Genomic DNA, 117,856 nt, shown 5'->3' on the forward strand with positions numbered 1-117,856 from the left:
CTTTAAATACTTGATTTAGTCAACTTTTATATCAAAAATTCAATCATTAACACAACTCTTCGTGGGATCGATATTTTTCTATACTACTTGAACGACCCGTGCACTGGCGGTTTAGACCCATCAAGTTTTTAGCGCCGTTGCCATCGAGTTGTTAGTTTAAGATTGAATTCTTGATTATTTTAGTTGTTTATAGTTTTATCTTTGTTATCTTTTCATTTTGTGTTTGTTTGTTCTTTTTCGTACTTTAATCTTTTATGAGAAGGGCTAGAAGCTCAAGTGACACATCCTTATTATTTAATCCTGAATTGAGAAATTTTGTAAGGCCAACAAGAAAGAAACCGGAAGAAGGAAGGAAGCATTGAGAGAAACTGAATTAGAAGCAGAAATGGTGATGAAAGAATTAGAATTGGTGTTGATAATGCTAAAAATGATCAAAATAATGAAAATACAGCTCATGGTGAAGAAGTTGTTAATGCTAATGTGCCTAGTGGAAGTATGATGGATCATGCATTTTCCATTTTGATGACTTAAGAGAGAGTATAGCAAGACCAAGAATTGATGCAAATAGTTACAAGATGGATTTTGGAGTCCTTCAAATGATTGAATTCTCAATTTGGGGTCATCCTTCGAAAATCCTCACACACATCTTAAGAAGTTTGTTATGATTTGTGACATGCAAAAACAACCAAGAGTATCGATGATGCAGAAGGCTAAAATTGTTTCCATTCTCTTTGAAAGATAGAGCATTGGATTGGCTTGATTCTTTACCTCACAACTCAATTACAAATTGGGAGCAGCTCACTGATGTATTTCTTGCCCAATACTTTCCACCTGGAAAAACTCAAGAGTTGAGGAATCAAATGATTGCTTTTAGAACAAGAGAAGATGAGAATCTTTATGAGTCATGGATGAGATGGAAGGAGTTGGAGAGACAATGTCCACATCATGCCATTCCCAAATGGATGATAAACCAGAATTTTTACACAAACGTCACTCCTGCTATCAGAGGGATCATTGATGCTCAAACTGGAGGGGAATTCATCATTAAGCATGAAGATGAAGCTTATGAGTTATTAGAGAAAATAGCAAAGAACAGTCATCTATGGAGTAGTCCAAGAGGGTCAACTCCAACTCAAAAAAGGCAAGTTCTTGGAATGTATGAGCTTGATCCATTCAACATGATCAATGCCAAATTTGATGCACTCACTAATGTCCTTGCTAAGAAAATGGAGGATTTAAGTATGCTAGTCGGTTCATCATCATGCTCGAAGTTCTCAACAAGTTACTTATGCGGAAGGAACAATGAGTGTGGAGTAGATTATCCTTCATATGCTTGGAGGAGTCATCCCAATTTTCATGGGAGAATCAGCAAAATCAAGCTTCAACTCGTAACTTTCCATCACAACAACAAGAGCATCAATACCAACAACCTAGGCAACCACCACCTAGTTTTCAAAGAAAGAATGCAAATCGCACCTTTACCAAGACAAAGAAGAACAAAGTTCCACCACGGAGGCTTTATTACAACAAATTCTTGCTAATCAAATTAAGCGTGATGAAGAGTTGAGAGAGATGAAAGCAAGGCTGGAACAAATGCAAACACACAATAGGATGTTGGAAAATCAGATTGCACAACAAGCATGCTCATCAAGTACCAATTCTATGGGGAAACTTCCTAGTCAAACAGAAAATCCAAGGGAGCAATGTTATGCCATCACACCGAGGAGTGGTAAAATAGTGCATCTTGAGAAGAGTGAAAAAGCCGAAGAGAGAAAATGAGAAAGATGTCAAGGGAGATGAAAAACAAGAGAGTGTAGAAAAAGGTAAAGAGGAGGTTGAAGAGAAAGAAGAGAAATATATACCTCAAGAGCCTTACAAGCCACAGCTTCCCTTTCCGCAGAGATTTCAAAAGCCAAGCTTGATAAGCAATTTGGGAAGTTCTTAGAGGTTTTGAAGAAGCTATATATAAATGTGCCTTTTATCGATGCTCTTTCCCAAATGCCTTCTTATGCTAAGTTTTTGAAAGAAATTCTCTCAAACAAAAGAAGACTTGAAGATTATGAGACTGTAGCCTTAACTGAGGAATGTAGTGCTATCCTCCAAAGGAAACTTCCTCCAAAGCTCAAGGATCCAGGGAGTTTTTCAATTCCATGCCATATTGGGGAATCATGTTCTATAAAAGCTTTATGTGATTTAGGGGCTAGTGTAAGCCTTATGCCCCTCTCCATCTATGAGAAGCTTAACATGGAGATCTTAAGCCAACCCACATTTCTCTTGGTTGGCGAGCATGATCAATTAAATATCCGTAGGGATCTTGGAAAATATACCACTCAAGGTTGGAAAATTTTACATCCCGATTGACTTTGTCATTTTGGACATGGAAGAGGATTCTCATATGCCAATCATTTTGGGGAGGCCTTTCCTGGCTACAGCTGGTGCTTTGATTGACGTGAAAGGTGAAAAGCTTACTCTTAGAATCGGAGAGGATCAGTTAGTCTTCAATATTGGCAATGATAAGAAGAAGCAACATGAAGATGTAGACTCTTGTTTGAGAATTGATATAGTTGATGAGTTAGTAAAAGAGCACTTTAGAAAGAGCTATCCGAAGGCTTCTCTTGAAAGTTGTCTTATCCATGAAGGGAGTATCAATGATGAAAATCCAAAAGAGGCTGCATTTGCACAAGATTTGAATAGTAATCCACCTTGTCCTATGGCACCAATCTTTGAAGTTGAGCAAATGGAGAAAAGTGAAGTAAAACAACCATCTCTCAAAGAAAAAGATGCACCAAAGGTTGTCAAGAAAGAAATGGTCGGATTTTTAGACAAAGCAACAAGAATCTTCTCATGTGATGGAAAGAAAATGAAGTATAGATTCATTGAAGCGCCTATTGGAAACAGAGGCAATAAATTCCAATTTCAGCCACCATGAAACATGAAAAGAGTCCAGCTAAGGACTATAAATTAGCGCTCTTGGGAGGCACCCCAAGTTCTTTTATTTTGCTTTTGTTGATTTACTTTTATTTTCATTGCTTTTGTTTTATCTTAAATCTCCCCAAATTCAATTTTTGACATTGTTAAATCTTGTCCCTTGTAGATGTAATTCAATGAAGAAAGGCTGGTGAACTGTTGGGGAAGTAATTCTTAACTTGAAAAATTTTGTCCTTCAAAAGAACTGATAAGTTTTTGCTGCATAATCTGTGCAGGAGCTGCAATCTAGTTCATGCAGAAGCAAAATGAAATCTGCAGCAAAAAAAGGGTGTCTGCAGCAAATGGCTTGTATTTTTGGTGAGGTTGGATGTATATCAATGGAGGAAGGTTGGTGAACTGCTGAAGTTGCTATCTGGTTTATGCAGAGCAGAAAAATAGAATCTGCAGCAGACCACTTAAGTTCTTGGTGAGGTTGGGTGTGTATTTTTTTTTTTAATACTTGTGCTTATAATGTTAATATGGTGGTAAGTGAATCATTTTTGCAGTTTTGAGCTTCTTTGGGTTATAGGATACAAGATAGAAATGCTGCATTTTCTTGGCAAATCTTGGAGAGTTCATTTCTCATTTGTGGTTAGATGCAACTTTATGCAGATTTTTATGGAGTTTTATGTGCTGAATGTTGATTTGCAGAATTTGAGTCAAAATGGCATAGCTCTCAAAGGTCTTTTATGTAGGATCAATGTCTACATGCCTGTGTGATGCATTTTTGATGAACTTTGTATATATTGATGTGTTTTTGGTGAAAAATTCTCATGGTTTATGCTTCATGGAATTATATTTCCTCATTCTAGGGTATTTTTCACACTTGCAATCCATGTTCTATTGCATTCTTGATCTTGTTAAATTGTGCATAAGCAACTGCATAGCTTATGCAATCCTGCATAACCATAATTCTTGCCATTTTTTCACCTTTATTGTAAGTGCATAAGGAGGGTGCATAGCTTATGCAACTCTGCATAACCTCATTTTGTCAAATTTCATATCTGTCAAAACTTGCATAAGGAAGGTGCATAAGTTATGCACTTCTGCATAACCAAAAACTCTGAATTTCCAATTCTGCCGAGGGGTGCATAAGCAGAGTGCATAGCCTATGCACTTCTGCATGACCAGAAACTCCAAAAATTCAAACCTGCCGAGGGGTGCATAAGGAAGGTGCATAAGTTATGCACTTCTGCATAACCAAAAACTCAATTTCCACTCGCGAGGTGCATAAGCAGAGTGCATAACCTATGCACTTGTGCATGACCAGAAATCAGAAAATTCCAAAAGTTGCCGAGACCTGCATAAGCAATGTGCATAGCTTATGCACTTCTGCATAACCAAAGACTCTGAATTTCAAAACCCACCGAAGAGTGCATAAGGAGAGTGCATAACTTATGCACTTCCGCATGACCAAAAAAAAAAAAAAAAAAAAAAAATGCAACCCTTATTGCCACTCATGCAGAACCGCACGGCTTATGCACCCTACTTATGCACATGTTCTGGAAAAGTTAAAACCTGCTGAGACTTGCATAAGGAGAGTGCATAACTTATGCACTTCCGCATGACCAAAAAAAAAAAAAAAAAAAAAATTTGCAAATATTTTACATAGCCTATGCAACCCTTATTGCCACTCATGCAGAATACGGCTTATGCACCCTACTTATGCACATGTTCGAAAAGTTAAAACTCTGAGACTTGCATAAGGAGAGTGCATAACTTATGCACTTCCGCATGACCAAAATAAAAAAAAAATTTATGCAAATATTTTACATAGCCTATGCAACCCTTATTGCCACTCATGCAGAACCGCACGGCTTATGCACCCTACTTATGCACATGTTTTGGGTAGCACTTTACTCTGCATAACCTGTACAGCCTCTTATGCATCACTATTATTCCTTGAATTCTCATCTGCTCTATACTGTAACTCTTTCCTTATGCTATTAAATTTCACAATTCCTGGTAATTTCTCTTTACTTTGAATTTTGATAATGCACTACTTGAGACATTGAGGACAATGTCTAATTTTGAGTTTGGGGGTGCACATTCATTTTGATTTTTGCTTCATTTTTTTTTTTTTTTTTTACATTTTGAGTATAGGAACATCTCATCCCATTTCATTTACATATATTGTAAATATTTTACATATACATCCATACATACATATACATAACACATTTACACACACATTATACATCACTTAGAAATTATACACTTTGCACACAAATAGACTTCTTCCATTTAGTTAATGCATTGCTCATTTTTAGGAATCATGCATCATGCATTAAAATCTTTTGCCAAATCCCTTGAGTATTGAAAAGTTGCCTATGAGAGTGATTTGACTTACCTTTAGTTGGGTTTGTGGATTGAAAGTTTCCTAAGAGGTGCAAAGTTTTGAAGTATCTATCCCTTGCCTATATCTTCTTAGCCAAAAAGCCACCCAACTAGTCCTTTAGAGATTGGAGTGTTTAGAGGGAGTTATTGGATATAAGGTAGTCAAATGATGTCTCACCAATCCTAGAACAAATTTTCTAAACCTTTCAAGGCGAAATATCAGCTTATACTTGAAAAGAGAGATGATTAGGCATTCTTTGATTTAAACCTTCTCATTTTAAACCTTTGGCCCTTTTTCCTAATTAAAATTGACCTTTGAAAACCCCTTTGAGCCTTTTTATCTCTAATTTTTCTTGAAATCCTTATTGCTACCTAGCCAATGAACCAAACACTCCAACCCTTTTCATGAGAATAATATTGAATATTAGGTACACTTTCTAAAAAATAAAAATAAAATAAAATAAAAAAAAAGAAAAAATATACAAAAAAAGGGAGAAGAAGTGCTTGTCATCTTGTAAAAGTGCTAGTATATGTGCTTTTCACTATTGCCATTCAAAATGAAAGAAATCCACCCAAAGTATTAAAAGAAATGAGTTTGGGGGTGGCATTTTTAGGGACAATCATCAAAAGAAAATGCAAAATACAAGTCTAAAGTATCAAAATGTCCATCCATTTTTATGTGTTTGTAAACTATGCTAGCACTTGACAATTCTCATTGTGTACTTCTCTCCTCCATATATACAAAAAAAAGAAAAAAAGAAGAAAAAGAAAAAAAATTATAATAAAATAAGAAGTGTACCTTATGTTTAAAAATTGAAAATATTCTCATGCTTTGAATACTTTTTACCCATCTTTCTTCTTAGCCTCATTTTAAACCCCATGGCCTCATTACATCCCTAAAAAGACCTTTGATCTCTTGATAGTACTTGCTACATTAGTGGAGATAGGAGTAGGGAATTTGCCTATGGGATTGGAAAACTATTCATCTATTCATTCAATTCTATCATTCCATGTTGAGATACTTTGGTTATCAATTGTCCTAGAATTCTTTTTGAGCATGACTATCTCTTTTGATTTGTTGGTTTGGGGATTTTGAATGATAATTGACTTGATGGCTAAGCGGTGAAAGCTTGGATAAGCATTAGATTCTTTGCATTTTGAAGGATGGGTATATGGATTCTTTGGTATGGTGAAGGTGTGTTAAGTTACTTTAATAGGTGATTTTCATAGTTCTTTGGATAAGGCACCCCTAAAAATTTTTGCATTTTATTTTAAAGTTTGCTTGAGGACAAGCAAAACTTGAGTTTGGGGTATTTGATGCATACGTTTTGCATAATCATTTATGTTTAATTTCATAGCCATTTTATTTGATTATTAGTCACTTTTAGCTAATTTCATTAGTTATTTAGTTAGTTTTCCATAATTGTCAATTTTGGATTAATTTGTAATTTTTACTTTGTTTTGTAGGAAAAATGGTGTTTTTGAAGGACTAAAGAGAATTTTGCCATTGAGGAGTGTCTTCTACAGAAAAGATGTCAAAACAAGTTTTCAAGTGAAATATGCATTGACCAAACTGCATAACTTGGCATAAGCTATGCAGATCTGCATAAGGAGAAAGATCACTATTTGAAATGTGCATAAGGAGATCGCATAGCTTATGCACATTCTCGCCTCCCTTATGCACATTCACGAAATTGTGCATAACCTATGAACTAAGTCATGCAAACGCATAAGTGACCCTAATCAGATCGCATAAGGGATCGCATAACTTATGCGATCCACTTATGATCCATGAAGAGTTCATTAATGAGGTGGCGGGAGATTCCTCAAATAATTCCTCCTAGAACATACCATTTTAGGGCTCCATGTCGAAAAATGCTATAAATAGTCCCATTTTCTCATTTTAGAAGGGAGGCAAGGAGAAAAGAAGAAGAGGAGAAGAGAGGCAGAATTTGAGGAGTCATTTTCACCTTCCACACCATTTTTAACCAAGATTTGCAGATTTCTTCCTTCCTTTACATTTTTCTACATTTCTAGTATTTAATTTCTTACTTCGTAGCTTAGATTAAAGCTTTATTTCTATTTAAACTCATCATATCTTGTAATCATTATGGATAGTGAGTAGTTTACTTTTGATTCTGGAGTAAGGGATGTAATATTTTAGTTATTTTTGTGGATTTGAACTGGGTTAGTCCCAATTTAATGAATTTATGAGGTTTAATCCATTTCTTGTGTGCTTATTCACATGCTTAATGAAGGGCCCCATTAAGTTATGTTCTTAATCCTTGGTTGAAGCACCGAAAGGAGAAAACCAAGTGATAGTTAATCAAGAAATTGGACTTAATTAACTTAGATCTAGAAATAGACTAAGGGTTAAGAGGGTTTTAATAGATTGATTAAAGAACCTAATGGGTCTTGGTTAATTTTAACTCCACTAAAGTAGGATTAAGTTAATTAAGGCACTCTTTGTCTCACTCGAAAGAGTTTTCAAAGGATTTTAGAATTAATCTCCTTTAAACCCATAAATTTCATGGATTGGGCTAGCTAGGGAAAATCCCAAAATAGCTTGAATATGAAATCCGAACTCCTAATCGCCTTTTTATCATTGTTAATTTCTAATCGAATTTAATTACTTGCCATTTTGAATATTGCCATATTTGAACTTGCTTACTTCAATTTGATGCAATTTTAGTTTAATTAATACATTGTTGAATAGAATATTAATTTTGCACATTTAAATTGCATATCCCATTACCCATTAATTTACTACTTTAAATACTTCGATTTAGTCAACTTTTATATCAAAAATTCAATCATTAACACGACTCCTCGTGGGATCGATATTTTTCTATACTACTTGTACGACCCGTGCACTTGCGGTTGGGACGCATCATATGGCAATTCTTAGACTCTAATATTTGAATTTAGGATATGGTCATAGAGAGTTGAAGTTCATAAGAAAATAAAATTATTAATTATTATCTTACATATAAATTTGTGCATTTTATATACACACTTTAATTAATTTTGCATACATCTTAATAAAGAAAAAAATCAAAAGTAAAAGTTAATATTTTTAAAGATAATTATCACATGCAACCACTCAATTTTATAAGTTTTTAATAAAAGTCTCTAAATTTTAATTTTTTTCACAAAATTTATTGAACTTTAATTTGATTTTATAAAAGTTATTGTGACTGAAAATTAAAACTTTTCAGGTTAATTTACTACTTACCAACTCTTCTATAAATAAAATTACCTAACTAGTAATTATTGATAGGAAGAAACGAAGGAAAGAGAAAAGAGAGGGGTTTAACGGTGAGACAGATAACTAGATGCATTTTATTTATTCTATTTTTTTTAAGAAACTAATAAAATAATATAATTTTATTTATAAAATAATTAATAGGTCAGCATTATGATACATGCATTTTGCATAGTCATTTAGGTTTAATTTCATGGCCATTTTATTTAATTGTTAGTCACTTTTAGCCAATTTTATTAGTTATTTAGATAGTTTTTCATGATTGTCAATTTTTTAGATTAATTTGTAATTTTACTTTGTTTTGTAGGAAAAATAGTGTTTTTGAGGGACTAAAAAAAAAATTTTGCCAATGAGGAGTGATTTCTACAGCCAAAGATATCAAAAACAAGTTTCAAAGTTGAAGTATGCATTTGTCAAATTGCGCATAACTTGCCGCATAAGTTGTGCAATTCTGCACAGGGAGAAGAAGCAATTTTCCAAACCTGCCGAAATCTGCATAAGTTACCGTATAACTTATGCAGATTCATGCCCTGCTTATGCAACTTCACGAAAAACTGCATAACTTATGCAGTCTCGCACCCTGCTTATGCAGCTTCACGGAAAGAGCACTCAAACTTGCCGAAATCTGCACAACCGACTGCATAACTTATGCAGTCTCACTTATGCAACATAACGAAAAGCACCTGAAATTACCAAATTTGCTCAGAATCTGCATAGGAAGCTTGCATAACTTGTGCAAGTCTTTATAATGAGCTGGCAGAAGAATTTTTACACATGAATCCCTTCCTCAAACACACCATTTTTAGGGTTATTGGTCAAAAATATAAATAGTGCCCTTACCTCATTTTTTGCCATAAAAAGAAAGAGAGGAAGACAGAAAAAGGGGCAGAAAAATAAAGGAGCAGTCAACTTCCATTCTTGGGGAGCAGAATCCAGCTTCTTCTTGTCTTCTTCACCATTTTCTATATTTCTCCTATCGGGTTTCTTTAGTTTTAGTTTATTTTCATGATTTATTTCCTCTTTTACTTAGAATTTCTTATGTTAAACATGGATTGTGAGTAGTTTTCTTTGATTCTGGAGTAAGAGATGTAATATTTTAGTTATTTTTGTGGATTTAAACTAGGTTAGTCCTAATTTAATGAAATTTATGAGGTTTAATCCATTTCTTGTATGCTTATTCACATGCTTAATGAAGGGCCCCATTAAGTTATGTTCTTAATCCTTGGTTGGAGCACCGAAAGGAGAAAACCTAGTGATAGTTAATCAAGAAATTAGATTTAATTAACTTAGATCTAGAAATAGACTAAGGGTTAAGAGGGTTTTAATAGATTGATTAAAGAACCTAATGGGTCTTGGTTAATTTTAACTCACGAAAGTAGGATTAAGTTAATTAAGGCACTCTTTGTCTCACTCAAAATAGTTTTCAAAGGATTTTAGAATTAATCTCCTTTAAACCCATAAATTTCATGGAGTGGGCTAGCTAAGGAATATCCCAAAATGACTTAAATATGAACTCTTAACTCCAGAATCGTCTTTTATCAATTATTGCTTGAAATTTTACTTTTGAGTGTTTAGTTTAATATCATTTTATTAATTTTCATTATTAATATTATCAATTTCTTTATTTTGCGAATTATTAAATTAGTCATTGTTTGAATTTAATTTTACATTTTCATACCTTATGCTTCAAATTCCTAAATTTCTTTTATTAAATTGATTAAAATACAATTTTAACATATTTTATTTTACATAAAAAATTTAATTGAAAGCACAACTCTTCGTGGGAACGATATCTTTTTCTATACTACTTGAACGACCCGTGCACTTGCGGTTTAGACCCATCAAGTTTTTAGCGCCGTTGCCAGCGAGTTGTTAGTTTAAGATTGAATTCTTGATTATTTTAGTTGTTTATAGTTTTATCTTTGTTATCTTTTCATTTTGTGTTTGTTTGTTCTTTTTTAGGTACTCTTAATCTTTTATGAGAAGGGCTAGAAGCACAAGTGACACATCCTTATTATTTAATCCTGAATTGAGAAGTTTTGTAGAGCCAACAAGAAAGAAACCAGAAGAAGAAAAGAAGCATTGAGAGCAGCTGAAATTGAACAAGAAATGGCTGAAGAAAGAGTTGGAATCGGTGGTGATAATGCTAAAAATGATCGAAACAATGAAAATACAGCTCATGGTGAAGAAGTTGTAAATGCTAATGTGCCTAGTGGAAGTATGATGGATCATGCATTTTCTTATTTTGATGACTTAAGAGAGAGTATAGCAAGACCAAGAATTGATGCAAATAGCTATAAGATGGATTTTGGAGCACTACAAATGATTCAGAATTCTCAATTCGGAGGTCATCCTTCAGAAAATCCTCATACTCATCTTAAGAAGTTTGTTATGATCTGTGACATGCAAAAGCAACCAAGAGTGTCTGTTGATGCAGCAAGGCTAAAATTGTTTCCATTCTCTTTGAAAGATAGAGCATTGGATTGGCTTGATTCTTTACCTCACAACTCAATTACAAATTGGGAGCAGCTCACTTATGCATTTCTTGCCCAATACTTTCCACCTGGAAAAACTCAAGAGTTGAGGAATCAAATGATTGCTTTTAGATCAAGAGAAGATGAGACTCTTTATGAGTCATGGATGAGATGGAAAGAGTTGGAGAGACAATGTCCACATCATGCCATTCCTAAATGGATGATAAACCAGAATTTTTATACAAATGTCACTCCTACTATCAGAGGAATCATTGATGCTCAAACTGGAGGGGAATTCATCATTAAGCATAAAGATGAAGCTTATGAGTTGTTAGAAAAAATAGCAAAGAATAGTCATCTATGGAGTAGTCCAAGAGGGTCAACTCCAACTCAAAAAAGGCAAGTTGCTGGAATGTATGAGCTTGATCCATTCAACATGATCAATGCCAAATTTGATGCACTCACTAATGTCCTTGCTAAGAAAATGGAGGATTAAGTTTGCTAGTCAGTTCATCATCATGCTCTGGAAGTTCTCAGCAAGTTGCTTATGCAGAAGGAACAATGAGCTGTGGAGTAGATTATCCTTCATATGCTTGGAGGAATCATCCCAATTTTTCATGGGGGAATCAGCAAAATCAAGCTTCAACTCAGAACTTTCCACCATAACAACAAGGGCATCAATACTAACAACTTAGGCAACCACCACCTAGTTTTCAGCAAAAGAATGCAAATCCTGCACCCCTACCAAAACAGCAAGAACAAAGTTCTACCACAAAGGCTTTATTATAATAAATTCTTGCTAATCAAACTAAGCATGATGAAGAGATGAGAGAGATGAAAGCAAGGCTGGAATAAATGTAAACACACAATAGGATGCTGGAAAATCAGATTGCACAACAAGCAAGCTCCTCGGGTACCAAATCTATGGGGAAACTTCCTAGTCAAACAGAAAATCCAACAGAGCAATGTCATGCCATCACACTGAGAAGTGATAAAATAGTGCATCATGAGAAGAGGAAAAAGTTGAGAAGAGAGAAAATGAGAAAAATGTTGAGGGAGATGAAAAATAAGAGAGTGAAAAAGAGAGTGCAAAAAAGGGCAAAGAGGTGGTTGAAGAGAAAGAAGAGAAATACATACCTCCATAGCCTTACAAGCCACAGCTTCCCTTTCCACAGAGATTTCAAAAAGCCAAGCTTGATAAGCAATTTGAGAAGTTCTTAGAGGTTTTGAAGAAGCTATATATAAATGTGCCTTTTATTGATGCTCTTTCCCAAATGCCTTATTATGCTAAGTTTCTGAAAGAAATTCTCTCAAATAAGAGGAGACTTGAAGATTATGAGACTGTAGCCTTAACTGAGGAATGCAGTGCTATCCTTCAAAGGAAACTTCCTCCAAAGGAAACTTCCTCCAAAGCTCAAGGATCCAGGGAGTTTTTTAATTCCATGCCACATTGGGGAATCATGTTCTATAAAAGCTTTATGTAATTTAGGGGCCAATGTAAGCCTTATGCCCTTCTCCATCTATGAGAAGCTCAATATGGGAGATCTTAAGTCAACCCACATTTCTCTTCAGTTGGCAGACAGATCAATTAAGTATCCAGAAGGGATCTTGGAAAATATACCACTGAAGGTTGGAAAATTTTACATCCCAGTTGACTTTGTCATTTTGGACATGGAAGAGGATTTTCATATGCCAATCATTTTGGGGAGGCCTTTCCTAGCTACAGCTAGTGCTTTGATTAACGTGAAAGGTGAAAAGCTTACTCTTAGAATCGGAGAGAATTAATTAGTCTTCAACATTGGCAATGACAAGAAGAAGCAACATGAAAATGTAGACTCTTATTTGAGAATTGATATAATTGATGAGTTAGCAAAAGAGCACTTTAGAAAGAGCTATCCAAAGGCTTCTCTTGAACGTTGTCTTGTCCATGAAGGGACAACATTTGCACAACATTTGCAGCAAAAGAGGCTGCATTTGCACAACATTTGAAGGGTAATCTACCTTGTCATATGGCACCAATCTTTCAAGTTGAGCAAGTGGAGAAAAGTGAAGTCAAGCAACCATCTCTCAAAGAAAAAGATGCACCAAAGGTTGTCAAGAAAGAAATGGTCAGATTTTTAGACAAAGCAACAAGGATCTTCTGATGTGATGAAAAGAAAATGAAGTATAGATTCATTAAAGCACCTACTGAAACTAGAAGCAATAAATTCCAATTCCAGCCACCATGAAATATGACAAGGGTCAAGCTAAGGATCATAAATTAACGCTCTTGGGAGGCACCCCAAGTTTCTTTATTCTATTTTTATTAAGTTTATTCTATTTGCATTATTGTTGTTTTATTTTAAATATCCCTCAAATTCAATTTTGACATTGTTAAATTTTTCCTTTTGTAGATGCATTTTGAAGGACTAGAGGCTATTACACTGTTGGGAAGTTATTCTAACTTGATATTTTAATTATCTACTTCCCCAAAACTGATTTGTTTTAGTTGCCTTTGTTGTAGATTCTTTTGGCTTGTGCAAAGAAGTTTTTGTGAGCTGATTCTACAGTATATGCTGTCAACTATTTCTTATTGGCTGAGGTTGGGTGTATTATCTTCATATATCTATGTTTTTAATGTTGGTATTATGGTGAGTGGTTCATTTTTGTGGTTGTGAGCTCAATTGGGTTGTGTTATTCAATTTTATGGTGTTGTATTTGATTGGAAAAACTGAGCATGCATGATTTGTTTTTGTGGATAAATGCAACTTTTCTGATTGTAATGCAGTGGTGTTGGTTCTTGCTAGACTTAAGATGTGACTAATGTCAAGCTGCAGGTTTTGAGTTGAAATGATATTGCTCACAGGCTTTTGTGCATAAAATATTGCTATCATGAACTTGAATGTGCTTTAATTTGGATTCACATGTGTTGATGCATTTTTTATGTTAATTTTTAATGATTCATGTATTTCTTGGGTGAAATTTCTCATTTTTAATGAAGTTTAACCATTAAAAGTCATTTTCCCTTGCAATTTCCAAATTTGCAAAGTGATTTTATCAACTTTTGTTTCTGCTGAATTGTGCATAGGTAAACTGCACAACTTGTGCAGTTTTTATACTTCATTTTTGTCCTGTTTCTCATTTCTATCGAAACCTGCACAACTTAGTGCATAACTTATGCAGTTTCGCATCACTCAACTTCCTGTTATTTCATTTTTGCCGAAGCTTGCATAAGGACCTGCATAACTTGTGCACCATCACCTCCATCCCAGCCACCACCTCAACAGCAGCACCCCCATCCAGTTCAGCAGCATACTCTTTAGACAAAGGCAAAGCCATAAAAATAGATTGATTCTTGATCTATTCTTGTTTTACTTCTAGTAGTTTCCCTTTATATACAGTTTTTACATTTTTATAGTTGCTGGAACAAATTTAACTTGCTTTGATTTAGTTTGTTGAACAAATTGAATGGATGGTAACTTTGGCTTTTCACTGTTGCTTTACGATTGTGAGCTCCAATTATGCATACTAGTGTCTATTCCTTCTTTACCCACAATTCTTTTCATTTTTTTTTCTATTATATAATTTGCTGTAGTTTTTAGTCCACTGCACAACTTGTACAGTTGTTTATGCAACTCATTTCAAGGTTTTGTATGCTACATAACTTGTGTAGCCTGCTTATACACTTATTTTACAGAACACTCTTACTGCATAATTTATGCAATCTGCTTATGCAACATGCATTATGCACTTTAAGCTGCCAAATCACTGTCCTGTGTCAGGTAACCTTTCACCTTTACTTTTCATTTCACTAATACCTAGTTATTCATTTTTAACTTGAATTTCACTATGCACTACCTTCGACATTGAGGACAAAGTCCAATTTTGAGTTTGGGGGTATGCATTAATGTTTTAATTTTGATTTTTGCACAAAGTTTTCACATTTTAATATAGGAAATAGTAAAAAAAAAAAAAAACATTTCATTCCATTTCATTAGCATACATATACATTGTAAATAGATTGCATAGATTATATTATACATATATACATACATTACACATTATCTAGGAATCATATCATATAGATATTACAAATAGATTTGTTTTACAGAAAGAGCACCTAAACTTGCCGAAATCTGCACGGAAAGAGCACCCAAACTTGCCAAAATCTGCACAACCAACAGCATAACTTATACAGTCTCACGCCTCACTTATGCAACATAACGAGAAGTACTTGGAATTACCAAATTTGCTCAGAATCTGCATAGGAAGCTTGCATAACTTGTGCAATTCTTCATAATAAGCTGGCAGAAGAATTTGTACACATGAATCCCTTCCTCAAACACATCATTTTTAGGGTTATTTGCCAAAAAGTATAAATAGTGCCCTTACCTCATTTTTTGCCATAAGAAGAAAGAGAGCAAGACAGAAAAAGGGGCAGAAAAACAGAGGAGCAATCGACTTCCATTCTTGGGGAGCATAATCCAGCTTCTTCTTCTCTTCTTCACCATTTTCTACATTTCTCTTATCGGGCTCCTTTAGTTTTAGTTTATTTTCATGATTTATTTCCTCTTTTACTTAGAATTTCTTATGTTAAACATGGATTGTGAGTAGTTTTCTTTGATTCTGGAGTAAGGGATGTAATATTTTAGTTATTTTTGTGGATTTAAACTGGGTTAGTCCCAATTTAATGAAATTTATGAGGTTTTATCCATTTCTTGTGTGCTTATTCACATGCTTAATGAAGGGCCCCATTAAGTTATGGTCTTAATCCTGGTTGAAGCACCGAAAGGAGAAAACCAAGTGATAGTTAATCAAAAAATTGGACTTAATTAACTTAGATCTAGAAACACACTAAGGGTTAAGAGGGTTTTAATAGATTGATTAAAGAACTTAATGGGTTTTGGTTAATTTTAACTCTACGAAAGTAGGATTAAGTTAATTAAGGCACTCTTTGTCTCATTCGAAAGAGTTTTCAAAGGATTTTAGAATTAATCTCCTTTAAACCCATAAATTACATGGATTGGGCTAGTTAGGAAAAATCTCAAAATGACTTAAATATGAACCCTTAACTCCAGAATCATCTTTTATCAATTATTACTTGGAATTTTACTTTTGAGTGTTTAGTTTAATCTCATTTTATTAATTTTCATTATTAATATTATCAATTTCTTTATTTTGCGAATTATTAAATTAGTCATTGTTTGAATTTAGTTTTGCATTTTCATACCTTATGCTTCAAATTCCTAAATTTCTTTTATTAATTTGATTAAAATACAATTTTAACATATTTTATTTTACATCAAAAATTCAATTGAAAACACAACTCTCTGTGGGAACAATATCTTTTTCTATAGTACTTGAACGACCCGTGCACTTGTGGTTAAGACACATCACATTAACTTGAAAATTTTTAATTTTTTATTACGACTTTTATTAAATTAAATTTAAGTTCAGTTAGTTTTATGAAAGAAATGAAAGTTTAATGACTTTTATAAAAACACTCATAAAGGCGAGTGGCCGCATGTGGTATTTATCCATATTTTTAACATTCCTTAATTATGAATGAGAGAATTGTTTTCATATATTGAGGTTTGGTTCATGTGGTTGTTTATGTTTAAGGTTTTGGTTTGTCTAGGTAGAATATATATGACATTTTATCATAATCATGAAGATTATATGCTTCTTTGTCTTAATTTGGATTTATTTTTTTCAATAAGAGGATTGGTTAATGAGGAGTGGTACAGGCTAAGGGCATCTCTCTAATCTCTTGAAACATGAGATTATAAATCATGCAAAATTGGATTCTTAGATCTTGGCAAAGTCCAAAATGGAAACTCCGTAGGTAAGAACAGCCCTTCAATTAGATGCAAATTTAAGGGCAACGACCAAGAGGTCTACGCAAATTGATATGCATCAATGCGAGATGGAAAGATTTGACTTTCTTTTATTCTCCAATTTTTTTGGTTTTTATTTTATAATTAAATATATATAAACACAAAAAATATGGGCTTGGCCTTTTACTGCAAAGCCCATGTACAAGGGAGTTTGCCTAATAGCCCATCAACTCAAAACTCTTGCACACTCGTTCAATATTTTCACAAACCATTCGATTTCTATTTTGGCAAGATTCGATTATGAGATTATTAAAAACAAAAAAGAAAAAAAAATATCTAAATTCTATATTTGTAATAGGAAATCATATTAATTAAAATTTCCAAAGCCTAAATATCATAATTTAGTCCAGATAATACTGAATATAAATCCAAAGAAAGGAAAAGAAAATTAATTCCAGAAACTACAAGATTATAGCCTTCATTATTCAAGAGTCATGTCTAACACTGTCTTTTTTTTTTTGTCCCTCATCTCAAACTCATTAGTGCCACTGTCACAGAACTCAGAGAATTGAGGAATATGTGCTTGAGAAGAAACATTCGTCAACCCTGGCAGCTGCATGCTTAGACCAGTAGCGTACTGGGTGATCCCCAGGATTATTCATCATCATCGCATTTGTAGGGGCTTTAAATGGAGACCAAGATCTCTTGCTGCTACACTCACCGCCAAATTGGCTGATTCCCTCACCATTGGTCATCTTCATCATCATCAACATCGGACTATTGAGAGAATCAAGATTAAAAGGAGGCATCTGAGGGAGAGTTTGATGGGATAGATTCACAAAAGACAATGGCTCCTGCTCAAGAACCTCAAACTCCATATTCTTTTGACGCAAGGCGTTAGCGAAAGTTGAAGCCATTGAACTTGATTTAAAACTTTTATTATTGCTGGAGCCTCCTTCATCAATAGAACCAAACATCAAATAATTGTCACCTTTACTCTTCAAAACCCTACTAGTTGCAATTTCAAGCTTTGAACCTAGAACCCCATCAAGTAGAGTGAGTTCATGATACTGCCAAAGATTTAGGCGATTATCCCACGTCGGAAACTTTGCTTTCAAACATGCCTTTCGCAGTTTAGCAATCTCATCATCCAATTTCTTCTGGCGGGCAACAAAAAAACCAGACAAATCTTGGTTTTTCCTTCGCTCATTGCCCATAGATAGGAATCTGTTTATAATGCGCCTCATATCATAGCGATCAGTAGGCCAGGTCTCAACATCGATCGGACGATTATTTAAATTTGGCCCTAGGATGATCACGCAGGCATCTACATCACAAAGAATGCTTAACTCTTGCATTTTCTTGATCAAACCCTTCTTTCTTTTGTGATAGGTTATCATGCGAGACTTCTCATTCATTATCAGTTCCATGTTTAGCTTTCCACGACCCATATCTTGATCTAAGGAGGAAAATTTTTCAAAATATGAAGCACACTAGACAAATAAAATATTCCTATTGAATTACATTAGCAATTCTCTTTCAAGGCAGCTATTTTAGAAGCAAAAATTAGAGATCTAAATTGGATTTTAAGATTAATTTCCTAAAAGTTCAAAGATAAACCAATCTTACACAAACACAAAGCAAAAGCAAAACGATATAATAAAGGCATAAACAATGAACAAAGTTCATAATATAATAAAGAGATAAGAGAGTATAGTAAGAGAAGAACCTTAGATTTTAATGGCCTCCTAAGCTTCTTTGATCTAATTACAGTAGCACAATAATGGAATTGTTCAAGGCCTTTAACTTATAAAGGAGTATTGATTATTGCAGTCTATTAATTATGGAAACAAATCATATACAATGGCTAATTTTCGTACCAAAAAATCCGGAAATTATTACCGTTAATTTCTATAACAAGGTCAGTGTATGTCTCGAACTTTGCCACTTCTAGGCATTGGTAATCGCATAGGAAATGTGTAAACTATTAATATGAGCAATTCCTTCTATTAAATGTGCATTTCATAGATGAGGTTACTATCAAATTTGCATATCAAATTTGCCACTTCAGTGGAGTTAAATTCTGATTAATAAGGAAAGTGAATTATTATTCTTATAACTAGACTGATATATTGGGTATGAAATTAGGTTTATATTTCTTCAAAACACAACCTTAATCTTCCATTCATATTGAAAGGATTTTTCATTCTAATACTACTGATAATAAAATGTTAGATACGCATATATTTTGGTAAGTAATAATGAATTTCATTGGAAAAAGATCAACCAGAACAGAATAAAAAAGGGAATTACCTTTGATGATTCAATATTCATGAAAAAAGCTACAAAATTCTCCTTGCTATACGGCCATTACTTAGCCAATGAGTCAGCTACATTGGTTTTATATAAAATATTCTTAATATATTAGGAAAAAAAGAGAGAGAAATGCTCTAATTAAAAGAGGGAGGTTTAGGTAAAGTAATTGGTGCCTGAGTTAAGATTATTTTTCAGAAAAAAACTATTTCAAATACTTTTAAAAATTAAAGAAATAGTTAAAAAAAAAACTAGATTTCACATAACAAAATTTCAATTTTTATTTAAGAATATATTTTAATATTGTGTTTTCAGAATACAATGATTAACTAATTAATTTCACTAAAATAGAAAAATTAGATAGTACTGTTTTTTAAAATATAGAGACTAATTAATTAATTTTACTAGAATAAAAAGACTAAATAGTCTTTAATAAGCATTGACTAATATAAAATTTTACAAAGAATTAAATAGTTTAATAGAAACAAAATATAAAGACTAAATAATATATTTTTAAAAATATAGAGATTAAATAATTAATTTTATTAAAATATATAGACTAATTAATAATTTTTTATTTATTTATGTAGTTCCATAAATAACCGAAAAAGGAATTGTGGGTGATTAAAGGCCTAGGCTTTTGAAAATTGCATAAGAAAAAGGGGGAAATTCCTTAGGGTATAAGTAGTTAGCTTTATTACGTAGATGAAAGGGGCAAGACATGCAGGCGCGGTATGAATAAGAGAAGACGATCGATCAGAGGTCAGAAGCAATGGATACTCCACACTTTTCTTTGCTCTTTCTTGAACGTGCTATGCTACTTAGGACCACCATTTGCAACTTATATACCTTCTTCTTCTTCTTCTTCATTCATTTCACCATCCCTTGTCCACATGTTATTGAATCATGCACATGGGACTAATTCCAAAGTAAGAGGCTACAGAAATTGCTATTTCAATTGCTCTCTTAATTATTTCACATCAAACATCAGCTGAACTAACAATCAACAATATGATTAAATTATTTGAGGGCGGCGGCAATGAGCCCATGGAATTTTTAAATAAAATCAGGGGTATATTGGTAATTTAAAATTTATAATGATTAAAATTTTAAAAAATACTAATTCAGGAAAAAAAAATTAAAAATAGTATCCCATTAATCCAACAACTATTTTGCTTTAACTCCTTTAATTTCGAGGAGAAGTTTTCTATTATATTAGATTTTTTGACAAATCAATAATAAGAGATCAATTTTAATGTATTCTATTTAAAAAAAAATTCCCATCAATTTATATAATGTGATCAATGAATAATGATTTTTCTTTAATAATTTAAAGAATTTATGCAAAATTTAGAGGTTACGAGCGTGTATATTATTTTAGAAAAAATTGTATGTAATTTCTATTTTTTTTAATCTAACATCAAAGTTTGGGTAGTTGATTAAAAAAATAATTGATATTTGATATTAAAACATTTGAGCTATAAATAAATTTATTAATATGAAAATTTAAGAAATTACGACAATTTTCATATTATAATTTCAATTCTCAATTGAAAAATGTTGTTAATTTTGATATTATATTTATATTGATGAGACATATTTATAAATATTAACAATAAAATTATTATGTAATATTTTAGAAAATAAAAAAAAATTATTGTAATATACCTTTGATAATTTATTTCATTCTGCAAGAATAATTATATATATATATATATATATATATATATATATATATATATATATATATATATATGTATGTGTGTGTGTGTGTGATACAGTCATTGTTGTGATGAGAACATTGAAAATTAAGTAATTTCCATACCCTAATTGAAAGAAAAAAAGAAAGGTAAATATCAAAAAAATATATCGAAAGCTGAAAATTTTTAAATTAGAATAACTAAATCATTCTATTTTTATTTATGGAATGGTTTTATCATGTATATATATTTCAATGAACCATGAGATAGTAAAAAATGAATAAATAGAAGATGATGATTGAAGTTGATGGAAAGAAAGGGTGGCCATATTTCCTTTGTTTGGATGTCCTAACAAGGAATTGTGGAAGAAAAGGATATAATACGCTTCTCTCTTTATAGGGTGGAGAGGAAGAACAAGAAGAAGAACCAAAGAGAGAGAGTTCCAACTTCCATGGGTTGAGGATGAGATAGTACATATGATGGGCAGACATAAAGAGAAGACTTCTCTACAACTCCCAATGCTGGCTTTTCTTCTGCAATTTGTCTCCCTCCACTTGGAATCTCAACGTACGATGAAGAATCTTCTCAAGAGACCTATTCCAATATCTATGTGCACTAAAAAGAATATCCTCGATGCAACAAAGCATTGGTTCTCAGTTGGCACACTGGAAACTTGAGAGCTGTACGTTAATGGGAACCACACCAAGTTGAGTGGAGAATGCCTTAGAGATTCTCTCTTTTATTGGTACACCATTTTAATTCACATTTCCTTCGAGCAAATCATTTTTTTTTTCCTTGTCATTGGCTCCACAGGCCCAGGTCATCATCAGTATGAATATGAATTCCCATTAATTATGGCGAGTTGTCCCCTTCTTTCTGAACTCGAGAGAAGACAGAAAAGAGTCACTTCAATGGTCTATAAAAATAAGGCTAGGTGGATCTTAGTTTTTGGTTTAATGTTATTGCAATACTTTAATATTTGTATAAAAAGCTCCACTTCCTAAGAGAATGAAATAATTAACTGTCATATTAAATATTTGCATATAAATTTATGCAATTTAGATATATACATTGATTACACGATAAAGAAAAAAATAAAAGTAAAAGTTAATATTTTTAACATTCCTTAATCATGAATGAGAGAATTGTTTATATATATTGAGGTTTGGTTCATGTAGTTGTTTATGTTTAAGGTTTTGGTTTGTCTAGGTAGAATATATATGACAATTTATCATAATCATAAAGATTAAATGCTTCTTTTTTTTAATTTGCATTTATTTTTTTCAATAAGAAGAGTGGTAAAGGTTAAGGGCATCTCTCTAATCTCTTGAATATGAAACATAAGATTATAAATCATGCAAAATTGGATTCTTAGATCTTGGCCAATTCCAAAATGGAAACTCCGTAGGTAAGAACAGCTCTTCAATCAGATGCAAATTTAAGGGCAACGACCAAGAGGCCTACGCACATTGATATGCGTGGTAAGTCAATGCGAGATGGAAAGATTTGACTTTTCTTTTATTCTCCAATTTTTTTTGGTTTTTATTTTATAATTAAATATATATAAAGCCCAAAAAATATGAGCTTGGCCTTTTACTGCAAAGCCCATGTACAGGGGAGTTTGCCTAATAGCCCATCAAACTCAAAACCCTTGCACACTCATTCAATATTTTCACAAACCATTCGATTTCTATTTTGGCAAGTTTCGAATATGATATTAAAAAAAAAAGAAAAAAAATCTAAATTCTATATTTGTAATAGGAAATCATATTAATTAAAATTTCCAAAGCCTAAATATCATAATTTACTCCAGATAATACTGAATATAAATCCAAAGAAAGGAAAGGAAAAGAAAATTAATTCCAGAAACTGCAAGATTATAGCCTTCATGATTCAAGAGTCATGTCTAACACTGTCTTTTTTTTTTTTCAGTTTCTCATCTCAAACTCATTAGTGTCATAGAACTCAGAGAATTGAGGAATATGTGCTTGAGAAGAAACATTCGTCAACCCTGTCAGCTGCATGCTTAGACCAGTAGCTTAATGCGTGATCCCTAGGATTATTCATCATCATCGCATTTGTAGAGGCTTTAAATGAAGACCAAGATCTCTTGCTGCTACACTCACCGCCAAATTGGCTGATTCCCTCACCATTGGTCATCATCATCATCAACATGGGTCTATTGAGAGAATCAAGATTAAAAGGAAGCATCTGAGGGAGAGCTTGATGAGATAGATTCACAAAAGATAATGGCTCCTGCTTAAGAACCATATTCTTTTGACGCAAGGCGTTAGCGAAAGTTGAAGCCATTGAACTTGATTTAAAACTTTTATTATTGCTGGAGCCTCCTTCATCAATAGAACCAAACATCAAATAATTGTCACCTTTACTCTTCAAAACCCTACTAGCTGCAATTTCAAGCTTAGAACCTAGAACTCCATCAAGTAGAGTGAGTTCAAGATAATGCCTCAGGTTTAGGCGATCATCCCACGTCGGAAACTTTGCTTTAAAACATGCCTTTCGAAGTTTAACAATCTCATCATCCAATTTCTTCTGGCGGGCAACGAAAAAACTAGAAAAATCTTGGTTTTTCTTTCGCTCATTGCCCATAGATAGGAATCTGTTTACAATGCGCCTCATATCATAGCGTTCAGTAGGCCAGGTCTCAACATCGATCGGACGATTATTGACATTTGGCCCTAGGATGATCACGCAGGCATCTACATCACAAAGAATGCTTAACTCTTGCATTTTCTTGATCAAACCCTTCTTTCTTTTGTGATAGGTTATCATGCGAGACTTCTCATTCATTATCAGTTCCATGTTTAGCTTTCCACGACCCATATCTTGATCTAAGGTGGAAAATTTTTCAAAATATGAAGCACACTAGACAAATAAAATATTCCTATTGAATTACATTAGCAATTCTCTTTCAAGGCAGCTATTTTAGAAGCAAAAATTAGAGATCTAAATTGGATTTTAAGATTAATTTCCTAAAAGTTCAAAGATAAATCAATCTTACACAAACACAAGGCAAAAACAAAACGATATAATAAAGGCATAAACAATGAACGAAGTTCATAATATAATAAAGAGATAAGAGAGTATAGTAAGAGAAGAACCTTAGATTTTAATGGCCTCCTAAGCTTCTTTGATCTAATTACAGTAGCAAAATAATGGAATTGTTCAAGGCCTTTAATTTATAAAGGAGTATTGATTATTGCAGTCTATTAATTATGGAAACAAATCATATACAATGGCTAATTTTCGTACCAAAAAACCAGGAAATTATTACCGTTAATTTCTATAACAAGGTCAGTGTATGTCTCCAACTTTGCCACTTCTAGGTATTAGTAATAGCATAGGAAAAGTGTAAACTATTAATATGAGCAATTCCCTCTATTAAATGTGCATGTCATAGATGAAGTTACTATCAAATTTGCATATCAAATTTGCCACTTCAGTGGAGTTAAATTCTGATTAATAAGGAAAGTGAATTATTATTCTTATAACTAGACTAATCTGTTGGGTATGAAGATAGGGTTATATTTCTTCAAAACACAACCTTAATCTTCCATTCATATTGAAAGGATTTTTCATTCTAATACTACTGATAAGAAAATGTTAGATGCGCATATATTTTGGTAAGTAATAATGAATTTCATTGAAAAAAGATCAACCAGAACAGAATAAAAAAGGGAATTACCTTTGGTGATTCAATATTCATGAAAAAAGATACAAAATTCTCCTTGCTATACGGCCATTACTTAGCCAATGAGTCAGCTACATTGGTTTTACATAAAATATTCTTAATATATTAGGAAAAAAGAGAGAGAAATGCTCTAATTAAAAAAAAGGGAGGTTTAGGTAAAGTAATTGGCGCCTGAGTTAAAATTATTTTTCAGAAAAAAAAAAACTATTTCAAGTACTTTCAAAAATTACAGAAATAGTTTAAAAAATTATTTTTTTTATTTTAATATTTTTATGATTAAAATTTATAAAATTTAATTTTTAAATTATTTTTTAATAAGTAATTTTTTTCAATAACAATGCCAAAAATAATGCCAAACAAGTCTTAGTTTATAGGAGATGAAATAAGATATATATCCCATATATATAATTAATAAAACAGAGAATATTTGAAAACAGAAAATCAGGACAAAGAGTATAATACTAAAATCTGAAAACAGCATTTAAATTTTCATTATAATAATGGCCAACTCCCTATGAAATAAAAAAAAAGAAAATTGAATTCCACAAATTGTGGATCAATTAATTGGCCTAAAACATCGTTTAACCAGAAATAGTCGTTAAAAAAAAAGTAATTGACTAAATTGGTTATTAATCGCTTTAACAATTAATCGATTCAATTTGTTGTAATAAAATTAATGGCTAATTTATTTTATAATTGATTAATATTAGCAATTGTTTTAATAATAACAAAATCAATTACAAATAGTAATTAATTACTAAATTAATTAATTTTAAAAGAATAAAATTTTTTTGGAAAACTTTATTGGATTTGTCTTGCCATATCATATGTTATTCATCCTAAACTTTATGGAATTTTTAGTCTATTTATTACTACATGATAATGTAATTTTAGTTGGAAACTTAAAATTTCATAGAAGTATAATGATTATTCAATACAAAGACTCAATCGATTATGATAAAGAAAATACATTGCAGGACTCGTTTATTTTACTTACACATGCTTTCTATTTATTTTATTTGAGTATAAATTAAATTTAAAATTAATCTATTATAAATTTAAAATATAAATATATAAAATTTATAAATAAAATAAACGGATCTCATCCTCTATTTTGTAATTTGTATCTCTAAAATTGGCTAGATAACTAGTTAAAGAAATGTTATTGGATGGGACTGGGCCTAAACGATGTGCTGCACTGCAGGGACCAAAAAGAGGTACACGCTTGGATATTCAGGCCCATCTAGCCCAGTCCAACTCATTTCCCCTTCTCTTTTCTTAAATTTATAAAACTAATATCAAGCAGGAATTTAAGCGCAAGCCAATATGGATATGGTTTGCTCTTCACAGTCAAACTAAAATTTACTTTGGGCAACCTTCAATAAGCCTCTCAATTCAGATAATTACATGATTTAATTAAATGATAAGAAATTCCTTGATTCTTTCTGTATTCTACTTTACCTAAATTGATAAAGACAGTATTTATGATGTGACCAATTTCTCTCATCAAGATGACTTTTATGTAGAAGTGAAGAATAATTAATAAAGCTTTTTTTTTTTGAATGGGAGATTGGGAGAATAGAGATGATAATCTAAAAGTATATACTTCCGTCATTGTACTTTATACTGTTTTTGTTTAGAAAAAATTTCGCATTCTATATTTTATGGAAAGATAATAACAAGCAAATTGATTACACAAAACAATCGCCAAACCAGAGGCACAAATCTATGAACAGAGAGAATATGATAATTAATTGATGATTAAACAGAAAAAGAGAAAAGGGAATGGAAGGGAAAATATTTGAAAAAAAAAAAAATTAATGACAACCTGAAATATTATCAGAAATTCCCAGTTGCTCTCCATGAAAGGAGAAAAGTCTATGATCTCTGTGAAGGCAGCCTAATTTGCCTGGAATTCACACTGCGTGGGGATCTAGGTGGACCAAAGAATTCTGCGTACATGTCCATGAAGAACTTGTCTACAATGTCCAGATAGGCAGGGCAAGTCAGGCGAGAATAATAATGGCGAACCTCTTCTACGTCCAGGACATGATCCACATTGCTAATATCCATCATCTCTAGCTCTTTTAGCTTCTGTGCCACCAACCAACCCCTTCCCTGATCTCTTGTATCCTTATAATTTGAACTATTTTCCTGCCATCTTTTCCCTGCGTGAAAATCCTTCACTTTGTTTTTATGATTATAATTGTAGTCCTCTCCTCTTTTTATCTGATAATCCTTGACAGGAATTGCCTTGGAAAACTTCATGAAACTTCCCTTTAGCTCATCATTTTCTTGTTTGATTGGTGATGATGGTGGTGTTCTTTTCTTCTTGCTTCTTCTCTTTGCTTTCCCCTCACTGGTGTCCCACCGGTCGTTGAAGTCATTGTAGAACGTGTCCAAATCTTTGGTGTTGAAGCTTCTTTGGACATTCATATCGGTGGCGAGATGACTGTAAGAACATGGATTATTATAAGGGGAGGTTTTGGGCATCCTCTGGTAAGAACCACCAGAAAATAAAGACTTGAAGCTTTCTAGGGATTTCTGGAAGAACTTTTTGGTGTTGGATAAGGAATTTCTAAGAAGCAGCATTGGTGCGTGGTGGTATGTAACTTTATAATTCAGTGGTTCTTGGTGGGGGTAAGTAAGCAACAGAAACTAAGATATCTCTCTGTATCTTTTCTTGGCGTCTTTTGGTGGTGATGATCTCAGTGAAGATTTCTTTATAGAGATAAGAGAGATAGAGGAGCCATGAAGGTTTCTTGAAGTTGTTACTAAGAGAAAAGAAAAGAAAATTTCCTGGCCAGCTCCCTCTGTCTTGACACGCTCCTTTTGCCTTCCTAGCGTTTTGTTCTTGCAATCTAATGGAGTCCCCACTCTCCCTCTCGACGAAGATAACAAAGAAATGGCAAAGTTTGCGAAGGTTTCTTGGCTAATTATTATTATAAGACGGTTTCGTCACTTTTACTTTTGGTGGTGGAGTTGGTATGTTGGCACTTTAGGAGAAAGGAAGGAGCGGATGTGGTTGTTGAACCGAGTCTTTCCATCTATTCTCTACCTCTAGCGGCTTGCCGGTGTGCGTTCTATTGGCTTGTGGCCTACAAACCCTATTGTACGTATCCATATACATACATTAATTTATAGCATAATTAAATGTAACATTAAATATTAAAATCGTTTATAAGTTGAAATTATAATCAATAGCCAGTGAAACCAACCCTATGTGTTTTACCTAGGCAGAGGCCACCCAGGCAATAGAGGTCAGTCTTACTTACTTAGGTGTAGGCAGTTCAATCATTTGAGGGTCTCTGCTAATTAAATTGGCTTTTTTCCTAATTCATTGTCTGATATTAAAAGTTCTGCTTGAGGAATTATAAGATAATGGACAATCCCACAAGAGGACAAATTCCCGTGAATCACGGAATGGCTGGACTTGCCCTAATCTACATCTTTTGATTAAGTCAAATCCATCACTAATTATCCAACAAAAAATCATAATAGTTTGAGAGTGGTATTATCAAAACCTAATACCCATTAATTTTGAAGATATTATCAAAGAATGCAAAAGTTTGAAACTATTATTATTGTGTCTGCTTTGTGCTAAAAGTGTTGGGGTCACTGGGAATCCTTGGAAGCCTCGCTCTCTTTATTCATTAATTTATTCTTTAATTTAGAAGGAAATCTTTCCCATTCAAACTTCTTTGGTATCGAAACTCAATTTTACACCAAAGATTTGAGATATCAGTTGTCACCTGTCTGTCGTTCAAGCCTAATAAATACCAAGAAACTATGTAGAGAAAGCAATTAAGAGAGAGAGAGAGAGAGATAAGAAATTCTACTCGTGAATGATTAGTTACTTGATTTCTCAGAAACCCAATAAAGGCTTTAATTATTGCTTCTGGAAAGTTACAATTAAACATGCATTGGTTGACAGCAGGCCTTCTTCAGGATAACCCTTCTTTCACCTTACCATTACAGAAAATCTCGTCAGGAAATTGCATTGCAACTTTCGCATTCGTCAAGATTCAAGAATTGTTCACACTGGGATAGCTCTAAAAAGAGTTCTATTTCTATAAAAATTAGTTTCTTTGTATCAGAGAGGTCACCGTATGTTACCGTTAATTGAGCACCAAAAATATACTGGTTTTGAAAGTTAAAAAAGAAAAGTAAAATGGCGGCTAGAGCGGAGGGTTAATGGAGGACAAGCGAATGAGGATGATGATGACTAGGGAGCGGTTAAGGTCTACGAGATAGGGACAGCTCTAAAGCTTTCATAATGGTTGACCAATGGCAACTGCCCACGCGTTTTAGGGTTTGGAACTAGTCTCCATCTCAAGTAACCAGAGCCTCTAACCTAATCCATTGGAACCGGCGTTCTTACGGCTCCTCACTTGTTAGCCCACCTGCTTCCTTTATTACTATTTTTTTTTTCCTCCAATTCTTCTAACTACTCCCTCACATTTTTCAAGCTGTTTTAGATTAGTGGTCTCATATTGCTATTCTCATTTTACAGGAAAATGAATTTAATAAATTTTTAATTAAATATTTATATCAAAAATTAATACTATATAATTAAAATATATAAATAATTATATAAATATTTAATTTAAAAATTATTGTATTTATTATTAAAAAGAATAATCACAAATATCATTAAATTAATTTTATGTAAACTATAAAACAAATACGAAAGGATACTTGATAAATTAAAAAAATTATTATTTTTATATAAAATCAAATTTACAATAATTGTATCATTATAAAAATCTGGTTGCGTAGCCAAGGGCCAAGGTTATGTTAAAAAACGAAGCCCAAAACAAGTGGATGAAATTAAATGAGAGGGAGAGAATGGGAGGGGGCTCAAGAACCCAAAAAATGCGAGTATTAATTGAGACTGCCAAACCCAGCCCAGCAGACTGGCGACCAACCATTGCATATCCTATTTGGGTACTGCGTTGCCTTGTCAATTTTCTCATCAATTCGAAAGGGACGACCTAGATTATTACAAAAGGAACCTCATCACTGATTTCTCACTTATCATACAAGAGAGTAAAGAAGAAACTTCCAATCAATACCTTCTCCCTTCATATGTGAACGAAACATAGCCATCGAGCCCAGATTCTAGCAGCGAAAGCAGCTAGATACTTAGCACAGTGCCCAATATGTTGCAAGTTTTGGGCTCACATTCTCTCTGCGCCACTCCTACCACCTCTCCAGTCTCCACCTATTTTCCTTCTCATTCCATTATGTCTTCTCTCAGGATTTCAATTTTTAAGCAACCCCCATTTGCTTGAAATTGACATATGACTGTTTTTAGGAAACTATATTAGATATGATACATCAGTTTCATATACCCTTTTTCTGGATTGGAAGGAAAGTGTCTCAGTCCTCTCCCCCTCTCCTACCCCTAATTAGTCATTTGCCCCCACATGCTACAAAATTATTTTCCAATCATAATAGGACACAAGTTCTCTTCAATTTATATATATATATATATATATATATATATATATTGCTTGGATGATACTGGAACAACACTATACTACAAAAGTAAAACTCTGTCCAATGCTAGGGTGGTGGGGGTGGGTTGTGTTGTGTATTGCTTTTGTCTTGCCTGTTTTCCATGTAACGGGAACAAATGAATTATAATTATTAATTTGATTTGGTTAATACTACAACAAAAATAGATGAACCTAACACATAATGACAATTTTTTAGTATCTTTTATGTGTTTAGCAAATGAAATTTGTCCCTTTTATATATATATATATTTACCAACAAGTCACAAAATTTTAAGTATATGGGTCTTTGTCCATAGGCATCATGCCAATCATACGTCAATTTTATTAATATTATACAATAAATTTTCAAATGTATTATGTTTCTTCTTTGTTTTTCAATTTCCATTGTATGATACAGACGAATCATCAAAGATCATTTAGTCTCTTATACGCTTCAGCCAGTAGACATAACAATCAATGTGCGTCTAATTTTTTTCTTGTAACATACATATGAAGCCAAAGGGATTACTTGAATAATTAATGGCTCATGATGATTGGTATAAGCATCTTCTGCTTGTGATCAAACTCATCATATAAGCTTTCTCTAATTAACTTTTCTTGTCGATTCTGGCTGGATTCGAAGCAATAGTTTATAAAATAGTAATCTGTAAGTTATTTTGCCATGTCAAGAAATAGTATTTCTTGCAAGTTTTATATTTTTCTGATATCAATAGAGTATCTTATTATTAAAGAAACGTTATATATAGTGAAATTCAGACTTGAGATTTTATCATATAAAACGATTTTAGTACTACTGAATTGAAGCTGTAATGTAGCTAATTAATTTATGAAGATTTTATTATTATTTTTTTTTTCTGTTTTCTATCTGCAATTTGTATTCAGATCAGAAAAGGTCCCCCATCCCTACCTTGCAAGCTTTTCTCTAGCTAAAAAGTCTAAAAGGTTAAGGGAACAAACATCAAACAGCTCTTACATTTTTATTTCTATCAGCAATCTTTTCCTTTTTTTTTCTTCTTTTTTAACCCTCTCCTTCTGATAGGACTCAACAATCTTTTTTAAAAGAAGCACAGAAACTCCTACAAACTTTTTATATCAAAATCAAAAGAATTTCTCATTTTCTTCTCCATCTTTTCAAAACCCAGTTCTCCCAGTCCAAGATCAAAGTAAAAATGGAAAGCAGAATAACACCAAGAAATGAGACAGGATCAATAGAGAAGATATTCTGTTGAAAAAGAAAAGCAGAACCTACGGAGAGAATGGAAAGATAATCCATTGTCACACTTTCAATCATAGTTAATATTAGAACTCTAAACTACAAGATAACAGAAAACGAACTACAGTTATCTTCATTAAGACCAGGAAGAGAACAAGGCCTCCCAAATCTCTGTGAAGACCTCAATAATAATACTATGATGATGAGAAGAGTTCAAGGACAGGAAACACTGCAATAGCTGCTTAAGATCCTTAGATGCGAATATCTGCTTTTCAACGATCATCTCCACCATTGATGTCCTGAAATCATTGTATGGATCACTAGAACTCTTCACCACTGCAAAACTTTCCTTCACTTTTCCATGCAAGGGGAAAAAACCCATTTGAGAACTTTTAGAGGCAACCCTTCCTCGGCGAGAACTGTACTTCTTGCGGCGAGAACGGTGGCTGTGAGATCCTGATGAATCTGAGGAGAGACTTCGTGAAGAAAAAAGCGTTTCTGACTCTCCTTCTCTCTCGTCCTCGTCTTCCTCGCTGCTAAACCAATAGCTACCTTCAAAATATTCAGTATCTTGAGAAGACGAGGTAAACAGACTAATGTCCCTCCTATTGCTCTTCAAATGCGTGTTGTTCTTTTTCTTTTTCCTGTTTTTCACTGATCTCGAACTCTTCTTTTTCTCTTTGAAACTAAATTCATTGTGGAATGGATTCAAAGGAGAAGCAGGCGACGCAGGAGGACAACTGTTTCCAATTGTATTATTTGCCGATATAAAAGGAGTATATCGTGCAGATATTTTTTGCCTGGGGAAGATTGAGTCGGTGATGGTTTTGGCTGTTGTTTCAGGGCATTTGGGTCTACAAATGGAAGGATAAGGTCGAGGCTTAGGAGGCAAAGACTCCATCACATGGAAATGGAAGTAGTCCTTGTGGCTTTGAGGGGAAAAAACAGCTTTTTCGACCACGTCCGATAAGTTTCTGGTACGACACGAGCCAAAGGAACCGCGAAACATGCGAGAGATTCGCATCTTGAATCGGCTTTCCATTAGAGACACACAGAGAGAAAGGGAGAGAGCTTATCTGCGACAGGTTTTTTGAAGAGGGAGGGAGGGAGGGAGGGAGGGAACATAAATACAGTAGCAAGAACTAGTGCAAATGGAATAAGGAATAATGATATATTAATAAGTAGGTCTATGATACTTTTTGCTGTTCTTTCGTCTTTCTCCTTTTGTCTGATATATGTGGCTATCATAGGCTAGTTTAAGGCTGCAGAAGATGCACTAGGTTAATTATTAATTAATTGACAAATTATATAACATATTCAAAGTATATGTTTCTTCACTCGTTTACTTATCAAATTTACTTTTTACAATTTAGGTATAACTTTTAAGATAATATTTAATTCTATTTTTAATTGAGTCAAAATTTTATTTTTTTTATTTGTATTATTTAATAGCATAATAATTTTAAATTGTTTAAAGGCTAATGAGAGATTGAGAAAGTGATAAGGTTACCCTCTAAATTTTTTTAGAGATTAAAAAATAATTTTAATTAGGACTAATAAAATGATGATATTATTTTTATATTTAACACTTAATTCAATAATTAATTTTAGTTAATATTTAATAACTAATAGAATAATTGATAGCTATTCAAATAATTAGTAATTACTAAGTAGATAATATGAGTAAATAGAATTTTATAAAAAGTTTATATATATATATTAAAATTTAATATTTTGGATACACCCAATGATTTTTCTAACTAATTGTTACAAAATTTTCATTATAAATATATGCTACTTTATTTTGAATTTAAAGAATATTTGTTGAGCTCTCCTTCTCTCAAATCTCTATTAATTGAACGTATTCTTTATTGTTATATAATATAAACTAATAGCCACGAGAATGTTTGAATTGGATATATTATATTCTATGACTACAAAAAAATAAAAATAAAAATGAGCAAGTCAATCAACTGCCTGATTTGGAAAACTTTCTCCAGAAATGGTTATCCACTATATTATATCTTTGATCTAGCTTTTTTTTTGCTGTCATTTGAGGTCTGCTATGATCTCATCCTCCATTATCCATTAATAAATTTGCCTTGCTTATATAAAAAAAAAAAAAAATTAAAACCATCCCAATAAACACTACTCTTTATACATATATTTACCTAAGAGGGGAGGGGACAAACAAATTTTAAAAAATGGAGCACTTTTTGGAGTATTTGAAATTCAGGTTGCTGAGAATTGGGTTAAAGCTTTGTTGCAGATAAATTCAGTCCAAAGTGTTCTTAAGTTGCTCAATTTAATTGCTCTCTCAATAAATCAGATAGCTATGGTACTTGCTTAGCTACCTAATTGATAGTCATACATCTCCTTGGAAAATAGGATATGAGTTTAAATTAATTACCTTATTCCTTGAGTCTAAATTAGACTAATCATTCCATTTGGGACTTTGAAGTAACGTTATTAAGTTTCAAATTGAAGCATTGTTCATAAAGAGAAGTATTTAATAGTATTCATTTCAATAGGGATAGAACCTGAGATCTCCAGGTTTTAAGGCCTTACTTTTGTCATTACATAAGTAGTTTTCTTTTTCCTTAGTGCATATGGATATATTTACTATAAAAAATATTAGATTTAGTAATAAATTTTTTTACTGTTAAAAAATATAAAATTTGCTGCTATAAGTCTATGTCAGCAATATATAAATTGCTGCATGTTACTATTAAAAAAATTAAATCCTTGATATTTTACATTATTGCAAAAAATATTATTGGCAACAATAATTATTTGCTGTCAAAAATTTATCAATGGTCACAATAATAAATAACATTTATTGTCATATCTTTTTTATATACTATTAACAGTCATTTTCCATGTTATTACTGTATTTTAATTTTATAAGAACAAAATTAATGTTATTATAAAATTTTTACTACTAATTCTAATATTTATCGTAGTGATGAAATATTTTTATTTTGCTAAGCCTCATAGTATAGAAAAAAAATATGATTAGTATTTTTTAAAATTATTATAGAAATATATGTACATTTGAAAACACATTATTTCAAGCATGTTCATTTGCCTATATTGAAAATATGCACTTAATTATCTAGGGAAGCATTAGTTTATTTATTCTTCATTTATTATTTTAGTCTCCAAATATCTATAATCAAGTTAACTATATAATTTTTAAAAAATTAAATTGATGAAAATTAATAATGAATAGGTGACGAATAGATTTGAAATGAATTAGCGACGGTTTTGTTTTTCTGTCGTCAAAGACTTAATGAGGGTATTTTCGACAAATTTGCGGCCATCACTAAAACCTTTAGTGATTTTTATATCTTTAGTGATGAATTTTGCCATCGCTAAAAGCTCTTGCTTTCTTGTAGTATGCATCTTGTATTATTGTAAAATTCTCCTGCCAAGTTGAATATGAAATAGAGTGCTCAATGTTTGAATTTTATTTATGCCGGGAAATGGGCTTTTCAATAATTGTAGTGCGTTCTTTTTGCCAGGGAAACCATTAACCAACCTCGAGAATAAGCCTGAGATTGAAAAAGACATTCAAGCGAACGAAAAATGGAAATGGAAAGGTGATTGGGCAGCACCTCCATTTGTTTTTTAGTACCTCTATACACATATATATGTATATGTCATCTGCTCTTTTCAGATAAGTTCATTAGTCTTCCATTATTGAGGTAACCCTTGAATCCAGTTAGTTTAAACTTGGGATACTTTGTTTGACCAAAATTGATATATATAGCATATCTTGCAGCCATGGCCAGTTAAACTTTTTTTAAACTTTTCTGTTCTTTTTTTTTTTTTTTAGGGTTTCTGTTTATTGTCTTGGTTTGCATTGACAGAAGAACCACCTTGCCAATTGTTTGCTTCAACTAAAGCTAATTAATATACTTGCCAGAGTATCATTTGTCTAATATTGCATTTAAGGAGTTTTGATTTAGTGAGTGGCACTCAAGTCATTATTAGAAACTAGTACAACTCAACTCAACTCAACTCAACTAAGCCTTTATCCCAAAAATTTGGGGTCGGCTATATGGATTCGCTTTTTCCACTCTGAACGATTTTGGGTTAAATCCTCAGAAATGTGTAATGCTTCTAAGTCATGCTGTACTACTCTCCTCCAAGTCAATTTAGGTCTACCCCTTTTTTTCTTTCTATCCTCTAGCCTAATGTGCTCTACTTGTCTAACTGGAGCCTCCGTATGTCTACGCTTCACATGACCAAACCACCTCAATCTCCCTTCTCTCAACTTATCTTCAATTGGCACCACTCCTACCTTTTCTCTAATACTTTCATTACGGACTTTATCTAGTCTAGTATGACCACTCATCCACCTTAACATTCTCATCTCTGCCACTCTTATCTTAGATGCATACGACTCTTTCAGTGCCCAACACTCACTACCATATAGCATAGCCGGTCGTATGGCTGTACAGTAAAATTTTCCTTTTAATTTATTGGGAATCTTACGATCACATAAAACTCCCGTGGCACGTCTCCACTTCAACCATCCGGCTTTAATCCTATGACTAACATCCTCCTCACATCCCCCATCTACTTGAAGGACTGAGCCTAGATATTTAAAGTGATTACTTTGGGACAGTGCCACTCCATTCAAACTAACTCCTTCCCTATCACCAGTTTGGCCTTCACTGAACTTGCAATGCATGTATTCTGTCTTCGTTCTACTTAACTTAAAACCCTTTGACTCTAGAGTACTTCTCCAAAGTTCTAGCTTCCTATTGACTCCTTCTCGTGTCTCATCTATCAGAACAATATCATCCGCAAATATCATGCACCAAGGAATACTCTCTTGTATATGTTTCAGTTCATCTAAAACTAATGTAAAAAGGTAAGGGCTTATGGCTGATCCTTGGTGTAATCCAATTGAGATCGGAAAATCTCTTGTGTCCCCTCCCACTGTGCGCACAATAGTAGTTGCTCCTTCATACATATCTTTCAATACTTGTATGTACCTAATAGATACCCTCTTTTGTTCTAACGCATTCCATAAGACCTCTCTTGGAACACTATCATAAGCCTTCTCCAAATCAATAAAAACCATGTGTAGATCTTTCTTCCCATCTCTATATTTCTCCATCAAGCTTCTAATGAGAAAGATCGCTTCCATAGTTGAACGACCAGGCATGAAACCAAATTGATTGAGAGAGATAGAAGTATCATGACGTAGTCGATGCTCCACAACTCTCTCCCACAACTTCATAGTATGGCTCATGAGTTTAATTCCCCTATAGTTTGAGCAACTCTGTATGTCTCCCTTATTTTTAAAAATCGGTACTAAAATACTCTTCCTCCATTCATCAGGCATTTTCTTTGAGTTTAGAATCTTATTAAATAATTTAGTTAACCATGTCACTCACATATCTCCCAAATACTTCCACACTTCAATTGGTATTTCATCGGGTCCACAGGCTTTACCTACTTTCATTCTCTTAAGTGCTTCCTTTACTTCTAAAGATCTAATCCTTCTAGTATAATTTACATTCTTTTCTATTGTTCTATAATCTATATTCACGCTATTTCCATTTTGACTATTATTAAAGAGATCATTAAAATAATTTCTCCATCTTTCTTTAATGTCCTCATCTTTCACCAACACTTTTCCTTCTTTATCCTTAATGCACCTAACTTGATTGAGATCTTGACATTTCCTTTCTCTACTCCTTGCTAATCTATAAATATCTTTCTCCCCTTCTTTAGTTCCAAGTTTCTCATATAACTTTTCAAAGGCCTGTGCTCTTGCTTGGCTAACTGCCTTTTTTGCCTCTTTCTTTGCTATCTTGTACTGTTCATATGCCTCATTATTATCACATTTAGGTAATTTCTTATACCATTCCCTTTTTCTCTTCACTGCCTTTTGTACTTCCTCATTCCACCACCATCTCTCTTTTGAAGGTGGTCCATGTCCTTTAGACTCCCCAAGTACTTTTCTAGCTACTTCTCTAATCTTTGATGCCATCTGTATCCACATATCATTGGCCTCCATATCTAGCTTCCATACTTCAGACTCAAGAAGCTCATTTTTGAACTTCACTTGCTTTACTCCTTTGAACTCCCACCACTTTGTTCGAGCTACACTATTTCTTCTGACCTTACTTGAATTGTTCCTAAACTTGACATTCAAGACCACCAACCTATGTTGACTTGTTAAAGCCTCTCCTGGAATGACCTTACAATCCTTGCATAGAGCTCTATTTGTCTTCCTGGTTAAGAGGAAGTCGATTTGGCTTCTATGTTGCCCACTTTTGAAAGTCACTAAATGTGACTCTCTTTTTATAAAGTAGGTATTTGCTAGTATTAGGTCGTATGCCATAGCAAAATCCAGGATGCTTTTTCCCTCCTCATTTCGACTGCCAAAACCAAAACCTCCATGAACATTCTCATAACCTTGCCTATCACTTCCTACATGTCCATTCAAATCTCCACCAATGAAAACATTCTCTTCATTCGGTATGCTTTGCATTAAATCATCCATATCTTCCCAAAACCTTTGTTTACTCTCACTGTCTAGTCCTATTTGTGGGGCATAAGCACTAACTATATTTATTGTTTCTCCGTCTAGTACTAGCTTTACTAGTATAATTCTATCTCCTACTCTTTTCACAGCTACTACTGCGTCTTTCAATGTCCTGTCTATGATTATACCCACTCCGTTCTTGTTTCTCTCCTTTCCGGTAAACCACAATTTGTAACCTGAATTACCCACTTCCTTACTTTTCTCTCCTACTACAGCTACTACTTTTCACCCTTCTCCTTTCCAAGGTATCCACAAGCTCCATTAATTTTCCTGTAAGTGATCCAACATTCCAAGTACCAACCCTGATCCTCCTCCTAGCCTGCTCCTTCCTAATTGGTATGAAATTAGGAAGTTGTAATCTCTCCTAGATTCTTGCATTTGAATTGAGATCAGAGATGATGTGAAATAATAATTTTGTATAAGAAAGTTATGTAACTATTCTCTCAACTATAATAGCCTTCTCAATTTCTCTTCCACTCCAATATTCTCTCAACTATAATAGCCTTCCTTCTATTTTCATTCCTTTTTCTTTTCATTCAAATTGGAGTTAAGACCTCTAAATTCTAAAGTTTTAATAATAATTGGAGAAATTTTTGCCTAAACTCAGTTTATCATAGATTCAATGCCCATGCATTTAATAGATGAATCTTATCATTTATCTTATATCTTGGTTCCATATTGAACCAAGTCTAATAGTGAAAAATTTTAAAACATGAGATTTCAAATTTCAACTCTAGTCAAACACAATTAAATCAACTAAAAATTATTGCATATCAAGAAATTTTTTTTTTTTTTTAGTTGGATGTTATATGAAGATTTAAGAATTGAAGTTCACATATAGTTTTCATTTGCAGAATCAAAAGAATCGAAAAGGATATAAAAAAAAGATGCATCAGAAGGGGCCCAAAACGCATCATTGAGAGAGAGAGAGAGAGAGAGAGAGAGAGAGTTTTGAAATATGAGATTCAGATTGGAGGACAAAGGTAACATTTTTACCTTTTCCCTTGTTTCTTGCTAGCAAATTTTTGTCAACTTTTCCATGTTCAAATCTATATAGATTTTATATAAACTTGTAACTATGCTTTTGTCTGTAATGAAACATATAAAAAGACAAGTGAAGATGTCTAAGTATTTTGCTGCACCAAGAAGTTGAATCTTAGAGACTACTCTCTCTCTTTTCCCAAAAAATAAAAAATAAAAAGGAAAATTAAAGGTAAAGGACTATAATCCCTTAAAAAAACTAAATATCCTTAAAAAAACTAAATATCAAGGCCTTATGGTCTCCCCACTTCTTTTGTGTGAAGAGCATCTCAGGATTTAAGAAGCTTGCAAGAAGACAAAAACACATGAAAGAATGCAAATCTTAGCCTTCAAATGTGCCACCAAGAGCTAACAGACAGTTTTGGGTAAGTTGGATTCAGCTTTTCAAACTATGAGATTGGCTCTGTTACAAGAAGAAACTATTGCCCTTGACATGGAATTTCTGTGCCACTTTTGCCCGCTGGTTATGATTAATATTGAAAGCTCTGAAAATTTCAAACCCCATTTTAGGTTTTTTCCAATTGGATTCTTGTGTGTTGACAAGTGGATTATGACTTTTGCCTAATATGGATTTTTTTATTGATTAATTTATCCATATTTTTTTAACAGTGATTAATTTATCCTCCTTTTCATGTGCATTTGTCCAACCACCGGTATTCTTGAAAGCTCAAAAATCACTCCCCCAAAGGTTATCTTCTTGGCTATGGTCAGAAACGTCATTGATAACAACCCGCTCACTAACCGGTTCACCGATATGGCCAAGCCCAATCCCTGTTCAATGAGTAGACCCATGTAATGGGTCCAAGCCCAATTGAAAGAAGGATACAAACCCACAAACAGCCACTATACACACCACAATAGCCCGCATAGGCTTGTTTGAATGCTCAAGAAACTTAGATCTCTAGCCCAACACAACTAGAGAAATAGCCATTCCAGACGAGCCTGACAACAAAAGAGGCCTCATCCAAACCCAAAGGTTTTAGCAAATCCCATCGTTACATTGACGCCGAATAGCATTTTCTTGCTGTGGATTCCTGCTGCCTTGAACACTTCAGGACAGTAATATATAACAGCATCATTTCCCGAAGCTTGCATGAAAAAAATTAATCTCTATAGCTGCAATAAGCATCCGTCGAACCAGCGGAGATGACCTTACCAGAAGTTCCTTCCAAACCCCTTGTCCATGCCAACTAGTACTTGAAGAACCTCCCTGACCTGAACCAGAAGAGGCTGCTTTTGTTATTTCAACAAGTCTAAACTCAGCTTCTTCTGCACTTTCTGATACTGTAATCAATACCTTTTAGCCTCACCCAACCTGCCTTTCATTACTAGCCAGCGAGGCGATTCTGGCATTGCTATAACTCCAAAACCAATGAGTAAAGATGGTATTGCCGCTAGACTTAACATCAGCCTCCAGTTAGTGTGCTGTGGCAGACCTGACAGGGCGTAGTTGATGATGTATCCTAGGAGAATTCAAAAAACAATGAAGACCTCAGGAAGGGAGGTGAGGAATCCGCGAGTCATAGCCGGAGAGACCTCGGCAGTGCAGACTGGAGCGATCATGAGGGAATTACAGATTCCGATTCCGATTCCGGCAACAACGCAACCAGCCATGAGAAGAAGAAAAGATGGTGCTAGGCCTATAAGAAGTGCACCAATTAAAAATGTGGTTGCAGCTAGGACTATAGTGTAACGCCTGCCTAAATAATCTGAGGTTTTCTCTGAGGCCAAGGAGCCTATGAGCGAACATGCATTTAGTATACCCACCAAAATCTCTACTTGGGTTGATTTAATTTTGAGGTTTTTCTCTGATGAAAAGTACTGCACCGCTCATCACACCATATCTGTAGTAACACCAAAACAATTTCATTACTAAAGAACCAAAACACAAGTCGAAATTCGACTTCAATGGCTTCCATGAGAGAGTTTGTTCTTGTTCTTGAGATGGTTTCTCTTCTTTTTTAACTTAATTAAATATTCTGAGAGAAAAAGAGGCTGAAAATTGGGAGCGTTACGTTGTTGGGCTGTGGAAAGAGATAAATTGCTTGGAATCAAATAAGCAAGGATATAGCTCACTGCAAAGGAAGACGTACACTTTCAATTTTCGAAAAAATTTCACATTTATCGCAGTGCAGTGGCAGTACAAGGTATAAAGCTACTTACAAGACTTATCCTTCATTTCCTCTTTTGTATTTGGTAAATAATTCACAGCCATTAATAAAACTCCACTCTGCTCATGACATTGCTCATGTTAATCTCATGATTACTTTGATGACAAAACCACCTTCTATAGTCATCCTTCGTTGTTCCAAATTTTATTTTATAAGTACTTCTTTTAAAATAAATCAGTTATAATAAAAGAATTTAATAAATTTCTCACACAATAATGTTTAATTTTTTAACTAAAAAATTAAATTCTTTTATTTTAAATATAAGAAATAGAAAAAAAATAATTAATTAAATTCTTATAAAATTTTAATTTCTATACAAGAGAAAAAGCAATCAATTCAATTTAAAATTCTATATAACATTATTACTTTAATATATTTAATTTCAATTAAAATTCTCATAAGACAGGAAAATTTTGAGATTATATTTGAATTGAAGGCCCATCGTTTGACTAGAAAGAGAAAATTTATGAATTTTCGAAAATCAATTACCTCCTAAAATTTTTCTCAATATTGAGGGTTTTCAAATCCTACCTCTAATGGCATTTTCCAAAATATATTATTTTAACTAAATGATGGATTTTATTAATATTTTTTTTTATATATAATTGATTGTGATTATTCAACCAAGCATGAATGCAAGAAAACTTGAACCATCAATCCATGTATTTTATTTTCTTGTTCTTTTAATTCAAATAATGAAATCCATAAATTTCATTAATTTCACAATCTATGGATTTAAGAATTTTTTTCAAAATCCATAGATTCTAAAATCCCTAATCCAAAAATTACATGACAAGTTGAACATAAAAGCATGGACATGCATAAAGGAGTTCACTGGAAAGTGAAAAGTACCTTAGTGACCCAATGGTACTGCGTCTAGGTGGGGATTGAAAAGCAATACTTTTAGGTTGGGACCATAGAATGGATCATCGCTCAGCAAATGCTGTGTGCTGAATTTATTGGAAAATGAGGACCCTATCAACACAAAATTTATCCAAACCAGATGTGTATTGATCTTCCAAGATCCAACCTGTACAGGAATGAAAATGGACCATTCTCTGACAGTTTTCCAATATGAGACCACACAAAGTAACAACAATCATGACTTGACCAGCTTCATCACATTCCAACCTATATATCCCTTCAAGTTTCAAGCTTTTATACAGAGGTGTTTACCTCCTTCGCTTCCAAATTGGAAAGGCAAAAGGAATTGAACTGCATGTCTTTTGAGTTAAGAAACATAGCGTGTTTGGTTCTCAGGGATTTTATCTTCAAAGAGAACCCCAATCTCTTCCAAGGTCTTGCCTTTAGTTTCAGGCAAAAATAAATAAATGAAAACTGTACCCACTGCCATAATTCCTGCCAATGCAAAAAACATTCCTCCAAATGAGATCAGCTTGGAAGTGCTTAGAAATGTCATGGCCACAATCCCACTTACCAACCTGTTAACTGATATTGCCAAGCTTGAACCCTGGGCCCTTAACCTCATTGGAAATATCTCTGAAGAATACACCCATGTGACTGGCCCAAGCCCAATTGAAAAAAAGGATACATCAGCGCATACGGCCACTATACACAATGCAATGGCCCACACAGGCTTGCTATCTGACTGCTCTAGATACTTTGAGCCCATCCCCAGGGCAGCCAATGAAACAGCCATCCCTGTTGAGCCCAACAACAAGAGGGGCCGCCTCCCAAACAGGTCCAGGAAAAGAGCTGAAACCAAAACAAAGGATGTTTTGGTTAATCCCATGATCACTGTAACACCTACAAGCTGTTGCCTGCTTTGGATTCCAGCGTCCTTGAACACTTCAGGGCTGTAATATACAACAGCATCGTTGCCTGAAGCCTGCATGAAGAAGTTAACTCCAATTGCAGCAATGAGAATACGACGAATGGGGCGAGATGGTCTACACAATAACTCTTTCCAAGCACCCTGCCCCCGCCAATTGCTTAAAGCAGCTCCTTGGGTCGAGTCCTTAGCAGCTTTTATCATTTCAGCTAATCTCAATTCAGCTTCCTCCTTTGAGTCTGACGTTTTTATCAAAACGTGCTTTGCATCACTAAACTTGCCTTTCATGACAAGCCAATGAGGGGACTCGGGCATCACCAGGACACCTAAAGCAACAATTATAGCTGGCAAAGCTGCAAGTCCGAGCATTAGTCTCCAGTTTATATCCTCAGGAAGACTCGATAGAGCATAGTTGGAGACATAACCAAGTAGAATTCCAATATTAATGAAGACTTCAGGAAGGGAGGATAGGAAGCCTCGAGTCATGGCTGGGGAGAGCTCTGCAGTATAGACTGGAGCAATCATTAAGGAATAGCCAACGCCAATGCCAGCTACTACTCTTCCAGCCATTAGAAGTATGAAAGATGGTGCGAGTCCCATTAAAAGTGCACCAACGAGGAATGTGACTGCAGCCAGAACAATGGTTTAACGTCTGCCGATGTAATCAGATGTTCTACCAGATGCAAATGATCCAATCAAAGAACATATATTAAGGCAACCCACCAAGATCTCCACTTCTGTTGATGAGATCTTGAGGTTGTCCTTGATGTAGAGCACTGCACCACTCATCACCCCAATATCTGCAGATAATAATTTCAGCATCGTAAATATTTTCCAATTTAACATTCCTTCTCTTCTGCGATCTAATGTTTTTTTAATTTTCCATTCCCCCTTAATTGGGTATTTTTAGCTTGAAAATCACAACATAATAGAAAGAGGGAAAAATCTCAATTGAAACGTAAAATAAAACTCACCATAGCCCAAGAGAACAGAGTTTGTGGAGGCCAGAATGGCACCGCCAAAAGCATACTTGTTAATGCGAGTCTTTCTATGAGCTGAAACACCCTGTAGTACCTTGGGTTTTTGGAAACCACATTCACCAGCTTCCTTGTGCCATACCTTGTTTCTTCTCTCATTTTTCAGATCAGTTTCTGAAGTTGAAGAAGATTTTGAATCAGGAAGTGGATGGTAACATCCATCTTTATCTGACTCAAGGGTAGAACTGAATTGCATACTGGAAAATTGAACGCGAACCGAACTGATATTTACAATATAAAATCCCAAGTGACAACTCAACACAATCTGTTCATTGAGTTATATACTAAACTTAGACTTGATTAAAAAAAAAAAACAATTGCACATGTTTATATGATTCTCTCAAAAGGGTGGAAAGTGGAATGAGAGAAAGGAGCTTCCCTTTTACCTTTTTAAAGCCACGTTTCCAGAAGAACGCATGCCAGGCACGCTTCTTCACAAGCTATTGGAAAAGAGAGCCGAAATGGACCTACCCACCCAATCTCCACCTTGCTCTAATTACAATTTCAACTTGAAAAAGATCACAGGGCACAAGCAGAGCCCTGAAACAATGATTTTATATTAAAAACCGTTTTTTGAGGAAGCTGTGGGATACACATACCAGCCTGATCATGGAAAAGTCAATGACTACATACGCTTTACTTAATTAAAATTGTGTTCAAAATGATAGCTGTCAGGTCTCATATCCAATAATCCTAATCAAGATTTGGGAGACCTTTAGAGACAAAATATCTTTGTGCATATACAGGTAAGTTGTTAGAGGGTTCCTATTTCGAGCATAGTAGCTAGAATGAATCAGAAGCCAGAGAACCCCACTGCCCAAAGATGTTAAAACTCGAAGCTAAATAACCAATATTTGACACCTTAATTCTTACCTCCACATATGACAAAAAATAGCTACAGCTCAATGTGAACACAACTCAAAGAGAATATGCCACTTTTATGTTCCCAAAGGTAGGCCCACTACAAGCGTTACATCCAAAATATTTCGTTATCTTTTACTATTATATAGTTTATTGTCAAGTTGACATAAATTAGTTCTATGTCTATCTAATTTTGCACCAGTTTCACTGTCAAAAAACACTGTAATAGGTGCTCTCAACAGTTCAAAGCTATGTCTCTCTTATCTCCGTGGAACCAAATTTCTGGAAACTCTCATATTTCAGATCCATCACGAATGACAAATCTTAATACATCATGATGCAGCAAAATCTCAAAACACATAAGAAACAAAATGGCCAGCCGCGGCAGCAGGGGGAAAATGGAAATTTGAAGCTAAAAATTATACGACTCTTATGGTCCTAATCAAGATTGTTAATTGTGCACAAAAAAATAATAATAACAAAAAATAGAAGAAAAGAAAAGAAAAAATAACAATTCTTTAAGGTTGTACAAATGGTCCGAGTCTTAGATTTTCCTTTTTCCTTGGTTTTAAATTGCAATTTGAGGCATTGATTTGCAAGCAAGCAAATTTCACAAGGCACCAACCCCAATCCATCCCAAGCAACTGCTAATTTGTAGAGCTAGGGATAGGGATGATGAGCAAATGCTTCTAATCATAGTTAGGTGTCCATGATAAACAATAAGATTATAAAAATACTCTGGTTACGTATTGGGATTATTCACTCCAATATCTTTAAAATAGTCTCAAGTTTGAGCCTTTAGGATCCTTGTCTGAAATCCAAAAGAGGGATAAGTTGCACTATCTGCTTCATTTGTAGTAACCACTATACAAAAGGCTGAACCATTGAGAAAGACAAGAAGGTACAAGTTTTAATTTTTAATGAAGCCCCCTGCCAGCAGACTACCTAGGTCCAGCTAAAATTAACAAACAAAATTGAAATAATGATCCAGAACCAGTTTATTTTACAATAATCATTTTAAGAAAAATTATAATGTATATCTCAGGCAATGGAAAAAAGAATCAAATACACACCTAATTTGCTTAAACGTCATGAAAATGCTATCATCCTGATCCTAAGGTTTAATAAGTTATCCATTTGTTTATTATCCATTTGTTTATTTGTATGGATTGGATATAAACGACAAGCGACGAGCTTCTCCAGAAAAATATGAAAATCCTAAATCCCTGCCACTTGTTTCCATCTAAGACTAAGACCAATGCACACTTCCTTCATCAAGATGAAGGCTCAGGTCCCACAGTGTAGAAGCGTGTACATAAAAACCTGGAGAGAGATCAGTTTCCTTTATAGTAGTGGTATTTTTCTTTTATTTCCCAGGTCCAACCTCCATTATTGTTTTTGGACTATTATCATTGATGACCTTTTCTCTTTAGATAACTTATAGCATTTAAGCACAACAAAAATCATTTGACCAACATTAATAATACAAGTATAGATTTGCTAGATGACCGGTACTCCCAGGCACATCAACCTGAATTAATATCCACAACAAAGTAATTTTCTAATCCCTACCTTCTAGAAATTGTTTGACAAATCATATTTTTAGGAATATTTTATCAACACAATGCATCAATAAAAACTCAGCAAGGTCCCACATCATTTCCTTTTTAAAAATATTACTCGTTTGTTGAAGATATAATGTAGTTCTATGTACAAAACAAATCTGCAAAACCCAACCCAGAATGCATCCCAAGTCCCAACCGCATCCAGCGCCTTTCCAATCTTTTTGATTCACCAACACCACCCAACTAATCGCTCCTGGGTTTCTGAATTTTCAGCATAACACATGGATCTAGCACTTTGATTTGAAGGGGAATGCTTAACAAGAAATTTCTAACAGCTTCATGAATTTAAAGGTATAAGTCATGAAAATATGACTTTTACAAGATAAGATGTCAATATGATAAAAGTAAATGATCTAGCAAACTAAAAATTAGTGAAGATTCACCTGCTGAATATTTCAAACTTGGACAAGTTCAGGACGGATTGTCTGGACCAGCAGATAATTTTAAAGGAAAAAAACAAACGACAATTTGAGAACATAAATTAATAAAGGACACAACATCAGAGCAGCAAACAAAGGCAATAACTCAAATTAAGAAGACATGCCGGCAATTGAATCAGAATTCAGGAAACCACACTATGAAAGAATTGGGAGGACGACATAGACTTTAAACTCAGCATTTGTTCTTAAACTTTTGAATCATTTATATAAAGTGTCAATGATTGACGTCAAAGGGGCACCTATCAAGAAGAAAGAGAAAAGGGTTTTGTGTAAAGGGAGGGAAGAGGTCCCGTCAAATGTAGAAATCAAGAATGCTCACATTAAGATAAAAATGGCCCAGAAGCGAACAATTTAACATTTGTCTAAGCCTTTTAGGAATTATTTATAAAAGGATTGCAAAATTGACCTTTTTCCATTGATCAGGTATAACATTAAATTACAAGGCCTTCCATCATAAAAGCTTATGAAAGAGATGATAAACGAAAGAGAAATAGAGATACTGAATATTTTCCTGAGCCAAATTCGTGTCCCATGCCTCTTGTGCACTCTTAATTTTGTAGAACTTCCCACACTACCCATCCAAGTAAAATTTTTTATTGCCAACTCTTTTGCATCATTTCTGGTGCAGCATTCAAATTGTTTTTATCATCTTCAAGTTTTGATCACTTTCAGTTTCAAATTGCAATTAAGGATTAAAAGCTTAAAAGGATATTGCCATCACTTAAAAGAGAATGAAAATATACATATATATGTTCGTTGAAATTCCAGAAAAAGTAAAAAGACTAAAATAAATGTATTAGAGAGCTTCCATCATCATCCACTGAAACAAAATCCGAAAACGAAAATTCTTAGAAAGAAGCCTGAACTGAGAAGGAGATTTACCAAAAGGCAAACGAAGAGAGAGAATAATGAACTAGAAATTGAAGAATGGAAAGGAAAAGTGGATTACCTTCGTTTTTGTTCTCCCTGTTTTGTTGAAGAACCCTCCAATTTTTGAACCTTCTTAAAATAGCGTAAGTGTCGAATCTAGTGTTTGGGTTTTGGAATTGGCGGCACCTTATGTCCCTATCTTCTTACTCAGAAAGCAACAACGTCTTCTTTTGTGGTACATTGCTTCTTGCCTTCCTTTGCATGTGTCCCGGCTAATAAAAGTTCAGAGCTAAATCTGGATTATCAAGCAACGAAAGAGCACAGCACTCAATAAAATCACCCCCCCAGTGCTGAAAACATTCTATACAGTCTCCAGGTCCAGGGTTTTTCTGCGCGCAACTGGCGGGAAAATGGTAATATGGACATCTCAATGTACCGCGTAATCCTTTCTTTTCTGCAACAAAATCTGATAGTATTTTTATTTGGGGATAGGGAAAAGGAACGGGAAGCTTTGGGAAGAGAAGGAAGAACATGCACACGCTCTGCGTGAGGTGTGGGCATGCACACGCTCTGCGTGAGGTGTGGGCGCCTCAGCCTCCATCCGCAGAAGAGTCGCTGAGGCACTTACGGGTACCCTAGTGTGGTGTGGATTGGATTTTGTTGTGTTCAATGTGTTTGAGGAATTGTTAGATGACTGGAGCGCGAAGGCGATCTGGAGGTAGAGAACGGGAACGGAAAGGATGAGGCATCTGAAATACGTTGCTATTAGATTCCAGACCACCTTCAGAGAAGGTAATACCTCTTCCCACTGGGCTGCGAGTTCTCATGTTCTTTGCTTTCATGTGTTTCTGTAATCCCATTTCAGTTTCTTCTGTTTTTTTTCAGGTACTCAGACATCCCCAGGGAAGGAGGATGCTTCACCATCTTGTAAAATCACTTGTAAATCACTTGTAACAGCTCACTCAGAACCAGTCTAGAATATCTGTTTCTTTCCCTTTTTCTTGTATGTAATAATCAAATAGCAGCAGAATTAGAAACCATCAAATGCTTACTTTAGTTTTCATGCTTGATGATGGCTAATGGTAATCTCTTTTTCAAGTTATAGCTTACCGTCATCAACTATGACGACTATAAAAAGTTCCAATATGATGTTCAAAAAAGAAACATACTCCTTGCATCTTTGGATTAGACAAACGTTCAATCAATTTCACAATCTGTACACTAGATTTTGCTTTTCTCCTTGTTTGTATTAACAGTATTAACTAACAAATTATCTGTGCGTTAAGGACATATGATTAACTTCATGAGCAATCTGGGAGAACCAGTTCACTGTAGTGCCAAAAAACAGCAGCCAAAACCAAAAATCTAATGCAAGAATTTATGAAAATATAAGCAATGCCAAAGTTCGGTAGCAGTTCAACGGCCAACCCAAAACTCCGGCCATCCTTGTCAGAAATGGGAAGGAAGTGCTCTTTAAATCTCGGTTCTTAGACCAAGATGTTATCCACTGCACTTGGGAAGGGACCAAGTCGAACTCCTCTTGCAATAGATTTCCCAAGTCTGGCATGTGCCTCCACCATACAATATGGCAATCTTGTTGCGGCCGTTGTCAATTGCTCTTTTAAGGGCCTCCATGCAGCCTTGTTCCTCTCACCAATGATGACTGATCTCTCTTCCACATAGGTTGTCACCTGCGTGAACCTTCACAGATACCCCTTCAGTCAATCCCCAGATCAACAGATATTCTCACAAAAGCATGAAAATTTGAATTTGATGGCCTAAGAAGATCAAAGTACAGTGAATTGGCTTGAGAAATTAATGATGAAGTCGTGGTCTTGGACATGCTATAAATTTCCATCCAAAACTACCCAATTCTAATCCCACTTCCAAATTCTACCACAGAATCCAGACATGAGAGACATGTAAATTGTAATGTAACACCTCAAAGCTAGGCAAAATTCTTATTATGTAAAATCACTATAATAATTGGACAGCAATTACTCAGATGTTAGTCGCTTTGCCAGGAAAACCTTCATTGCAGCACCAAAGTCAAGCCTGGATAAGGCTTCTATCTCTGGATATTCTGATGTCTGACTTCCCATATCTCAAACACTTCAAAGTTCGAATAATTAAAAGTCCTACAAGTGGCATAGGAAGTTCACAAGAAGCCCATAGGAGTTTAGATCTCCAAGGACCAAGTTCTTCTGGAATTGTTGGCTGCACTATGGCTTTTGTTGATCTGATAGTCATATCTCCCGCAAATGAGAAGAAACTTTCACCTTTTTCAAGCTGAAAGAAATTGAAAACAACATCGAATTTAGAATTCATCACTACTTGCAATTTCAGCCCTCACTTCAAATTTCACACAGTTAGTATATATTAACTTGACATTAGCCCACACATTGTGCAGTAAATTTTCTTATTGCAATTATATATTTTAATTCATGTTGATCATATTAAAATGATGAATTTTCTAAATAGAAAACTTAAAAAAGTTCGCATTTTGATTAAGAGTTTCCGAAAAAGCTCTAACATGAATGAATGAGTAAATGATATTACAAACCTTTTTAGCAACGCAATCTTTGAGGATGTCTAAGAAAGGAGATTGTAAGTTCTTGAAAAACTATTTGGGAGATAACATTTTCTGTAATTTTTTTCAATGACTTGTTCTTCAAATTTGTTGGTAATGAAGATAACATTTGCAGCAAATATCAAGAACAACGACACAACTTTGACCAGAATAGAAAAGATTCGGCATTCTTTAGTGATACCCAGCAAAGAAGTAGAAATTGGCAACATAAGAAAGGGACCAACATAAATTCAATTCAACAATCTTCACAATTTATATTCTCCAGCATTTCATCAACTTAAAATGAACGAACTGTAAATGTAACCTGAAGTAGCTTGAAGGTCTCATAGTCAAGATCTGCGTGATAACAATTCTCTGCCCGGTAGTCGAGATAGTCTAAATGGAAATCAAGCATAAGGATCCGAGCCATCTATCTTTGAATGCACCCTAGAATGTTAAATCCTCTCGCGCGAGTAGTAGCAGGATTTCTTCTATTCTCTAAACTATACCTGCTAGCTACCATCTGATATAGGACACAATCATAGGGCTCAAGTTCCTTCTGGAGGGTGGTGAAGTAACTACACATAAGAATTCAAATCATTCAAACTCGCATGGTAGGGAGAAAAACATCTCCTAGGCAAATGGATGAGCAAATCACCAACTTATTACAAAAGAAGAAGAGGGAATGAGATCAAATATAATCCAATGTCTCATCAAATCCCAAATCCAACCAAACAAGTCACAATACAAAATATTAAAGAAACCCAAATTGAGGGAAAGAAAAACGTACTCTTTATCAGCAATGTGAATGGTTGAAACCAAATCAACCTAAACCAATCCAAAAACAAGCAAAAGCTGCAAGACCATTATTGCCCGCATACATAATACAATAAATAAATAAAACGATTTGTACAAAAAATAATAAATACAAATTCACAAGCATGGTACCCGAAGAATAGGCCAAAGAAACCTCTTTCTGTAACTAACAACAGCAGTCTGCAACTCGCCGCTGGTTCTATGGGAACCCCTCTCGAACCTCACAAAATCCGCAATAGAATTGTTATGGAAAAACTTCTCCGTGGAGCCATCTTCGATGCTAGAAGATGAGTCGATGCTAGAAGTTGAAGGAAATGAACATGCTGATGGAAGTATTGACAGCGAACTGGAGACCACCATGCCCGCTTCTCTCCACGCTCGAAGTCGACGGCACAGAGAGATGGATACAATTATGTGTTCCCTGAAATTCTAGGTTCGTGAGAGACGAGGCTCTCAGGTTCTTGTTAGCCACACTTTCCGTGTATTGCTATATTAGTTATGGATACAGTGTGCACATTTTTTTTTTTTTTTGATTGTTAAACATCTTGGATTCTTGGATAATGAATTAATATTTTGATTGCTCATATGTTAAACCTTTATTCATTATTATTCATTCTTGCAAATTACAAAAAGGTCAAAATTTCTGAATCCTACCGCATATTTTGTGAAATGTATAGTAAATCTTTTAAATTTGACTAACCCATTTCAAGATTGTGTTCAGATTACTAGAAAATGGAAGAGAATTAGTTTTTTATTAAAATGCGGTAAGAACCCATCACCCAAAATTTAAAAAAAAAAAAAAAAAAAAAAAATTCAAAGTTATAATAAGGAATTGCTATAAAACTTATCGTGGCAAAGCCATAGTTTACAAGAAGTATGTTGCTAACTTGCTATCCACAAATGAAACAATCAAAATGCAGGGAAAAAATTATGGAAAGGACATCCATTTCCATCGACATTCAACTAGCAGGAAGCCGTATATACAAATAAAGAACATTGAGCATAAACCCTCTAATAATGGGAATACTATCCAATTGCAGTCACACAAGAGAAAAACCTCTGGAAACAATAAAATACAACAGCTGATTTCCAAAAATTATCATCACCAATTGTCCTTCTCATTATTTCCTGCTCCTCATGATTGTGATAGCAGCCGAAGCCCAGCTTCCAAATCTTCCAAGGTGATGGTACGTAGTTCATCAGCATCTATACAATCAAAATCCAGCCTGAAGTCCAAATTCTCTCTAGCATTAACCAGCATTGTATCTACTAAACCTCCGTTCATCTCCCTACGTTGCTTTTCTGTTGTTTCTTTCTCTATCACTGTTGCAATGGCATGTATATTGCATTTAGAGTGTAAATTAAATCCATATAACAAACCTTCCTCTTGTTGATTATTCATCTTAACATGGGCGATCTTGGCTAAATCTTCTGAAGTGAAGTCATCAAAATGGAAAAACTTTGTAACCCTTCTACAAAAGCCTTCATTAGAAGCTATCACACGCTTCATTGGTTCACTGTACCCAGCAAATATGACAACAACTTTTCCACTGTCCATAACAGACATGATCTCTTCCAAGGCTTCTAATCCATAGTCTTTATCATCTGCTTTCTGCATGGGTATTAGCCGATATGCTTCGTCCACAAAAAGAATTCCTCCCTCTGCTTCTTTTATCTGTAAACAGAACTCGCATTAATCTACCACTGGAAAGTAGTCATGTTGTCCCTAACAAAAAAAAGAGTATTTAGCAACCAAAGTGGCGTACCTTCCTCCTAGTCTTTGGTCCAGTATGACCAACAAATTCACCAACCAAATCCGTACGTTGAACTTCTGTTACCCTATCAGTGGGTAGGATTCCCACAAGATGAAGTAATCTTCCAAGTATTCGAGCTACCATAGTCTTACCTGAAAGATACAAATATATGACACACCCTCTACAACTTAATCAATGAGGTATTTTGAATAAACAAAAAAATTGTCTCCTCACAAGATATTTGAAATACAATTAGTCCACTGGATTTTTTTTTTCTAGTGATTCACATCCACTCTTCTCAATAAAGACTCGGATCATACAATTGAAAAATAAACCAATCAAGGTTGAGAAACGAAAGAAACAAATCCACATATTTATGTAATAAATAGAACCATAGAAGTCTTGTTTTGTCATGAGAAGAATATCATTGAATGTAAGTGCACCTTGTAGCATCACACACAGAAAGCTAGCTAGCTAGCAACAGACTGTTAGAAGGTACATGTAGCACCAACACTGAAAAACATGTTAGAACCAAAAGGGATTATAATCTGGAAAAGACAGTTTGGACTATGGTTTAACAATAAATATGACCCCAAAAACAATGAATGTTCACAAAAGGAAACCAATTATTCAATTCAGCCAGGATGGAAGGTTGGGATTCCAAAACAGTAACTGATAAAATACTTGTCTACTAGTTTCTTAACCAGCTATCAGGAAGGAAGGAATCCATGAAAACAGATTGAAATTAAGCTTAGTTGAGTTGAGTTTTAAAAACAACACTCAAATGTTATAAGAGAGACCGACAATAAATAATTGAGCCAATGGCATGGTAAAAGTGAGGAGAATTTTATTGCCTTTTTTTTAAATTAGTGAACAAACACAAGCATTAATGACACATAAGATCATGATATAATCTGGCCACCAATTACCTGTTCCAGGATTTCCCAAGAAAGCCATATGAGGAGGTCTTCTCACACCCACTTTTAGCCCAAGGGCCCTGCGCCTCTCATCCAAAAGCATCCCCTTTGCCCATTTTCTTAATTGAACCTTAAGCTTATTTAACCCCACTATGTTAGATAATTCATTTTCAAGTTCATCCATCTTAGCTTTTGTTTCACCACATGCTTCAAGTGCTCTTTTCTTTCTCTGCTCTTCCATATGCCATTGTAATAGTTCACGCAACTTTGCACTTCCTGGACCTCGCGAGACATGATTAATAGGAGCCATGCCCTCCTGCAAATATATAAAGTTACACAAACCATCACCATTCCATAACACACAAAAGTAAAACAAATGGAATAAACTAAACAATGGCAATCTAGTATACATTGTCCTTAGCACTGCAATCAGCATTATACTCAAGCAATGTCTTGACAGTTGAGCAGTCTTCTGATCTGATTGAGTACCAAACAGCAAGGTGTAACGGTGTCATCCCATTCTGCATGAATAAGATAAAAAGTAAAAGTAAATTTAAATTAGAAGAACACTTCCACACTTTCTGTCCTTAATTTTAAACGAAACCTAAACTTAGATGAAAAAAGGGCAGGATAAAAAAAAAACACACATTAGCTTTGGCTTCAACAAAAGCACCATGGGCAAGAAGTAATCGTGCAGCATCATTGCACCCATTCTTTGCTGCCATGTGTAACGGAGTTTCTCCATACTGCAAAGTTCAGCATATTAGCGCTTAGGTTTAAATCAGATTAGTCTATCAAGAGAAGCTTATATAAAGCTTAAAATCAAATAAAAAACAATTGATATACAATTTGCTCAACACTCAGAGAGAAGTGAAATATAATCTGCACATTCACCTTACCATGTTCTTGGCTTCCAATTCAACTTTCTCCACCCCTCCCCAGTCAAGTAGGAATTTCACTATCTCGGCCCTGTTGTTACCAGCAGAAACATGCAGTGGAGTCTGTGCCATCTGCAATTAAAGAAAATTAAATTTAACATAAAATGGAAAAGAAACAACTCAACAGGAAGATGCATGTTCTCTCTCTTTCTCTCTCTCTCTCTCTCTCTCTTTCTCTCTCTCTCTCTTTCTCAACTCTAATTAGACATTCTCAATTTTTATACTCAAATCTTACTTCAACCCAGCAAAAGATGGCAGAAAACATACAAATACAAGTGAATGACAAAATAAATTAAAGTTGAGGTTAAAAATTTCACAATAAAAGCTTCAATAACATAATGACTACATTCTCATGTCCCTGGCAATATTTTCTATGCATGCCAACCAAAATAGGTAGATTGGATTTATCTGGTCTGGTTATCTATGGTTAATGCCTATAACTTTTAACAAACGCAAAACCAACTTAGAGACATGTGAGGGATGGTGAAGGATGATTCGTTTTGTAGGTATCTCTCCTATATTTGATAGGCAGTATCCACAACAAAAACTCTTGAAAGAAAGTTATGTGTCTCGTAATCCCTTTAAACTAAGATAATGGACCTAATGTCCTAATCCTAAGTCATAACTTCCTTCTCCTTGTTCAAAACCAAAATGAGGCCATGAATATAGGAACAGCTTTCGCCATTCCTTCCTTCCACTCATAATTATACTGATGCCACAAATTTGCAGATTATCTTCAATTTGCTTGACTAAAGCTAGGATATACCTCTCAACATTTCTACAAAGCATTCACACCTTCAACATCTTATTAACTGGCCTTGTGGCAATCAGTCTACCGCTAAATGACATAAGCTTATCCTGAATATAACAAAGTCCAGATCTTCCATGATCTAAGTGAAAGGAAATGAAGAGAAACCTAATGATGTCCTATTATGATTAAAAAATTACGCAATTCTATTCAATTGTGTCCATAATAGATCTAACTGGCGTCCCTTCGCCATCACGCCAAAACCTCTACTTGCTAATAATCTCCTCTTTGAAGTCTAAATTCAACTTCACATTTCTGAAATAAACGTTTCCAATGCATGAGTTAAATGGGGGAAAAACTAGAATAACAATCCACATCGTCAGGCAGTTGCATTTTCAATGTCCGAAGAGAATTAAACATAAAAACGCATGCCAATCAAAAATTGGTAAAAAAAATATATATATATTGTTCAGCAAGCACAATCAAACAATGAAGAGACATAACAATTAAGGAAACGGATCCATGGCAGAAGCCAAAATTGACAGAAAATCACAGCAAAGAAAATGAATAAAAACAATCAATAGTTTACAAACGATTAGTGTTGAAAAGGAATAGGATCTTACAACAGGATTTCTTTCATTGAGAAGAGCAGGATTGGCCCGCAGCAGCTTCTGAAAGCCAAGAAGATCTCCAGACTGGGCGCAGGCATGAATGGTGAGGGGTCTGGAAGATCTAAAGCGTTGATCCTGATGAGGAGCCTCCATGATTGATCCTGGAGGCTGGTGCCTTCTTCTCTCCCACAGAAGAAGTTCAAGAAGGGGAGGGAAGAAGAGAGAGAGAGAATATGGGCGGACCTCTCGGCGCTCACTATTTCTATTTGCAAGTCAAAAATATTACACTGTCTCTGTCCGATTTGTTTCCTTTCACAAAAAAATTTCTCGAAAAATGCAACCGTCGGTTTCGCTTTTAATTTTCTTATTTTATATTGTATTAAATTGATAAAAAAAATAAATAAGTTAATTATGACAAAGTAAGTTCAAAATTAATATTATTAAATAAATCTCTATATTTTTAATTAAAGTTAAAGAAATTTTTATTTAATAAAATATTATTTTTCTTTTCAATTATAAATATTAAAAAATATTTTAATGTTAAATAATTTTTATTCAACATATTTTCTATTTTTTATTTTTATTAAAAATAATAAATAACTTTAATATTTAAGAATTAGTAAAAAATAATATTTTACGATATAAACTTATTTGACATTAATTAAAAAGTTTAATAATTTATTTAGATTAAAACTTAATTTTAAAGTTATTTAATCCTCAACTGAAAGTATATAAATTTATATATTTTTTGTATATAGAATTTATTTTTATTTAATAAAAAAATAAAAATTGAAATTTTACGAAAATTGAGCTCATTCACATATTAATATACGTATTAAAACTGTCAAAATTAGTCATTGTCTCCTTGATTAAAGGATAGTTTTGGTTTATGAGGCAAATAGTAGGCATTTGAGCTTCAATATATTGCATTAAAATGGCTAATCACTAAAAAAAAAATTTAACTTTATTATAATTTATAATTAATAAATGCTATCAACATAATTAGACCATTTTAAAAAAATGAAAGCCCTTTTTTTTAATTAATTAGAATTTTATCAATTTGAGAGAAGTAAAAATTCGGAGTGAATGAGTGGTTATACTAGACTAGATAAAGTCCGTAATGAGAGGAGGGAGATTGAGGTGGTTTGGTCATGTGAAACTTAGAAATACGGAGACTCCAGTTAGACAAGTAGAGCACATTATGTTAGAGGATAGAAAGAAAAAAAGGGGTAGACCTAAATTGACTTGGAGGAGAGTAGTACAAAATAACCTAGAAGCATTACATATTTCTGAAGATTTAACCCAAAATCGTTGAGAGTGGAGAAAGCGAATCTATATAGCCGACCCTAAATTTTTGGGATAAAGGCTTAGTTGAGTTGAGTTGAGAGAAGTAAAAAAAATAGCAAGTAGAGTAAAATTTGATTTTCTGAAGATCTTTTACAATTATCTTAATTAAATAATGTGAAAATATTTTTTATATATAAATTATTTTTTATAAAATAAATAAATTTTAAAATTAAAAAAATGTAAATTAATAAATTTAATTTTCTCTAAAAAAAAAAAAAGCAGAGTTTGGTTTACCTTTTTTTTTTCTGTTGTTGCGTGCTAACTGGGTCTTCCGGATGACTGTAGCAAATGAGCTGTTCTCCGCTGATATTACATGGGCAATGAACTAATAATACCATCATAGCTGGGTTGGCCAACTTGGCCATACGTATATGCAAACTATTCTATTGCTAATTTTTAATATCGCCTGATGTATAATTTGCATTAGTGACTGATCGATGAATACTTGATAATTCTAATACTATATAATGGGAATTAAGATCAATGATTGACTTCAGCCAAACCCATTTGTTATCTGTATCCACAGATGTTTGTTATGTTTTGCATGAACTCCCTAGCCTGGCAGGGAGAGGCAGCGTGAAATAATGGATCATGGGCAGAAATAATGTAAACCGGTTGGGACCTCCCATGTCTCTCCTGCTCCCAAGAATTAACAAACATGGGCAGAAGCCCAAAATCAAGAATCAAAAGCCAAAAATTGACGAGAACTATAAAATATAGAAGCCCATAATGCCTAATTTTGGGTTGCTCATCCCAAGTTTCCACCCATTAGGCCTAAGCAAATGAAGACAAATTTGGAAGGAAAAGAAAAAGACAAAAGTGCCTAATACTGAAGTTCAGTCAGAGAACATTATGACTTTCATAATTTTCGAGCTATTATGAAGGTCTGGAAATAATTAATTTAATTGACTAATAATTTGAATACACTTAAAAAAAAAACTACAATAACAAATCTTATTTTTTTTTAATGAAAATGAAATCTATTTAAAAGATATCATTGAAAACAAACATTCAAAGCATTTTGGAAAACCAACGACAAAATAGAGTGAGGCACCTCCTTAATCCACACACAATCAGAATTGATAACTATATTCCTTCGACAGTCGAGCTCTAAATAATAATAAAACAACCCTTCCCTTGGCACTTACCCCACTCAATTTCTCAATTAATGAATTTAACAATTTGCTTTTTAAAATTTCAAATGGCAATACTAAATGAATGTTGGCAATGGAGTAAATAGCTAGCTACATCGCAACGAGGGTCATCTTGAAGCCTAATACTGAAAGATGTCACGATAATGCAGACCCACAAACCCACGTATCCTGAAGAACACGCAAGATGAGGTTGCTCTAACGTGTGGCCGTCACAGTTCTCCCCCACCACCTTAGATCGAGATGAACGAATCTACCTCCCCTCCTGTCTCACGCACGCAGATATTTTATTAATTTCCTCAAATCCTCGTTCTAATTTTTGGCTAACTGGATAAATAACCAACGTGGCTTCAAGAAAAAATTAATCACACAATTGCCCTCCCAAAACATTGGAACACTGTACATGAACTGCTAGTTTAGTTTCCGTTATGGCTGCAATAACGAAGCTTCACATATGCCCACAAGGCATAGATAATTTTTCTTTCCGGGAACAACCGAGAAATGGATTACTTAGACAGGGCTTTTCATGGTCCGGTTGTGGCGGGGTACATAAGGGGCGTCATGGGTTGTGCTTACACAGGTGCAGGTCTTTTAGGTCTGAAGATGAAGGGGAAGTGGAAGAGAAACAGAACATAAGTGGAAAAAAGTGTAGGGTGGTAAAGGAAAACGAAAATAAGTTGAAGAAGGAAGGTGGGTTTGGAAGATCGGACTCACAGTCAAATGAAAAGTATACGAAGGCAGAGACAATAGCTAAAGTGGAGGAGATTTCGTCATCGGTGAGTTATAAATAGGTTAATTTTGTAGATATTCTACAATTTTGATGAATATGCAGGTAATTTAGCAATCTTATGAGCTTAAATGCGTTCAACTGAACTCTAACATTTGCTGTTGATTGAATTTAAGGCTGAAATTTTAATTTTATAATATTCTTGTCACTTTGTTCAGCCTACTTATTTATCTTAGAAGCGTTTTTCAATTCATTTGGATAACAAATTACAAATGCACTGGATTTTTAATTTTTATTTTCACAGTACACTAAAGCTTAGCAGTTAGCGTAGCTAATAAAACTGAAAAAGAGAGAGTAAGATTCACATTTTAGTCTTTTTCTTCGCATGCAGCAAGATTCATGGATGTTATCTTTATTAAAAGTTTGATGGTTAGATAATATATCCATCACAATTTTGACAACTGCAAGTTTAATTAAAACCTGTCTTCATGATCCAGATTGCTATCCAACCTGGAAGATATATCATCACCATGATGACCACTGGTGTGGTACTTGCAGTTGGTTTTCAGTTATCAGGTAAGGGAATGTGCATCCTTTTACAATGAGGGTAATATGCCTTACCCTGCATTAATGTTGTTAGATTGATGTGAAACTCAATTGTTCTGTAAATTTTGGTGAAGGGGGAGACAGTAAAATGAATACACTGATTTGGTGTAGCTGGCTTGGAGGAATTGTTATAGCAACTAGATGAACATTGTCGAGCTGGTCCACTTAAAGTTGTCATAACTGGAAGGAACTATCCCTCTCTGTCTGCAGGCTTCATGCATTAGTTAGTTTTGCCTTATCAAACTCCATGTAAACCCACTATTTGTGTAACTTTAAAGTTAAAAGGTGATGAGGGCTCTTGTAAGAAGCCAGCATCCCTTTGATGCATAAACAAAATACATCTCAATGTTTCTTCATCTGATTTGTTATTTTTGGGAACCTAGACATATTAATGCTTTGGTTGAAATTAAGTTGTGTGAGGTATAATTAAAACTTTGGCGTAGAAATCCTGCTTATGGATTGGGAGAATTTATGTGTGTATGACTGTATGTTCTTGTGCATGTTTAAACTGGCTTGTTTAGCACAAGGGGTTTTGGAAAAGCGCTTGCTCGAGAATTTCTCGTCTGGCGATCATGTGGTTATTGTTTTACGCAGGTTGTATACAAAATCGTGACATTATTTGTTTATGGATACATATTATTCTGTCTTTATGATATCTGCACTCACAACTTCTCATCCTTGATTGGATCGCTGTGAAGGCAGCATCGAGTCTGTAGATATGACGGTCAGAGAGCTTGAAGAGAACCTCAGGGAAGGAATGGTCACCACCAGTGGCTCATCTAGGACAAATCTGTCAAAGTAGTTGGCATATCTTGTGATGTTTGTGAACCTTCTGATGTACAGAAATTGGCAAATTTTGCTGTCAATGAATCTGGATCCATTGACATGTTGGTGAGCGATTCAGCCTTGGCTGTTGAAGTTTCTATGTAACTTGCAGTTTAGGAATTATTTTAGTAACACTAAATGCACACACATAAATCACAAGTTACCGCAGCAACCAATGATATTATAAAGCATTTTGTGCCCAATATGATGCTATGATTTTGGTTTTACTCTATTAACCAGAAATTGTCCTCATTTCTTAATTACCTGAGAGGAGTACTCCTATATGTTCGTGCATATTGTGAAAAACTGAAAAATGTGAGATCACTGTATTCTTCTGACATCATGATTTTTGTATTTCAACATGGAACAGATAAATAATGCTGGCACAAATAAAGGTTTTAGACCTTTGCTGCAGTTTACTGATGAAGATATTAAACAGGTACCTGAGATATAAACCTAATTGATATTTGACAAGGTTAGCTTCCTTGTATGCTTCAAGTGAAAGGAAAATCCAAGCAATGATTTTTTAAACATGGGGGCCTAACATTAATGATTGCATGATGATTCTTAAAGTAGTATTTATGATTTAAATAAGGCTTGGTTTAATCAATTAAACAAATCACACAAGTGTTTCTGACCTTTGCGCGTTTGTGGAATGACATTGATTACATGTGCCTGCTTGGATGCCTAACGTTTTGAAACTTGAATGTATCTGTATGGATTCTTTGCTGTGCAGTTGATCCTATATTCTTATATCCAAATACTTTTGATATGCATGTGGTTCATTTACAATTTGAATTGATTAGCTTGTTCTACTGGTTTCACGGCAGATTGTTTCAACTAATTTGGTTGGATCTATTCTCTGCACTCGAGAAGCAATGCGTGTGATGGTAAGCCAACCTAAGGGGGGGCACATTTTTAGCATGGATGGTGCTGGTTCTGGGGGATCTAGCACCCCTCTTACAGCTGTGTAAGTTGTAATTTCTTATTAAAGTGGCACCCTGCATCCTCATGGGCAGAGACTGTTTTCACCAAGACTTATTAATAATTGTTCTTCAATAACCCATTGCACATGTGATGTTCGGAATTCCTGGTTGCTGTTCATGATGTGAACTTTTTTTTTTTTCTAATTTTTTCAATGTTGTAGTTATTGATCAACAAAATGTGGTCTTAGGCAACTTCAATCATCACTTCTGAAGGAGTGTAAGCGATCTTAAGTTGGAGTGCATACAGCATCTCCAGGCATGGTCCTTACAGATTTGCTATTGAGGTACAGTGGTTGCATCTCTTATTTATCCAATGCAATAGTCTGCCATTCTAGAAACAAAATATCTTGGAAGTTTATGACAGCCTTTTACAGTGCCTAGTGCATGATTTATTTGAGAAAAATTTTGGCTAACAATGCTATAATTTCTCCCTCCTCCAAACAGCCTGAACCTATCCTGAAGCTCATAGTGCATCAAATGAAATTTCCAATCATTTTATTTCTCAACAGGTTCTTTATTTATTAATATAATGTTTTCTCTGGCCGCTGCTCCATTTTCTTTTGCAGTGGTTTAACATCATCTATGAGCTTCCTGAAACAGTTGCTAGAACTTTAGCTCCACGGATGCAGGTAGCAAAGGGTTCATGGTTGCGGCAAGGTCGCTGGTTTGATGACCAGGTAATCTTTGATATCGTGCAGGAATTTGCAGGTAACTGCAAAAATTATTCGCAGCATTCTAATTAGGCAAGGAAAAAATGCTTTACCTGTAACTTCATTAATTGAATGGACAAGTTGACTCTTGAATGATTCTCGTCTATCAAAATTGTTTTCAGTTCCCCTAAACCTTTCAGAATAAACTTCTTATCACTAGTGACCAAAACCTACTGAAAACTGGTGTAGTCCACATATGTAGCCAGTGAACAACTTAGCATTTACTATGCACCATGGAACTTTGTTAGTTTACTCATAGCGTGCACTTTATAGCCTCAACTTATTTATGTTTCTAGCTGAACTTGTTTTAAAAGACAGATTTTCAATTCACAAGTCACAACCATCATATTTATGGAGATTCTTCATGATAAAATGAGACATTTTGTCAATTGAAGCACCTTTTTTCTTAAAAGAAAATCACCTTTGTTTTTCTCTGTCTGCAGAGATGTTTTGTCAAGCACAAATCCTGGAATCATTTTATCTTCCTGCTAATTAATGATACTTTACAGCAAGAATTTATTCCTAGTTATTTTGCAGGGAAGAGCATCATATGCAGCTGAGGCAGACCGACTTCGTAACTGGGCTGAAAACCGTGCAGGGTTTTCCTTCACAGATGCAATGGAAATGTACGCTGAAAATACTTGAGTGTCTGTGTTTTCCCTTTCAGTTGTCTGGGCCTTCATAATCCTTTCGAGCACAGGCAGCACTTTTCCTGGCACCTGAATGCTCTACAACTGCAAGTCTGCAACGTATAAGGAATTAACGCATCATGTTTATAGGTGTAGTTTGAGGAACCTACAAAAACGTATCACCCTGGAGCATTACTTAACCATTCATAAGCGCTCAGATGTTTTAGATGACGAGCCCAGGTGACCATTAAAGTAGTCTTACCTGTATCATAGGAGTCAGGGTTAATTTGGAGGTTCTACATGCAGGAAACAGAAGACATTTATTTCTCAGTGGAGTATTCTCTGCTAAGATGAAACACGGTGCTTGATTTTTAATGAAGCATTCTCAACCGATATTCTTGTGGATGTAATATCCATGAAAATTGTGATGAATTGAACTCGATGCATTGTGTACCAGCATTTACCAGTGCAAGTAGAACACCAAAAGGGCTGTGTAACTAATCTGTTCAATTTTGAATCGAACGTAATTAAAATAAGGGAAAATCGAATTAAGAACCCCAAGTGCAAATGGAAATTGTGTGAAAACTGGACAACTTTGTCTGGCCTTTTTGCTCATAATGATTGCACGTGTAATCTTATTCTAAGGATTCATCATGGTGGGGTGGCTATGACTGTGGTCTATGGTTGATGCTTTCGTCGAGCGTTGTTTCGGCTGAGCCTGTATGAGGAAAAAGCTCATGCCTCCAAAATCCACTCTTGAAGGTGGAATTCCACCGTTAGTTAACCATGATTAGCGTTTCCGTAAGTGGCACTGATTTGTTAATTACACAAACATCAACAAAAGCATCAGTCATAGATTAGCCATGATTAAGATGTTTGGATCATCTCTTGCTTTCACACTCTTGAGTCCTGCTTGGTTTAGCTGATTTACAATAAATTTTTAGTAAAATTTTGTCTAGATGCTATTACTTATATGTAAAATAATTAATAAAATTATATATATAATTTATTTTATTATTTAAATAAATATATAACTTTTTATTTATTATATTGTATTTATTTTATTATTAAAATAAATAAATAAATATAAATTAAATAAATATAAAAAAATATAAATAATACATATTTTTAATAATATAAAAATATATTACCATATAGAATAAAGTAATTTTTTAATCTTAAAATAATAACAGTTTATTGAGAATAATTTAAAGGATGTATTAACTCTTTCTTTCACAATAAGATAGAATTCAAATTTTATAATTTATGAAGTAAATTAAAAAATAATATATTAGAAGTATCTTATAATTTTCCTTTGTTAAGTGGCAGTTCCTCAATTTGCCATCTGTCAACAGACACATTGTGAAAATGGACTCTTCGTTCGCTCAAGGCATCATCAGCGCAACAAATCCCTAGTAGCCGTTGACCAATCCTGTGCCCTTAATTTTCCAAATTTACTTCTGCGTCACATCCGTTAATCAGTAAGAATCGTAGGTAGGAATAAAAAATAATAATAATGTAGAAATTATAATAATGGGGAATAGGGATGGAGAAGGAATAAAGAAATTGAAAGCTTGCAAAGAATCCATATTTTAAAGGGAGACTGATTAGGCTGAATACTTAGTATTTTGTCAAAAGCGAATGTCATGCCACTAATTATGAGGTTGATTATAATAATGGCAATCCCATGTGATGTTCCCCTTTCCAAAATATCATCTCATTTGTCCTCTTCAACTATCCCTATTTTCAATCCTATTCAACCCCTTCCACAAGTTCAAGGCATCATAATTCTAACCCAATTTTTATGCCAATCCTGAAGTTTTGCCAACCATTCATTTCACTTGTCCACATTCAACTATTTTTTTACAAACCAACCCCTTTAATCCCATCAGAGTTAAAATAATTAGATTGAGATATTTCTTTCAAGAAAATAGATCGAGTCTAACTCAACTTTAAAAATTAATTTAAATAGAATAAACGTTTAATATCATATAAAGAGTATCTTTTTTTTTTTAAATTAATATAAAATATTAATACATCTCCTCACACCTAAAACTAAATACTAAATCGTGAAATACTTATATAAAATAAAATATATTTTAAAATAAGTTTTATATTTCTATAATTAAAACATATTTTAAATCAATTTTAATTCCAACGATCCATTTATAAAATAAATACACCGCTCAATGCCAACGCTAGTGGGTTGCCAATTAGCCGGCGGGCATTGTTTCATTTGTTTGATTATGTCAAGTCAAAATGTCATCCATTTGAAACAATACTGCTGCTGCAGTGCTGGCTCCCACATTTGAACATGCCTCTGCACCAGCTCTTCACTGTCTTCTAGAATCTTTTGCGGCCTGCGTATTTGACCTTCCACTTATTTATTTATTTTTTTTTTTATAAAGAAGTGTAAAAGTAAAATTAATTAACATTGGGAGTTAGACTGAAAATCGAAAAGGAAAAAATATTATTTAACTTTTATATTTTAAAATTTTATTTTCAGTGTTTGTATTTTATTTTTATTAAATTATTTAATTTTTTTATTAAATTTGTTATTATTTATATTATTTAAATTATTATTTAATCTCTTTATTTTAAGAAAATTAATTAATTAATTTTTATATTTTTAAAAATATTATTATTTAATTTTTCTATTTCAGTGAAATTAATTAGTTAATCAATAAATTTTAAAAAATATAACTTTTAAAAAAATATATTATTAGATAAAAATAAAAATTTTATTATATAAAAACTAAATTTGAATTTATATTTTTTAAAATTTTTAATTCATTTAATATCATTTTTATATTTTCACTATTGATGAATAATTTTCCTTTATTACTTATATTTTTAAGTAAATTGATTAATTTTTTTTAAATAATTTGTATTATTTTTATTAATAAATGAAAATAAAGAGTAAATGAGAGGGAGAAGGGTTCGAGCACAAAGGAGAAGCAACATGAATAAATAAAAATAAGAGAAAGTAAAAGAGAAATAAATGAAAGAAGAATATGGTAGTTTAGGTATAAAAAATAATTATATAATTATATAATTAATAAAGTTAAATTATATGGACTAACTAATATATTTTTCTAAAATACAGAAACTAACTAATTAGTTTCACTAAAATAGAGAGACTAAATAATAGTTTAACCTGTATTGATTAATAGAAAAATTAACAAATTGACTCAACAGTTTAACAAAGATAAAATATAAAAATTAAATAATATATTTTTTAAAATATAAAGATTAAATAGTTAGTTTCATTAAAATATATAAATTAAATAATAATTTATCTAATTAAAAATTTTAAGTTTAAATTTATTAATATTAAATTCATTATATTTTTACATTTATTTAATTTTTTTTATACAAATTTTTTTTAAATAGTATTTTATTACTTAACACATATACACTTTCTCTAAAAACATAAATCTCACTTTATTATAATTAAATAAAAAATTATTTTATTATATTTAAAAAAATAATATTTTTAATACTTTTATGCATACAATCATTGTCAATGTTTCAAAAGTCTTTGGTTAATTAATTGTTAAAGAAAAAATAAAATAAAATTGAAGAAAGAATGCGTGTGGGTCCAAAGAAATGACTGATGGGTGCATGTTAACATATGAATTTTGGTTAATCTATTTTTAACTGTCAAATATAAATAAATAAAAATATAGAATGAGCGTAATTATCATTAAAGATTAAATACAATTAAATTCATAAATAATAAATATTATAGGAAAATTATAAATTAATTAGGTTTTAATTTCTTATAGACCATATATATGTATGGCAACTTTATATTTACTAATAAAAAATTAATATATATTATGTGTTTTGTTACTCAATTGTCTTCTCTTAAGAATAATAATTTCATATTATTTTTTAAATTCTATTTATTTTCCTTATTATGAATTATGAAATCTTTAATTTTTATTTATTTTTTAATCTAATTATGTGAGAATTTAACTGAATTTTGAAGTATAGCTAATTTAATATTATATATTTCTATGTCATTAATTTAATCTATATTAATCATATTAGATTTAATATTTATATCTAAAATTAAAACAATAAATTTTCAAGCAGATAATTTTATAATGATGAAATTGAATGTTAGAAACAATTCATATTTCTTATATATAAATAATATTTATAAAATAGACTAAGAAAGCTAATACAATTCTTCAATTTTATTACTTTTATTTAATTTCTTTTTTACATTTTTCATTATTTTAGTATTTTTGTTGTTTATTTTAATCAAAATGCAATTAACATAACTAATAATAATAGATGTTTTAATAATTTTGTCATGTTTATTACTTAATAAAATGTTAAACTGAATAGTAACATGTGTAAATGTGTGAGAATAAAATTTACCTTTGTAAAATATTTAGATAGAAGTATAAACTTTTAAATATTTTTACCCTACTTTCTAAGTAATGATAGAATTATAGTTAAAAGAAAAACTTTTACTTTTTCTTTTCTCTCTTATTATTTTAATGAATAATATATATATATATATATATATATATATATATATATATATATATATATATTCAGTTAATTATATTTATATGGATAAATCAATATTTAAGTTACATTAAAATTTGTTATATTATAAATAATATAAAGTATTAAGAATATTTTTTACAATCTCAATTTTACTTTCATGTCCACTTTTATATACACTATTTTTTTTTTAACGTGCAATACATGTTGTTTATACTCATTAATTATTATTTAATTTATTTTTATGTAATTTTCTTTTAATTTTTTTATATGATATGATAAATTAAATTTAGTCTTCATTAAAAAAAAATTTAGTCATTCATTATCATAATAACAAATCACTATGACAATATTTTACTATTAATTAAAGTTGATATATACTTTTAAATTTTGCGCCAATTTAATTTTATATTTTTTTAAAATCATCCTCTTTGAATTTACTATTTATATAGTTTATGATTTTTTTTAATTATATATATATATATATATATACACACACACATTAGAGAAAAGAAGATACAAATTTAGTGAAGAAATAAAAAAAAAAAACCACGTTGAAAGTTAAAATTAATTAAGTTTGAGTAAATATCATGAAAATAATGTAAATTCGTAACTAATATATTAAAAAAGCTATAACTTTATAACAAATAAAATATTTGTCATTGAATAGAATTAAAATTTTATATTTATTGATATAAATATAAGTTTTTTATTTAATTAAATGGTTAATTTTTAATAGTAATTTTATAATTATGTTAATTAAATAGTTTTTAATAAAAACTTAATATTTTTAATACTATAAATTTGTAAATATTTAGAATTAATTAAAAAATAAATTAGTATAAATAAAATTCAGTATTTAATATTATTTATTAATTTAATTGTAATAAATAAAATATTTTTAATAAATTAATAATATTTATAAAATTAAAAATATAAAATTGTAATAGAATTTTTAGTATAAATATAATTAATATAAATAAGATTTAGTATTTAATATTGTTTATTAATTTGATCGTAACAAATTAAATATTTTAATGAATTAATAATATTTCTAGAATTAAGAATATATAATTATAATAGAATTTTTAGCATAAGCATAATTATTGTTAAAATAATATTAAAAATTTTAATTTATATTAATTAAAATAATATTTAAAATTATTTATAAATTTAATAAAAGGCATCGCTTAAATTATTAGTGACGAAATTATATAAAATTATTTTTAAAAGTATTAGAGATGAATAAGGTGTTGCTAAAAGTATTAGTGATGAATTTGTACAAATAACTTTCAATGGCTGAATGTATCATCGGTGAATACATTATTGCTAAAATAATTAGTTATGAATTTTTATTATTGATTTATTATATATTTATTATAGATTAATAATATTTTTTATTTATTATTTAATTAATTATTTTTTATAAATTTTATATTTAATTAAAATTAAATATGAATAGACTAAAAAATTTAAATTTATATAAATTTTAAAATTAAAAATTTTAAATATATATAAAATTTAAAATTAAATAAAATAATAAAAATATAATTATAATTATAATTATAATTAATTTTAAAAATAAATAATATTTTTAACAAACTCTACACGCATTCCTTTTTATACATTTATATATATTAATTACAGAAAAAAAAAAAAACTAATCTCTCCGATGATAACGGTTGAAAGTAATTAATCAGACAATCTGCCACCAAAAACGATGAGTCACAACATTGGCATTGGTCATGTCTTCTCAACAAATTTGACAATATAATCCCACCATTTTTTTTTTCTTTTACTTCAAAATAAGAAAAAAAAAATCGTAAACTGAATTATTAACTAATATCATATTTTTATCAATTTTAAAAATTAAATAATACCATTAAAATAAATTTTTTTAGTTCCATATACAGTAATTCTGTAATTAGGTTATTAATTTAATTGTTTAATATATATTATAATACTAAAACTTGAATAAAATAAATTAGATTTTCTATTTAATTGTCAAGTGATTTACTCTTCATTTATTTCATAAAAAATAATTTATATATAAAAAATATTTTATGTTTTTTTATTATAATATTAAATTAATGATATATATATATATATATATATATATATATATATATATATATATATATATATATATATGTGTGTTTTTATATTTTAATAATAATCATCAAAATTTAGAAATAGTAAATTAAGTTATTTTTTTAAATAATTTAATTTTTTTTACTATAAAATATTTTTCGCTAACTATTTTTTTAAGTGTCTGAAATACTAAAAAATACATAAAATATTTTTTCTAGAAAAATATTTAAGAGATTATAAATAATATTTAAATGCATTTAATATCAACTTGGCCTCCTATGAAAATATGTAAATATTTAAGATAAAATTTTATATTTTGATTGAATCAATTAACATATATTTTAATTAAAAATTTTATATTTATTTATAATTAATTATAATTTTAAAAATCTAATCATATTAAATATATCATTAAATATTCATTATATATTACTAACTTTCTATTTTGTGATGTTTATTAGTCAAAATTTCAAATATAAAAAATATGTTTAATAAAATATTTAATCATTTCTACTCATATTTTTTTTTTCTGGATTTACTTATTAAATTTTTTCCCCTCAAAATTTGAAGTGAATTAGTGCATAAATATTGATTGATTTAATTTTTATGTGTTAATATTGTGATTATATATTTAGGTAATTGGAAAATTTTAGGGAGTTTGATTTTATAATTTTCTTTATATTTTTCCTTATTACTATGTCTATATTGGGACTTTCTGTTTTTATTGTGTTCAAAATGATAATCAATTGCAATTGGTAGGCAATAATTTTTCAAAATTTCATTGTAATATTTTTATAATTAGATTTTCCATAAATTTTGGAAGAGTGCACATGATGGACAAACCCCATCACAATAATGGGAAAATTAGTAAAAAAAATCTACCATAAATTAAAAAAAAATCAATAAAATTCCATATTTTTTTTTTATATTTGTCTAATTACACTTTATAATCAATAATGTCATCAAGGAATTAATAAATTGTCACATTAAACATCTTTTAACCCAATTAATTCAATTTAAATTTTTTAAAATTAAAAATAAAATAAAAAGAAGATGGTTAAATTTTTTTTTGAATAACAGTCATTTATTTAAATATATGTATAAGAACAATAAATACAAATTATCCAAATATTTTCTCAAGTGGGCTATTTTTTTTTTATATATATAAAAAAAAAAGAGGAAAACGTCAAAATCTTGAAAGTGGGGTTGATTGCCCGTTGGCATCCAGCTGGTTTTGCCGTTTGCTTTGAGTAACAGGCATAGCTAAGAAATGCCTTCAATTTTTATAATATTAATATGGATAGTTTTACCTAATCTTTGACTAATTAATTTCAACTTAATTACTTTTTATAAACCCTTCACCTCCGTAAAATGCTGCTTCCCCATTTTTGCATTATAAAAATAAAAATAAAATTAAAAATAAAACTCTTCTTTTCTTTGAGAGGAAAAAGTGAATTGAGATAATTTTTTTTATTTTATAAAAATATTTAAAATTATGAAAATATAAACTTAATTAGATATTTTTAAAAAAATGTTATTTAATTAAATATTAGTAATGATAGTTTAATTTAAGAAAATAATTAAAATTTTTAGTTTCATTAATATCAACAACAAATCATTCTTTAAAAAAAACAACAAATGAAGTAAATGATAAAATCACTTAATTACAATTTCATATATAATTAAAGTAATTATTGTTATATATTTTATTACAAAATATCTAATATCAGTAGAAAATGGCAAAGGAGCGTGGATCTTGGGATAGCCAATGAGAATCCACCAATGTTCAACAGTTAAATATGTGAAGGAAAAGTCCAAAAAGGCCTCCATTAGTAGCCGAACAGAAAAAATAAAAAACATCCAAACATTATTAAAAAGAAAAGGCCGGAGGAGGGTAATAACGCGGGCCAGACGCGTAGGTCCCAGACACGGGGGATGCGCTCTGTACACCATAATTCTACTCGATATGAATCTCTTTACTCCATGTGAAAAGGGTCCGAATTCCTAAAATACCCTTCAAACTTCCGAAACTAAATAAACGCCTTGTCTCTCTCTCTTAAGTCTCCATTCCCACACGCCCTGAAGCTCTTTCTCTCTCTCTCTCTCTAAATTCTCTGTGTTATAACATACCAAAATTTAAGATTAAATCTTGTAGTTCTGACGTTCCGTCACAATGTCAGCTCCTGCTCCCACGTCTCCGCCGTCTGCTAACACCACTGCGCCTCCTCCTCCGTCTGCCAATACCACCGCTCCTCCACCAGCCACCCCTTCTGCCCCTCCACCCTCCACTCCTGCTGCTCCACCTCCATCTACTCCAGCAACTCCCCCACCAGCTACCCCATCAGTTCCACCACCTTCCACTCCATCCCCTCCTGCTTCCTCACCACCACCAACCTCATCCTCTTCTCCTCCGCCTCCTTCACTCTCTCCACCAACCCCTTCTACCCCTGCCCCGCCTTCGTCATCAACTCCCTCTCCGCCTTCGAACACGCCGTCTCCTCCTGCGAGTTCTGGGACCCCGTCGACGCCTGCGACTAGGAGTCCTCCGCCACCGTCTTCTGCTAATGCGCCCCCATCAAGTTCCTCGGGGATATCGACGGGGCTGGTTGTGGGGATAGCTATTGGAGGAGTGGCAATTCTGGTAGTTTTGAGTTTGTTGTGTCTTTGTTGCAGGAAGAAGAGGAGGAGAGATGATGATGAGGCTACTTACTATGTTCCTCCACCTCCACCTCCACCTGGGCCTAAAGGTGGTATTTTTATTTGTTTTGGAGATTTTGGCTTCTTGAGATTTCGGATTTTTTTTTTACAAAGATTAGAATTTTTTGATATTGTCACATTCTTGGTGGGAAAAGAAGCCCAGATTCAAGCTAGTTCTTTTTTATTTTTTTGGTTGCATTAGAAGTCAGTGTTTTCCCTCTTATTTTCTATAATATTTTCCGTAGAAATTGGTGATCACTCCTGAATGCATGCAGTGACATTGTTAACATATGTCATATGAGGCCTTTGGAAATGGCTCAACAGCGAAGATAATACCTAGGATAGCTTTGAATGAGTAATCAATAAACTGGATGAGCGGATTTTAATGTTTCAGACACTCATTTTAATTGCTAACCTCGAGTTAAATGGCTCATAAGCTTCCACTTTTTTGGTGATCGTCAGATGGTCCTTATGCTGGCCAACAGCAGCATTGGCAGCACAATGCTCCCCAACCACCGGATCGAGTTTTCACATCAATGTCAAAGCCTAATCCTCCACCACCAGTTGCATCAAGGCCCCCTCATCCTCCTGAACGTGTTTCAATGCCTCCACCGCCACCTCCACCGCCTTTCATGAGCAGCAGTGGTGGCTCTGGCTCCAATTATTCTGGGTCTGAAAATCCTCTCCCATCACCCTCTCCAGGCATGGCTTTGAGTTTCTCAAAGAGCACATTTACCTATGAGGAATTAGCGAGGGCAACAGATGGCTTCTCAAATGCTAACCTCCTTGGTCAAGGTGGTTTTGGGTATGTCCACAGAGGAGTCCTTCCTAATGGGAAAGAAGTGGCTGTTAAGCAGCTAAAAGCTGGAAGTGGGCAAGGAGAGCGTGAATTTCAGGCAGAAATAGAAATTATTAGTCGGGTGCATCACAAACATCTTGTTTCATTGGTTGGATATTGCATTACAGGGTCTCAGAGACTGCTTGTTTATGAGTTCGTTCCAAACAACACTTTGGAGTTTCACTTACATGGTAATTTTGAATTTGCAGTACTAAATAAATTGAATTGTTTATTTCTATGTAATCCCATGATATCAATGTAACTAATTGACCAATACGAGAATATAATTTTAAGCGGATGTTCCATATTTTGGGCAACTTGTATCTGATAGAGAACACACATTGCAGGAAAGGGTCGACCTACCATGGATTGGCCTACCAGACTCAAAATTGCATTGGGGTCTGCAAAAGGACTTGCATATCTTCATGAAGATTGTAAGTTATACTCTTTCCCTCCCTCACACCCCTACCAAAAAAGGGAGGTCTCCTGTATATGTAATTCTGTATTGCTGTAGCAATTTACACTGATTATCCAAATTCTCTCTCTTTTTCTTTTTTTTGCCCCAGGTCATCCTAAGATCATTCATCGTGATATCAAGGCGGCTAATATACTTTTGGATTACAAATTTGAGGCCAAGGTAAAACCAGGAAGATTGAATTTATTGATCTTTAATAAACAGGCATGAATGAATTTTAAACAGTTTTATATTGGATTCCTCAGATATGATTAATTTTAACTTAAAGTATTGCTGAATTTATTTTAGTCTCATTTGAATCAATTTCTTTCTTTTTTTCTTCTTTTTTTTTTTTTTTTTGATCAACTTCTACTTACGGTTCATTATTGTTATTGGGATGATAAATCTGTTTTCTTCCTTTTTCCGTTTGCTCAGGTTGCAGATTTTGGACTAGCAAAGTTCTCTTCTGATGCTAATACGCATGTCTCCACCCGGGTGATGGGAACCTTTGGGTAAGACCAACTCCTTTCATATGCTTGTAATCTGACTGCTAAGTATTCTTGTGTTGATTGTAGTCTGAGGTGAGCCTGAGGATTACCTAGTCTTCATTTGCTTGCTTTTCCAAAACTGTCAAATGAGGCTATTCTGTTTTTTTTTCATCTTGCTTTCCTCGAGACTTGTTTAAACGTCTTGGATTTATGAACAAATGTAATAATATATTCAGCTCTATATTTCTCCTGAGTTTGTTTGCAGTTTATAGACTGAAACTTAGCTGCTTTAGTATGTGGCTGTTATGCTAGGGTAGACAGTTTTTATTCAATTTCTTTGTTCTGGTTCTCATGATTGTTGGGAGCATTAACTGATTATTATGATGATGGCTAGTCTAGTTGTCTTGTTCTATTGTTTGGATTTGTGAGCCTTGTGTGCCTTTTAGGGTATATCCTTCGGTTGGCAGTTATTTGAAGTAGTTATAGTTCATGACTTACATGCTTACCATTCAGGTATCTGGCTCCTGAGTATGCATCAAGTGGGAAACTAACAGATAAATCTGATGTGTTCTCCTTTGGGGTCATGGTTCTGGAGTTGATTACTGGACGTAGGCCTGTTGATTCAGCTCAGTCTTTCATGGAGGATAGTTTGGTAGACTGGGTGAGTATACCATTGTCTATGTGTGAATACAGACACAAACATGACAGACAACACAAGCACATGCAGATAGTGGCAAGTCCATGCACACAAATGCCAATACAAAGTGATAGATTGGTTAAAATAAAATCATGACCATATCTGAAATGATTTTTTTGTTTTTACTATAGGCGAGGCCTTTACTCACACGAGCTCTAGAAGATGGCAACTTTGATAATCTGGTGGATCCAAAACTGCAAAATAGTTATGATCACAACGAGATGGCTCGTATGGTTGCTTGTGCTGCTGCTTGTGTGCGTCACTCAGCACGGCGTCGACCACGCATGAGTCAGGTAATAATAAAGGAATTAAAACTTAAATTTCAACGTTCAGGTGTGAATTGAAAACTTGCTGGTTGAGTTTGTATTGACTTGGGAATTGAAAAATTTATAAATGTGCTCAAGTAACTATGTTGTGTTCATGTCCGTGATATAACTACTTTAAATCTTTATTGGCATGTTTTATGTACACTTAGAGTGAACTAAATTACTAGAACTATACGACTTGTGACTCAGAAAGATGGTTTGGTTAGATGTAACAATTTGATCTGAGTCAATATTTACTGATAAAAGTTAAATAATTATGCGTTCTAGAATGGATCAGATGAAGCAAGTTTGAGTGAGCATGTCTTGTTTAACAGCCCTAATTGTTATCCTTGCAGGTAGTCCGAGCTTTGGAAGGAGACGTGGCTCTTTCTGATCTTAATGAAGGAATTAGACCTGGACACAGCAGTGTCTACAGCTATGGTAGTTCAGACTACGACACCAACCAATACAATGAGGACATTAAAAAATTCAGGAAGATGGCATTGGGAAGCCAAGAGTATGGTGCCAGTAGTGAATACAGTGGACCAACTAGTGAATATGGTTTGAATCCTTCTGGCTCAAGCAGCGAAGGCCAGAACACGCGAGAAATGGAAATGGGAAAGATGAAGAGAAACAGCCAAGGTTTTAGTGGAACTTCATGACAACTCGAGCTTCAAACACCCCAATTAAATGTTTATTCCAATTTGTTTGTTCCAATTTATTGAAAAAAATACGAAGTTGTTGACCCTTGATTGATTCTTTCTTGTAGTGCTTGTGAATGGTGGTTTGGCGGTTAGGTTGCCATCTGTGGAAGCATGTCCTATAACTTGACTAATTTAGGAGTTTAAGGGTTTCTTTTGCAAGCATCCAGGCAAGTGTATGCAAGAAAACATTGATCCCTTGGTTTCTTGCGTTGTGTAAAACCATTTTCATGTCCTTTTTGCGTTTGGATCAAGCTATTTTGGTAAGCGAGGGACCTTCAGCTGTTATTTCAGACCAGAACCTACCAACTTCCTTCAACTAACACACCAAGTAGGCCTGTTGAGTTTACGGTTTAAGAGATAATTTTAGTAATACTGAGTTACTGACACCGAGCATTGGGCCTAAGGCTAGCCATCTGCCTCAATACGTAAACATGCAGAACTGTAGATGTGGGTTCAAAATGGGCATTGGTCAAACTTGCAATTTTTCATTTGGAAGAAGACAATGGCATGCCTTCCCAAGTCGAAGAAAACAGCTGCAATTTGTCTAGTGCGCATGAATTCATTGAAAGTGCCATACTGGCCAGCTTATACCAGTTTTTGGCTTTTCTTGCCTAGGACTTTCTTCTTGCCATTTTTTTTAATAAAATGGTGCGAGCGAGAGCTAGTTGGCTGTGGACCTGGCCAACTTCCTGTCCTGATTTTCTATCCCACTAGGCTCCAGCCTTGTAAAGAAAGGCGTGCACATGGTGAGTCAACTAAGTCATGCTAGTTAGGTACATTTTCTTGGGTTGTCCTTCGACATCTAGTCTTAGTTAACTGCCATTGCCATCTTTGAAGCTGTGGTGAGATCCAAGCACTAATGAGATGATGATGAGGACGAACTTTGATTTTCAAAGAAAATCAGAAACTGGAGGACTGTGGCAGAATCGTATTAGCGTTTGATGTGGGATTCACATCATAAAAAACATGGCTTTCCAACATCAAACTATTGTTGTAGGCAGAGCATGGAGATGCGTTTTTTAAATCACTCAAAGAAGAAACCAAGTCTTGATTGACGCATGAATTGGCATGAAAATCTTCTAATATTAACAACAAAATAAAAATTATTATTTAATTCAATATATATTATTTCAAAATTATTTATTTATCTTTTATTTTATCATTAATAAAAAAATATAATATTTTGAAAAGCAAAAATATTTATAATAAATAATTGAAAACTAAATGTAAAATTAAAAAAATAGTGTAATTAAATTAAAATATGAAAAATTCATATCTCACAAATTAAGTATTAATATATGGAGTGAAAAAACGAAAATATGAAATAAATTAAATGTGATTGGTATTTTTATCATAAAATAGTCTAACCAAAAAAAAAATTGTATTTATGAGCTTGCGTTTTAGGCTTGCTGCAATTAGGCCGGGCAATCGGTCTAGTTTGGGTCCATTCTGGTCTAAATCAGCAGTTTAGGGTCTTGTTAGGAGATGAATGAAAATTGGACGAGCTGGCCAAGATCACAGCCAATTCTAGTTCCTAGCTGAATTTGGTTCTCAATTGAATACAGTCAATTTTTATTTTTGATGGTTTTGATATCGGTTTGAAAATGATTTGATTCATATGGTGCCCAAAAAATGATTTGAACGAACAAGCAATTCGAACTGCTGATTCCGGGATGGAGAATTGAAACGATCCCTGGACTGGCCACTCCAGGTCTGATTCAGGCCTTTAAACCATGGACCCAGACTGATTCTGAGTTTGATCAGGACTAATCCCAATCTGGTTCAGGGCTTAAACCGCCCCCTAGCCCGTTCTAGCTGCAATGTTTATGGGGTGCGCAGCCTTAAATCAAACAATTAGGCATGTAAACAGCAAGTTCCGTTGTCGGTGCAAGTAACGTAAGTATCTGTCTCTTGATAGATTTTTTGGAACGTTATCCTTTACATTGGAACTGTTAATATCACTGTGTATTTACATAATCGAAGTATTAGCTTGTGCAGAGATAGAAGCATTGAAAATCTTCTCTCTCTCCCCATGGGTGCATGGGTGAAGAAAATATTAATAAAGGCTGACTCTCATATTATGTAAATATTTTTATAAAAATTATTAAATTTTATTTATTTTTTTATAAAATTCATTAAATTTTAATTTAATTTTATAAAACGCATATAACTACTCTCATTATTGTCAAATTCCTCTCATTTTTTTGTTTTAAGAATAACTATTAATTAAATAATTTTATTTATAAAATAATTGATAAATTAGTAGATTAAAAATTTTAATTTCTGATCATAATAATTTTTATGAAATAAAATTAAAATTTAGTGAGTTTTATAAAAAAAATTAAAATTTAATGACTTTATGAAAATACTCAAAATTAAATTAAAGCGACTGCCGAGTAAAATTTACCATACAGTGAAAACTTTCAGACAGGGCAGGAAAGATTTCAAAGACTCGGAAGTGCAGACTGTTGTGCTCTACTTGATAAGTTTAACAACCAGCAGGCGGAGTTTCGGATTCAGGTATGATTAAAGCCATTATCATGTGACGATCTCTTAATTTCATCTTACTGCTAAGTCCCTTGTTTATTCAGGCCAGCCCTTTTGAATCTGAAAGCTTCGCATTTGTTGCACTGGGGAATAAGGGGGCAATAGTCTCGAGGTAAGATGAATTTCTTCCTCTTAACATGTTTTCACCTTTATTTGGAAATATAGAATTGTATCTCAAGCCATCTGTAATAACACTCGAAATCTATGTATAAAGGGGAACAAATGATATAAGCAGGCTCTGTGAGGATAGATTCATGTATCTCTAAGTGATCTATGATTCTGTTACTCTTGAAAAGATAGAGAAAACAATGTAGCGTTACAAGAGAGTGTTAACATCAAAAATTTGCGCCGTTACAAGCATCTGAAACAAAAGCAATGTACATCTCTACTGGATACAAAGCTAAATCTTATCATGACGCCCGCAACAACACTTGGCAAATTCGTACAACAATATTCAAGGAAAATTGCTTTCATCTTCTCTGACAATATTGAAGGCGAGGAACAGATGACAGGATCAGTCATAAACTACAGATTGCTTAAACGAACTGAGCCAGATCCTCTCCTCCTTGGACGTCGCCTCTGTCGGATTCGCCAAATGCTCAAAAATAATAAAAGGCCTAAGAAAAAGTCAGTAGGTCAGTTAAATAAAAAAAGGAAAAATATGAAAATATTGTTGCAAATTTGGGGAGAAGAAGATGATTTTCACTAACCGGTAATTGACACTGCTACAGGTACAAGCCAATGACTGGCAACTAGCACAGGAACATCATGCTGCAAATGAGAAGGGTGGAGAATAAATATTTTAAGAATTTCATGACATACAATCATTAATGAGAACAGTTTTAAGACGGACAAAATTACCATAAAACAAAAGGAATACATTTCAATCGAATGTATATTTCATACCTCATCTCCATAAAGCATACCCCAGTAACTATTTCCCGATGAGTCACCCTTACTTTTCTCAGTAAACTTTGGGCGCCTCAAACTGGAAGTGTCAACAGTAGAATTCAAACCTCTCCCCAAATCTATAACAGAATAGCCAGGAAGTCTTCTGTTCCTTCCCCTGACGTGTAGATTGTATCCTTTAGTTCCCCATACTTCAAATCTGGAGTCACTCCTGCATATCAAATCCTTTCTCACAACAGCAGAATACAAAGAGAAATTCACATCAGTTCTTCGAGAAGGTAATTGGTTGTCATCTATGTAAAGGGCAGCATCTTGTTTAGCAGAATCGGAAAAGAGCAATGGATCTCTAGTGTTCGCACTGCTGAAGTCCAATATTTTCTTCAAAAGCCAGTAACAATTAGTAACCATATGGCTGCTATCCAAACAATTGGAGTCTCCATAAACTGCAATACGACCTTCACCCATCTCTACAAGGCCAAGAATTGGAGAGTCTGCCTGCATAATGTTGATAAAACTGCCAAATATTACTCGGAATATACAGATTCTTTTGTAAGAAGGAACTAAACATCACATATGTTGGAGGTTTCCAACTGCCCTTAAAATGCAAAGTTCAAAATTGATTCAAGAATAAAAAGGTTTTTACTTAATATTTTTTAGTATTCAATTATTTTTCTTATCAATTTAAACATGTGTGCATGTACATGTTTGCCTCACACACACACAGAAAGAAGCACCATGTTCAAGGGAGAGATGCAGAATAATCAACATTTAATTCCTTGACCATGCAGAACGATTGTCCAACCTAAGTTATCATGCTAAAAAACCAGGCAAATATGCTGCTTCAAATCTTTCAAGGATATTTCAGTGATAAGAAACACAGCAAAAGCTTTGAATGCAAAAATTTTAGATTTTACCTTGGTCATGCCAGAAGTCAGCAGTACACTCTGTGTTGCTCCACTCTCTGAGCTATCCAGGAAAGGGAAACTGTGCACATACCCACCTCTTGGAAACCTCACAATGTCAGTTCCAGATGCATATCGACTTTGCTCTCCATCAATGGAAAAGTCACCATTCAGGATCTTATCTCCAAAAGCAATCCCAAAAGGGGCCAAAAGTTCATTTAGTGCTGGAATATTTGCACCTCCAGTAACAGGAGTCCACCAGCTCCGAGTATTATCATCAAAGAATCTCATTTTCACCATTGTATCCACATTATACCATTCAGCAAACACAGCCAACCCCAATCCAGTACTAATAACGTCATCTCTCAGTTTTTCAATCTCTTCTTGAAAGTACTCATCTTCAAGATCCACTAGCAGAAGTGTCCCATATTGACGAGCATCAAAACACGTGAAAGGAGAACCTAGTGTTTCAACATAGTAGCCAGCATCTCGTAACATGTTGAACATGATATGAAAATTTGTATGTAGGTGATCCCCATGCCAATCAAGAATATCATTACGAACATCCAAAGAGTCTCTGGGAATATATCCGGGAGGATATTTGATGCTGTGAAATTGGTCCCACAAAACCCGCTTTGACCGTGCCGGAGTAGGAACTACCTTCAATTTCAGTTGCAGCACACAAGTGCTACTTCGAGGACCCTTTTCGCCGGGTGCAGGAGGACTGTATATCGTAGCAGTTACATTGCCCTCGATCTCTCCAGAAAACTGTGCGCCTTCTTCCTTAATTTGCATGTGTAGTGCTAAATAACCAGTCCAAGGCCAAATGACTTCTGAATAAGTAAAGTGAATGCTTAGAAGATTTCCTTCTTCACTCAAGGGATGCCATGTTGGTGGACTTTTAACATAGCCAATGACACCCATTCCATTCAATATGGTAGCATTGAACATAACTGGCATGGCACCTGCATAGAGTGGTTGACGACAAAAGGGCCACGAATATGGGCAATCTGTAAAATCAAGAACACTAGGGAAGATGCTTGCCCGAGGTTGATAGCTCTTCAGGATCTCATATGACTCTAACCTGAAAAAGGAGTTAGTTGAAAGTAATAATGATTTAAAAGAATTACATGATACCAATACAGCAACAACGAAAGAAAAACTGACCATTAAAGAAAAACTGACCATTACACATGATTTTCTAATGAACTGCTCTTCTCAAGTAGTTCTTAATCTCATAGGCCACAAAATCCTTTAAAAAGCTAAATCATCCTAATAACAATATCAACAACGCAATAAATTTTAAAAATAAAGTGAGAGAACATACAGATCAACTCTTCCTGCACCTTGCTCATACATGTTTGGACCAGCAAGCTTAGCAGCCCCTTCAACGAGTGCTTGTTTCATACTTGCAGGATTTAGAATATCCTTACGACTGCTTTCAGGTATAACACTGACGAGAAGGCATACCACACCAGCAACCACAGGACTTGCTACACTAGTCCCAGATAAGCTTTTACAACCAGTGCTGATCTTTGATCCCATGATTTCCCGCCCATATGCAACAACATCTGGTTTCACACGGCCATAGCTGTACCAGAATTACATAGTTAAGTCTCCTCATCCATCAGGAACGGCAAAAATATCCCATAAAGAGGAGGATACAAAAATAAATGACAAGGTAATGTAAATTTCATTAATCACAGTGACAGACATACAAGAAGATAAAGAACGTGCTGGACATAATAAATACTATTTTCAATTTAAACAAGCAAAGCAGTAGAGAGAAGGGAATGACCAATTACAACTGGAACGCTAAGAACATGGTGTACTTTTTATCAGAGCCTAAAAGAAGAATCTTGAGGTCAAGACTATGGAGGTATGCCTCAAAGAGGTCCCCCACCCCACCCCACCCCACCCCCACTTGGTTCCAATATCTGATGTAGCGCCCACCAAAGTAGATGGAAGGTTGTTAGACTTAGACAGGACCAGGATTTGAAGCAGACCTCATACTCAACTCAAATCCAGCAATTAGCTTTGGATAAATTTCTAGGAAATGCCAAATGAGTAAGATATGAGTATTTTCTTCTGTTCTTTGTCAAAAATGCTTAATTAGTGCATCTTAAGCAGAGCCTAAGATAGAAATTCCACATGATCTTGTCAGAATATTTATCAAGTTATGAAATGACCACAGTTTACCAATGCAATAATAACTAAAATATGTACAAAAACATAGAACAATGGATTACCCATGTGGAATCTCCCAGGTGCTCATGCCACGGGATGAGAATGGGGCCATGTGATCACTGTAGTCTATGCCACCAACACCAATGACATCACTTTGGTCTGCCGGATTGTTTAAAGTTCCGTAAAGTGGTCCATCATTTCCAATAGCCGAAACCATAATGATATTATTGGCTGTTAGTTCCCAGACCTGAAGTTCTTCGTATTAGTAACACAAATATTAAAAAGTTCTAAGTACAAGAGCTTACACATGAAGCTTCACTGGAAAACTATGCAAACCAACAAATTGATCCTATATACCTTTGAACATGCTCTATATAATACTGATTTCAGAAAAAGAAAAAAAATATTCTTCAATATATTAAAGGGAAATACCATCAATGAATTTCAAAACCAGATCCCATTATTTGCAGACCAATAAAAGTCATCGTATCAATCATGGCAAGTTGTTGACCAGGTGACCTACAATAACCTAGGAAAATGAGTCTTACTTTCTCAACGAATGGGAGATCCAAGTAATCAGGTCCACCTATACTCAAATTTAGCACATCCATATTGGTGGCAATGGCATAGTTAAATGCATCAAGGAACCATGATGTGTAGGATACCTGCAATAGGCTGAAGACAAATTTCTCATAATCTTGCAAATTTTATAGACTAAATACAATGTTAAAAGGAAAACAAATTCAAAACAAAGCAAAAACATAGTTTAGACTGAATAAAAGCTCCTGAAATATTCCCTGCTCACAGTCTCTTCTATCAGTGTTAAAATAATAACTTTGGATTGATGATAATATTTAAGATTTCTTTTTCATGAGCATAAACTTCAGGCCACCAAGTACAGCAGCATTTTTTAAAGGATAAGGTTTAAAAGTACGAATCAAACAGAGGAAATATCATTCACTTTACATGTGTTTTTGTAAACTATATTGGGATGTGATTCAGTAAATGAAATGCAAATGCAATTTAATAAGATAATAAATGAGAAAATAGAGAACAGTCCTATTCTAACAATATATACATCAATCTATACATTCTTATTCTAACAATAAATATATTTGTGACTTCTAACATTCATTACCTGTGCATCTGTAAACACACGAAATGCATAAATCTCTGTATCTGGTGCAAAGCCAGGACACTCTAGATCTTGACCAGCAATAACACCAGCAACAAAAGTTCCATGTCCAAGATTGTCATTCAAAGTATCCTCATTGGTCCAGTTTGTGCGCTCCTGAATATTTATAAGGAGTCAATATCAAAGTCAACATCTCTGAGACAAGTACAATACAAATTTCTCACAGAGGATATCAGATTATATTGACCAATTTCCTCACATGAATCTGAAAGAACAATACCCTAGTAAATAATACATCTCCCACCAACAGGTAATACCTTAATATTACGGAAATGTGGGTGATCAGATCGAATTCCAGTGTCAAAAATAGCCATCCTAACTTTAGCACCAGTGTGTCCTTTTGCCCAAAGGACATCTGCCCCAAACAAAGAAGTGACCTGTGACTTCTGCAACAGAATAATAATCACTTTAAGTGAACCAAATAGAAGAAATAAATTTTGTAGACTTTGGATGACACCTTTGGTCCCTTCATAGTTTCAATTATGATAGTCCATGTCCCATTCCAATCACAAAACGAAACTCACAAGATGATGTGCAGATGCACATGCATAGATCTGGAAATTTGTTACCAAAAACTGCTTTTAACAAGTTTGCCATTTCTCTATAAGCAAAGTGAAGTTTTACAGTTGAATGTTGCATTTTTCTATAGCGATGGTCTACAGATACAAGCATAGTCATTAGTGCTACAAGCTTCCAACAACCACAGAACAACACAATTGTATAAATTTCCTAGTGAAACCATAAAACAACATATTACATATTATCATCCTATAAAGGAAGGAAGAAAAAACACATTTTTAATAAAGCCCCCTCCAACATTTCATCTAACTTAGTTTCTCATCAAGCAAACAGAATAAGAATGAAAACAAAATAAATAACTACAGTTAATAAAAGAAAACCCTTATACCTGCATCAGAAGACGGCGTCCCCAATGAATCGAAGAATTACTGGTCGCCGCCATCGCATAATGCTCTCCTTCGTTAAACGACATCGAAGTGAATATCTTCCCAGGTCGTTTCTTCCCATCAACAAAAGCACCACCACCATTAATGCCAAGTAAATCCCTTTCATAGCTCAAATCCACGTTCACATCCTTAACCATCGCCAATCTCCCAATCTCCCCAATCAATCTCTCCCTCTGGGATTCCTCCATCGCCACCACCCCAAAATCCGTGGCATATTTCATGGCCGGGTTTCGCCTCTCGATCCATTCCCATCCGCCGCATTTAACTCTTGACTCCAAATACTGGCGGAGATGTTCCGCCTTTCTGTACTCCGTGAAACGGACTATGTATTTGGTGGTGCTCTTGGTATTGTTTGGGGTGGCGTTGTGGTGGGACAGGGTTAGGGTTTTCTGGGAGGGAGTGAGAAAATGGAAGAGAGAGATGGAGATGAAAGATATGAAAAGAGCGGATTTGAATGGAAATGTTGTTGAGGTTTGGTGAAGCGTGGCCATGGCTGTTGGGTTAGCGAGTTCGTTAATGGTTGTTTGATTTGGAGGGAAAGTTCCCGCATCTGAGAGAAGAGAGGAGGAGGTTGAATCTGAATTCTATCTTTTCTGTGAAGTTGAGTTTCGCGTCCTCGTTTTCTCCATGGTTTCTGGGTTAAGTGCCTGGAGGACCCCCCAGAGTAATCATACAGTGAAACCAGGATGCCAAGTCAAATGCTGAGTTGGAACTGCAATCCAACATGAAGTTGAAATAAATCGGCGGACCGGTTGAACCACGAATCAGCCACGATCCGGTTCAGTTATGGGTTCGGTTTTAAAACTAGTTCAGAGTTTTGAACCAGCTTACTCTTCTTCTGCAAATTTGCCATTCCAATCCAGTAGGACATGGCGCGAGGGTTCATTCTCTCATCGCAAAGCAAAGCCACCACCACCTCCTTCATAACAAGGGTTCGACTTTCGCCACCAATATGCCAAAAGCTGATATTCATGTCTCCTCCTCCCCTTTGTTATCTTCTCCGCTTGCCTCCTAATGTAACTCCAACTCGCTCATTTTGCTGCAAATCTTCTCTTGCCCAAGATCAAATTGACGTGGCCAAGTACAAGGAGGCTTTCTCGAGGCAGATGGCTGTGGCTGGTCTCAAACGCCATCACCGTATTGGTCTGTTCCCCATTCTTTCACTGTCTATTTTCTTGTGCTAATATCTTATACTCCGGTTAGGTTTCTGCAATGTTGGTAAATTTTGCTTGTCTACAAGTTATGGGTTTTTGGGAAAATTTAGTCTTCGAAATCGGCTATTATTTAATCTTCAACATAAAAGCAGGGCAAATTTTGTTAATTTTCTTCTGCTTGAGCCAACAAAAGCGGTACTTAAATGCAGAGATTAACTGAGATATTGGTGTCCGTTTCCTTTCTCAGCTATAGGAGTATCTGGCGGCCCTGACAGCATAGCGCTTTGTTTCCTAACTGCTGCCTGGAAAACTGAGTGTCCTCATGTTGTTAGCCAAAGTGGAGGTTTTATTGATGGGCTTTTAGCAATAGTTGTTGATCATGGACTACGTGCAGAGAGCAAAGAGGAGGCACGCATTGTTTCCCGCCGAGTTTCTGAAATGGGTATATTTCATTTTGAATATATACCATTCCATACGTTGTGTTTGTGGTCATTGGATTAACCAAATAAGTATCACTAACATGAGTCGTGTGTAGGAATCAGATGCGAGATTGCATATTGTAGTTGGTCAGATGGCAGGCCTAAACAGGGTCATTTGCAAGAAGAGGCAAGAGACATGAGGTAACTATTTGCTCCTGAATTTAGGAATTAGGATCTTTATCTCTAGACTCCCCTCACCCACTCTCTCCCATACTATGGAGAGGTGGGGCTTATTGTTGATAAAGGGTACTCAAATAACTAGGATAAAATTCACTTTGCTTGACTTCAGGTACCAAAAATTACAGAATATTTGCATGCAGCACCGAATTGGTGTGTTACTAATTGCACATCACGCAGATGACCAGGTTAGGACCACCATTAGTGTTAACTTTTTTTCTGCCTGGCTTCAACTGCCTCACCATTTGAATAGCAGTCCATAGTGAAGTCTAACCCAATAGCATAGCATTTATGTGTTACCTGTTGGTTTAGAAAGCTTTCTAAGGATGCTACAAATATGGTGGTTTCTGAGCAAATACAGGCCGAGTTGTTCATTCTCAGACTATCTCGCAATAGTGGTGTGCTTGGACTTGCTGGCATGGCATTTACTTCCCAAACTTTCTCCTCAAGCAAGCATTTGTATGATGAAGGTTCAAATAATGAAGGCATACTTATAGTGCGGCCACTCCTGCATTTTTCTAAGGAAGATATGTACAAGGTTGTAGGTGAAAAAGATGTGGAAAAATTTTTTTTCTTGCTGATACTGTTGCCGCTATAATTTTATTGTTTTACAATTGAAATAATATTAGCATCCGTTGGTAATCTTTTCCAGGTATGTCAAGTGGGCGGCCAAGACTGGGTTGATGATCCAACAAATCAAAGCCTATTATATGCTCGCAATAGGATTCGGATGTCACTAAGAAGTTTGTCATCATGTTGGTACAAGTGACACTTACAATAGTTAGGATTTAATTTTATTGTATAATTATGTGTCTTTAAGGTATCAGATTTTTTTAATATCTTGATGTTTTCTTTCAAAGAATGACAGTAGATTGAATTTATTTGCTTAGCTGATGTCATTGTGGTGTTGTGTGGATTCTTTCCTGATATGGGGATTACCATCTCGACTTTCCTTAATGCAAACGCAAACTTAACATTCTCAAATAACTAGCTCTTATTTCCAGATACCTTCAAGTCTGAACTGCAAGCAGTAATTTCTGCCTGTCGAAAAACACGTGCCTTTGTTGACCAATTTTGTTTTAATTTGATAAATCAGGCTCTGACCATTGTGCATGTAAGAATACTTGACCATTGGACACCAATATCTTTAATGCCTACTTTTAGATTTAACTTTCTGTCTTTCCCAATTCCCAGTGGTTATCATATGATTAACAATTTCTGTTCTTCTTCCTTTTCTTTTGATGTGGTTGGGGCCTGCAATTGCTACAGCAGCAGGGATATGCCATTATTGATTTAGAGATTCTTAATCCATCAAAAATTGTGGATTTATGCCTGGCAAAGTTCATAGCCCTGGTCTTGCAGGTAGTAATTTAATAGGTTTTCTAACCCATTTGATTACTTTACTGAATTTAATTCTGATATAGAATCATTTGGAAGCACTCTCTGATGTTGATGTTGTTTAATCTAAACTTGTCAGTTTGTCTCTCAAAGGCAGAGGCCAGTTAGAGGTCGTACTTCAAAATTGTTGTTGGACTACATTCGGACTTTCCCATGCAAGGTACATCTATTTTTACCTGTATTTTGCTTACAATTCTATGCAATTATATGCTGGCTTCTTCTTTGTTGCAATTTGCTGAAGTTTGTAAACAGTTCAGACACAGTCATGCCTTGCTCTTACAACTTATACTAGCTAATTTGTTATAAATATAATTGTTTAAGATCTCAATCTCAATCATGAAGTCATGGAAGGGACCTTGCAGCAGTGTCTCCTTGGTTCCTTTTTCTCTATTCTGTCAATTTTAATTTGAACTAGGACTCATATGACAACTTCACAAAAATGTAGAGGATTGTGTCTTGTTCTCCAATCCTACAAGCTACAACCCTGATTGACTGAACACACTGGGAAATAACTGTTCAACAAACAAAAATTCCTTTTGGTGGAAAATTTTCCTAGTAAAGAGAATACAAAAAAAATTAATGGAATTTCTTAATCTATATATTTTATCATTATGCTTCCATGGTTTAGACTGAAGCCACATGCATAAATGTTTCTTTAAAAAAAAAATTATCTTCAAAGAATCTACTTCCAAATTTATTGTTTTGTTAATTTATTTTGATAACTACTTCTCCTCCATTTGACATTCTGCAGACCTCTCTTACAGCAGCTGGGTGTTACCTTTGTCCAGCTACTGGGTCAAGGGGAACCAAAATCTTAGTTTGCTGCTCTGTTGATTGTCCCCTGCCTTCGAAAACGGTACCGACTTGCATTCATTCTGTTGGGGAAAGGAAGTGGTATGTCCCATGTGAGTTAGAGCAAATTATATCTGATGGAAAATTGAATTCAGACCACTTTGTTCCTGATGCATCAGATGTGTATTTTTTGGACTCTTCATCTGATACAGTCCTAACTGAAGCCAAAAGGCTTAATATTATCAGTGAGTCAACCTATAAGAATATTCTTCTGTTGCAGAGGGATGAAATCAAATATTTCAAGGCCAGAATAGAAGATAATGTTGAATCTGAGACTCAGTCAAAGGATGAGGTTGAACATGCAACTACATCTTTAAGTGAACCACTTAGACCTGGGCAAATATGCTATTTCATGAACAGATTCTTAGTCACTTGGAAACTGAGCAAGAATATTCCTGTTAGTGCTGTTCCTGAGAGAAGTTACTGTGATTGGGATTTGGGAGGGGAAAGTTGGTATCATCATCTTTGGTCTTGTACACTCAGTCATGATATGGTTGTTGAGGTGAGACACATGATTGAAACCGACTGGCTTTATCTTGCTAAGTTGTTGAAGTGTGCAAGTTTGGATAATTTACAACAGCAAAGAATTTGTACAGCGTGTGAAAGGGAACAATCAACAGAGAAGAGAAATCTCTATTTAGATTATTTAAGGTTCTCAGCAGAAAGAGCTCTCAAGATGTTGAAATCTACTCCAGTTGCTGCCAGAAGAAGTCTACCTGTCCTAGTCAATAATCAAGGATTGTTACTAAGCATCCCAGTAAGTTGATCTCTTTAGCAGCTATCCTTTCTAATTGAAAGTGGCTTTCTATTCATATTGACATCCAACTAAAATTTTTGTAATCTACCCTGTTGCCTGTTGGTTGGTTTTCTTTTTACCTAACTCATTTCTAAATTTAACATTGTCATTACATTTTCAACGTTTACTTTGGTAGCTTTTCCTTCTGAAACTTGATAATCCTGTATTTTCAGAGCATTGGCTTCAAGAATTGTCCTTGTTTGACGGTCTCATGTGTATTCAAACCAAGAGTACCACTCGGGGGGGGCCATAGTTCATTTATGTTGCCTGTAATTTCAGTGAAGTAGATGTATTCTGTGGAGCCATTGATTGTTGTATTTTTCCCCAACTTGTATCAAGTCATCTTCAAAAGTGTAACTTCTCAGCTTGTTATCTTTATGGTTTCCATCTTCTTCACGCTCGTTCCATAAAGAAAAGGGGGCCGCACTCCACCTACTTATTTTTCCACTCTATATTTGTTATTTTGTAGATTGAATTAACAAAATTATTCTTAAATATAAGATTTAACGTATAATAATTGTTTAAATTATCCATATTCTCCTTATATTAAACTATAATTTAAAAGTTATTCTCTTTTTAGTCATCAAGATATAAACACGCATATTAAAATCGAATAAAAAATCAACTAATTATAAATTATAAAAAAAAATACTAAAGGTGTACCATTTTTAAACTTATAGAAAAAAAATTAAGAAAATTTTGGAGAAAAACAAATCAATATCAGTATAATAATAATAATAATAATAATAATAATAATAATGTGTGAAATAAAAATAAAAATTATGAAAAAAATTCAATAGATTTGATGCAATTAATATGATTATACGCTTACTACAAAAAAATCTTTTGGTTATATTATTTTTTTACCAAATTTATACTTGTATTTTTACCATCTCGAATTTTGAAATAATTATTTTATTTGTAATTATATAATTTTTGACTGGTTTGACAGGTTCAAGAGGGGCCATATGATGTTGATGAGATGTAGATATGGAAGATGTGATTTAAAAGTATTATTTGGATCATTTTGCAGATTTGATAGGTCCTAGGTATAGAGGGAATTTTGTCGGATTTTTGTTACAACTTAGGGTGTCTTTGGTTCTTTTTAAGCTTATATTGAGTCAATTGTATTAAATAATTATAATATAATTGTCAGGTGAGCCAGGACAATCTTTCTCCTCTGCCCAGCCACCACAGTGACATCGGTTCACGTCTATGAGTAAAATATTAATTTTAATTTAATTTCAATATATTTATATGTTCAGGCATATCAATGCATCACTTATAAATATATATCTATGTAGTTAAACACTAGGCACGTTTTATATTGTATTCTTAATTGATGAAATGCTATGGATGTTTTATGATAATTTGGAGCAGTGAGCGTGTGTTGGCTTGCATGTGGTGTATGGTATTGGATATGGACAAGACAGATAGACACGGATGAAGCTTGACTCGCTGGGACTCGATCCTTTTATGGATAAGTCGGGGTAGGCATGGCTCGACATGATCTCCCTAGCCCCTGCATTTGGTCTATTAAGTGAAAGTCCAGCTTGAGATGTACTCGCTGGCAGAGGTTAGATTAAGAGAGTTGTATAGATGATTAGCTCCCATATATGTACTATTTGAATATTATATGGGTGTGTGAGTGCTCCAAATTACCTCTGTGTTATTCATGATGTGATTTGTATGAAAACTATGAAGGTGTTAAATTCCATTCTTTAGAATACATTAGCCTTAGATAGCTATAGAAACTATACTTGAAATCAGTATTTTACTTTCTGAGTAAAACGCTCACTCCTGTTCACCTATTTTTCCAAGATAAAAGAGGTCCTTTATTGAGTTTAACCTGCTCTCTTTTTCGTAGGTCTATTATTGGCATTTAATTGTATTTTGTTCTCTTATTTTGTTCTAGAACTCTGCATGTATTATTATTATTAGTAATGTACTCATTTGGATTTGTTATGTATGTATTAACTAGAATTGTAAGCATGATATATGAGTATGCGTGAATGATCATTGAGTTGAATGAGGAAGCTGAGCTCCCATTTAAAATAGTATTGTTATGAGTATATGGAGGGTGAGCTGAGCTCACCAAATTGTTATATATATTATGCTTACAGGTAGGGTAAGTTAAAAACTCCTCATTGGATGGTTCATATTATGGCCAGACTCTGTCTTGTTGATTTCTTGAAATTAGGCTCAATATGAGCCTTAAGATTGGGTTAAAGAATAATTAGGCTTATTATGTGTCTCGAGGGCTTTAGGCTGGCCCAAGTCCCAGTGTCAGTCCGGCCCATAAGTTAGATTATGGCAAGTATGATATCAGAGCAAAGTGGGGATGGCGATACGTAACGCCTATGATTCTTGGGAACTCTCACACGTGAACTATGGCGAAGCGTGGCTCTCCGCCTAGGGGCTTGCAAGGACGACGATACGTAATGCCTACAAGTGCTCTAATAGGTACCCTTATTTGCCACCAAAGACAATGAATTATGGTATCAGAGCTTAGGCTCCAGATTCATGAGAAGTACATATCTAAAACTTTAAGAAGAGTCTAATTAGGGGGTCACATGCGGAGTATTGAATTCTGTTTCATCTTCTTCTGTAATTCCTTGCTTCTAGATTCTGTATTATTTCTCAGTTAATATAAGAGTGCTTTAGTTAATGTCTTGATTTTCGTGGAGTACATAGAGATGTAAAGTAGAGTTAGAAGATGTGTTAAGGTCTGCCATGGAATACCTACTCCAAAAAATGCATTGACCCTTATATGACTGTAAGATATAATTGGAGGTATGGAGCTGAATTATTAATTCCGTGGTATGATTTTGAAAAAAAAAAAAATATGTTTTTTTGGGAAATGAATTTAATTAAATTTAAATAAAATTTTGTTTTGTTTAAATTTAATATGGGTAGTTTTTAAATGTACCTAATTAAGCTTAATTGGGCCCCATGGGCCTAAGATAGTCTAGTTAGAAATTTTAAATATGACATATTTAATTTATTTTTTGAAAATTAAAATAAAAAAATATCTTTTTCTCTATCCTCTCCCATACAAACTCTCTCTCCTCCTTTGGCTCCACTTTCTTCCTCACTCCCTATTGGTACTGCTCCCTTTCCCTCTCTTCCTATTGGTTGGAACACCTCGCCCATATCCCAGTCTCACCCAAATTCCTCAATCCCAGTTGTGTAATTTATCTGAACCATATCACACTATGACTTTAAACCCTACCACACCTCTTCCTCACTCCCTATTGGTGCCTTCCCCTTCCCCTCTCTTCCTATTGGTTGAAACATCTCATCCATATCTCAGTCTCACTCAAATTCTGCAATCCTAGTTGTTTAAGTTATCTAAACTTTATCACCCTAGGACTCTAAACCCTATCACACCTCTCTCCCAAAACCCTATAAATACCCTACTGGAGAAGGGAAGAAGAAGGAGGAGAAGACAAAAAAAAAAAGGAAAAAAAAATTAAAGAGAGAAATAGTCAAAATTTCTTTTAGTTCTTCTTTCTTTCTTGCAATATTTCTTAAAGGTTAGTTCTTTTATTTTCTTTTCAAGATCTATGCCACGTAATATTTAATTATATGTTTCTTGTTTTTAATTTATTTTGTATGTTCATATAGATCATATAATCATGTTTAATTTGAGGGGATGCACAACTTTGCATATATTTAGTTTTCTGTCTTTCATATTTTTATTATTTTTCGTTATTTTCTAAATCTGTAAAAAATTTGAAAAAATTATATTCATATTCTACATGAAATTTTATTAATTTTAGGCTCAAGAATCACTAAAAAAACTTTAATATTTTGTAAGTTATAGCTGTTTGAAATTAGAGTTACTGTAAAATCCGATTTGCAGGATATGGAGCTCATATCTCCCTTGTTTCTTAATATTTTTGTGTAAATCTGGCATCTAAAATTGAATTTGGAATCTTATGAATCTTTTCCAATTAGTTTCGTATTCATATTTATTATGATTGGTGAGTTATGAATTTTACAAAAAAGTAGTGCGATTCTGTTATCAGAAAAATTTACGATTTATGTAGATTATTTGGCTAGGATTTTGTTTAATCTATGAATTTTATGATGTTGTATGATGTTTTAGCTGTCTTCTATAATTTTTTCATGATTTTTAGGCATGTCTAACTATTTTTTAAAAATTAGATTTCTTACTACTGTCAATCTACTAAAATCTGAAAATTATATGTTTATACAAGTTCTTGTGTGTTCTTGGGTTCTAATTGATATTTGATCTATTTTTCTAAGTTCTTTTAATGCAAGAGGTGTTATGAAGTGTTTGGATCATGTTAGAAGACTTAGATCATTAGGTAGTTATAACTGATTAGGAATTTTAACCCCTTTAGGAGACTAGAGTTAGAATTCAATGTGAATTATTATTTGTATTTTCTTATTTTTTTATTTTCTTTAGGTTTTTTTTTTTTATTTTTTCTCTTACAAATAAAATTGGTAAGTAGCCCTAAGGTAAGTACCAAAGAGGGCATTTGCGTAGAGCTTACATGGAGCTAAACGGGAGTAAGCAAGGAACATCATTGCCATATGAAAAGAGAATGCTATTTTTTAAGGGTAGTTTGCCCCGATGGCAACTGCAATTATCAAAAAGTAAGTAGCCCTAGATTCCTAAAATAATTATTAGCATGAAAATGTAGTAATAATATGATTTTTATTTGGTAATTTAAAATTAACTTTGTTTGTAATTTAATTGACTTTTGTATGTAATTAATTTAAATAAATACTTGATAAATTAAAATTAATCTTATTTGTAAATTAAACTAATATTGGCATATAAAATAAATATAATTTAATACTTAGTAATTGTAAAATAAATTTACATGTTAGAAATCTTTATTAGGTTGTGATTATTTGGGCCTTATGTGATATTAGAATAAATTACATATATACATAATTAATTTAATTTAATTATTCTCAAGGTAACTCGATGAAAAATTAATTAATTAGATGAAATAGAAATTTAAGATTATTTGAAATTGAATTTATTTGTAAATTAAATTCTCAATAATAAATTAATTTTCGTCATCCGGTAAATATCATTTAAATAATTAGCAACCTCATAGATAGGAATTACTTGTGCATGAAAATTATTTATAAACAACAACCCTTTTGTGAATTACTTGCGTGTGTAGGATTAGAATTGCATTTTTAGGATAAAGTTTAATAAATGAATAATAAACAAGACTTCTAGAAACATTATTAGAGGACTGTCACTCGAATTAACGAGGTTAGACTAGGAGTAAGGAGTAAGTTGGGCTATGGTAATGATAGTTATGAAAACTCTGCAAGGAGTAAGTTATCATCCATGACCCTCGAAAGAAACACTAAATATGTTCCGGTTATTACCCGGGTAACGACTCCCGTCTATCTATGCCTTCGTGGCATAAATTCTTAGTACCATGGTAGTGTTATAGGAAGACGATACTTACCAGTGGTTTGATTTTATTAGGATTGTATGAAGTGCATGTCTAAGAAATGTTGTCTAAGGAGGTGATACTTAAGTGAGACCATTGTGACTCCACTATCTTTTCTAGGCATTACCCGGTGCATTTTATATAATTCTAGTGGATGATATTTTGCCTCACGCCCTCCCTCCTACAAAGGTACTAGTATTTAAAGTTGATTTTTGGCAGTATAGCTGCCCTAAATGGGAGTGAGGATATCGTTGCTAGTAGTCATCTTTGAATAGCCAATCAAAGTAAGTTCATGGTATCAATGGAGTCAGGATAGATAAAAGAGTGGAAAATCTAGTCTGTTGGGATGTGCCATAGTAACTATGCAATGTTCTCGATATTTGTGTTATAAGCTACAGATTACAGTACCGACATGGGATTATTGTGTGGAGCTATGTGCTTCCCTGTGGTGCCCATGATGAGAATGTTTAGAGACAGTATCTGTTTTGGTACAGTTATGCCAGAATAGAGTTCTATTTCTGCAAAATAGTTGAAACTCCTAGTTAGCAGTTTAAAACCCTTGAGCTAGAATATCAAAAGTTACAGTGGGCAGTAACTAAAGTCAATGACTCGATTGCCCTAGCTTGGGTTAGAGTTACATCAAGACTTGTTGTAAGATTAAAGGTTTCAGCATAGTCATAAGTGAAGGGTAGCACTTATAGAGTGAAATCATCTAGTTTTCAAGAAAGGGTTTTGGACATTATTGGTATTATAATAGAATGTTGTGCCTAAAGTTTAAGTAAAAATAGCATTTTCTTTATGCAGTAAACAAGGTACAAAGTACAATTTTGCTTCCCTAAAAGGAGATCGGATGCTATGAATGATGTTTATAGTCTATGAAATGCGCTTTAAGGGGTTTACAGTATGATAAGATAGCAGACAGCCTGAGATGGTTGTGGCAAAGTGGCAGATGTAGTACCTCGACGGCAATCAGTTGTTATGTAAAGTATGATCTTATCCTTGTAGGAGAGACAAAAGTTTACTATTGTTGATGGTAACCTATAGAATAGTGTCCCAAATGGGACTGTAAAGTATGGTAAAGAGTTATTGGTTTGGGTATCCTGGAGAGGGTACAAGTTTCACTGTAAGGATCATAAGAGATCGGATCATGATAGATTTAGAGCTTTGGAGTAGTAAGGAAAAAAGGGGATCTTGTAGATTTCTCCTTTGAGGTATTAGAGGGTAGTTTATAGCTAAGCAGAGGAAAGGACAATGACTGCAATTCAACGAGAATAAGTAATAGAATGTCAATAGATAAAAGGAAATATAGAAATGAAAATTTGGATAGTTGGTTTTAGATGTAACAGGAGAGAAATTCGAATGGCAGTGGAAATGCTAATAAAAGTGGTTGACAGACCAATTATGAGTAGTACAAAGATGAATATGACCTAACGGAGATACTGAAAAGTACAGTTATCTAGTGTAGCTGTCAGGTTAAAAAGAAGAATGGAGCTAGGGAATAAAGTAATTAAAGTTTGATTTTGGGTAAGATAAAAGAGATGAATTAAAGAGCAAACCGAATAGTCAAGAATAAAACAAGATTAGAAATAGTAGAGTCAAGATATAGAGGAGGCAAAGTGCAGTTCTAGGAAAGGTAACAAGATAAACAAAATAATAAGGATAGAGAGCTTAGAAAAGGATGACATTAAGGAGGACGTTTATCACGGTATAGGACCTAGAAGTGCAGAGTTCAGAGCAGGACATAGTTGATGCAGTGTTAGGAGCTAGAACATGAAGCTCAGAGTTGAAGGATCTATAATCAAATTTGTCTATTTTCTGTCCCCAAGGTAGAATAAGAGGCAATGGGACAAGGACCTTTTGAGTGTTAATGGTATGAGGGAAGCTAGGTGGGGTAGGTAACCAAAGTAAATAGCAACCTAAGGGTGTGCAACAGTAACCCGAGCAGTCTTAACAGACAAAGAAGTGAAGTCAGTAAGTAGTAAGTTGAATAACACTCAGCCTAAATGTGCCTGATAGGAGAAAGAAACAAGAGATAATGGCACAGAGGTTTAACGTTAAAATTCAGGATGGTGAGACCTAGAGTCTATAATTGGAGTTAGAAAAATATTTTCGGCGTGACCAACAAGATAATTATGTAAGAAAATATGAATAATAATATGATAATGTGTAGCAGAATGCTAGTAAAAGTCAAGATAGGATAAGATAGGTATAGATGTAATTATAAGATATTAAGAAGTACAAGGATAAAAGTTATAGCAGTAAGTATGATTGGAATCAATTTTGGAAGAGTTTGTTAGTAAGAGGTATCTTTTACAATACAATAAGATATAGGGATGCAAAAGAGAGAGGATAGGCATAAAAGATAAAATTGGAGTATAAGTAAAGATAGTAAATCTTAAGATGATATGTCAAACAAATCGGTGGTACAACAGAAGGATTGTTGCAGCTGATATCTTATAGAAAGAGATGATGAAATTTCAAGAAGAAGACCAAGAGATATGGGTTGAACATTATTCTACAAACAATAGTGTGCTGATGATTGTAAGAGGAGATTTCTCTTTCTCTTCAAGTTTAGCTTGTGCTTTTGACTCTAGAAGACTATATAAGTAAGGGAAGTTATGTTGAGGTGACCTAGTATTTAAGAATTTGGTAGGCATTAGTCCATACACATTCTCCTTAAAAGGAAATGACGGCAAGTGTGTACCTAATGTTAAGTATGAAAGGACGATTAGAGTAATGACAGGAGTTAAATCGTGTTAGTTATCAGGGCTTGCAACCCTCCAAAACTATAAGCTGAAGGAAGTAGTATTTGTGGATGAGTTTCAGTGGATGAAATTATTGATGATGGGTAAATTTGAGGCTGAAGTTTGGAGAGCCATGAGCAATATATGTGATTATATTAAAGAGAATGAACACGTGAAATATCTTATCTGAAATTATAGAATAACACACATTTTCTCACAGCCATGTTAGTTCAAGTAGAATTTATAGTTTCAAGGGCTCCTATCTAACCATGATGAGCGATTTTCTACAAAGGGTAGTAGGGAATGATAATATTCTGATGGTCAAGTTGAGAAAAGAGATACAAGAAGAATTTTCTATAGTCAATTACGAGTGTTACATAATGTGAAGGATGTACTGATAGGAGCCAATTGTAAGGTTAGAAGTCTAGAAGTAATAGAACTAGTAATCAAGTTAGGACTAAGAAATAAAAAGAAGAATGAAGTTGATGATGGGATGGACATCCTTGAAGGAAAAAGGTATAAGAGTGAGAGAGGACAAAGGTTAAAGAATAAGTACAGTAGGTTGAAAAGATATCAACAATAGCAAAAACAGAAAAAGGAAATGGATAAAATCCAAAGAACAGGAGAAAAGCTCAGTAGAGTTGTCTACAATAATGAGAATAAGGAGGAATAAGCATGCTAGAGTTGTCTACAATTATGGTGAGATAATAGATTAAAGGAGTAGTGGAGCTTCGATCTAATTGCTAATGTGTCAAAAAGTACATTACATAATAAGAAGCTTTAGGAAGAAGTCAAGATACTTCCATTCCAGAGAAGGAGTGGGAAATGATAAGGTCATGTTAACTAGATTATCAAAGAATACAAATACTTTTGTCATATAGGAGAAGAGACCCAGTTACTTTTCAATGTTGATAGATGGTGCAGGGTACACTTGGCACTTGAATGGAACTCTATATAACTAGTTATATAAGATTGATAGGAGTTGGTCTAAGGACCTTAGCAATGACACAAAGTAGATTGGAAATTCAAAGTATCATGGGGGATGAAAAGATGGATAGGTATTGACCATTGAAGTCATAGGACAAGTAAAGATTTTGAATGACATGCATATGATAGGTGCTATAGGAAAGCATCTCATAGGATACTATAGGATAAGGAACATAAGTCATGTCTTTGGGGAGTAGAGATTATTGAAAAAGAGGAATGAGGACTGAAGTCACCAAGAGACACGTTAGGGCATAATGAAAGTGAGGTAAGTGCCAAAGTTGATTGAAGTCATCAGATATCAAGTCAAGAGCAGTGGAGTTATAGTGAGTACTAGAGATGACAAAAAAAAAGATAAACGAGTAGTCGGATGTGATGGTTTAGTCTCAGAAGGAGGATGGTAGCTAGCGTACTATGACAGGGGCAGATAGATGTAAAACATTTTTAAGCCTCCATGTTGATCCAAGGCGGAAAGATGTAAAATTTGCAATGGGTGACTGTGTTCGTAAAGGTTTCTCCTATGAAAGGGATTATGAGATTTGGAAAGAAAAGGCAAGTTGGCCCTCCATTACATAAGACCTTTGAGATCATGGACAGAGTGGGAGCAGTTGCCTATCAGTTAGAGTTGCCATCAAATCTTTCTTATGTCCACCTAGTATTCCACATTTTCATGCTTAGGAAGTATGTTCCCTATCCTTCTCATGTGCTGGAATCAGACACAGTGGAGTTAAATGAGAATTTGATCTTTGAGGAGCAACTAGTAGCCATAGTAGACTATCAGATGAGACAATTTTGGTCAAGGCAGATCCCTATGGTTAGTCTTATGGAGGAGTTAATTTATAAAAGAATGCACTTGGGAGTTAGAGCGGGATATGCGCAGCAAGTACTCATAAGTTTGATATACAACTATGGGTCATTGTTCTGCCTTGTGTAAAATTCGAGGACGAATTTTCTGTAAGGGGAGAAGAATGTAACATCTCAAATTTTGAAATAATTATTTTATCTGTAATTATATAATTTTTGACTGGTTTGATGGGCTTAGGAGGGGCCATATGATGTTGATGAGATGTAGATATGGAAGATGTGATTTAGAAGTATTATTTGGATCATTTTGCATATTGGGTAGGTCCTAGGTATAGGGGAACTCTGTTGGATTTTCAGCACAACTTAGGGTGTCTTTGATTCTTTTTAAGCTTGTATTGAGTCAATTGTATTAAATAATTGTAATGTAATTGTCAGGTGAGCCGGGACAACCTTCCTCCTTTGCCTAGCCACCACAATGACCTCGGTTCATGTCTGTAAGTAAAATATTAATTTTAATTATAATTTGAATATTATTATATGTTCAGGTATGTCCATGAATCACTTATAAATATATATCTATGTAGTTAAATACTAAGCACATTTTATATTGAATTCTTAATTGATGAAATGCTATGGATGTTTTACACGGCTGGAGCTTGACTCGCTGAGATCTGATCCTTTTATGGATAAATCAGGGTAGGCACTGCTCGACATGATCTCGCTGACCCCTGCATTTGGTCTATTAAGCAAAAGTTCGGCTTGAGATGTACTCGCTAATAGAGGTTGGATTAAGAGAGCTGTATAGTGGATCAGCTCCCATATATGTATTGTTTGAACATTATATGAGTATGCGAGTGCTCCAAATTACCTTTTTGTTGTTCATGATGTGATTTGTATGAAAACTATAAAGGTGTTATATTCCACTCTTTAGGATACATTAGCCTTAGATAGCTATAAAAATTGTACTTGAAATCAGTATTTTACTCTCTGAGTCGAACGTTCACTTTTGTTTACCTTTTTTTTCAGGACACAAGAGGCCCTTTATTGAGTTTAACCTACTCTCTTCTTCGCATGTCTATTATCGGCATTTAACTGTATTTTGTTCTCTTATTCTGTTCTAGAACTCTGCATGTATTATTATTATTAGTGATGTACTCATTTGGATTTGTTACGTATGTATTAACTGAAATTGTAAGCATGAAATATGAGCATGCGTAAATGATCATTGGGTTGAATGAGGGAGCTGAGCTCCCATTTGAAATAGTATTGTTATGAGTATGTGAAGGGTGAGCTGAGTTCCCCAAATTGTTATATATATTGTACTTATAGGTCGAGTGAGTCAAAAACTCCCCATTGGATGGTCCATGTTATGGCCGAACTCTATCCAGTTGATTTCTTAAAATTAGGCTTAATATGAGCCTTAAGATTAGGTTAAGAAATAGTTAAGCTTACTATGGGCCTCGGGGACTTTAGGCTGGCCTAGGTCCTAGCGTCGATCCAACCCATAAGTTGAGTCATGACAGTATTGACGATTTTAAAATTTTGATTAATACAGTTAATAATAATAATAATAATAATAATAATAATAATAATTAAACAATAAAAACAAAATTGCCAAAGAGCACAGTGTCAGACATTGTCACCTTAGAGTTGCCAAGACAGAACAAAAGCAGTTCAGGCTGTTTTAATTTCAGAACACTAATTTTAATGAAGTGAACTATAATGCATGAGATGGTGATCATATGTAGAAAAAAAAAAAAAAAAAAAAAAGATGGCAATCATATGGAGCTCAAAGGGGTAAGAGGAGTTGGGGGCAACCGCACATGGAAATGATCTGGATAGAAGCTTTCACTGATAGGCTCGATTTTGGGGCACAAGCAAGTGCGCCAACTGAATTTAAAAGATGCTGCATTGGAGCAAGTTATGGTTAATTATAATGCTTGAGTTCAAAATTCATTTATTCACAATTTCACACAAAAAACATCGTAAACCTATCACATAAACTCCACTGTCATAACCTGTATTGGCGATGTGACAAGAGCTCAGGATAGTTTTGAAGGTGCAACAAAATGCCCTAACAAATAAAGGGCTTGATTGTGTTTTCCATTTCATCAGGGACTTCTGGGGCTAATTTTATTCAAACACTTTACAATTAGAAAGCAATTAATTGATTCATTTCCCAAATCCCAATTTCTAGAACTGCTGTTATGTACTTCAGGTTGTTGGTAATCCTTCTGGAGTTGCACAGATAGTTATTTGTGAACTTGTCAATGTAAACTCAGGAGGAAAAATACAGCAGGCAGAGTACGTAATCCTTTTTTCTCATAATCTGCCCTGACCTCCTCGTTCCTTCAAAGGCTGAAATGAAGTGAACCACTGCTTCCAAGGGGCATCATTTTGTTGTTCAATCCATGACAAGAAAGCACTGTCTAACAAGCAGAACATATTGACGTAGAGGAGTTGGTACCTCACTGGCACATACCGGAAATTTGCAATCTGAACTACTGGCCATACAGCACCCTCCAAAATCAAGGCTGGGAGGAAGTCCCTCTTCAAATCTTCCTTCACTTGAGTTACACTTTTGCCAGTGGAAAACCCCATATAAGTGAAGAACACAAACAAATCAAAGGGGCCAAAGATTATGCCATCAGCTGCCACTTTAGTAGCAACAAATCGCACAGACTTTGGTTGCAGTTGAAGCCTCATCCTTATAAGCCTGTCCAAGCCTTCATACCTGTAACAAAAAAAGTTCATAGGCTAAGATAAAAGACTTGATCCTCTTGTACTTGCTTGTGCATGAATTCTTAGTGATCAAATGCTAGCATCTCAATTCTGATGTTCAGTATTTTACTCTGCATAAAAAAATCCAATTCTAATTACATTCTAAACTGTTTGTCCTCAAGGTTATAAAATGATCTAATTTGCCTAAAATGATAATATAACTTTATGATGGATCACTAAACGCAACCTTTGTTTCAGTTCTTTCATTACATTTTAATCACTGGCCTTCTAGGAGTGTTCAATCTAAATCTTGAACTTCATGCATGATATAAGGCCACACCAAACTGTATGCATAATATCAAATTAATGAGGCCTATATATTTAATGTCAGGCAATATATGGCATACCATATGCATGCAAGCCATAAGCTTCACATCGATTAAATGGGGAAATATTGCCATCCCTAACATTGCTGGAGAAAAAAAATTTGGCAAAAAAAGAAATGCTACTTGCAAATTTAGATGTTAGAAATCACTGGTGAAATTCATATATATCGAAGTTTTTTTTGGTTTATTTTCTCTACACACACACACACACACACACACACACACACCATATATTGGTGCTGATAATTGCCTATCCTAAGACTCACACACACCAAACTTTATGCGTAATATCAAATTAATGAGGCCTATACATTTAATGTAAGGCAATATATGGCATACCATATGCATGCAACCCATAAGCTTCACGTCAATTAAATGGGGAAATATTGCCATCTCTAACATTGCTGGAAAAAAAAATTGGCAAAAAAATAAATGCTACTTGAAAATTTAGATGTTAGAAATCACTGGTGAAATTCATATATATCCAAGTTTTTTTTTGGTATATTATCTCTAGACACACACACACACACACACACCATATATAGGTGCTGATAATTGCCTATCCTAAGACGTAATGGACTACTTCAACTAACTGCCAGGGACGAAGGATTAGAATCAGAAATGGGTACTGTCTCCTTGCAATAAGGCGACAACAGCTTCATAGTCAGACTCAGAACACAAAATCCCATTTCCAAGCCATAAATTAATTTATTCAATAGCATTTCCATGCATGTACCACCAATCTAGTTCCAATGCCAAACCATATATTGCCCTAAAGATTATCCCTAAAAGAAGACTCCCTTCATTAGCAGCATTTGCAGTAGCACACAATATCAGATGAAAAGATGTATAAAAGGGTAATAAGGAAAACACAAACCAAAAGTGGCCAACTGGACCGACGAAGCCAAAGCCAAACAGACTAGTGATAGCTACACGTTTCCAATTGATTTTGAATTCTGATTCTACATCCTGCTTCATAAAAAACAGATAATAACATTGTTAGTGAGAGAAATTGATCAACACACATGAAGTAACCAAGTTCATTTCAAAGCATGGCAAGCCAAATGGTGAGTCCTATAACAGCATCAATTTAACGAAAAAAATGGCATTAAAAATAAGAGGAAAAATACAATAAAATGAAATAAATAAAATATTAATTAGTTTTCCCCAAACCAACTTCTGAATTTAATCCACTGAAATTCTAAAATTTTGATATGCAACCTTACAAGGATGTGTGTTGATCATGTTACCAGCATCTCTCATTCAGTCTTTTTTTTCTCCTACTATATATGGTGTGATTGATTGCATGATTTAGGAAACAGAAGTTAATAGATCAGAAGAAGTTAGCAATTGAAATGGACAGGGAACTATTCCTTGAATAATTACAACAGCCACAAGCACAGAAAGGGGATGTTAAATGGAATAGGGCCAAGAATGGTCAAAATTTCTTTATTCCCCTTTCTCATTTTATTCCATTCCAGGCATTTCATTTCCTTTTCATGGGTGAGGTCTAACTAGAGATATGTCTTTCAGTGGAAGATCTTCAAAAAAAAAAAAAGTAGGTTATGAATGAACTAGGTTATCCTTTTCTTTTCATAGGGCAGGGCTAGAGATACACTCACCCTAAAGTAAGAAAGCGTAGCCCCAGACTCAGACCAGTAAGCTATCAGTAGAGCTGGTACCCCTTTCCCCTTTGCTCCCTCTCCTTTTCAGTCGAGCTTCACTACGTCCAATAATGAATGAAAGAAGAGAACTCTCTTCATAAGATCATCCAACTCTTAATTGAGAAAGCGGAGGAATATGATAAAGAGAGTTTATCAGGTCTAAATTTTTGCGTCTATTTGAGGGGTTAGGGCCAAGAATGGTCAATCTCCTCAGAAATCCCTTTCCTACAAGATATAAGAATCCAGTTTGTTAGAAATTTATAGACCATTTAAGGCTAGATTACCTTATTTGCCTCTTCTTATTAATATTAGGCAGTATAATGCATTTTTCCATCTGAGAATCAACTGACTTGAAATTTGACATGAATACCTTTCTAAAATTTTAGAATTTCGACTCAAGGTTTGCTAAAGATCAGCCATATCTTCAGCTTTTTTAGTGTCAATTGATATATTTGGAGTAAAAGGCCAATGACAAAATTAAGTGCAGCAAGCGGGGTAGAATCAGAGGCTATAAGCTTGCAATAAAAACTGCCACTGCTACAGCAGATCTACAGTCTAAATATTTCTTTTGACACCAACCCAATTTACTAGGTTGATTTTATCCAAAAAATTAGGCCGCAAGGAGCTGCACAATCTTGGGTATGAGGAATTGTGTCAGTTTCAAGTCAAGATATATCTTGAAAACAGAATTGGAACTCAAATCTACCTGCAGACAACAGAAATGAGCCTTTAACTATCAAGTAAACTATGCATAAATGCACATGAACACCACTGTGTTCGTTGTGACCATCAAAATATGAAATTTCATTATTGGTAAAGAGATGCACATTCAACATGTTGTATTGGTCCTAATCGCAGGAATCAAGAAAAACCAACAAGGTTACAACAAAGGAAGACCACTATCAAAAAGTTGGTGGTTTTCAATTCTCATTTTCATTGAACTACTGCTGCACAGTTGTATGTATTATGGAATTGGATTGTCCCATTAAGATAGTCCCACAATCTCAAATTCCCATCGTCAAAGGGGGCCACTATGGCTAAATCTAGTAAGTCGAAAACATCATCGCTTCTTTACACCATCAGTTCCCATAGCTTCACTGATGAAGGTGCTCCCTGTTGAAATCATGGAAATGTAGAATGCGGCCATTACAGATATAGGGAGCATCATCAGGGGCAGTAGGAAGCATCAGTACAGAAATACGCAATGACTTTCTATACACAATTGATAAGACCAGCCAATGGAAAACTTGGTAACCAAGTGCACCCAAATCCAAGAACATCTAAACAAGAAGGAACTAGTAGAAGATTCCCAATAAAGGAGTGAACTTTCCAGGCAGTTGAAAGATCAAACTCACTAAAAGTTACAATAATAATAGCCAAAAAGTAGCACTTAAAAAGCTATATGTTGATAGAGCAAGCATAACCAAACGAACGACGGAAATTAAAAAGCAATAAATTGGCCCAAACTCTCACAGGAATATCATCAAAATACCTAGGTTTCAAGATGCCCATAGAAAAAGACATGGGGCAAAATACAAAACACATTAAATCGAGAAAATCAAGGCTACCCAATACAAAATACAATGTATGAAAGGTGCTTATAATGGAGGATAGTGAGCTTACAGAATTGTTAAGGCGGCTGAGTGCTGTTGAGTGAGTGATGTATTGAGCACTAATATCACCAATGCTCCAAAGAATTCCAGAGCTGATGATCTGGGTCTTAACCGGATGATAAGATAGGCAATGCTGGTACAATTTCCATAGCTTCAGCATCTTATCAGATAGAGAGAGAGAGAGAGAGAGAGAGAGAGAGAGAGCGAGAGAGTATACTTTAGGAACCCATGTCCTGTTGTTGACCGATTTGGCATAAGGTCTGACCTAAGCATCTCATTGATTAAAACATTAATTTCTACTTTTCTTTTTCTTAAAAAATAAAAATATATTTATAAAAAAATATAATAAAAATACATTTCCTTCATTTTAATGTTCATTTTGCTCTACATTGACTGAGTGGTAATGCATACTTTACAGTTGACACAAGTTGAAATGGTAAAATTGTTATTTGTGGAAGGACTTTAACATAATTACACCCATCTCAAATGATTAATATCATGATCCACCCTATAGGCTAGAACGGCACTAGTATCTGAGCTGGTATAAAACCCTCGAGACCTGTAGTAAGTCTTAATGTTCTTAAACTCATGATCAGGCCTATAATTTATATCCAATATGTATATAAAATAATTTAAATTAAACTGTTATAATTTTAATTCAGGCTAACTTCACCCAGTAATTATCAGAAACTAAAATTAGGGGAGCCCAGCTCAACTCTGTTACATCATTTACAAACTATTTAAAACTCATAAAAATTTTTCATTTGTTAATACAAAAATGTAAATTCATGTAGTTGCTGACAGAATTAATGCTACTACTAGTACATGCGGAGTTCTAAATTACAAATTTAGATAATAATAATACAGTTAAGTAATTTTTTTATAACCTGCGAGGAAAGTAACAGGTTATTCTGAAAAAGGACTTCTCCTGTAGCCTGGAAAAATATGATAAAGAGCAGTGAGCGTTCAACTCAGAGAGGAAAATACCAATTTCAATCATAATTTCTATAGTTATCTAAAGCTAATGCACCCTGTAGAGTGATATGCAACCTGTAGAGTGATATGCAACATCTTCATAAATTTTTCATACAATTCATATCACAATCAGCAAAAAGATAATTTGGAGCATTCATACACCCACCACTGTCAAACAATACATATATGGGAGTTGATCCCCTATACAACTCTCTTAATCCAACCTCTGCCAGCGAGTGTCTCTCAAGCCAGACTTTTGCTTAATAAATTAAATGCGGGGTCCTAGCGAGTGTTTCTCAAGCCGTGTTTACCCTAAAAGACTGGGTCCCAATGAGTGTCTCTGAAGCCGTGTCTACCCGTCCTATCCATATCCCACACCTCACACCACACGCACGCCAACGCACGCACACAGCTCCAAATTACTGCAAACAACATCCATGGCACTTCATCATTTTCAAATGCAATATAAATCATGCATAGTATTTAACTACATAGATATATATTTATAAGTGATGCATGAGCATTGTCACGACCCAACCTATGGGCCGGACCGGCACTAGGACGTGGGTCAGCTTAAAGCCCCCGAGGCCTGTAGTAAGCCTAACTATTCCTCAAATCCATAACCAGGCCCACAATTTAGGCCCAATATGCATATAAGATAATTTAGATCAAACTGTTATAATTTCATTTCGGGCCAACTTAGCCTAGAAATTTTCAGAAACTAAAATCAGGGGAGCCCAGCTCAACCCTGTTACCTTATTTACAAACTGTTTAAATACCGTACAAATCTTCATTTATTAATATCAAAAATTTAAATTAACACGATTTCTAACAAGATCCACACTATTACTAATACATGAGGAGTTCTAGATTTTAAATTTAAAAAAGATAGTAAAACAATTAAATAATCGACGTTAAACCTGCAAAGAAGAAAACAGGTTGCTCTGTAAAATAACTCATCCTGTGGCCTGGAAAAATATTGAACAGGAGTGAACGTTCGACTCAGAGAGTAAAATATCAATTTTAACCATAATCTCTATAACTATCTAAAGCTAATGCGCCCTATAGAGTGAAATGCAACATCAACAATAATTGTTCATCATAACGTCAAAAAGGTAATTTGGAGCACTTACACACCCAGTAATATCAATTATAATATATGGGAGCTAATCTCCTATACAACTCTCTTAAATCCAACCTGTGCCAATGAAGAACTCAAGCCGGACTTTCGCTTAATATACCAAATCGGGTCCTCGCAAGAACTCAAGCCGTGTCTACCCCGGGACCGTGTCCCAAATAAGATCTCAAGCCGTGTCTACCCGCCCTATCCATAGTCCACACCACATCTCACGACGCCAACACACGCACCGCCTCCAAATTACCACAACAACATCCATGGCACTTTAACAGTTGTGAATGCAACATAAAGGGTGCCTAGAGTTTAACTACATAGATATATACATTGATGCATGGGCATGCTTGAACATATAATAATATCGAAATTACAATTAAAATTAATATTTTACTTATAGTACACCGATGACTATTATGGCTGCTGGATGCAGAAAAATAGTTGATCTCGATCACCTAATAATTAAATTATAAATTTATTAGTACTAAGTTAGAATAAAACTCTAAAGAAGCAATAGACAGCTTAATTTATGTCGGAAATCCGGCAGAGTTTCCCCTATACCTGGGACCTACCCAACCTGCAAAAAGGCTCAAATAACACTTCTAAATTCAACTCATATCTCATCATTATTATATATCCCCCCCTCCTGGGCCTTCCAAACCAAGCAATACTCAAAACCTTAAAAATTACGTTTTAGTCCCTATAATTAACATTTTGTAAAAATCCACTCAAACATGTTCTAAAAATTCTAAAATTTTATCCCGTGGTACTTAATAATATTATAAGGCTATTGCAAAATGAATTGTAATTTTCTAATCACCCATGAATATTTTATTCAAGAATTTTACTCGATTCCATAAGTTTCCAACAGTAACATATTCTTAATTCAACCCAATTCAACATTCACATATTTAAACCTCCATCCTCAAGCTTCAACCAATTATATAAAATTTAAATATCTTAATTTCAAATAATCTTATATGCCCATATGTTAAAAATCTAACTAAAATCCATCTGTATTTTTCAAAAATATTCTACAATCACTCAAAAATTCAACAACGACCATAGAATATCTCTAAATAATTTTACTTTCATCATATATTTTTCTTAGAAGTTTTCTCCAAATTTTCCTGTTTAAGAAACACTGTATTTATGCTCCACAGACAGAGAAATAATAAAAATTGTCTTACCTGAAGTTTATCTGTGTCTCAAAAATTCCAAAAATTTATGAGGAAGCCTCTGAAAGTTGAATTATCTCCATAGCCCACCGGAGCCACCGCCGGAACCACCGCGCACGGTGGCTGGCCGCCGGCGATATTTGCCGGATCTGATCATACCATCATGTTCTTCCCTCTTCCTCAATCGATATGTGGTATCGGATCGTCGATCCAACGGTCGGATCGTCCTAGATAAGACAAAAAAAGCTTGAAAAACCCGAAACTTCTCTCATCCATATCTCACTCATCCGACCTCCATTTGCTGCGAAATTGGTATCAAAAGAAAGCTCTCGGAACAAGCTTTCCAACGCCACCTGAATCACCTCGATCAGACGTCGGATGAAGCCGGAATCGCGCCGGAAAGCCGCTGCCCACTGTGCACGCGTTTTCTCTCTCTTCTCCCTCTCTTGCCGCCGTCTTTGGTGGCTCTTGCCGTCGCCGGAGGGTCACCGGCTGGGTGGGGAGCCGCTTGGGAGGTCGCTAGCCGATCACCGGAGAAAGAAAGAAGAAGAAGAGAGGGGAGGAGAGGAGAGAAGGGAAAATTGGAGGGGGGGGGGGTGTTCCTCCTCCCGTTTTTGAACATTTTTTTTTTTTAATAAAAAGCTGGCTGTGACAGTGGAAACCCACTGTCACACGCCAAAATCCCATCATTTTTTTTTTTTCTAGTTGTTACATTTTTCCCCCCTTAAGAAAAATTCGTCCTCGAATTTTCGAATAAACAAAGAAATAAGGAAAAGAAGATTATTAGAACAAGTGCAATCATTACTCCTTCAACTATGCAGAGATTGATAAAACATTTATTCTTCAAACTCTTCGTATTTTATATATGACATTCTACCGCTCCCTAATTCTATTATAGTGTCCTATTTGTCATTTTCTCTTTCTAGAGGGCTTTTATCTTGTAACTATTCATTGACCATTTTTCTGACATTTCAAGTATTCGCTATACCTCACTATTCTTGACTTAATGTCTCATAATTTCAATCAACTTTGGTGCTTACCTCACTTTTATTACGCCCAAACATGTCTCTTGGTGACTTCAATCATTATTCCTTTGTTTTAATAATCTCTGTTTTCCCGAATAACATAACTTATGTTCCTTATTCCATGGTATCCTATGAGTAGTTTTCCTGTAGCACCTAATCTAGGCATCTTGTTCGAGATCTTCACCCTTCCTATGACCTCAGTGGTTAACACCTATAAATCTTCTCACTCCCATGCTACTTTAAATTCTTAATCTCTTTTGTGTCATTACTAAGGTACTTAGACCAATCCTCTATCCATCTTATGTAACTAGTTAGGTAGAGTCTCCTCCAAGGGCCAAGTGTATCATTTATCAACATTGGAAAGCAAACTGGGTCTCCTCTCTTATATGACAAACGTGTTTATTTTCCTGACAACTCAATCCATGCGACTTTATCAATTCTCACTCCTTCTCTGGAATGAAAATATCTAGACTTCTTCCTTTAGCTTCTTAGTATGTGGCCTATTTCTGACACATTAGCACTCAGATCGAGGCTCTACTACTCCTTTAATCTATCATCTCATAATAAATCTCTTAGTGTGTTCCTAGCATACCTATTCCTTTTTATCCTCATCATTATAACTGGCTCTATCGAGCTTTCTTCCTGTCCTTTGTATCTTATCCACTTCCCTTTTCCTATTTTTGGTATTGTTAATATCTTTTCAACCTGCTGTACTTATTCCTTAATTTTAGTCCTATCTCATCCTTACAACTTTTTCTTCAAGAATGTCCATCCCATCATCAACTTTAACTTTCATTTTATTTCTTAGTCTTATCTTGATTACTAGTTCTATTACTTCGGGAATTCTAACCTTACAATTTTCTCCTACAGCACATTCTTCACCTTTTGTAACACTTATAATTAACCATAGAAAATTTTTCTTGTATCCCTTTTTTCTAACTTAACTATCAGAACATTATCATTTCCTACCAGCCTTAGTAGAAAATTGCTTATCCTGGATGAATATGAGCCCCAGAAACTATAAGTTCCATCTGAACTAACACGGCTATGAAAAATGTGTGCCATGCCTTAATTCTAAACAAAATACTTCACATGTTCATTCTCCTTAATATAATCACATATACTACCCATAGCTTTCCAAACTTCAGTCTCAACTTTTCCCATTAGCAACAATTCTATTCACTGTAACTCATTAGCAATTACCACTTCCTCTAGCTTATAGTTCAAAAGGGTTGTAAGCCCTAGTAACTAGCTCGATTTAACTCCTGTTATTACTCTGATCGTCCTTTCATACTTAACACTAGGTACGTATTTACTGTCATTCTCATATCAAGAAATTATGTATGAATTTGTGCCTACCAAACTCTCAATAACTAGGTCTCCTTGACTCAGTCTCTGTTCCTTATATAACCTTCTAGAACCAAAAGCACAAGCTAAACTTGAAAAGAAAGAAAAATATCCTCTTATATTCAACTACGCCGATTGTCCATATAATAACGTTTAACCTATGTTTTTTTTTGTCTTTCTCTTCAAATTTCATCATCTCTTAGCACAATTGTGCTCTACCTATAAGGTATCATCTGCATGAACCCTTTATCGTACCGTTGTCCTTCCTGACATAATATTTTTATAATTTATTAACTTTACTTATACTCGACCTATAATTCACATCTATCATCGTTTATATTGTGCCCTTAACTTTTGTCGATTCTTGAAAGATTTCTCTCACTAATAGATTCTTCCAACACTAATTCCACCCTTATCTATGGTCATTAATTTGATCATTGAACTTTCTAGTGATTTATAACCACCCATACTTGTCACTTCTCGTTCTACCCCTACTGTTGTTCTGTCATCATTGCTTCACTGCAAAGTGATTCTGTTGATCACACTAACAATGCTTGCCTGACATTCATAATGAACCTCTACTATCTTCTCACTATCTCAAAAGTTTAACCTAAAACCTATGTGTCATTATCTATAATTCTTTCCACTCATCATACCTATTTGATCCCTTAAATTGACTTTTATTCAACTTACTACTTACTAACTTCTTTTTTTCTGCCTAATTAGATAGTCCGCAATACCCTCGCACACTTCTAGCTTTTGCTCATTATTATTGTATTCCTCGTCTAATATTCTTGATACTGTTAACAAGTTAAAAAAATCTTGCCCCATTGCTATCCACTTCACTTTAGGAATAGGGAATAGATAAAGTATGATCCGATCATGTAACTCCAAGCTCTATATTTTAGCCCCTGGCACTACCTCAACTACATCATGCTATGAGTATCACATTACTAGATTCCATATCTCTATCGCTATTCTCACTAATGTGGTCCCATTTTGGGTTCTCTGTCCTTGTCATTTACCTTGCCAAGAATAACACTTAGCCTACCCTACATCTTAACTTTGTTCCTTTTATTATGCGCCCTTCAGGTTGTCCTTTCATTTATTTCTTTTGTCTTACCCAAAATAGAACTTGGCTATTCTATCCCTGGTTCCATTCTTCTTCCTAACATGACAGCTGTACTTGCTAACTATATCTTTCAGAGTCTCTACCACGTTATCACATATCTGTGCTATTCAGATTTGGTCCTTTGACCACTCTAGCTAGTACTTTCACTGGTTTTTAGATTATATTGCATCTGCAATTAATTGTCCAAACTTTCATTCTGTACTTTCTCTATCCATTGGCCTTCTGTGATTTATCTTCGCTAATTTATTACTCTTAATACTGTTATAATTAGATTATACTATTGTTTTGAACAATATGAAATTAGAAAGGAACTCAGGAGATTGTAGTCATACCTTTATCGTATGATTTCTATTTTTATCCTTTAGCTTACATAATACCCTTACTATCTCGAGAACTGATTTTGCAGTAATTTTATTTATTTGTTATTATTATTATTTTCTATGTTTACTCAATTAGCCAAAATTTAAGATTCCGGGCACCCAAACCGTCATCCAATTCAAAGGATTTACATCCATCGTGATCTAATTATATATGATTCCTATAATAGAACTTGCATCCTCCGCAGGATACCCGAGCCAACTACTCTCTACCACACTCTACAGTCCCATTTGGGACACTATTCTATAAGTCATCATTATCAGTAATAACCTTCAATCCCTTCTGAAAAGATAGGTCTATACCCTAACTTGCTGCAACAAAGGTACTACATTTACCACTTTGCCCAAAACCATGTCAAGTTAATGACTCTTTTATCATATCATAGCTCTATAAATCACCAATTCATAGTTTCGACCTTCTCTAGGTAGTAGGGTTGTACTTTACACCTTACTGATACATACAAGGTATACTATTCTCACTCTATAAGTGTCACCTTTATTTTGCAACTAATCCGAAACCTCTTATCTGATGGCAACTCTTGATGTAACTCTAGCTCATGCTAGGGTAACTGAGTCACTGACTCTAGTTATCACCCAACTGTGACCTTTCAATATTCTAACTCTAGACTCTTAACCAGGAGTTCCCAACTCCTCTGCAAATGTAGAACTCTGTTCTGGCATAACTGTACCAAAACAGAAGCCATCTCAAACACCTTTATTATGGAGCACCACGGGAATGCACGCAGTTCTACACAATAATCTCATGTCGGTACTGTAATTTGCAGCTTACAGAGCAGACATCGAGAATATTGTATAGTTACTACGATACGTCCTAACAGACTAAGTCTTCCAATTTCTTGTCTCTCTTGAATCTTCTATTATCAAAAACTTATTCTGACTGGGTCATCTACTAATGACTGCCAACAGTGGTATCCTCATCCTTATCTAAGGCAACTATACTTTCAAGACTCACTTTTATGTACTCGTGCCTTGCACGAAATGGGCACACCATTTAAACCCATACTGATAAAAATATAGTATTTATTGGAGTACGTGTTTTCATGGTAGACCTCAATAAGTTTGCTAAATTCTATTTCACATTTCTATGTACTCCACGAAAATCAAGACACTAAATGAGGTACTCTTATATTTCCTGAGGTATAACGCAGAATCTAGAAACAAAGAATTACAGAAAAAGACGAAACAGAATCATATACTCCGCATGTAACATCCTAACAAGACTCCCTTTTACACTCCCTTTTATACTATTTCCCATGAATCTAGAGCCTAAGCTTTGATACCAACTTTGTCACGACTCAACCTATGGGCCGGACCGGCACTAGGACCTGGGCTAGCTTAAAGCCCCCGAGGCCCGTAGTAAGCCTAACTATTCCTCAAATCCATAAACAGGCCAACAATTTAGGCCCAATATGCATATAAGATAATTTAGATCAAATTGTTATAATTTCATTTCGGGCCAACTTAGCCCAGAAATTTTCAGAAACTAAAATCAGGGGAGCCCAACTCAACCCTGTTACTTTATTTACAAACTGTTTAAATACCATACAAATCTTCATTTATTAATATCAAAATTTTAAATTAACACGATTTCTAACAAGGTCCACATTATTACTAACACATGTGGAGTTCTAGATTTTAAATTTAAAAAAGATAGTAAAACAATTAAATAATCGACGTTAAACCTGCGAGGAAGAAAATAGGTTGCTCTATAAAATAACTCCTTCTGTGGCCTGGAAAAATATTGAACAGGAGTGAACGTTCGACTCAGAGAGTAAAATATCAATTTTAACCATAATCTCTATAACTATCTAAAGCTAATGCGCCCTATAGAGTGAAATGCAACATCAACAATAATTGTTCATCATAACGTCAAAAAGGTAATTTGGAGCACTCACACACCCAGTAATATCAATTATAATATATGGGAGCTAATCTCCTATACAACTCTCTTAAATCCAACCTGTGCCAATGAAGAACTCAAGCCGGACTTTCGCTTAATATACCAAATCGGGGTCCCTGCGAAGAACTCAAGCCGTGTCTACCCCGAAGGACCAGGTCCCAGCGAAGATCTCAAGCCGTGTCTACCCGTCCTATCCATAGTCCACACCACATCTCACGCACGCCAACACACGCACACTGCTCCAAATTACCACAACAACATCCATGGCACTTTAACAGTTGTGAATGCAACATAAAGGGTGCCTAGAGTTTAACTACATAGATATATACATTGATGCATGGGCATGCTTGAACATATAATAATATCGAAATTACAATTAAAATTAATATTTTACTCACAGTACACCGATGGCTATTATGACTGCTGGATGCAGAAAAATAGTTGATCTCGATTACCTAATAATTAAATTATAAATTTATTAGTACTAAGTTAGAATAAAACTCTAAAGAGGCAATAGACAGCCTAATTTATGTCGGAAATCCGACAGAGTTTTCCCTATACCTGGGACCTATCCAACCTGTAAAAAGGCTCAAATAACACTTCTAAATTCAACTCATATCTCATCATCATTATATGGCCCCTCCTGGGCCCTCCAAACCAAGCAATACTCAAAACCTTAAAAATTACGTTTTAGTCCCTATAATTAATATTTTGTAAAAATCCACTCAAACATGTTCTAAAAATTCTAAAATTTTGTCCCGTGGTACTTAATAATATTATAAGGCTATTGCAAAATGAATTGTAAATTTCTAATCACCCATGAATATTTTATTCAAGAATTTTACTCGATTCCATAAGTTTCCAACAGCTAACATATTCTTAATTCAACCCAATTCAACATTCACATATTTAAACCTCCATCCTCAAGCTTCAACCAATTATATAAAATTTAAATATCTTAATTTCAAATAATCTTATATGCCCATATATTAAAAATCTAACTAAAATCCATCTATGTTTTTCAAAAATATTCTACAATCACTCAAAAATTCAACAACCACCATAGAATATCTCCAAATAATTTTACTTTCATCATATATTTTTCTTAAAATTTTTCTCCAATTTTTCCTGTTTAAGAAACACTGTATTTATGCTCCACAGACAGAGAAATAATACAAATTGTCTTACCCGAAGTTTATCTGTGTCTCAAAAATTTCAAAAATTTATGAGGAAGCCTCTGGAAGTTGAATCATCTCCATAGCCCACCGGAGCCACCGCCGGAACCACCACGCACGGTGGCCAGTCGCCGGTGACATTTGCCGGATCTGATCATACCATCATGTTCCTCCCCTCTTCCTCAGTCCATATGTGGTCTCGGATCGTCGATCCAACGGTCGGATCGTCCTAGATCTGACGAAAAAGCTTGAAAAACCCGAAACTTCTCTCCTCTATATCTCACTCATCCGACCTCCATTTGCTGAAAAATTGGTATCAAAAGAAAGCTCTCGAAACAAGCTTTCCAACGCCACCTGAATCACCTCGATCGGACGTCGGATGAAGCCGGAATCGCGCCGAAAAGCGGCTGCCCACTGTGCGCGCGTTTTCTCTCTCTTCTCCCTCTCTTGCCGCTGTTTTTGGTGGCTTTTGTCATCGCCGAAGGGTCGCTCGCCGGGTGGGGAGCCACTTGGGAGGTCGCCGGCCAGTCAGCGAACAAAGAAAGAAGAAGAAGAGAGGGGAGGAGAGGAAAGAAGGGAAAATGGGGGGGGGGGGGGTTCCGCCTCCCGTTTTTGAACAATTTTTTTTTTTAATAAAAATTTTGTGTGATTGGAAACCACATCTGCGCCAAAATCCTATCATTTTTTTTTCTAGTTGTTACAAGCATGCTTAAATATATAATAATATCGAAATTACAATTAAAATTAATATTTTACCCACAATACACCAGAGGCTATTGTGGCTGTTGGGTAGAAGAAAATAGTTGACCTCAATCACCTAGATAATTATATTATAGATTTATTAGTATTAATTCAAAAGAAGATTCTAAAGAAACAATAGACAGCCTAATTCATGCCGGAAATCCGACAAAGTCTCTCTTATACCTAGGACCTACCAAACTTACAAAAAGATTCAAATAACACTTCTAAATCTGCAAATCACATAATTACTAAGCCTCTCCTCGGCCCACCCAAACAATCAACAGTCATAAACTTGAAAAATTACGTTTTAGTCTGTATAATTGATATTTTATAAAAATTCACTCCGACAAGCTCTAAAAATTTTAAAATTTTGCCCCGCGATCCTTAGCAATATTATAGAGCTAACGCAAAAAGAATTATAATTTTTTAATCATCCACGAATATTTTATGAATTTTATTCTAAATCGGTATTAGCCGAAAATGACCAACTTGGAGTTCAGGTTTATCTATGCCAATTCTGACACCTGAAACGCATCCAGAACGTCTGAAAATGCTAGGATTGACTATCATATCGACCACGTTCTGAGATGGGCGGGGCCGGACAGCTGGATCTGGCTGAAATGCGATCCCGATGCTGGTGAGATATCATCGATCCGATTACACCTAAATTAAGTCCAAATTGTATTAATAATTATCATAAAATTATTTTTAAATTTTGGGAATCAAAAAAGTGTGAAAATCTCACTAAGTGATCTGGACCGTCCGATTATCACATTTTTCAAACGATATCCGATCAAAGTGGGACTAGTCCTATCTCGAAGATCTCGTCATCCCGAGTCCATCGGTGGTCTCGGATTTCCGATTCGACGGTCGGATCGACCGAAAACTTGTCGAAAAGCCCACTGCCCAAAACTTTCTCTCTCTTTGACTCGTCGAAAAAACTCTATTATCACAGGCGAAGGAGGTCCTAAAGGGATGCCTGAGCCACGCTGTCACTGCTTGCAGGCTTCTAGGTGTTGGAAACGACCGAAAAATGGCCTGGAAGCTCTCCCACGTCACGTGCCTTTAGG

At 34.1% G+C, this 117,856-nt stretch overlaps 10 protein-coding genes, 1 non-coding gene and 3 pseudogenes across 15 annotated transcripts; 3 read left to right on the plus strand and 11 right to left on the minus strand.

Annotated features, from left to right (window-relative positions):
- Nucleotides 1–844: 844 nt before the first annotated feature.
- Nucleotides 845–952, minus strand: LOC131170983 (small nucleolar RNA R71). Its single transcript, XR_009141743.1, has one exon. It is a non-coding gene; the product is annotated as a small nucleolar RNA R71 (small nucleolar RNA).
- A 16,274-nt stretch (nt 953–17,226) lies between these two features.
- On the minus strand, nt 17,227–18,726 carry LOC110671821 (agamous-like MADS-box protein AP3). Its single transcript, XM_021834408.2, has 2 exons — nt 18,589–18,726; nt 17,227–18,318 (listed from the first exon to the last, which is right to left on the minus strand). Exon 2 carries the CDS (start codon nt 18,308–18,310, stop codon nt 17,420–17,422), a length of 891 nt encoding a protein of 296 aa, XP_021690100.2. The 5' UTR covers nt 18,311–18,318; nt 18,589–18,726; the 3' UTR covers nt 17,227–17,419.
- A 3,932-nt stretch (nt 18,727–22,658) lies between these two features.
- On the minus strand, nt 22,659–24,720 carry LOC110671786 (agamous-like MADS-box protein AGL82). Its single transcript, XM_021834354.2, has 2 exons — nt 23,995–24,720; nt 22,659–23,724 (listed from the first exon to the last, which is right to left on the minus strand). Exon 2 carries the CDS (start codon nt 23,714–23,716, stop codon nt 22,838–22,840), a length of 879 nt encoding a protein of 292 aa, XP_021690046.2. The 5' UTR covers nt 23,717–23,724; nt 23,995–24,720; the 3' UTR covers nt 22,659–22,837.
- Nucleotides 24,721–26,311: 1,591 nt separating this feature from the next.
- LOC110671795 (uncharacterized) lies at nt 26,312–27,687 on the minus strand. The gene has a single exon (XM_021834363.2). The coding sequence runs from the start codon at nt 27,174–27,176 to the stop codon at nt 26,463–26,465; it is 714 nt and encodes a 237-aa protein (XP_021690055.2). The 5' UTR covers nt 27,177–27,687; the 3' UTR covers nt 26,312–26,462.
- A 3,461-nt stretch (nt 27,688–31,148) lies between these two features.
- LOC110671796 (transcription repressor OFP8) lies at nt 31,149–32,426 on the minus strand. The gene has a single exon (XM_021834364.2). The coding sequence runs from the start codon at nt 32,359–32,361 to the stop codon at nt 31,456–31,458; it is 906 nt and encodes a 301-aa protein (XP_021690056.2). The 5' UTR covers nt 32,362–32,426; the 3' UTR covers nt 31,149–31,455.
- A 7,114-nt stretch (nt 32,427–39,540) lies between these two features.
- On the minus strand, nt 39,541–40,798 carry LOC110671811 (polyol transporter 5-like; annotated as a pseudogene).
- A 946-nt stretch (nt 40,799–41,744) lies between these two features.
- Nucleotides 41,745–47,933, minus strand: LOC110671808 (polyol transporter 5). The gene is given in 3 exon segments (XM_021834394.2): nt 41,745–43,691; nt 43,866–44,125; nt 47,804–47,933. Coding segments are annotated over 2 exon segments (1,620 nt in total). The 5' UTR covers nt 44,125; nt 47,804–47,933; the 3' UTR covers nt 41,745–42,330.
- Nucleotides 46,427–51,469, minus strand: LOC110671810 (uncharacterized; annotated as a pseudogene).
- Nucleotides 51,470–51,928: 459 nt separating this feature from the next.
- On the minus strand, nt 51,929–56,369 carry LOC110671820 (protein CfxQ homolog). Its single transcript, XM_021834407.2, has 7 exons — nt 56,090–56,369; nt 54,680–54,790; nt 54,428–54,526; nt 54,191–54,301; nt 53,793–54,096; nt 52,876–53,015; nt 51,929–52,784 (listed from the first exon to the last, which is right to left on the minus strand). Exons 1-7 carry the CDS (start codon nt 56,228–56,230, stop codon nt 52,245–52,247), a joined length of 1,446 nt encoding a protein of 481 aa, XP_021690099.2. The 5' UTR covers nt 56,231–56,369; the 3' UTR covers nt 51,929–52,244.
- Nucleotides 56,370–58,666: 2,297 nt separating this feature from the next.
- LOC110671789 (probable chlorophyll(ide) b reductase NYC1, chloroplastic) lies at nt 58,667–63,949 on the plus strand (annotated as a pseudogene).
- Nucleotides 63,950–71,711: 7,762 nt separating this feature from the next.
- On the plus strand, nt 71,712–76,018 carry LOC110671818 (proline-rich receptor-like protein kinase PERK1). The gene is made up of 8 exons (XM_021834404.2): nt 71,712–72,420; nt 72,833–73,399; nt 73,556–73,642; nt 73,775–73,845; nt 74,098–74,174; nt 74,664–74,811; nt 74,979–75,140; nt 75,509–76,018. Exons 1-8 carry the CDS (start codon nt 71,847–71,849, stop codon nt 75,812–75,814), a joined length of 1,992 nt encoding a protein of 663 aa, XP_021690096.2. The 5' UTR covers nt 71,712–71,846; the 3' UTR covers nt 75,815–76,018.
- A 2,642-nt stretch (nt 76,019–78,660) lies between these two features.
- LOC110671793 (subtilisin-like protease SBT6.1) lies at nt 78,661–85,262 on the minus strand. Of its 2 annotated transcripts, XM_021834356.2 has the most exons (10): nt 84,504–85,262; nt 83,854–83,982; nt 83,540–83,692; nt 82,950–83,066; nt 82,464–82,648; nt 81,542–81,805; nt 80,227–81,298; nt 79,310–79,807; nt 79,114–79,174; nt 78,661–79,020 (listed from the first exon to the last, which is right to left on the minus strand). In XM_021834356.2, exons 1-10 carry the CDS (start codon nt 85,050–85,052, stop codon nt 78,929–78,931), a joined length of 3,120 nt encoding a protein of 1,039 aa, XP_021690048.2. In that variant the 5' UTR covers nt 85,053–85,262; the 3' UTR covers nt 78,661–78,928. The 2 variants fall into 2 exon arrangements, with proteins under 2 accessions (XP_021690048.2, XP_021690049.2); XM_021834357.2 differs by lacking the exon at nt 82,950–83,066 and having other exon boundaries at nt 84,504–85,226.
- Nucleotides 85,263–85,279: 17 nt separating this feature from the next.
- Nucleotides 85,280–89,864, plus strand: LOC110671794 (uncharacterized). Of its 3 annotated transcripts, none has more exons than XM_021834358.2 (11): nt 85,280–85,704; nt 85,963–86,157; nt 86,251–86,335; nt 86,484–86,559; nt 86,733–86,909; nt 87,024–87,126; nt 87,376–87,485; nt 87,641–87,733; nt 87,849–87,929; nt 88,521–89,378; nt 89,591–89,864. In XM_021834358.2, exons 1-11 carry the CDS (start codon nt 85,431–85,433, stop codon nt 89,702–89,704), a joined length of 2,166 nt encoding a protein of 721 aa, XP_021690050.2. In that variant the 5' UTR covers nt 85,280–85,430; the 3' UTR covers nt 89,705–89,864. The 3 variants fall into 3 exon arrangements, with proteins under 3 accessions (XP_021690050.2, XP_021690051.2, XP_021690054.2); XM_021834359.2 differs by having other exon boundaries at nt 87,644–87,733; XM_021834362.2 differs by lacking the exon at nt 85,280–85,704 and having other exon boundaries at nt 86,018–86,157; nt 86,258–86,335; nt 86,684–86,909; nt 87,644–87,733.
- An 11,475-nt stretch (nt 89,865–101,339) lies between these two features.
- Nucleotides 101,340–106,034, minus strand: LOC110671824 (uncharacterized). Of its 2 annotated transcripts, none has more exons than XM_021834414.2 (3): nt 105,794–106,034; nt 103,384–103,475; nt 101,340–102,133 (listed from the first exon to the last, which is right to left on the minus strand). In XM_021834414.2, the coding sequence occupies exons 1-3, from the start codon at nt 105,941–105,943 to the stop codon at nt 101,722–101,724; spliced, it is 654 nt and encodes a 217-aa protein (XP_021690106.2). In that variant the 5' UTR covers nt 105,944–106,034; the 3' UTR covers nt 101,340–101,721. The 2 variants fall into 2 exon arrangements, with proteins under 2 accessions (XP_021690106.2, XP_021690105.2); XM_021834413.2 differs by having other exon boundaries at nt 103,384–103,478.
- Nucleotides 106,035–117,856: the final 11,822 nt, after the last annotated feature.

This window comes from Hevea brasiliensis, chromosome 11 (assembly GCF_030052815.1).
Source record: "Hevea brasiliensis isolate MT/VB/25A 57/8 chromosome 11, ASM3005281v1, whole genome shotgun sequence".
Taxonomy (NCBI): Eukaryota; Viridiplantae; Streptophyta; class Magnoliopsida; order Malpighiales; family Euphorbiaceae; genus Hevea; species Hevea brasiliensis.

What these genes read in the sequence shown, in the direction of transcription:
- LOC110671821 (XM_021834408.2), bottom strand. Translation starts at nt 18,310, where the DNA reads ATGGGTCGTGGAAAGCTAAACATGGAACTGATAATGAATGAGAAGTCT.
- LOC110671786 (XM_021834354.2), bottom strand. Translation starts at nt 23,716, where the DNA reads ATGGGTCGTGGAAAGCTAAACATGGAACTGATAATGAATGAGAAGTCT.
- LOC110671795 (XM_021834363.2), bottom strand. Translation starts at nt 27,176, where the DNA reads ATGCTGCTTCTTAGAAATTCCTTATCCAACACCAAAAAGTTCTTCCAG.
- LOC110671796 (XM_021834364.2), bottom strand. Translation starts at nt 32,361, where the DNA reads ATGGAAAGCCGATTCAAGATGCGAATCTCTCGCATGTTTCGCGGTTCC.
- LOC110671820 (XM_021834407.2), bottom strand. Translation starts at nt 56,230, where the DNA reads ATGGAGGCTCCTCATCAGGATCAACGCTTTAGATCTTCCAGACCCCTC. An exon ending in ATTGCAGTGCTAAGGACAAT is followed by an intron (nt 54,097 to 54,190) that starts GTATACTAGATT and finishes ATATATTTGCAG; the next exon opens with GAGGGCATGGCTCCTATTAA. An exon ending in CTTGGGAAATCCTGGAACAG is followed by an intron (nt 53,016 to 53,792) that starts GTAATTGGTGGC and finishes TGTATCTTTCAG; the next exon opens with GTAAGACTATGGTAGCTCGA.
- LOC110671818 (XM_021834404.2), top strand. Translation starts at nt 71,847, where the DNA reads ATGTCAGCTCCTGCTCCCACGTCTCCGCCGTCTGCTAACACCACTGCG. An exon ending in ATTACAAATTTGAGGCCAAG is followed by an intron (nt 73,846 to 74,097) that starts GTAAAACCAGGA and finishes CCGTTTGCTCAG; the next exon opens with GTTGCAGATTTTGGACTAGC. An exon ending in GTCGACCACGCATGAGTCAG is followed by an intron (nt 75,141 to 75,508) that starts GTAATAATAAAG and finishes TTATCCTTGCAG; the next exon opens with GTAGTCCGAGCTTTGGAAGG.
- LOC110671793 (XM_021834356.2), bottom strand. Translation starts at nt 85,052, where the DNA reads ATGGCCACGCTTCACCAAACCTCAACAACATTTCCATTCAAATCCGCT. An exon ending in ACCTGGGAGATTCCACATGG is followed by an intron (nt 81,806 to 82,463) that starts GTAATCCATTGT and finishes ATTCTGGTACAG; the next exon opens with CTATGGCCGTGTGAAACCAG. An exon ending in GTATGCTTTATGGAGATGAG is followed by an intron (nt 79,175 to 79,309) that starts GTATGAAATATA and finishes TCTCATTTGCAG; the next exon opens with CATGATGTTCCTGTGCTAGT.
- LOC110671794 (XM_021834358.2), top strand. Translation starts at nt 85,431, where the DNA reads ATGGCGCGAGGGTTCATTCTCTCATCGCAAAGCAAAGCCACCACCACC. An exon ending in AGGCTCTGACCATTGTGCAT is followed by an intron (nt 87,486 to 87,640) that starts GTAAGAATACTT and finishes CAATTGCTACAG; the next exon opens with CAGCAGGGATATGCCATTAT. An exon ending in TTCGGACTTTCCCATGCAAG is followed by an intron (nt 87,930 to 88,520) that starts GTACATCTATTT and finishes GACATTCTGCAG; the next exon opens with ACCTCTCTTACAGCAGCTGG.
- LOC110671824 (XM_021834413.2), bottom strand. Translation starts at nt 105,943, where the DNA reads ATGCTGAAGCTATGGAAATTGTACCAGCATTGCCTATCTTATCATCCG. An exon ending in TCAGCCGCCTTAACAATTCT is followed by an intron (nt 103,479 to 105,793) that starts GTAAGCTCACTA and finishes TTTTTTATGAAG; the next exon opens with CAGGATGTAGAATCAGAATT. An exon ending in GGTCCAGTTGGCCACTTTTG is followed by an intron (nt 102,134 to 103,383) that starts GTTTGTGTTTTC and finishes TTTTTGTTACAG; the next exon opens with GTATGAAGGCTTGGACAGGC.